The sequence below is a fragment of the Phragmites australis genome, chromosome 4 (assembly GCF_958298935.1).
Source record: "Phragmites australis chromosome 4, lpPhrAust1.1, whole genome shotgun sequence".
In the NCBI taxonomy this organism is placed as follows: Eukaryota; Viridiplantae; Streptophyta; class Magnoliopsida; order Poales; family Poaceae; genus Phragmites; species Phragmites australis.
Genome location: NC_084924.1, coordinates 6473337 through 6613418, shown reverse-complemented (window position 1 = coordinate 6613418; position 140082 = coordinate 6473337). Strand labels below are relative to the sequence as shown.

Genomic DNA, 140082 nt, shown 5'->3' with positions numbered 1-140082 from the left:
GTTCTCCAAAAATTCGGGCAAATAATAGAACTCAGGAATCAGTTCTTTCACATCTGATGTGTTGCTCTTGCCAGCAGCACTCACCCATGTATCTCTCACACTGTTGAATAATCGGTCTGCATGGTCAAATTGCCCACCCTGCAATTTCTGATTTTCCGTGCTAAAAGGGGGCAACCTTAAAAGATAGAAAAGTACAATCCCAGCACTTGAATAATGAGAACCATAATGGAACTTTGGTACATCAGGGTCATCCCAGCTATCGTATCTGAAAGGAACGAAATGAAGTATTTCAATTGATAGTTAGATGAACAGACCTCCTAGTCTCTTACATTTAGCAAAGTTAAAGATGTTAGTTTTTTAATTGAAAAAGAAACAAAAGAAGATACGGATTGATGTTAGATGAACAAACCTCTTACAGAATTCCTCTTCTCCTTCCTCTGTTTGACATCCCATAGGTTTATCAAGCTTACGAAATGTCTGTGGGTTCCTCAGATCTAAAGTATCGCTATCATAATCTGCAAGAACCCATGGAAATACTGGGTATTGTGTGAGATCACTATACCCTCGACCGGCAAGTGTATTTAGATGCATGAGATATTGGAAGTTGGTAATTTCTCCACTTTGCCATCTTTTAGAGAACGATTTTGCCATGACTTTGAAAAGACGGCTCCCCTCACCGCTGTCCTGTTTTGAAGAAGCTGATATTGTTGTGTCCAACCTGTGGAAAGGCATGTTTCCTTGAATTATCAGCAAAGTTCCCATGCTCAAGAAATCTAATGACAAGGCAATAAAATGATGAGTCTTACAACTTCAGATAGTTCACAGAACGCAAAGATAAAAGAAAACTCTAGACCAATTAACTACATGAGACCATGCAGGAGGAAGAGATAGCAACGACGAAACTCCAGTGTATAACTGAAAAGGAGCTTATCATGGTGTTATTCTAAAAAGAACAATATTTTACTGTGCTAGCAGCATAATCGATATCCTAGTTTTTGGTGAAAATAGGCAGCCAGTTTCCAGCAAAATCAAGTTTTGACAATTATAATAAGAAACCTATCGGGCTAGGGGGGAAACACACACACACACACACACACAAAACACAAAAACTGCTGGTGTGAATCAACTCTGGGAAGTGGGAATCTATTTCTAAGATGGTTTCGAAACTACAGCTCCTAAATACCAGAACTTACAGACAATAATAAATTTGACAGTCGCATGTTTAACAACAAAGCAAGCTGCTGACAAAAAGTAAATTCCCTCACATTGAAATATGAATGTTAATTCCTTTGGCGGATGATGTCATGAATTGATACCTATTACATTTCATGCCATAATAGCTCTATAAATTGCCAATTAATCATTTTGAAATAATTCAATTTTAGCAGGAAGTGGTATCAAATCTTAATGCTAAGCAAATGCACACAGTAACTACTGAGTATATGTAACTGCGAAGGATTAAGACTACAAACATGCTATTCCGTGGGAGATTCATGGCGATCAGATTTTTGAAAACTTCCTCCCTCTCTTTTTTGTGGAAAACTAGAAGCTCATTGCAACCATCCATGCTGAAAATCTCAATTGCAACTGGGCGGAGCTGATAATCACGTTTTAGTAGCTCATGAACACTATCAAGCTTCCACATATGCCATGGATGAGGCAGGTTGCTGCTACTGCAAAGCTTCTCCTTACCCCAAGCACCTCCATTGTATGCCCATGCCCTGCCACCAAGCAAAAACTTTGCTGTTGCACCCAACATGGAAGGAGATTTCTGCTGAGATTCACTGCTTCCCATTATATCCTTGTTCACACCTAAAGCTTGATCAATGACAGAGAGTTCATCTTCACTGCCCTTTTCACAAATGCAGTTGGAATCGTCAATGTAGAAATTCTCAATAATGTATAAGCAAAGTTCTCCAATTAGAAATATTCCATCGTGCTTATCAAGACCAGCAACCCGTTCACAGTTGTACTTATGCCTTATTTTTTCAGAGGGTTCCAAATAAGGTCTGATAAGATATTCACCATTGTCAAGCAACTCCTTTTCTGACTTATCTTCCGAGGTTCTTGCATCAGTACCTTTAATTGAAGGTGCCCTTCTTGGTGAACTAAGTTCAGATTTACCCTGGTGACTCTCTGTCATGTGATAAGAAAGGGAACTTGATTTTGCTCCAAATTCCGTTGCAGAGTGAAGACTTTGTTCATTAATGCTGCTTTTGTCATCAGTCCAGCCTATGGGAGCTGACATTGTACTTCCACCTTTGAATATGTCATCCTCATCTTTGAATGATGCAAAATCAGCAGCATCAAGTTCCTTCTCCTCAGTGTCATAGGTCAAAAGATTCAAGCCTGACATTGTATCTGACCCAGATGTCATCAACATGTCTCCATCCTCTTTATTGGTCATCTTAGCATCATAGAGCCCAAAGTTGCTGGTTAGAACACTCTGAATAGTATCTATCTTAAATTTGTTGTGCTCAAGTTTCTTCCGCATTCTATATGGTCCTTCAACAGCACATAACTGCCATGCAGGTTCTATGGATAGTTGTCGCATGGGAAAAATACCTCTTTCATGTACAAGTTGTTGGAGCTGGCTTTGCCACTCACTTTCTCCATGCAATATCCATCCATATTTGTCTTGACGAATTGCTCTTAGCTCTGTGGACATCACATCACGAACCAAATCTAGATTATACCTCCGCTCATTTATCTGCTCCCAGTGCCTGGCATCAAGTTTTGCAGATTCACGTGATTTTCGTCCCATCTCTTTTTTGCGCCTGACTTCCATTCCTTTTATTCTCACGCCAGGAAATTTTGCTGAGCCGGTAATATATTGAACCCACATTATTAGAGCACACTGGTCCAATACTTTGCTTATTGTTTGCTGAGAAATCTGGAGCCATTCAAAAAACATTGAGGTACTTCCAGTGAGCAATTTATCAAGTCCACCATGCAGGATGTCCATTTGTTGCCCTTGGTTAGGCTTGCAAACTAGCAGGTCCTCAAGAGATTGGCGACGATGCACTACCAAGTATTTAAGTAAATCAACCGCCAAGTTTTGAGCAGTTAACCTCTTGTCACGGAGAAGTGCCATTAGATTTATGCAGAAACAGCACATTAGATCAGTATCAACATTGCTTGGGCAGAGCACCAGTCTCTTATTGGCAATTAGAAGTTGAAGAACTGTACAAATATCAACAGAAAAATCCTCCTGGTAAGGTTTAGAAGCTAAACTCCTCCCAGTTTCTGTTAGGAATGCAAGATTTGCAAGCAGGTCATCTTCCCCCATATTTTTAAGGAAAGTTGGGAGGAAACAGTACATTATCATCCGGTTTGTGTTCTTCAATATGGCATGGATGTAAGGATCAAGCTGCCTACTTCCTCGAGCAATGGATAAAATACCTTTACCTGGAGGCACTGCGTTTTCGATACGGCCATCATTATTAGCAAGCTGCAGCATGGACATTAAGAATTCTAGTGTCCGTAGTACCCCAAGTGGCGTTGGAAAGCAGCCCATGTACACACGATCAACTATCATCCAGCAAAGCGGGTCCAAATTGACAGACCAGCGGCTCTTATCAAGTTTCTTCCTATCTTCTTCATCATCAAGCAAGAGCTTTCTTTCAAGGAAGTTCATCAATCTGCTTAGGCACAATCCTTGAAAAATCAGAGCAGAATCAATATCAACAAACAAAGGCACGGACTCCAAAATGCTCTCAATAAAAAGTGCTGCTTTAAGCTGTTCTGAGATAATGTCAGCGAGGATTTGAGCAACCAAATCAAGAACAGCAGTAGCTCCTGCAGAGCATGGGCCACCCCCATAACCTAAGTCATCTATGTCAAGCAAAAGCTTGGAATTGATTGGGAAAAGTGTATTCACTGCAGGTGATCCCTGCATATTTGTCTTCAGATCAGGGGACGAATCCAGGTCTATCCCAGATAAAGATGAAGCCATGGATGGAGAGGCTGTCAGGTGTCTGCCATCACTATATGATCCTGCACTACCAGGCCAAGATGTGAATGGGGCCATGGGAGATGCGGTAGGGGTACTAGCTGCTCTGTGGGTTGATCTCTCAGATAAAACAGGAGATCCAACATTATTCATGGAAACTGAGTTGGGTGAATCAGCTTGTCGGTAGGACTCCGCAATGCCATTTGAACTGGGAGCTGAGATCCTTCCTTGATCATGAGCATTCTGAAACATTTGGTTTGCTTCTCCATTTAAAAACTTAGTGCTAAGCTCCTGATTGGAAGAATCATCTGCTTTTACTTCAGCAGTTTCAAAAGAGTTTTGCATGCCAGTACTTTCTGAGCTGGAACTTTTCTGCTCCTGAGGAAAACTTGCAACACTCAATCTTTTGGTTGATTGTTCCTGATCCTGTGGTAAACTTGAAAAGGTGTCCTTTGAACTTTCATTATCATCATGGATATTCTTCTCATCTGTTGCGGCAGTTGTTAGATCTTTTGCCATCCTCAGGGCACAATCAGACCTGCATAACAAAAAAAATGGCTTAATATAAACATCTAGAGCACCTAGTAACTTGATATATGCACATCGTACAAACCTTACACAAGAGAAATATAGATCAACACAGCTCTCAAGGAAATCATGTCGCCTGCAGACAGCAGAGAATGGTGGGCACATCTTTGCCAAGTCAACCATGAGCCTCAATATTGAAGTAGCAACGGCAGGTGCTGCTGCTTCACCACCCATTAACCTTGCTGCATATGTCTTATGCATCAGAGCTTCTCCTTGAAGATCACCTCCCATGTCCAATGTCGCCTCAACAAGATCCGCAACCAAGGTGCCATTAAGATGTGAAAGATTGTTATTCTGATGCGCAAGCATAGATTTCGTAATCAAGGAATCAAATGTAGCTTTTGCCATTGCAATTATAGTATCCAATAAATCAGCAAATTTCAACTCTCCATAGTTTTCATCACTAGGCATGAGAGCATGGAAATCAAGCATGCGGACCTCCGGTACTCGAGGATAAACAGGCTTCTCAAACACCAAACAAAACAATATATAGTATATTTCTGGAGAATCATGAAAGCTTGGAAGCACATGATTCAACCCTTGAAAACCTCCACTTGTACGGAACTTCAGAGCAAATGTAGTAGATGATGTAAGGCAAACTCCTAAAAGAGTTGTGATCCATCTCATACTAGTTGGATGCACAGCTTCATCAAGGAAATATGTGATCAATCTGGATGAAACAACTTTATGCCATTGCTCCAGCAATTCTTCAGCACTTATGGTTACTTGTAGATCAATAAGCATTTCCAATAACATGTTCCTCACAATGACATGCTTTCCCATAGCCTCCCGCACAATCTGACGGTTTGGTGTAAGCTCTGGAGGATCAAATGTCATTATTATGAATCTTACAACAAGTTCCAGCTCGGAAGCTAGAAAACCATCCTCCAGGATGACACCTAGTAGCACAACTAGCTTCTCCAGCACAGGAATTTCAACATCACCACGTTGTAAAGTAACAAGAAGATGTTGGACAAGATTAATTCGACGCAATATTGTGAGGTTGTGATTTCTGAACCAATGCATTGATACCATCCTCTCGAGAAACCCGAGAAGAGTTATTTGTACTGATATAGGAGCAGTAACCCATATAGTCCAGTCCAAGAGAACATGTTCAACCATATCAGCATTTGACAAGACTATGAATTCAGAAGTCTCTCCAGCTAAGTCAGCATTCTCCAGCTCAGACAAGTGGCTAAATGAATCCTTTTGAGCTGAAAAGTCATCTAGATCCTCATGTGATCCACCAGAAGACACATCATCGCCGAACTTGGGTAAGGTAAGATCATCAAGACTGGCCTCCGGGGACATTCCAGACGCATAACTTGCTGTTCGATTTATATTTGATTTCTGTGGCTCGGGAAAGGAAGCCTCACAGGCAGCGATACGGAAGAAGATATCAAGAGATTGCATATCAAACAGTGACATTCTCCTATGCAGAAAAAGTGCAAGAAGATGATACCCCCTCAAGGCCTGCATGTTCTTCACATTTTGATGACTCTGCTGAAGAGATAATGCAAGCAATTCCAGTGCCATATGCAGCATATCCCTAGTTTCAGCAGCTTCAACAAGAGCAAGAACAACAGGCATCCCACCGACTGTTTGAACAGTGTCACCAATTGTGCACTGGTTACAAATGTAAACATCACCACTTAGACGTCCATATCGTGGTATACCTGTCAATATGAACAACTAATTGAATCTTGGCATATTCCAATTGAGAAACAAAAAATGTAGATTAAATAGATAGACGACGATCACGCACCTCCTATTGGGGATGCAGCAGCAGAAGTTGGATCAACAAGGTTCAGCAACGAAAGAGTCCCAGATGCTCGAAAAGCATCTGATGATGTTCCATCAAACGCAAATATTAGCTTCCTCCCGGACAATTGTAAGGAGAGATTTCTTAACCGTTCCATGTCCCAAACAATTCCGTTGCTCTCAACTCTAAAGCTTCCTTGTTTCATTGAACTATCAATGCGCTGGCTGCTTGAAGGTGCAGATACTTCCACTTCTAATGAATCCATGATTGCCATTACCTCCCCACCGCAGGCCCGGTTTGGGACAAATCTCAGAAGATCAGTGTCTTGGAACAACCCCCGGTATCCTTGTCCAAGAATGTACATGAAACAAATGCTCCCAGGTGTCAAGACCTCCTCAAAAAGATAACAACAGCGGAGCCGCCATGATAGGTCAGAAACTTTCCCACGGATAGTAGGTGTACCAAGTGTTACTTGCAAAGATTTACCAAACAGGGATGGCGAATATCCAAGCTTGCCAGTGTGCCTCAGCTTTCCATCAAGATACAGGCTAGCCACACTTGCTTGAAAAAGGCCAGCTAGTGCATTTGGCTTGCTATGAACAACAGCAAGATGATGCCATTTTCCTTCTTCCATTTCAATGCCAGGAAATGGCAATGAACTTGAATTGCCCGTAGATATAGTAAAAACACCATTATCATGGAGATAAAGTTCAGTATACAAAGTGTTGGCATCATCCACTGCACCCACAGAAAATATGCGCAAAATTTGCCCACTCCTTTTACCACAGGTCCCTTTTGATGTTTTTTCTGCTTCCTTAGACTGACTTTTAAAGAAGTTCTGAAATTGGAACCAGCAAACAAAAGAGTACCCAGAAACAGGCGGCCATGTCCTTTCTCCTAATGAAACTTGAATAGATGCATGACCAGCTTTGCTCATGTCCATTTCAATGAAAGGAGCTAGAGAAACATTTCCTTGTCTGACATCTTGCATTTGAATTAACTTGTCCATCATATTAACAAAAAGATGACCTGAACGCTTCACTTTCAGCTGAAGAATATATCTCACAAGAAGTCTTAGTTCGGATGAAGACAACCTGAACAAAAAAGAGCAATCATGTACCACAAAACAAGACGAGAACTGTTGCAATGAGAATGCAATGGAAATTCATGAGATATAACTGACCTGTAAGCACCTAGCAGTTCAACAATTCTCAAAGCGTGATTAAGAATAGGAGAGGAACCCTCCAAAAATGGGCTGATTGTCTCAAGTAGAAGGCCAACACATCCTACATAATGAAAGAGTAACAAAAACATAAGGTGCTCTTGTCAAAAGGAGTCAAAAGAAAAAGGGTAACAGGAAAATCTTTTGCCCATACCAACAGAAGTTAAATTCTCCTGGTTGAAGGGACCAGCATTTGCTAGCTTCTCAATGAATCTCAGCAAGTTGAGTTGAACTTTAGGTGTAAATATCAGCAAGGAACGGATCAGAACAACAACTGCACTAGCATTGTGCACCCGCTCCTTGTCAAGCCTTGAAAGTCCAAACGAGATTGCAGACAAGAAGCCTGATTCATCCTCTGAGGTTTCAGATGAAATGATCTCTACCTGCAGGTTACTGGTGGGAGGAAGAACAATCTCAAGTGCAAGCTCAAGCAAAAGCAAAATAACTTGTTTTTCGCAATCCACACAAAGCAACCCAGATTCAGAGAGGAGATCATAGAAAGTGTTCGACGACAGGATTGTATGCAGCCGTATCCTATTGACAGAATTGTTGCATACTGCAGCTGTCATAGCTCGCAATAGAAAACCAAAGATCTTCATGTGAGTATGTAAAGATGATTCGGTCTCCTCAACTTCGTTGTCATTCTGGAAACTATGTAGCGTTGTTAGTAGCAGGGAAAATCCAGTGGCTTCTCCAAAAATTCGTTGTGCTGAACTGTTTGCCCCAAGAATGCGCCACAAAGCACCAAATGTATCACACTTTGCATCATTATCAAGCTTCAATTGAGAACCTGATGAGGTTGATACCATCCCACTCTTCAAGATTTCAATCAGTGACCCTATTTCTTCTGGATGAGCCTGAAAACAGAGGTTTTCATATGTAAAATTAGTCAAGTTCACATGGCAAGCAGCTAATGTTTCCAAAAGAAAAAATGGCAAGCTGCTAATGTTAAAAAAATGGTAAGCTGCTAAAAAATCACTCAGCATGATTTGGAATATACAGCAAGCATTGGAAAAAGGTCCTAAAATTTGCACAAGTGCTCCACTGAGACCCATAAACTTGAGAATTCAACATTTAGGCCCCTAAACTAAAACTATTTCAGAAGAAAAAAAATGTTGTTGTCATAGGGGAGTCAGCAACAAACACAAACCTGAAGAGCATCTTCAATTATCAGGCACGAAAGTAGTCGTAGTACACCAGATCTGTGGCTTTCAGATACCAAGAAAGGAAGAATGATATTGACACCATTGGACAATCGGAATGATTGCTGGTTAGGCTCAGCTCTCTTCAGCAGATAAAAAAGACAATCCCAAGCAACAGTAATTGTTCCTTCATCTTCAAACATGGGAAATTTTGAGGAACTAGAAGCCATTAACTTCGGTGAAAGAATTGCATCTTTGTTGTCTACAGTCTTTTGAAAATTAATTGCATTGGACATCCTCTCTGTAGAGTCAAAGGCCTTATTTTGCCGCTCATCTCCAAAGAAAAGCTTGTTTTGCTTCAAGTCATCTAACAATACCCCCAAGACACCCACTTCTCTGAGAACTTTCTTGTACTGCTGATCAAAGGAGAGGAGCTTTACGAAGAACGAAAGCACTGTATGCTTAAGATTGGTAGAAATTGGTTGCTGCAATAAGCAACAGAGTGACAACAACTCCTGCTCTGGAATACAGTTTACAACAGTGACAGCATACTCCAAAATTTTTAAGATGACCTCTTGCAGTGCTGCAGGGAAACTGCCCATGTTTAGGATAAAAAGAGGAACAGTTCGCAGTTGTTGGCATAGCTTGTAATTTTCAAGATGGCTTGAGAAAATCTTGAACATTCTATTGAGAACTTCAGCTTGCACTTCCAAGTTGTCTGCCTTCAGAAAAATATCCTGTAGCATCTGAATGGCGTCAAGATCTTTTACCTTGGGGCTACTAATTTCCATCACGTCATCGAATTTGTCAGCAGATGGAGTTCGGCTTCTGTTGTGGCCCATTCCTTTCGCATGAGAAGATTTTAAACTTTTACCACCGCCATTTTCAGAAGGTCCAATTTGTGATAAATTTACAAGAACATCAAGCAACCTAGACAACTGAGGTGAAAGGTCACATGAGAATATATCTTGTTCTAATCTGTGAGAATGATCGAAGCCATCCTCTTCGGGTACTAACTTGGGTGAGGATTGGAGAGTCTGGTTTTTGTGTAAGCTACAAAGCGTAAGAGCAAATTGAACAAGGAACTGGTAACCATGAGCATTGTGTATGTCTTCCCTGAGCCTTATGGACCCAGACTCTGCAAGGTAGACCATATATCAAAATATTAGTGCAGGAGACCATTTAATTTGTACAACAAAGCCTTTAGTCCCAAGAAAGCTGGGGTGGGCTAGAGATGGAAACCCAACAAAGGCCACACGACCCCAAAAAAAAATCATTTAATTTGTAAACATTGAAAATATTGAATCTAATCATCACTACTTGGAAGAAATGCATCTGAGTGGCAAAAGTCTGTCAATATTTACCAGGCCTGTAAGACAACTCAACACATTCCAGTAACAAATCAACAATGCCCATGGTGTAAGCAGCATCGCCACTCTGAGGATTGAAATCTTTCACGGCCGTAAGGAGTACTTTAATCTAAAAGACATGATTGATAAAGGGTTAATAAGACTAATCAGAAATGTATGCAAAAGAATAGATGTTCCAGCAAATAATAAAAGGAAAACTGCCATAAGATGCCAATTGCAACACCCCAATGGGAAGGGGACGAATCCTAGACTGGCGCCTGGTGCCTGGCGCTATTCTGAGAGAGAGAGAGAGAGAGAGAGAGAGAGAGAGAGAGAGAGAGAGAGAGAGAACGTTGGTAGACTGGTTACACTGGTTTAGTTGGGGGTCCAAAAAGATCAGCCTATCAGAAAGAATGCCTAAATGAAATACTACAGATGCTTCAACAACAACAACAGCCTTTGTCCTAAGCAAGCTGGGGTAGGCTAGAGATGAAACCCACAAGATCCAACTAAAAAAATGATGAGAAAACAATAATGGTAATAAAGGTACTAGTAATAGTAAAAAAATAAAAGTAATAACGGTACAAGAAGATTGATGCATAAGTTATGATTCTGGCACGTGGATTGCTAACTTCCACGCGCTTTTATCCGTGGATAGTTCTTTGGGGATATTCCATTCCTTCAAATCTCTCTTTACAGACTCCTCTTATATCCGTAGATACTACAGATGCTTCAATGAAGTTTTCTCTGCTCATCAAGAGTTCTATGTTCTATGTTAGCCAAGAGATAACAGCTAGACATATTTAGTTCTGCGTGAAGAACTAATAACTAAGGAGACGTTGTTACATGCTGTTTAGTGTCAAGAAGTCCAACTTCTAAAATAAAAGAAACCCGAGAACAGAACAACATTTCATCCACAATGAAGAAGATATAGATAATGTACCAAATGGTGCTTCCTGATGTACTTTGCAGAAGTTCCATTGTCGTTTGCAAGAAGAAGACCAAGAACCTGTTCGGTTATGAAGTTAATATCTTTAGCAACTATTGATGCGGCAGAAACATGATCCTCCAAAAAATAATGTTACATCATTTCAAGCTACCTGCATTGCATGGCGATGAAGCTGAATTGTGTGAAGGGGAACAAGACCCTCCCTGAACTGCGAAAAGACGGTGAGTGAACCATTTGCAACCATGTTGAAAAGAACTTGCAGAGCATCATCCTCAATTAAACTTGGTGCAGCAGATGGATGGCTCGCCAGTGCCTTCATTATATGTACTACGCTCCCCTCAATCTCCATAGAACAAAAACAAGAAAAGAAGTCAAAACCCATATTGACCATGAAAAAGGATTGCAAGAAATACAGTCACCATATGACATATTTGAACATAAAGCAAAAGACTTGTCATAATATAGATGGATGCTACAAAATGGTGATATCCAAAGCTCAGCCAATGAAATTTTAAACAATTTATGATGCCTCTAGGGAATACAAGTTGCTATTCCTAACATGGTATCAGATCAATATATATATATATATATATATATATATATATATATATATATATATATGTATATATATATATATGTATATATATATATATGTATATATATATATATGTATATATATATATATGTATATATATATATATGTATATATATATATGTATATATGTATATATGTATGTATATATATGTATATATGTATATATATGTATATATATATATATGTATATATATGTATGTATAATATATACATATATGTATATGTATATATATGTATGTATATATATGTATATATATGTATGTATGTATATGTGTATATATATATATATATATCTAACAATTTTGTGCATATGTCAACAGCTGTGAAATCTTGCAAAGGAAGTCCGGTTTCTATATGAACCAGAAGATTAGCGCTACCTCAAGCCGTCGTGATTGCGTAGGATCCCGATCTTTGCTCTTCTCACTTTTTGTCCCTTCTCGGCCAACAGGAGAAGGATTTGGCGTGTACTCATCGAGACTCAATAGGGAATTGAGGATATATATAAGGCAGCACAAAATACCAGAGTCCAACAGAGGTTGCTTATCATTTGTCTATAACCAAGAAACAAGAGATGTGTGTTAGTTTGAACATTTAGCAAATTGTGTTTCATCTTGGATATGAAATACCAGTCATCAGTTGAGCAAGTTCATATTGTAGCTAAGTACATTTTTATCTGTGAGCCACCCGGCAACCACCCATTTTGAAAATAATACACTTGGATACTAATTGCATCAGAAAGCAGATGACTCTTGCTTCTTTGTACTATACATTGCATGATTTAGTTTTCACAGCACTACAGTCCTTGCAATGAAAGCACAGAGAACTGTGGTTGTTGAATATTCCTTCAATCCACTAATGCCTTGAAATATCATTATAAGACCAAACATTAAGCAGCATTTCAATTTCCATTATTTAGCTACAAGCTGCTCTTTAAACATCAATCTCAAAACATTTTAAAATATATAAATGGCAAACATAGAAGCGATGTTTTACAATAAACAAGAGACAGCATTGTTTCTACAAAGTTTGTAATAAAAATACTGTGCATTAAATTTAGAGTTTAGAATCCTTCTCGTCCTCCAAATGGCTCAGACTGTGTCACAGGCAGAGCGGCCAAAGTGATACCCAATAGCATTACAAAGGGAATAAACACTTTATTTGGCAACTGAATAACAGCATTACAAACGTAAAGAAATATGAAACGACACATGTAGACCTTTTTGTACAGCCTATAGCTTTGTTGCAATGAACTTTTTAACACCATGCATGAACTATTAAAAGCTTAAGATAAACTGCAGTATCAGTTAACTATCATGTTGCTTTTATATTGGTGCATGTTCTCAACACCAGATAACAAGAAAATATAATATAATATAATATAAATGAAAAAATAGAATGCATTTTGATCAAGTTAACATGAGCAATTTCACTAACCTCTGTCACGAGAACTTCGACTGCGTATAACAAGTTTGAACCTGGACATATGCCAAGCTGGATCATGGAGAAAGAGTTATCAGAAAGTGTATGGCCACCTGGAATCCAAAATTCCACTACATAGACCATATAAGGACAAACCTCTGTGATATCCGAAAAGAAGCCAATAACATCAGAAACCTGCAGTGATCTTCCTTTGCTGTGAATTCTTAGTTTCTCCACATCAGTAACAAAAGCTCTTCCAATAACAAAAGAAAAAACATGTGCTTCTACTAACCTGCAGCAATTACGAAAAAAAATAGAAAACCTGTATTCAGTTTTCTTACATAGACAACAGATATGAACTCACTAAAATAAGTGCAATGTAATAATTGAAATTATACAAGTAGTGTGTGCAAGTGTAAAGAGTCATACTTTGTAACTAATTGAGCTACACTAGAATGCTGCTTCACTAGCCTACAGAAGACATCTACTGCCAAATTTAAGGCCCTTTCTTTCTCCTGCATAGAGAAAACAAAACACAATGTTAAGGTAAGAACTAGCTCACAAGGTGTTATTATTGATTTATGGTCACAAAATGAAACAAGTGTCAGGGTACCTTTTCAGAGCTGGAAGAGCGGAATTCTTCCCAGAACCTCCTGATGTCCAACTCCAATTCATTTTTTCCCCTGAGTACAGGAGAAAGAATGTTAAGATGAAGATCATGGAGATTTTTGCAGAAGCAATGAAGCATATAATCATTTATTTGGAACAGCAGTACCAAATTCATAACCAAAATTTGAAATGAAGGATGCAAATTCTTGCTTTGATTGTTATAAGCTAGAAGACAAGCAGTCAAGCACTAAAACCATACAGTGCATATATTACCATGTGAGAATGCATAAATCCATACACATGCATGAATTACCTTGCAGAGATTGGAGGCAAAACTAACAAGTAAAAGGGAAACCAGTCATATCAAAGGTACAAATTTCAGGTAATCAGGTCCTAATATTATCCCCTTTCCAAAAAACGTAGCTTACAACACACTTAACTAGCACGTATGACTAGAGTATTTGTCCCTTTGCCAACCGATTATTTAGTTAGTTCAGGCAAAGGATAGTGTAGCGGCGAGTGAATCAGTGCGTAAGTCATGGTTCTATCTTGGTGGTGTAACGGTATTTAACAAACACTGCAGCAATGGCAAAAAAGAAAAATGAACAATCAGGAATCTGAATTGCCAGACCAAAAGATCAAGCTTATTGGCCACCATTCTCCAGTAAACTAGATAATTGCTTCTACACATATGATGTCTACGAAATGGGTCCAAAGCAGATCAATCATGTAACTACACAATGATAACAAAGCAACTCTCATCAACCCCAGCCACTACAAGTGACTGCAGTAGGAGTCACGGAGAACATTAAGTTTCATCTTCGTGTATCAATATGATATTAACAACGACCATAACCCAAGCAGGACATTCAATATGAGTATGTAACACAGGAAATCTAACAAAAACTCAATGAAGGCATGAGCATATCCCTAGCAGGGCATTCAAATGTAACAGACAACTCAGAGAAACAATCTAACACTGCCAATCAAACATAATAGCACCTTAGTATGATACGTCCCATAATAATCCTACGGCATCCCCACTTCAAACATCAATCAACAAACCAAACCATCCAAACTTATCAAGTTGACCTCAATCGAGATAGCTACAGAGAAATGTGAAAAAACGCAGCTCCGCTGTTCTACAAAGGTCAAAAGAACGAGGGCCATAGCCTTCAAACACGTTCAAATCAACGAATTGACCACGCAGCTAACAACTCACCCAACCACCGTCCTAGTCCGGCATTATTTGTCCCCAAGGCACCGTCCTAGTCTAGTATCATTTCTCCCAAGGCACACGAGTAAAACCAGAAATTTTGCAGCTCTATCATCAAGTTTGAGCTAAAAAACCATTCAGCTGTATCAATCCGACAGGTGAAAACGTTAATATAACGCCTAATCCTGCATCTACCAACCAAATCACCAAACAGGGAACCAAAATCGCGAAGAGGAAAGGGCAAAACAAGTATCTGCGATCAAACGCTCCCCGAATCCAAATCCGATCGCCATTGATATACCCGGAAAGCGCGAGCAACGGGATCGCATCGGAGCTGGCTATGCGTCACCGGATTCGATTCAGGCAACGCGAGACCGTAAAGGAGCGTTTGACTCCGCTAGGGGGGGGGGGCACCTGGCAGGGGATGCGGCGGCGGAGGGCGAGCTCCCGGCCGCCGCGTAGCCGCCCTCGTCCCCGCCGGTGGAGGCGGAGCTGAGCCGCGGAGTGGCGAGGCCCGGGTCCTCCTGGTGGTGGAGCGGAGACTCCGGCGGCGGCGGTGCCGGCTGCTGCTCCTGCTGCTGCTGGCCGGCGGCGAAGACGACCCTACTGAGCAATGTGGACCATTTCATGGTGCCGACCCCTCATCCGGCGCGCAGATCCCGGCCGGATCCTGCCGATTCGCCGGAATCCCGACGCGATTCCCCTCCTCTCCTGCTCCCCTTATTCCTGCGAATAAAATTCTATTCACGTTGTTGCTCGCCTCCCGCTCGTCGCCTCCTATTTTTGCCGTCGTCTGTTGCTTGTGTTCTCTCTGCCTCGCTCGTTTCCCTTTTTTTGTTTCCTCTTCTCCCACCCCCCCTCCACTCTCTCTCCTCTCTCCTCCCCGTCTATTTGGTGGAGCAGTAGTTGCCTCGTTGCTTGCTATGCTTCCCTAGGATTTCTAATTTTTCTCTATCTTTTTTTTCATTTTGTTACTTGTAGGCAACATCGTAACAACAATACTATGACCTTGTCTGGGTACGACTTTTGTGTGTGCGTGATCGGTTTCATCTTTACGACTTTGCCAGAGGAGAGCTATTGGTACCTTGGCTCCAACGCGTGCCAGTATTTTCCCATTGGTGAGGGTGCCATGTTTGGTGTTTCATGTAGGTAGAAATAGTACCTCATTAGTAAACAAGAAGGGGAAATTTTCAACGGACATGATAGTTCCTTTTCTTTTTTGCTATTCTAGATATTACTTCCGTTTATCATTTTCATAGAGGATTTTGAGTTATATATATATGGGGTACCAACACAATGTTTATGGAACGAAATAGGTTTGTAAAACGATACTTTATCAAGTAAAACGATCATACCATTTTTATTGGAGGTATCGAGGATTTAGCCATCTGATGGTGGCAGCAGCAAGGTCCATGAAGCACATAAGCCCTTGAAGCGTTCACCATCGTCTTCAACTTTAGATCTAGGAAGGAGAGTTACCAACCATGAAGATGGGAGGGAAGCAGTAAGTTTGGTGATACCCCTACCTTAGATCTGGATTCTTCGTTGAAGCTCTCCAACCTTAGATCTGGATTGGTCGCATGCTACAACCTTAGATCTGGACCCTTGAATGACGATTGAGTAGCAGTGGCACCATCGGTCATAGGAGGAAGAAGATTGTTCGACCATGATCTAGAAAAGGGGAATCTGGTGGAGGATGGTTGCGAAGCGATGAAGCGGCCTTGAAGCGGTCAGACCACCATCTGATCATCGGCAAAGAAACGCATAGAAGAATGTAGCGAGGAGGGGTATTAGGCGACATCAAACCCTAGCAAGGGTGTTAGAAAATAGGCGTGGTTTAGGAGTTATAAGGGGAAAGGATGACGTGATGGATATATATTGAGGTTGAGGAGACGTGAGATGGCGGCGCAGCTAAATTGATTTATAGGATTGAGAATCGGTAACGTCTTTTAGGACAAACATTAAAAAGAGTGAAAAATGAGTTTTTCCTCCTTAAATTACCTAAGAAGAAATGCTACATGCCTAGAAAATAAAATTCCTTTTAAAATTGTGATATAAAAAATAGGACACGAGCATCCATAACTGTACCAGCATTTTGCAAATTCAACAAAGAAATGTTTGAAATTTCCCCAATTACAAGAATTCCAAATAGAGAAGAGCATCTATTTCTCATATTGATTGTGTGTCAAACTAGAAGAATCCACTAGCTACCACTGGCGTCTGTGCATAAGAATATATAGTTATATATACCGTGACATGGCGTTGGAGATATATGATTTCCAGCTAAACATTTTGAAGCCTACATTTCACAAAGTCTATCATAAAGATTTACTAACTCTAGTACTCGTACTACATTTCTATAATCTCGTCTCAGCCTTCTAGTGATATCCTAAATTATCAAATAACTTTGGTGCTTCCAAGAACCAATGAGCAATTTGATTTTCTTGCAAGAAAAAAAAATGGCCGTCCCGGCCGCTTACCACGTCGGACCGTTGGCCTCTCCACGTGGCGACGCGGCGTCAGACGTGCGGGCCTCTTCCTTGCACACCGCCAAGCGGGCCCCACCGACCACCCGCTCCTCGGCCCCCACCACCACCGCCTCGGGCCCTCCTCGCCTCGGGCCCCAGCCGAATCTCATCCACCGCGATGCCCCGCTCGCGAATCTCAAAGCACGGGTTGGGGGCGCTCTCCGTGGCTGGCCGCGTGCGGCGACGCTGTTCTGCCACGGCGCAGGGGATGATTGGCGTCCCGTGACGTAGCAGCAGCGTAGCAGGCGTGGAGACGGAGGCTCGCGGTGGGTCCATGTCGTCAGTGTCATGTGGAGGGGCTAGGTGTGGTTTTGAATTGAGTTTGGATTAAATTAATCCGAGCAGACCGGCTGATTAGCCGGCTGATTACTCGCAGCCGGTGGTCGTCTTCGGGCGACTCCGGCAAACATGGACGGAGATGTCTCGTGACATGTATGTATCCCCACCTCCATGCTGCTTCGAGTCATGTTCATCGCTCATCGTGTTTATATTTTTTTAAAAAATCAAATTATATATATTTTAATTAGTATTTAATTAAATTGTAAGAATGTATAAAAATTATACAACTAGATTCATAATTCAAAATAATTTCATACTACATAGATTTTATAGCTATAAATGATATATTTGTGAGAAAATTTTAGTTAAAATCTAACTTCAAAGACCGAATTCAAAAAAAAAAATCTACTATTTCAAAATGGATGTAGTAGTATTATTATTTATGCATTTGTGGTTTGAGATCCTTCACAGTTAACCTAAGCAAAGAACATTGTAAGGGCATCTCTAATGATATGATTAACTTCTATCTATAAAAATTATCCATATCATCTATAAATAATACACTGAATAACTTTTACAAGAGACTAATTATAGTATACTTTCTAAATTTAATATAAGTCCATATATAATAAAGTATTAAAAATCTACAAGTCTTGAAGTACACTAGCTAGTTTCTCTCTCTCATCACGTTAACTCCCCTCCACGCAGACAAAAATATGATGGGTATGTTATTACGGGGTTGTTTGATTCTTGACTTAAGAAACCAAATTAAAATTTAGCCAAGCTTAGTAAATTTAGCTCCCGTTTGGATCAATGTCAAAATTTGGCCGCACCTTAAATAGCAAAGCTATGCAAGATTTTGACATCTAAAATGGTCACTTGATTTTTGATTGGCCAAACTTTTAGCTTAGCCTTAAACCAAACACTATTCTATTTACCCTGATTTTGGCCTGATCAAATTTTGGTTTGGCTTCTGGGAGTTGAGAACAAAATAGATCCTATAGCTAGCTGATGTGTATTGTTGAAGACTTTCTAGGGTGTGTTTGGTTACTCGGACGAAGTTTTGTAGAGTTTTATCATATAAGCAGGCTAAGGTGAAGCAAGTTGAGTAGAGTCATATTTGTTAAAAAGAATAGTGTTTGATTGGTTGTATCTGTTTGTACAAGCTGAGCTGAGTTTCTATTTAGTTGATTGAATCTGAGACCGCATAAACGGATGCAGCAGTTAAGATTGTAATTGATTATTTGCATGAAAATAATTTTATGATACTCATAAGTGGGTCTACCTATATGAGTGGATGTAGAGCCTACATCCGCTAGATCAGGCTACGGAGTGAAGCACACGATGAGATTCTATATTTACCTCCGCGGAGCCAGGCTAGAACAGTATATTATAGCAAACAAACACGCTTCTTTCTTGTATCATATATGCATCCACTAGTCAGGCTGGAGAAGATACAGACAAACTAAGCACATCCATAACCTCATTCGCGTATATTCCAATATTCAAGCACGACTCTCAAAATTTTAGACCTTATTATGATCGAAACACACGGATATCTTGCCAGCTTAATTCGCACCAACATTGAATTACTTAACGGGAAATCTTGTGTTCAAACTACGTACTATTTGTACTAGATCAACGCAGTTTCGCATATCTTCTTGGAATGCATACGTGTATTATTTTCCAGTTCCTGTGTTTAGTAGTAGTATATTTTTTCACCACCGTCATGCATGACTAATGCGCGTGCACAGGTGAATGAGTGCATAAGCAAAGCCACCCTGCACTGCACTGGCTGGCGAGGAATGTTACCGCCGTGTGCCGGCGCGCGCGCACATGGCGGCAATAATTTTGCAGTGACGGCGAAGCGAGTACACGATCTCGGAAAGGCCCGCTTGTCTGGCCATAAACTAGTAGAGCTACTAAGCTAGCAACGACCAACATGGTTTGCGACCTGTTCCGAGGTGCACATGGGCGACGACGACGCAGATTGGTTGGTGATGGGTACTCCTCCGGTCATAAATACATATCTTTTGAATAAAGATGTAGTCTCAAACAAATAATTTTGATCATTATTTTTTTATTAAATTTATGATATTATGAAATATTTTTTAAGACAAATATATATGTATGATGTTAAAATTCTCAAACTAAATTTCGAAAGTTATTATTAATCAAAGTTTTAAAAGTTTGATTTAAGATTTTCTAAAATGATGTGTATTTATAACTGGAGAAAATATTATGTTGAGTGTTGGCACCGTGACACACGACCGCGACAGCATCTTATTTCTGGAGCAGCTAATGAAGCTGATCGAGTAGGCATGGCCGACGTGCATGCATCTGATCCAGTGCAGTGCCTTGTCGTCTTTGAGTTTTGACCCGGTCGATCGGTCCATGGATCAAGTCCTGATCGACACATGAGCAAAAACGTTAATTTGCGCTCAAGTCCTGATCGACACACGAGCAAAAACGTTAATTTGTTAATAACTATAGTATAATATACATGACGTCAATCGTTTGAATAGATCCGATCGATCGTATGAGACTGGACATGAACATTATCAAATCTGATTGGTTCATAATTAATTAACATAGAAAAGAAGAAGAAGAGAGGAATCTTAGTCGCAAGGATCTGTGGCAGGACGGGGACGGCCGGAGTGGATGGATATGATATAGGTCGCTCCAAACTCCGACGATATCGGTCACTCGCCACCATTCGAAAAATATTTCTGCCTCTTTTCCCAAGAACTTGTCAAAAAGATGAGAGTGCAAAATTGGGTGAAGGATACATCTGCTTAATTTCGACCGATTCCTCTTTGACTCGTCAGGAGATCTCAACTCAAAAGTTTAACTTTGTTTGAGACAAGGGTGAACCGTAACCACATTTGCTTTGTTTCTTCGAATGGTTAAGGCCGTGTGCGCTAGCTACCGGCAATCGCGAGAACCTGATATAGTTTGTAAAACAATAAAAGGTAGTTGCTATATTATTCTCATCGACCGGTAGTATTAGCAAAGTATGGCTCTGATATGTGATACGTGGCCGATTTCATCTTTTTTTCCGTAAACGTGCAATCACGTATTTATTATGAATATATTCTTAATTAGAGTTCATACAAACATTACACGACCCAATGCTCAGCTAACCGCTAGAAGGCACGAAGTACATTCTGGAACATATTAAAAAAAACTGTGTTCGATCGACAACAAGAGGATACTATTCATCGTTAAAACAGTTACTGATCCGTTCCTGGAAACATCGACCGCATCCCAGACATGCAACACCAAATCGGTTGTTGCTTTGCTTCATTCCTAAAGACTGGCATTCCGTTCATTTCAAATGCGCCAGGATCACCAAGGAGTCGAACATCTTTCCAAGTGCCCTATGTTGCTTTGTTGCCGATTTCGCCTATGTATAGTGCTCCTGTATTTTTATCTCTGTTTTCAGTTAGACAGGTTAAATGTCGTTTGAGTCCATCACCATTTGTGCTTCTAGGGTCCCACAACGCAAGTAGAGTGTCATCTTTTTTTTATTCAGCATGAAAGAGGGTCAGGTTCCGAAGAAAATGAGTGAACTGTATAAAACTATAATTATTATATCATTTGTAACATAAAATTACAAGTATTATGTTTAGTAACACAAAACTATATTGTGTACCAATTTCACGCAAAATCTGATTTTAATTGAATTCATTTAAAAAATTATCTTATGTTTCTTCAGAAATTCTAAAACTTTTTGTACGTGTTTCAAAATCCATGTGCAGCCTATTTCAATTGGATTCACCCAAAAAAAAATGTGTAGAATTTAAACTAAAATTCTCCAAAAATGCTACTTTTGTAACTCCTAACAAATGTTAAGGGCTCAAATAAAATCCCAAAAATCTAAAAAAAATCACTAATATTATTATTATATGATGGACTAATTTCTCAAATTATTTTCAGTCATAGGTTATATGGTAAAAAAGTAAGTTACTTTGTAAGTATATAAATGGAGCATTACAAAGGAAATCACTCTTTCACCATATAACATAGGGATGAAAATAATTTGAGACATTAGTACATCATATAAGAAGAATATTAGTAAAAATTTTCATATTTTTTTAGTTTTTATTTGAGGGCCTAACAATTATTATGAGTTATAAAAGTAGACTTTTTAGAGAATTTTAGTTTAAATTCTACACATGCTTTTTAGGTGAATTCAATTAAAATAGACTGTACATGGATTATGAAATACGTACAAAAAATTCTAGAATTTTTGGATAAATATAAGACCACCTTTTAGATGAATCTAATTAAAATTGAATTTTGTGTGAAATTGATGCATAATACTTATACTTTATGTTACTAAATCATAAGACTTATATTTTTATGTTATAAATAACATAATACTTATAGTTTTGTACAGCTCACTCAAAAAAATTCTATGCATCCCGACCACAACCACAACCATTTGAGGCCCTACTTTAGATTTTGCCACAAGTCATATAACACCAATTCAAAGCCAATAATACTGACTGTCTCCTCGCTGGCTCGCTCCCAAGCCTTCCATGAGCCGCGCATGACCGCCCACGAGGAGGCCGTCTCTCCGACATGGTCCACGTTGCCGGAGCCCCGCCCTGCCGAATCTCGGCGATTGCTCTCTCGGCCGATTTCTTTATCCTGCAGGCCACCGTTTCTAGTTCCTTTTGTTCTAGGTGTTGCTTGCACTCTGGAGATGTTGGGGGATAACAAAAGAAATCCATGCTTCGTGGAGGACTACGGGTGGCCGTGACGGAGCTCGAGCTCGACGTCGATTACGGCCGCGCCGGCGTGGAGCGGGCGGGGTGCGGCTGTGAGCCTTCGAGCTATGCCCCGGCGGCCAGCGAAGGTCTGCCTCTCCACCGAACTCGACCAGAACATGGTCTTGCAGTCTGATGAGCACCCAGCCAGCCATGCTGCTGCTACATGGAACCTTTTCCGTTTGTGAGTTCTGGTTCTTTCTGGGACCTAAAATTGTCTTAAAAGAGTGCCTATGTTTAATATAGTACTCCTTTCGATCATAAATACAAGTCGATTTTAAAAATATTTAGTTAAATTTTTAAAACTTTAACTAACAATATATTTCAAAATAATTAATTTTAAAATTTTAAAATCATATATGTAGATTTATCTTGAAAAATATTTTCATAATATCATAAATTTAATATATTTTATAAATATATTCTAAAATAAAAATAGTGATCAAAATTATACATTAGAGATCATGTGTTATCCAAAACGATATGTATTTACGATTGGAGGAAGTAACTTATTGAGATGCAGCATGGCTTACAATTCATTGGGAGGCCATCATGTTTTTTTAGATAAAGAAAAATTTATTTCATCAAGCAAATGAAAATGTCCTAACCTCTACACAATTACATGTATTCGACCAATTATTACAACCAAACCGATCATGATGTAGACTCTGTCTACCATATGATCCATCAATCCAAATAAAAGGAGGGAAGTTTAATAAAAAGCACATATTCATTTTAAACACTTAATCTATAGATAAATCTCTAGCCAAATTTTGCGAAGATGTCCATCGTTGTAGTCTCCAATTGATGACATCCCGATTGCATTGTGGTACGGTTCTCCTCCTTCTGAATCAATGACAAAAACCCGATCCAATATGTGCTCTGTAAATAAACTACATAGAAGAGTATATATTTGTCTTGTCAAAAACCACATCATTCTGGCTAAGCCACAGCGCCCAACAAATAGCAACGACTGCAACAAAAATTTGTTCCTTAAGCCTCTTCCTTATCCCGTTTAGCTAAGATCCAAACATATTGGATACACTACTAGGGGGATGAAGGCCAAAAGTAACCTGAACTGTTCTCCAAATGAACTTAGCAAAAGTACAATCGAAGAAAAGATATTGAATTGTCTCATAACAGTTACAAAAACAACATTTTTTATTCCCTTGTCAATTTCTTTTCACTAAGTTATCTTTAGTTAAAATGACTCCTTTAATTAAGAACCATAAGAAAATCTTGATCTTTAAAGGAAGCTTTAGTTTCTATAAGGAACGATTATTAGCTATGATGTTGCCATTGAGTAATACCCTGTACATAGTGTTTACTGAGAACTGACTACTTGGAGATAAGAGCCATATAAAACCATCAGATTCATGATTTAACTCGTGCCACCAGGTCATGCCAAGCCACAAGCTTATCTCACACTAATACTCTACGGAAAGCAATATTTGGTGGATCATAACTAAGGCATCAGCTATAGTCACATGCTTCCTATATGCGATGTTATATAATATTGGGTGTTGCTCGCTTAAAGTGGTTGTTCCTAACCATTTGTCTTACCAAAATCTTCTTTGAATACCACTTTGTAATCTAAATTCCTCAAAACATAGGAACTGATCCTTGATACTCATTAATCCTAATCAGAACTGATAATATGTAGGTCTCATTTTCACTTGAGCTATTGTTTTACTACCCAAATATTTTTTCCTAATTAATTGTTATCATGTTCTATCCTCATTGATTAGTTTGAATAGCCATTTACCAGAAGCAACACATCGTTCATAGCTTCAAAGTTAACTTTACCAGAGTGAGCCATTATCTGTGTCAAAGCTTAAATGAAAGAGCTACAAGGCACTGACTGGTGTTGCTCCCTTTTTTGCAAGACCTTCCATTTGACGAATTTGATCACCGTTTGTTATTCTCTAAAGTACTTTGTTGTATGTAGCATCGTTTTCATGTCAATGCTTAGTCAGACGATGACTTCCGCTCATCACATAACATAGCGTTCGATTTATTCAAGCAGTATAAGAATGCCGTTGGCCGAGGAGGCGGAGATAACCTTAAAGTATTGATTCTTGTTGAAAATCTTCACCATGCTTCTTGACATGAGTGGTCTTGAGATTGGAAGCCTAGGATCCTATGGAGGAGGAACCAGCTTGAAGTTCAAAGTCCATTCCTTTGAGGTCAGCACACTCCAATATATGAATTGTGTCGCTTCTATTATTGTTTTCTATCTTCGGCTAGAACATTCAAACTGCACTCTTTATAGTCAAGCCAGACAGTTTTGCTTTGATCTATTCCATCACCATGTCTTTTGTCGAATATCCAAATATACGGTATATATACATAAGGAGTTTACTATATGCAGACAGGGTACAATGTACACATGTTTGATAACTCTGGATATTGCTGACCCGAATCTGCGAGACCTGGTATATTTGGAGATTTCAAAAACATATATTAGGAAGGTTTCGATCGGGTTAACCGACTCGAGTATGACTAATATCTAGGTATGATTCGTTTGCCTTACCTTGGCCGACAAGAGAAAAGACTCTATCGACTACGGCTGGATCTAGGGCAGCATCAAAACCCCTATATAGGGGGGGGGGGGACCAGACCCCCAGGAGAGAGGACCAACGCATATGCAACTCGACGCAAGCAGCACTAAAACCATAGCTTTTTGAGATACTCGGCGACTTCAAAACTAGATTAGTTTAGATCCAATATGTCCTATTGTAATAGGTCTGGCCATATTGCTTGTACTCGAGATAGCCATATATGCAGCATCATCCACACAGAACATAGGGTATTACTCTGCACCTGGGCTCCGAACTGTCTACATCGTGTATCTTATTTCTTGCTCGATCCTTGATCTTAGAGGTACCCTTGTTCAATTACGGATATATTATTGGGAACTAATCTTCGATACTTGGAGCGTTAGGTAGGGGCCTTCATCTATTTTTCAGGATCGATCATGTCTCGAGTGAGCGTCCGCATCGGATTCTCCGACACTGGCTTCTATGACCACTTCGAGTCAGCGGTAGTCATCTTCGCATCGCCTCCTGTTGTCTGAGATCACATTCGAAACAATGGCATACCATTGGGACGATTAGGGTGGACTGATCCACACCAGTATCATCGAGTCCAGCCCATTGGACACATACTGTGAGGTGGGACACCTCGACTAAGATCCTAAGGAGCCTAACATTCTTCAGTTTATGGATACCGACAACGACGGTGAAAGTCATGAGAGTGACAATGACGATTCCATCGACGGGCAGAGCAGCCAAACAGATCGATTTGTATTCATATATGGAGCCGACGATACACCCATTTAGTAGAGCATGGAAGATCCAAACGCTGTGATAAACAATGGTGTAGGAATCTCTTAGGATCTAGTAGCGGCAACCGCTGCCCAAGGTACCGGTGCCACTGGAAGGTTATTGCTAGGGACGGCCACAGCGGGAGCCATGTTTATCCCTGATACTGCCCATCATCGACGGATGGCAGAGAATCAGGTGAACCCTGATATCCAACGTTGACTTGTCATGGGAACGCATATTGGTTAGGTGATTCCTACCAGCAATGGTTTCAAGATCGAGGAATGAACTCCCTTAAAGTAGGGATCATAGAGCAACATCGGCTCGACCGTAGTAGTGTTTTCAATACTCCAGAAGCCAATGTCCAGGGTGCTCATCTGATTCTAAGATCCTTTCTTGAATTGGATCCGACGAATCCCTTAACATCGATGGTCAACTAGCTTAAGACTCTGCTCAATGCAACTCAGATCTAGGCTACTTGAGTAAATAACCCTAGCGACTCTAGGCACCCCAGCGGCTAAGTACCAACAAGTGTTGTATAGATATCACAGCCAGAAAATTCAGCCCAAGAAACTCACTTTTGGGGACTTTGTTCTAGGAAAGGTGCAGAAACAGGCTAGGCGCTACATGTTATCACTTAAGTGGGAAGTACCCTACATAGTAGTCGAAGTCACTCGACTTGGATCAGTACAATTATCTACTCCAAATGGTGAAGTACTCAAAAACTCGTGGAATATCGATCAACTCTAACAGTTTCATTCATAAGATAAGGTAACTTGAAAGTAAGTAGATTACATTCAGTCATATTACTAATCTATTACATACTTTTTCTGCTCCTTCCGACCTATGTAGCTAGTGCAAAGTTGACAGAAAGGACTCACCTAGCTCTTGCAAATAGTGAAGGTCCTACTTGCCCTCGAATGAGTAGAGGAACCTCTTCTGCTCCTCCTTGGAGCAGCAACTGATTGCCCCAGGGACTTGCCGCCGACCAGCGTAAGGGCCAGGGAGAGTGGCCGAGGCGAAGACCCTGCCCACGCTGGAGCTGTTAACCGGCATCGACGATGTCGAAGGACCCTTCACGGAATACGGAGATGATCTGGCGGTTATCGACAGAGATGATAATCATGCTTTCTTCACCACCGAAGGCTCAAAGGCTCCATTGCAGAAGACCTCATCGGCGACCTGGTCGATGATCTCATCGAGACCACCATCTTCATCTCCCTCCCGCGCAACTCGCGTCACCGACTCCCGCAACGCTCGCTCCACGGCATCAGCGTCGAGAAAGCACCGGAGGTGCCGGGTTAAGGGCCGATGTCCTCTGACGGACATTCTATTCCATTTTATCTTATGTCTCTCACTCGATTCCACCTCATCATCAGAAGAAACGATGATGACTCTCGGTGGAACCATGGCGAGAGGCTTTGGGGCGAGAGATCATAGTTCTTCGATTTCTGGACATTGCTCGGGAGATGATGATGGAGTGGAGACCATGGTTTCAAGCTCTACGAATACTACAAAGCAATGCGAAAGGAAGAACGGAAGGAGATTGGGGTGAAAACGAACGGCTTCAGGTCCCCTTATTTATAGTTGCGGGAATAGGTCAAACGGAAAGTTCACGATCATCAAGATTTGATAAACAACAGTTGAAATTCTGAGGTCGCCTTAGGTGCTGCATTCGCAGGCTGACGCGTCGGGCAGAAGCCGAGATGTCACCAAGGCATTATGGCGCGTCCAATGTCCATGAAGAGGGATGTTGCGTCATTATGGCACGTCAAATCAAAGGTTGCGGTGAAAACGAGCACGAACGGGAGTAAGTTTTTAATGTTTACCTACCTGACTGTTTGAATTCGTTCGATGAACATTACATAATCACAGTCATATGCTCGTGGTCAAGAATAATGAGTCGATGTTTACGCTCTACTCTCCGCTCGATGCAGTCATTAAGTAGAGAGTCGGGGGCTACATCATATATTTTTGATGCTTATGCTTCACTCCTTGTTTTAATTATCATGTTAACCAGAGAGCTAGGAGTTATATTATTTAATGTCAGCGCTTATGCGCTACTTTCTACTCGATCCATTCATTGAGCGAAGAGTCAGGGGCTACATCAGGTATCTTTTGATACTATAGCTCTACTCTCAGTCTTGATTATAACATCAAACAGAGAGTCATCGAGTATTTTCGATGCTGCGACTTTACTCTCCACTCAATGTAGTCATCGAGCAGAGAGTCGGGGGCTGCATAGTAATACCACATTTCATAAATACATATTTTTTGCAAAAGTTTATCTAGCTTCTCGTCAACTATAGTGGATAGAACCAACGGAGGCATGTGTTGGGTCGATGACGAACAACTACACCTCATAAGGCATAACAGCATTAGAGATTGTCAGACATCTCACGCCTAACAACCCACAAGGTTCCGAAGTTCTAGTCAGTCCTATGTGTGTTCTCTACTGAGTTCATGTTCACGTGCTGGTTAAATACGCAAGTTGGTGAAAGTTTGCAAAAAATCATCATGTTATTTCTTTTTCTAGTTTTGTACTAGTCTTTTCTTTATTCTTGTGGTTACCTCGAGTGATTACTCAAGGATCAATGCATTTAACAATATGTCTAGTTGAGTTTTCAGGTATCAACGGATATACAGTCAGCTAGTTTCGAGGATAGCCATAGCATGCACTAATCAATTTTGCATCTACTTATGCTAACTCTATTCATCAACAAGGGAATAATGACAAAAGCATACTAGACAAGCAAAATAACAGTAATGTTTACAGACGTCCCTAAACCACGGATCAAGTTTCAAATGTTTCGAGTTGAAAAATGCAGGAAATTAGGTAGAAGGTCTGCCCTCGTTTTCGTCGTCAGGTAGTCTAAGTGCTAGAGACTCGATGAAGGTGGGGATCAGAGGTCCAATGCTGCGAATAATCTTTGCTGCCTCCTCTACTGAACACTCGGACCCCTCCGTCACTACTGACGTGTCGAGGTTGGGGTTGTAGCTCTTGAGGAAACCGAGCATCATCTCGGCACTTATGGGGGCTGATTGGTTCATGCGGTCGAGGGTCTGATCCCTTAGCTTTTGAAGCGCTTTAACCGTAGTGTCCCGACTGGCAGCCATGGACCATGGCATCTCGATCGGCTTTCACTTTCTTCAAAGCACTTCTGAGGTCTTCCAGATATTTATCCTTCTTTGTGATAACTTTCATTGCTTCATCAAGAATAGTGTCATTGTTCTTTAAGTAGGATTCGAGAGCTGAGAAAGTAAGCAAAAACAATAATCATCAGTTGTCCGATGTTCGAATCACATACTAGTGATCTATAGATAGACTAATAGTCAATTCTTTCTTGGCTAGCGACAAGCAACGCATCCTTTTCCTTCTGGTAGCTGGTGTGGTCGATCTTCGAATATCGAGCTTTGGCAACTGCTACCTGAGCACTTGTAGCCTTAATGAGAGCCTCCATCACCACCCAAGGATCGTTAGTTGGGGTCGATGCTAGTGTCTCAGCTTTGTTGGGCTGCATGCTTGTTTCAGGTGCTTCTATGGGAGGATTTTCCACTCGAGGAAGCGGAGGTGACATAACAGGAGAGGTTGGAACCACCTGACTAGCTGATCCGCTTGTAGACTGTTCCTTCAACGTCTCTGAGTGTGGCACTCTGCAATGAACAGGATGAGGAAGGGAAATGATGGTCACAAGTCAAGACAAATATTCAAGTCAAACCTTTTGGCGATCGGGATTATTATTTTTTGCTTCATCATACCAACAGGTGGGACTAGTTGTGTCGAAGGGATGACCTGGGAGTCAGATGAAGCTAAGGAAGTCATTGCCTACAAGTAACCCACCCACAATGACTCATCATCATTATGGAGTTATTGAGTGAATCCTCAGAAGAATGACCAACGTAAGGGGGACAACTTGATACGAGTTACCTCTCCTACGAGTCATCAGACGTGACGGTCACTCGAGGAGGCGATCGAGGGGGAGCTCCAATTGTTCCCTATAGGAAGGGCACCCATACAAACCAGGTGTCAGTTGATATATGCTCAATAATCAAAATAGCAGCTAGACAAATGATCATTTAAGGACTCGATTTCAGTACCAGTTTACTTTTTTCCCGCGTGCGCTTGAGGGGCGGTGGGTCGGATGGCGAGGACGATCTCTTGGATTGAGGAGAACCTTCAGCCTCTTGATCGGTCGGCGTTTTCCCCTTGTCGCTGGTGCCAAAGGAGGAGGTATCCTAAAAATAAGAACCCTAACCGTGGGGATGTTGTCCTCTTGGTGGAAGGCTGGAACCTAGAATAAAAAAGACAAATCAAGTCCAACAAGTAATAATCAGTACTACTTTCTTAATCCAAGCAAATTCTTACCGGTGGTCGAGGATTCATGAGGGAGTAGGTCTGAACAGAGCATGATTGCGCCTCTTCAGCAAACAATTTGCTCAATCGAGCAGTAGTGTCCTGCATGGACAGGGATAAAGAAAGAAGGAGTCACTCGAAAGAGTTCAACTGCAGGTACAGAAGCAGTAAAATGCTAACTAAATCTTACATCCGGCCGCGTCCTGGGAGCTATCATCGTCTCCAGCATAGTCCCAGGCAAAGCAATCCCGCCCTTTCAAGGGGCTCGGTCTTAGACTAATGAAGTCTTTGGTCACATGCCACCTGGTTAAACCACTCTGCCTAAGTTTGCAATTTTCTTGACGTAGTGTGCAATGTGGTTGGACTCGCGGTGCTTCTTTGACCAGGATGGATTTGGGCGGGGATGAATGCCTTTATAAACTAAGGGGGAGTTGACTGGGTCGGGGTTGGAAACACAAAACAAATTTTTCTTCCAATCTTTTTTCTAGGAGGAGGTTAGCGCAACTGGGATATATGAATTCTTCATTCCATTCCGCAGTTGAAAACCACAGCCTCCGACACATTTATGTTCAGTATTCCTTTTCAGATGATAGAAATACTGGAACAAATTTAAGCTCAACGCAATATCAAGGAAGGCTTCACAAAGATGCACAAACACGCTAAACATGGTGATCGAGTTCGGGTTCAGATGGTGAAGCTCGATTTGGTAGCAGTTAAGTATGGTGAGAAGAAACTTGGAAGGGGGAACACTAAAACCACAGTGAAAAAATGACTCAAATATCACAATGTCATTATCAAATTGGCAGGATGAAAATTCCTCACCCGACGCCGGCCTCCAGTTGGCCAGCTCATGAGGAGGAACGGTTCATTTGCCTTCAAGTTCTTGGAGCTTCAACTCTTGCATCGTCGAGATCGCGCAGACATAGGTTAGGAGCTTCATCTCATCCAGTTGCTTGGGAGAAGTGTCGATAGCCTTCAAATTGGATTCCTTCTTAGGCAAGGAAGGAGAGGCAGTGTTCCAAGAAGAGCTGGAGGCCATGGAGCAAGATTTTTGCGTGGCGACACGCGCTTGGGCGAAGAAAGGTGAAGGCTTGTGCGAGAAGATTGACGGTAAAAGGATGAAAAATGGCTACAGTCCAGGTTTGTATGGATAAATAGTTAGAATTTAACGTCTATTTGATAATCACTCCTGTTACTATGGCACCTCGTTTAGCACAAAAGGCGCGGTGATGGCGTCATACAAATATTTGCATACCTAGCCGAGTGCATTAAATGCGCCTATACCCAACGGTTCAAATTTTAGAGATTTCTTTTTAACTCTACTCAGAGTCGGATGTCGATAAGTTGAGTTTCATGCCTCTTTTTTGAGTTTCGAGTGCGTACAACGGCAGAGCGCTCGACCCAATGGCATTTCCACTCGATACTTAGAATATGATTATTAATGATCGATTCTTTCGACCATAAGCTTGATGTACCTTACTTGATCAAGCTTAGACTTGGCGATATTTGAATGGGCTCTTGTGGAAATCCTCCTTGCTAAGCACAGTTACGGGGCTATTGTCGAATATCTAACTATAGGACATATACGCATAAGGAGTTTACCATATGCAAATAGGATACAATGTATACACATTTCATAATTCTGGATATTACGGACCCGAATATGTGGGACCTGGTATACTTGATCATTTCAAAAACATATACCAGTAAGGTTTCGATCGGGTTAACCGACTCGAGTACGACTGGTATCCAGGTAGGATTCGTTTGTCTTGCCTTGGCCGACAAGATAAAGAACTTCCTATCGACTACGGTTAGATGCCGGGCAGCGCCAAGACTCCTATATAAGGTGGGGACCAGACCCCCAGTAGAGAGGACCAATGCATACACAACTCGACGCAAGCAGCACCAAAATCATAGTCATTGGAGATACTCGGTGACTTCAACCCTAGATTAGTTTAGATCCAATCCACTCTATTGTAATAGGTCTAGCTACATTGCTTGTACTCGAGATAGCCATATATGCAGCATCATCTACACATGATGTAGGGTATTACTCCACACTGGGAGTCTGAACCTGTCTACATCGTGCGTCTTGTTTCTTACTCGATCACTGATCTCGAAAGTATACTTGTTCAATTGCGGATATATTGTCGGGAACTAATCTTCGACATCTTTATTATTCTTTATTTCTCAAGTCGATAGATGAAGTCTACTAATTCTCATTGGCAAGATATGAAACTTGATATAAAGTATCATGTAGTCTACTAGAGAGCATGTTTATCTTGTAAACGTCCTACATAAGTTCTTCTGTAATTTTATTCGTCTCAATGATGATCACTTTCTGTAGGTTCGCAAGTGCATTCTGTGACTCAGTATAGTGTTCATCACAATTCTTTGCACACCACAACCAACAATTATCAGGTGGTCTCCTACCCCACCAGTGGAAAGGATTTTTGTGCTCTAATCGCAAACGCTTACGATATTAAAGGAATGGCACGGTAAGAGTTACTTTCTGCCAGCGCTATTATTCTTTCTTTGTCTCGGAATCTCATTCATGTTGGTAAAACTGACGTTGCAGGTTACTGGTGAAAACCTTGCAGCTGGAACAAATGTCTGTTGCAGGACATTCAGAGGAACCATCAGTCGTTGCTAGTCGGATGCAATTAGTTTTCAGCACATTAGAGGTTTGTAGCAGCATTGTCAATATGTAAGTAAAAGATGAAATCCTCATTGTTGCTGATTTGTCGATTCACCGTGCAGGTAGTTAGCCCACAGTGGCCAAGAGTGTGATCAAGTGAAAGCAATACGATCAAACAAAGATCTGCAGTTTTATTCGGACCAAACGAATGTCGAACCGAGTTCAAACGTCTGTCATGGTGTAATGAATGCTGCTTTTCTTCCATTTGAACTCAAATGTCGAAACACACAGATGTACACCAAAGAAAAATGTTCATGTACTTGATTGTAAAGTATTCGTTAATACATGTACAATAACTTCTATCTGCATCTACACGTTCAGTTAATCTCCCCTGCTGCTGTAGTAGAGTGAACATTGGACATGCTGTGTCTGTGTTGTGTGACTTGCTACAGCTGCAAGTGTTGTTTGACTTGCAGCAGCGCTACACCTGACCACATTATTGTTCACTTCGGATTGGATTTGCGTGGATTCTCCAGAAATGTAGCCGCAATCAATTTTGCAGCAAATTTTGTCCAATTGAAATGTGCATAGTTTGAGTTGACAACCACCTCTCCAATTTGTTTATGGGAAAACTAATCCCTCCTATACCAGATGCCAAATACTTCATCAAAGATTTAGCAGTAGAATTTTTGTCTTCAAAATAACGTGCTACGTTCATGAGTATTTCCGATCTTGATGTTGTGAAATAGTATAGGTGAGCTATACTTAAACATTGCCGCATATCTGCTGCAGTCAATGACACTGTTCTGCTTCTATACCGTTGTATATTAAGCAAATGCATAGAGTTCCATTCTTAAGTTACCACATAATTACGAAGAATAAAAAATTGTACCAGGACAACAATCCTAATAGAGAATCAACAATATTCTTGCTTTTGCGATAATCCTCTGAAGATTAATTATGGATCTATGTTCAGCAACAAATGCACTTCACATCTCACAAGAGTTGCTAAAAGTACATGACGATAAATTAAAAAGTGTTGCTTATAGACTAAAAAAAGAGGATGCAGAGCTACAATTTGTCAAATTGGCAGAAAACATTTCCCATTCCGACCATGTGCCGCTTCCACCCACGCCTTGGAGTTGAGTACCCTACACTCTGTTGTATGCTACGTTTTTGCTGAATAGGCGGCGGATGTAGACAACTTGCAATGCGCTAGCAGCCATGAAAGCTAGGTACTCCGCCATTGTGTACAACATGACTCGCCTCCGGGTGCTCTCATTTGCTGGATTCAGTCAAGTCATGAAATTAGCTCTCCATTATCATAAAACGGTAGCAATAAACCAAGTGAAAACACCAACGAAAGAAAATACTTGTTCATAGTGTCCTGTCCTCTGCTGAGTAAATCAGCGGTTCATTACACATATTTTCTCAAGATCTTAGCAGAAGGCATGTATTTGCCTTGAAGAACAAATTGATTTGCTGACTACACTGTGATAAAACTAGATACTAACTCGTAACAGTGAAGCATGGATGGAGGAAACTGAGCTCAACATTTTATCACAGACATTAGTCCTGCTCTAACTCTATTCAGAAATGTTGACCCGGACGAGTTCTAACTGCCCTAGGGCCCTTCTTTCTGTTACCACTGATGTTCTTTTTTAATTAAAAAAAAACCGTAGAATAAATGTTGTAATGCACTAAACATTCCATAGTTGTTATGAACAAAAGCTCATAGCCTACTAAGCCTAGCACTGAATAAGGGAACACGGATTAAGCCAGTCATGGGGGTTGAGCGTTAACACACAGGAGACTGCTAAATTATCTGGTAGTGACTTGCAAAAGGAAATCCATTGAGCTTACTGTGTCGGTGACGAGCATCACGTGCTTTTAGGTACTTCTGCTCGGCAGTGACAGATTCTAATGCTTCCTTCAGCTCCGCGATTTTCACATTGATAGGGTCCAAGTGCTCTGCAGCAGAAATGAAACATAGCTGATATGTGGCGGTGCTAAAGTGTTAAACTGAAACTGAATGAATGACATAAATATCTCTGAACAATAATCCTAAGATCGCAATACCAATCAAATTGATAGTTGTTCAATAATTGTAAACTGGTTAAGTTTCACAGAATAAGCAGGCATTGAGAAGCTTAAGATACAAAGGCAGTACACTAACCATCTTTTGCCAGATTATGCTCATTGGGTATGTGCCCAACATGAATGTAGAAAGAAACAGTTTCAGGTGCTCCATATGGATTATGGAAGCAGAACTTGTACATTCCACCCCTTGGAGCTTTAAACTCAAATTTGTCACCAGATTTCCCCTTCAATGTATGTACAGTGTTACCACCGGGTGAAGTTACCTGCATTCGTAGAACCAAAAAAAAAACAGTATAGAACATCAGAAAAGGTGGTCAATGATCAACGGTGTAACACAAATAAATACTTCAGTACTAACCACACATTACAGTGCACTAAAGCACACATGAACATTTTATGTGCAGGCAATGCCATATTAATATTACTAGTACGAATAATATTAATAAACTGAATAAAGGCACAGACACAACAAAATAACCAATTATAAGTGATTGAGTAGGATCAAGTCAGGCATTTCCAAGTAACAAACAGTATTTGTTGCCTTGTTTGGAATAAGGGGCAGCCTGTGGTTGATTATAGACAGCACAGGGCCACGACCTTCATGTGGGTGACAGAGAGGCCATAGGAGCACTCCAAGATGTAGACCAGGGCAACCAATGCACAGACTGGTCGTAAAACAAGTAAAACACATTCTTTTCCCAGCTGCGTGAGGTAAATCATTCAATGGAATTGCTAGAGTCAACTGAGACATCAAATTATAACTTTACCTCAAAGCAATTTGTTTTCATCTGTGAAACTAACATTGAGATTAAACAACAGAGGCTTGGTATTTAATTTACCTCGTATAAATCACCTAAATGAATGAATACTTTAGTTAGCTACAGTGCCACACCAATACACTTAGCTTTTGTCCTGCATCAAGTCATTTTATCGAATAGTGGGGATCTTCACGGAAACAATATACTGGTTTTCGAAGTTAAAAAATTGAAGAGATTAATGGCATCTTCTTCTACTCAAAACATTGTTAGAATTCTTCACTCCTAAGTACATGACAGCACTGCACAGAGGGATTCATACCTTGTAGATCTTGAAAATCTAGAATAATATGACCCATCTAAAACTTCAACAAAAAAGGTCCAAACGGCCAAATCTGGATAAATGAATAGGGGCAACAGAAAACCCCCAAAATCATGTTCAACAGAGAAGAGAATATAGTGTTCTTTCCTCTACCCAAAACCTTTTTGGAATTCTACACTGCTAACTAAATGACAGCATTACACAAAAGGACTTAACACGAGCAGATTTTGAACATCTAGAATAATATGACAATCTAAAACTTGAGCAGAAAAAGGCCCAAATGGCCAAATCTGGAAAAATGTAATGGAAAGGGATAAGACAAAACATCTAATAGCATGGATTGCAGCACACCACTATCAAGAGGCAGAACCTGCAGTGCCAATGACACACTTCAACTAATAATGAAACCGTGGATGGACCTTTGCTTGAAGTTTTCAATTGGAAGAAGTGAAATCGGCATCAGATTCCACCAAAAGCTCCTTCCTTCCCCCAAAACCAACTATTCAAACAATAAAAGGAGCAAGTTTTGATTGAAAACAGCAGCAAAGCACCCCATAATGGTCCAATCGAAGCTGAATGACCATAGTCTGCACTTTGCACTCGCAAAACACGCATACCAGGCAACATATACAAACACAACGATGATCCACTGAAATTTCATCAAAAGGTCCGAACTTTGCACCAAACCACCGCGGAATCGACTCCCAAAACAGTGAACAATCCTAATTTATCAAGCTAAACTAAATAGGAACCTTAGGTAACCATCGAAATTACTGTAGATCACCAAACCGTCAAACAAACTACAGATCGCGTAAGGGGATCACGACTCACGAGCCCACCCGATCCCCAATTCAACCCCCCAGATCGCTACCAAAACAACCCGTAAATCCATCCGAATCAGGATCCTACCGTCCAAATTAACCTCGCAGAAGAAGAGTGCGAGACGGGCGGAGGGGATCGGGTGGGTACCGTGAGGTCGATGCCGGGGTGGTCGGAGCTCCAGAAGATGTCGTGGTCGACGACGACGAAGTTCCCGGACACGGTGTCTCCCTCGTAGGGCACGAACTCGTGGACGCACTCGGTATCGGTCACCGTCACCGACAGCGCCTCCGCCCGCCACGCGGCCGCCAGAACCGCCGCCAGCGCTACTGCCAGCAGCGCCGCCGTCCGCCACCTCGCCATGCCTGCCCCGGTATTGAAACCACTGCTCCCCGCGTGGGGCTAGGGTTCTAGCTCTGATGCGGAGGCGGTGAGCTTTGCTCGTGCGCGGCGGGTCCGGGTGGGGAGGTGAGGCGAGAGGAGGAAGCCGAGACGAGACGGGGTCGGGGTCACGGGGGCAAGATGGCAATGGAGGTGATGCGTGTTTTTTTGCAATAAAGGACGCTGCGAATCGCGGAATCGCATGATGCGAAACGTGCTTGGCTTTGCGTGGCCTGTGCGTTCGATTGGCTGCCGCATCTTGACGTGGCGGGGGGTGCGGGGTCGTCTGGTGGAGCTGGAGTTAAAGAGTGGCAATGTCGGGTCGGGTTAGGGCGGTAGAGCGAAAACATACTCAATTTGAAATTCGAGATATCGAAGCAGATTTGACTCTGAAATTCTTACGGATGCAAAATCATCGGCTCTAACCGTAATGGGAATCTGAAATCCGATGGTACGGACCATCAGCTGTAAACGATAGACGAGCCAGAGAGGTGGAGGCGTCCCACATGAGCTGCAAAAGGGGAGGGGAGGAGTGGGTGCTTTGGATCCAATCCGAATCAAGGCCTGTTGGGCACCCATGAATGCAAATTAAGATCTAGTTTTGGATCAAATTTAAATTTGGAGGTCTGATTTGATAATCTCACGGACAATTTCTACATCTGAATTCATCATCACTAAGTCTGAAACTCATGAGGCTTGATCCGATGCGACCCACTGTCATCCTTAGCTGAAGTGCTGGATGATCAGATCTCAGAATGTGTTTCTTTTTTTAGATGGTACATACATGACGCACACCACATACGTACACCACACTCAAACTACACACGTACACATATGTGTGCGTCTATACACACGCTAGAAAGAGATTGAGTAGCTTAAGATCTTTAGTGCGACAGAAACACATAGTACCATTGAACTCACACGTATATATATACTAGGGTAATCCGAACACAACCGTGCTACAGGAAAACCCCTCACCTGAGGCACCTGAGTCGATGGATCTAGCTCGGGCGGGCTCCCCGAACTCGGAAGGCGTTTCCTAGTTTACGTGAACATGCGTTGGAGAAGTAATATAGACCATGGGATGTGAGAATGAAAATGAAGTCCAGAATTTGACAGCGTCACGCTGCCCAGACCCTTTTCACGCTCGACCAAGTTGGGCCTAATTCTGCGTTCTGTCGAATTGGGCTCAATCGAAGTTGGTTGTTCCCCGTTTGGACGCGACGAATACTTGTGCAGTTCAAATCATAGACAAGACTTTTCAAGCCTTCTCCTTTTGCGTGTGCCTCAAGACCATGGTCCATCAAACATCATCGTGTCAGCTGTATTCGCGCGGCTTCATATCTCACGGATCCCTTGGTGGATGCTGGTGTGTCTCTCCCATGGCGCCCCCATTGCACAACGATGTAAGTCCTATCTCTTGCTGGTGACTCGCGAGTTGGCTTGCAATTTCTTGGAGCTCCCTGGGTTTGCAAGAATTTTTAAAAAGAAAATTGCTATTTATCTGTTGAGAGATTTCTTACTGTAAAATTTGTTTAATTTGTGACTTTTTATCTATTTTGAATGGTATCCTGAGTCTGATTAACCTCTCTAGGTGTTATCTAGGTCCAACTCCGTATCCGCAACCCGTGGATGAGTTGGATGCCAATTATTTTTTGTGCTCCCCTCTCCTCTCTCTCTTACCACCAGCTCATCCCTCTCTTCCTCTCCTAAACAGCTCATATTCTCTATACCCTTCCCTGCGTCGTGCTCTGTTCCCCTTCTGATCTCTAGCCTTCTTCAGTGACTAAAGGTTCATTTGAGTCAATTCGCATGGTATTTTACCATTACATGCAGGTGTCTAGTGCTAAATGCATGTTGACTCATAAATCTGTTAATCTGATCCACTATTTTCAGTGAGTGCTCACCTGCTCTTCCATGTTTGTTAGTTCTTGGTGAACCCGTTTGTCGATGAGTTTTTTATGATTTGTTATTTCCAAACTTGGTCAGTGCTTGCATGGTCTCTGTTGCGTTGATTCCTCTGATTCGTGTTTAGGTGCCATTATCTAGGTATATATGTTGGCATAACATTGCTCTGAAAATTTCATATGGACATGTATGCGTTCATGTATGTATATTGTGCTCTAAAAGTTCATAGGTTAACTTACATTTAAGTGTATGTATGGTTATTGTTCTAATTTGCTCTAAGTTAATTCTAAACATAGTTAGATTTGTTTAGATTTTTTTTCAATTCTTGATGATTTTGAATTCCATTTGACATGTATGTGCTTCTATATGCTTTTTGTGCTCTGATTTGTTTGCAGTAAAGGACATTCTTGTTGTTTATATTGTAGGAGCGAGAATGGTGACTAGAGGGGGTGAATAGACGCCTTAACAAATTTCTTTTGAAATAGATTATCTTTTCCTATTTTGTCACACAACGCACCTCACGAATAAAGCGCAATATAAAACACAGAAACACAGAGCTCAACTCAGAAGATCTGGCTAGAACATAACATAAATTCAAAGAATTCAAAAACAAAACTTGAAGATCCAATTAAAGGTGGGTTTTATGGTTGAAATTGAACACTAGGTTCCACAGCAAACCAATCCATAACTCATCCGCACACAAATTTTGAAACTTGAGAAGAAAGATTCACAAAAACAAAGATAAGGTCATCGGTTGAAGAAATTCTCCAAGTTGATAATCTAGAGGCAAGGGAGTTCAAGACCTATAAGTATACACTCGTATGTGATTTTTATGTCCCTTTCAACAAGAAGAATGATTTCTCAAGGTACTGAAAATTCAGTCGAAAAACCAAAACGAAAGATCACAACGAAATATCAAAAACTTACAAACTTGCAAGGGAATCAATAGAGGGAAACTAGAAGGAGGAAAATTCAAGCATATGCAAAAACATAAACTTCATTATCTAAATAGGTCGACCCTATTTTAGGTGGATTACAAAGATTTTTCACTCAAAACTCTTACCTAATATATAGGCTAAACACTCATCCTTCTTCTCCTCTAAAACTTTAGCACTAGGCTCTCAAATAAGTGGCACAGTAGGGTCAAGTGACTGGTTCATCCTCTCTCTCATAGCCCTACCTCTATATTTATAGGCCTAAGAAATTTAATCCATAAGTTTTCTAGTTTTTCCCAAAATATCTCTTTATTGTATTATACTTCTATCAACCACCGAGAACATTTTAGTTTATTTTCTTTTTCATTCATCGGACGGTCGTGGTGCCTTTATGACTTAATTTTGCCTCGATACAAACTTCACGATGGTTCCACGTACTCCTTCGGTCCTCCCACGGTTTTGAGACTAAATTGCGAAACCCTAGCACGCTTCTCAAAGCGTGACTAGACGCCACTTGCTTCCACCTGAAGCAAGTACTCCAATGATGATGCGTATCCTCCGTCTTGTGATCTTGACCGTCAACAAGTCTCTCCCTCTCCCAATCCCTCAAGCCACCTTGTCACTTGCACTGACATCCCCTTTGCTTGATTTTGTCAACATGTCATTGTCGGTGGATGAACACCGCAAGCGGGGATCCTGAGGAACCCCTTTGAGATTCGGCCGGAGAGCTGATTCTGGATCTACCTCGTACGTGGATTTAATGCAAATATATGAGATCTAGGCGGGACGGATGATCGTCGGCTAGTAAGAGTAAATGCACAAGGGATTTTAGACATGTTAAGACTGCACGGAGCGTAATACCCTACTCCTATGTATCTGATGTGCTATTAATGCTCTTGGAATGCCTTTCTCTGGATCTCTGTGTTACAAGGTTTTTTTTGTCTAAGTCTTGAGCTTCGGTCTTGCTTCTTGCTTCGAGTTCGCTCTAACTTAGCCCGTCAAAAGCTTCTTCCAGCCCTCTTTCTACGAAGTGCTCCCCCCCCCATTTTATCCTACCGTGGGGAGGCTCGGTGTACCTAGAACGGGGGCACGAGTTTCCGTAAGCTATAAATGAAAAATAACCATTATGGGTCTACAGTTTGATGTTACAAGGGTTGAAAATGCGCCCTTCGACCGGTCCCGTCGCTCATTACACCCCAACTTTAGCAGTGCAGCGGGGCCCACCGGGCAGCCACTGAATATCCCCGCATGCCCGTCCAGTCAGAGCAGACCTGATACGGTCTGACGCGGCAGGGTGACAGGCGACGCCTCGAGCCCAACGACGATATCTTCAAGCTGTTTCCTTTATGGGCCCCGCAGGGTGACATGCGATGGGACCCATCGTGTTAAATGTCCTATGCCTTCCTGCCAGGCAGTGGCAGGGACTGACGTACTCAGTACGACAGGTGTGGGGGGAGTGGTTGGATGTGACAGGGCACGCTCCCTCTTAAACGCAGCATCGGACCTCCCACAAATTGACACCTCACCTGAAGCCCTTGTGGGGTCCACTAGCAAGGGGCTTCTCAGGTCCTCGGGGAACTCTGGGTACTCGGGGACCAAATGTTCATGGCCCCGAGCACCCCTCTCGGAACTGGCTCTTCTCAGGTCCTCGGGGTACCCCGGGTACTCGGGGGCCAACTGTTCATGGCCCTGAGCACCCCTCCCGGATTTGTCTTTTCTCGAATCCTCGATGAACTCCGGGTACTCGGGGGCTAACTGTTCATGGCCCCGAGCACTCCTCCCAGAACTGGCTCTTCTCGAGTCATCGGGGAACTCCGGGCGCTCGGGGGCCAACTATTCATTACTCCGAGCACCCCTCCCGGAACTAGCTTTTCTCGGGCCTTGGGGAAATGATCCCCGAGGGATGGCGCTACGTGGTATTGTGCTGTCCTAGCCTCAGGACTCGGGGACCCCTGGTTTCCAGATCACTAACAGTCATCTTTATCCCCTATTTCATGCTTTGCTTGACCTTCATATGTATAATTAGGATTATCCTTGACTCCGCCCAACCCTCCTTGGTCGTCTGCCACCAAGCACCCGCTTAGCCCTGAACACTTGCCATCGATCACCAAGTTGCATCTGTCACATGCACACCTTGAAACAAGCAAACCCATTTCTCCACACTCCAAAACATCTCAAGGTTAGAACAAAATCAAAAACTTCAACTCAGAGCACATCCTGCAGAAAACGTGAATACCGGACATTCTAGTGTGTTCTGCTCCTGAATACCAGACTATCCGATGAGTGTAACACTATCTGTTTCAGGAAAAATTTGCTCTCTGCAAGAAAAGGTCTGATGAAAGCTTCCGGTAATCTTATGTCCATCACCAGATAATCCGGTGTGTGCCAATTCATCGAACTACCCTTCTGCAACTTCTCTACAACAAAAGATATAGTGCATGCTCCGATGTTCATAGTCTCAACACCAGACTATCCAGCGTATATAATCAAACTTGCCGCCAAAAATCTCCTCTCTACAGAAATACTTCAGCGCTCTCAAAATCTATCACCGGACCATTAGGTGTTTGCTTTCATTTCTGCTTCAGCACTGAAAATACTCCGGTGCTCACTTCACCGTAACATCGGACTATCCGGTGTGGTAAAAAACCATACACCGAATGTTCTGGTGAGGCATAATTTCATGAACTTTGAAACAGTCTGCTCCAATTCAAACTTTGGTTAGCCATAAATAAGATCTCACATACACAAACTCATACCAATCAAAATTATTTTCAAATCCAACGTTATCAATAACTCATCATATGTAAAACAAGATATATTTTAATTTGGTTTCTCAGATATCATATTATATTTGAAATGTAAGTGACTTATAGTTAATTTTAAAGCATGTTGTATATATTGTCATTTGTTTAGAGGAACTAAAACTAAACTAATGTAGAGTGGAATTGCCTAAATTCAGTCATGCGTCTTTTGTTTCATCTTCTTGCTGTGTGGTCTCAACTCTAGGATAGGGTTCCTCGGTGTGTGGTCTCAACTTAGGACATGGTTCATGTCTGATATGTGTTAAAGTTTTAAAAATTACTATTTATCTGCTGACAGATTTCTTGCTTTTAAAAGACCGTCCTAATATACCAGAAGATTACTGATTTTCACCAACTGTTTTGCTGATTGTTCTTGTGCTGCATGTCTTTGTATTGCTAGCAGCAAAGGGAAGAGGAAGACAGGCTCATCGCGCTCCCTGACCATCTCTCCTCGAAATCCAACGTCGCCTTCTCCACGAGATGGAGGCGCCTCCCGTATCTCCTCACTCATCTGTTCATCCCTGCCAGGGATTTAGACCACGAACCGGGACCTTGATCAGGAGCCAACTCGGCAAGCTGATGGACGTCTACACCGACCGAAACAACAGAGAGGCTCCGACTGAGGGAACGCACCATCAGGGTCCTGAGCCTCACCTTCTACCTCACGAACCCCCATCGGCGCCGCGGTCACCGGCGTCGTCCTCCAACGCGGGAACACCAGGTACCTCGAGCTCATCGTATTCACGAAGCTACATGACGTGCACTGTCCGGACAGCGATTCACGAGCTTATTCGGCTCCTATCCCTATGCCTACGCATTCAAGTGGCTCAGCACCATCCATGAGGTTCGACGAGCCGGACGTGCCGAACCTGCTGAAACGTGCGAGTAGCCTAATTCGTTGGGATGGGTGCTTGTGCACACAGCAAAATCGCCTAGTGTGATTTTCTTTTGATTTGCTCTGTCCTATTTTCAACAATCTGATGTATTTATATCTTTACAACATCTTTGCTCAATGCGAGCTCAAGTGGGCTCTCTATCTCCTTGAAGCCGCACCTTCTATGAAGAATTTCTTCCTCATGGTAACCCAACGTTTTCTTGTTTCCTTTTTGGCAGCAATACATAGCATGCCTCTGACATGGATATCCTCAGGTTATAAAGATTGAGATCAACAATATACAAGATAGAAACATATGCAACAAGATAGGTTCTACCTAATTTCCGACATCAACTAGCTAAACATGTATATATGACACATAGCAATATCTAATAAATTGACCAATAATTCACCAAAATATAAGAGAAATATGCATCGATGCTTGCCTTAGTGATCAACTTCACAAACAAGATCAATCACAAAAATCTTCTCAAGAAAAACCGTCACTCTCTGATTCGTCGATCACTAAAAGAGAGAAAATGCATCACAATAAGCATGATGAAATGCTATAAAGTATGCTTTATGATGCATGAGATCTAGTGGAGATGAAGTGCATCTTGTCAAAGTTACAATGCAGCAAGAATAAATCACTTTGGGTCTTTATAAAATCCTAATGGAATTAACTAAGTTATTTGAGCTCAAGCAATTATAGCAAGAAAGACATGCTAAATAGGTTGTACATGTAAGAAAACATTTTTCCTAGAGCACATATCATAAGAAAACTAGCAAAATTGGTTTCACCAATTTTGGACTTGTAATGAATTAATGGAAAATTAATGAAGCTTTAAAATAATTAATACATCCCAGAAACTTAATTAATTATTTCATGACTTAAGATATTTTTAATAGGTAGAGAACATTATTTAGAAATCAACAAAATTAGTTTCATAATTTTTGGATCTATAAAGAATTTATTATGAGTTTACAGGTTTCAGTAAAATAGTAAACTGCACTAAAATGGGTACGTCTAAGTTGACCACGATCAAACCACTGTGAGTGGCAGTCGGACCATGGAGAAGAGCGGTCAGATTCCTAGGAAGTGCATCAGTTTAATACCCGGTGGTCAAACTGGACCGAGGGGTGGTCCAACTCTTATAACGACGGTCAGACCATTATGAGACGTGGTCAGACTGCTATGCTCGGTCGGTGACACTTGGCGAGCTCGCGGGTGATGATTCCAGTGATACCTTTGGCCAAGGCTGGCATTTAAACGCTCTATGTAACTAGGGGGATCATTTTAGATGGTTTGAGCGACATGCATAGGGCCAAAAGCTTGGGCCCCATGGATTGACGTCCATGGCTAGGTGGAGTTCAATCCTATGGCTATAGGGAGTGAGGGAACTCGATAGAAAAGAGGGAAAAGGAGTTGGGGAGCTTTACCTTGGTGTGAAGAAGCTTTCTAGAGGGTTGGTCGACTCCAAGTAAGTTTCGATGTGGAGATCAATTTTGGGGTGGTCCAACCAGTCTAGATGTGGAAGAAAGGCTTAGGGCTTGCTTCGACGAGTGGATGCTTAGGGATGAGCTTGGGGATGATGTGGGGAACTCATGGGTGACCTCCTCCTTCAATATCCGGCCTCCGTTGAGCTTGAAATAGAGGAATGGTGAGGGAGCTCTCCTTGCTCTCTCTCTCTCTCTCTCTCTCTCTCTCTCTCTCTCTCTCTCTCTCTCTCTCTCTCTCTCTCTCGGGTGGGGAAGAAAATGAACAAGTGAGGGAGCGAGAGGCGATCGATGGGTCTTAAGTGGCCGCTCTAAGCCCTGACGGTCAGACCGCGAGGAGCGTCGGTCAGATCGTGGGCTGGACCCACGTGCAAAAAGTTCTCTTGCTTTTTCACGTTTCATCCAATTCCTTTCTCATTCTTTTCTAAATGGTCTTGGGATATCTGAACTATTTCAAAACGATTCCCACTCATAAGTAGATGGTGGGAACTCGCGTTGATTAACGATGTAAAATTTCCAAAATGTTTTTGAACACTTAACATGAAAACATAAGCATAAAACATGATGTCATGATGCTGACCCTTGCCAAGTGGGTCTGCCAACTCCAAGCGTCCGGGCTAATGGGATGAGACATCGTTCATGACTTTGTCAAGCGCCGATTGTGCCCCTTGTGGATGCGAGCACACTTGATGTTCTAGTACTCCGGGTCGGACGATGCCACCTGGGAGATCTCCATAGGTAACACCGCTGTCGTTTCCTTGCTACTGCTTCTTTTATTAGGTGTGTGACTTCTCACATCACTAAGTGATCCATATCTTAATGATGATGCCGTCGACTCGCGCGTCCGAAGCCTGATGTTGGCCGCCCTGAGGAAAGACGATCCTCCGGCCGACGCACTTTTGCTGTGCGATCTCACCCCACCGGACAGAGCATGAATCAAGAGGGTAAGTTTGGTACTTCCAAAGTTCTCACACCGAGCCTTTTCATGAGTTAGGGTTTCATGGTTGGCACCACAGTAGGGCCTCCTTGAGGTCGACGTCCTGTGCCCGATCATCGATGAGGTTATGGATATCTCCGAGTAGGTCCCCTTAGGGAGGGAGGTGCGCTGGGATCTCCGTCCTGGTGCCCAACCGAACACGGCAATGCCTAGCCCTAACTTGTCTGGTGGTGCCACCGACCCACCAAGTCGTGGTAACGGCCCGACTGCTCGGGGTTGACCATCGACCACGGGAAGAGGTCTTACGAGTGGCATTGGTCAGCAGAGGAGCAACAAACCTCACCCTAAACCAGCCAGGGGTGACCAGACTGCTCATGGTCGACCATCAACCATGTGAGGAGGTCCTGTGAGCGACGCAAGCTAGCAGGGGAATGACCAGGCTCACCCTGAACCGGCCGGTGGCAACCAGACTGCTCGTGGTTGACTATCGATCATGGACGGAGGTCCTATGAGCGGGACATGCCAGTAGGGGAGTGACTAGACTCGCCCTGAACCAGCTGGGGGTTACCTGGCTTCCGCAAAAGCGTCTAAGTGCACCCATGGGACACCGACTAGCGGCAGCTTGATGACCGCTACAACCTCCTCCTCGCCCATACCCAGTGGTTTCGCGAGGGCAAGAGTTGTGCTTACCACTCTGACCACATCGTAAGTACTCCGGTTAGGCGCTGATACTTTGAGTTCTTTTTTGACTCCGCAATTTGTTATCGCTGCAGGTCCTCAACCCCGCCAATGACCCCGCTGTAATTGAAAGTGCATCTAGACCCTCTATGTGAGTTTTGATGATTGACGACAAGCGATTAAGTGACTAATATGTTCAATAAGTATTTGAATAGGTAAAAGTCCCAATGATGAAAGCTAAACGATGTCGGCGATCCCCAAAATGAAGAAAGAAGACAACAGTTGAATATTCCTAGGGTTATAGCATTTTATTTTAATTGAGTATAGGAATGTCGTTCTATTAAAAGGGATGCAACGTTAAAAACTTTGCCATAAAATTAGTGATCAAAGTTTATCTTAAGAATGAGAGACACAATTCACAACACGAACACATGGGTTGAAAATGTTCTGAGTTGATCGGAAGTTCCGGTCAATTTAATTGGAAATTCTGATACCAGTCGGAATGTCCGGTGTGTTAGATTTTTTTTAGGCTCTCGGGTTTCTAGTTTCTATTTAATCGGATGTTCTAATTTTTTGGATCGAAATGTCTGGAGTTCCTCAAATCCTAGGGTCTTGGGTTGGTTTTTATTTTGCTAATTGGAAGTTCTGATGTCAGTTGGACAATCCAATATATACTCAAATTTTTGGGCTCTCTATTTGGCTCAAGTTGTTAATCGGAAGTTCTGATATGTTAGGTCAGAAGTTCCGATATGTGTTTTATTCTAGTTTTGGTTTGGGTGAAGTAGATTGTGGCTATTACTTTGCACTGATCGAAAGTTCCGATATGAATATCGAAAGTTCTGATGTGGGCTGAAAAAATGCATAACTGCTAGTCTTTGGAGGGTATCCTATAAATACCCCTCCCCTCACCCTCTCTGGGCTGCTGCTTGCTTGAATAAGAAAAACCTCTCTATAGCCCCAAAGAGCACCTCTCCTCTCTCTTCTTTGTGTTTCATATTGAGAAAAGGGATTTGAGTGAAAGATCTAGTGAAAGTGAATTTGAGTTCATCTTTGAGCACTAGGATTCATCTCCAAGCATTCTTCGTGTGCATTTATTACTCTTGGAGATTGAGACCTCCTAGACGGCTAGGAGTCACTCACGAGCCCCAATCGATTGTGATGTGCCGTGAGGAATTTGTGAAGGCCGGATTCCGCCTCTGAAGGGGAAGGAATACCAAGTAGAGCCGATGAGTGCTTTGTGCAACCTCGTGAGGAAAATGGTTGAAAGAGACCTGGCTCAAGTGTGACCAAGCCCCTCAATGGAGACATAGGATCCCCTCAAGGATCCAAACTCGGGAACAAATCTATTGAGTCTCCACTCCTTGGTTATTTCTCTCCTCTTATGTGTTTTCGAGCAATTCAGGTATTATCTTGAGTTAAACTTTGTGCTTGCTAGTTCTACTTCAATTTGAATAGCATCATATCCTGCTGCATCTTGCATTTTGTAGTTTAACTCATTCTTACTCGGAGATCTAGCTAGATTCAAATATCAGGCGAATCGAAAGTTCTGGTTGTCAACATCGGAACTTCCGGTGTAAGTCGGAACATCCGATTTGTTTCCGCTGTGCTATTTTAATATTTTGTAAAAGCATCTATTTACCCCCCTCCCCTCTAGGCCGCTATCTCGATCCTTCAATTGGTATCAAAGCCTAATCTCCTAATTAGGCTTAACCGCTTGGAGAATTCAAGATGGCGGAGAAAGGTGATGGATCTAAAGTGATAGAAAAGGGGGATTGAGCTAGAATTCCATATGAGTATCTAAATACATCTTCATACTTTGATGGTACACGTTATGCCGCATGGAAGCATAAGATGAAAATGTATTTGAAATATATTAATCCTTCTATTTGGCGTATAGTGGAAAATGGCTATACTGTGCATGATCCAAGCAAGCCAACCCCCGAAGATGATATCAATGAACAACGCTTAAGCCGCAAATGCAATCTTTTGCGCGTTGAGTGGAGATGAGTTTAATAGGTGGAAGGTCTTGAAAGTGCTAAGGAGATATGGGACACACTCCGTGATACCCATGAGGGCACTTCAAGCATTCGAGAGTCGAAGATCCCTACCTAAGCCAATACTGAATTTGCTGAATAAAATCTGGAAAGGCAGGTTCTTGCAGCCAAGAGTCAAAACTTTTTCGTGGAGATTACTGAGGAAGCCATAGCCATAGGAGAAAGAGCAGGAAGATACTCCTCTCATATAGATGAAAAATGAAAAATGTGTGGCATTAGAGAAAATGAACATCACTTGTTTTTCACATGTATTTTTGCCAGGGTTGTTTGGTTCACAGCTGACCTTCCTTTAAAATCTGATGTTTTACCAGAAGATGACACTGGGATTTAATCTCCAATTATTATTTTTGTTTCAAACAGGTTCTCATAATATTTGGATCCACAAAATTTTTATAACTCTTTGGTTTATTTGGAAAGCTAGAAATGATCATAGGTTTAATTCGAAAGATTGGACTGTTCAGCAGGTTCACCATTTAACCAATGCCACCGTCTAAGTTTCAAATCCTTTTGCAGGTACACAGCAAAATAAACAGCACATACAGGAGCAAGAGAAGAGAACTGAACTCACCATGCACTCTCAGAATGTACATGAGAAGCTAGGAGGACCAGCCTAAGCACAACAGGACATCACCATTTCGGTGCAACGCATCCAGAAGGGGGAATAGGGTCAACCGTAACTTCAAAGGCAACAAAATATTTCAAGTATGCAGAATAATTTGAAGACTTTACTCCCAGATCAAGGTGCTACACTGATGCTGCCATCCTCCCTAACACACAAATAACTGAACATTGAAAAACAAAATTGGGAATCTTCATTCGCAACATAGCAGCGAATACACATTTTACAGGTGTATCCATCACGTCACAGGTCTTATGAAGTTCAAGGACCTTTGATGGCGGAAGCACAAGCTGTCAGACTTGCAGCAAAAGTGATGAAGACTCCAGGACTCAAACATTCATTTCAGATAATTAAACTTTGGTGATAGCTCTTCACAAATATGATATCATTAATGCACCGGGTCATTGGAATTTGAGACCCATTCTTGCTGAGATCATAAACAACAATAGAGAAATACAATTTAAAGCTAGAAATATTCGAAGAAAAGTAAACAAGATAGCACACAGCCAACCAGAAAAGCTTGGAATCAATCTGAGAGACCAGCTACTTCTTTTACATATTTCCTTCATGATCAACAATGCTCAATAGTTGAGGCATTACAATCTTCTTTCTAGGTGACTTCCACCTTTGTAGAATTACTTATGTTTAAATGAAACTCGCTTTTTATAAAAAAAAAGTTGGCACAGAACAATAACTAACCCCTTCTTACAATGCTACTGGGTGGAGTCTAGAATGTTCTGGAACTTTCACTTGGGACTTGGACTGCTCGGGTTCGGGTTGAGGTCGTAGATGCTCTGCACCAGAACGTCCACGTCGTCGTCCACGTCAGCGCTGCTCCCCTCCTCCTCGCCGCCGCCGCCCTCACGGCGCTTCTCCTCGAGGCCGAGGCTCAGCAGCTCCACCCAGAAGTTCTCCGTGTCCTCGCCTCCGCCGGCGCCGCTCTCCTCGCGTAGGCTCTCGTCGTCGGTCACCTCCGACACGCCGTCCACGCCGATCGGAATGCCGGGAACATAGTGGCCCGACGCCGCCGACCCCACGGAGCTGCTGCTGCTCTCGCCGTGGCGTGGGAGGTACTCGATGGGGCGGCGGCGCTTCTTCGAGAGTGCGTCCTCGAGCTCCCTCCAGCAGCCGCCCAGGCCCTGCCGGTCAACGAGCATCCGGAGGAAGCCCGGGTTTTTCATGGCGTGCGCCAGGAACACCGTCATCTGCTGCTGCTTCTGCTCTGCCACCGTGATGCGCTCCTTCATCGCCTGCATCTGTGCGCGCGTTGCCTGCTGCTCCTGCCGCAGCTTCACCACCTCCATGAGCAGGATCCCCTTGTCGCGCTGCAGCCGGTGCACCTCGCCCTCGCGCCCGAACTGGCCCACCTCCAGGCACGCCGCCTGCCCCTGCGCCTGCTGCACCGACGAGCTCGAAGGCGGCCGCCGGCGCTTGATCGTCTTGAGGAGCTCCCTCTGGCCCCGAAGGAACCCCTCGTTCGCGAACTCCCACCTGTCCGGATCAACCTTCCTGAACCCCTGCAATGCAAAAACCCACCAATTCAGCGTTACACGCCACCGATCGACCGTCATTGATGGCGCAAGAAAGAAAGCCAAGGACAGTATGCTTACGTAGGTGTTGAGCTGCCGGACGAAACTGGAGAAGTTGCTGTGCTTGAAGCAGCGCGGGAGGATCACTGTGGCGAAGGCGTTGGCGTCCCAGACGACGAAGCTCTTTCCGGCGAATCCCCAGGAGATGACCGTGTCTGTGCTGGAGTCGTCCACGATGTCGTACGTCTTGGTCAGGAACGGCGGTGGACCGGCCTCGCGGAGGCCCTCCATCGGCCGGGGCAGCTCCGGCGCGCCGGCGGCCCACGGCGACGACGGCGCGCCCTCCGCCGACGCGCCGGCGATGTCGAAGTCGAAGTCGAACTCCTCTGCTTTCACAATGCCGTGGAACGAATCCATGACCAAAAGCATCCAACCAGCAAATGTGATCGAAAACCAGAACAGAGCTCACTTAACGGAGCACATGAATGAAATCCAACGCAGTCAAGAACAGGTCAAAAAGAGGTGATCTTTGTTTGAAAAATCGCATCAATCGAACTAGTTCAATCTGAAAATGGCTTTCCTGAATGTCAAAGAGTAGAAGAATTCAAACCACTAAAGATTGGTTCCTGCATGTCAAAGAGTAGAAGAATTCAAGGACTTCCAAAGATTGGTTGAAACGAAGAAAATTGCCAGTCGACAGCAAAATGTTCGCAAAAACTTATCCTATCGACGTTAGCTTCCCGAATTAGAGGATCTCAATTGACAGGGGGAGAAGCCGCCTTTACAATAAAACAGGGTAAATGGCAATCGCAGCTGCAAGACGCGGAACTTCGGCGAGAAGAAGAAATTAGTGAGATACCAACACGACATGAAGAGAGAACGAAGGACAGAGAACGAAATTACAGTCCCCTTTTGAGCTGAGTCCGGGTTGAGTAGCTTCCCCTTTGTACCTGAGGGGTTGTCGAGATCGCGTGAGCTCGTCGGGACCAGCCAAGCACGCCACGGCCACGCCAACTTATACACCCCGGCGCGAGGCCTCCAAGTAACCCGCCCCCGGCCGCGAAGATTCCAGACGTTTCTAGAAGGATTGGCTGCGAGTCTTCCTGATGGCATAGTTTAATCGGCGCGAGAGCGGTGACGTGGCGGCGCCGGCGAACGTTCGCGAAGGCGCCGGGGAGAGTTCTGGAAGCTGTCCGCCCATTACGTGCATGTCCCGCGCGCGCGTCTTTTTGCGTTTTCCTGTTGCAGGGGCTCTCGCTTATCGCCAACCGGTGGGAGGGGCGGGACCAGCTAGCTTAGCTAGGCGAGGCGGCCCCGTGCGCGGACGGTGGCAGATGCCTTCCCGGGGATGGCAGCCCGCGGGTTGCTGGGGAGTGGAGACGCTGACGCTGGCTGGCTAGCTGCGCCGTCGCGCGACTCGCGAGTGCGCGCGCATGGCGGATGCTGGTGCTGCTGTGGACCTGCGGTGCGGACTGTACGAGAGAATCATGTGACGTCGCAGGGGATGCTTCAGCGGCTGAATCTCATTGCTGTACGCCTGTACTGTACGATCCAGCCCGTCTGGCCAGATTCTAAAAGAAACGTGTGCGTACAGGGTGCACGAAAGAGTTCCAGACCGTCCTAGGGTGCACTAAAATCTAGAAGCTCGCGAGCTGGACTCGGTTCATTGTATTTTATAATGAGTTAGGATAACATTTTACTGCCTCTATTTCTGTTACTCTATTTCTGTTTACTTGTCACTGTTTTATACCTGGAGCCCACATCTGAGTCCGAGCCGTCCAAACCCTATCGCGTCGTCGCTCGAGCCACCATCCGCCGCCGCCTCAATCGTTTGCGTCACATTAGCCCGAGCCGCCGCCGTTCGCTGTCGCCGTCGAGCCTCCGCTGGTCTCCGTCGTTCCGCCGTCCTACCACCGCACTGCGTCGCGTCGACCGGCCAGCCGCACCGCAGGCCGTCGCCCCGCGTCGTGGCTGCGTACCGCTACTGCCTGGCCTGTGCCGCCCGCTGCTAGTGCCGCTGGCCGCTGGTTTTCGTTGCTAGCTTCTCGGTACCAAGTCAGAAGGGTGAGCTCTCATCTGATTTGAAGGTTTTCCCCAAAAATTTCATAATCCTTGCGTCAGGAGATAGCCAAAATAATACTATGTCTTCTTTCTTGATTGATGATCAGAACAATTTCTAGCCATTGTGTAGCATGGGTTCAAAATTGCAGGTTAGCCTGCCGAGTTTATACATAGCTAGAGGATGATCTCTACAACCTTTGAATTTTTGGCTGATCTAATTCCAACTCGGTAATTATTATCTATGAGAACTAGTACTAGCACACATTGCCATAACAGGTTAGCACATACATAACAGGATAGTCTGACATGGTTAGGAGTAACATCATTGGTTAGCATGTGGAGTAATAGTACAATATGGTCTATCAGTGCAGTTAGAAAGGGGTCACAAGTGGAGTGACTTGCAATTGCATGGCCGTGGGTTAGTAGAACTAGTTCAGAGCGCTAGAGCAGCAGGTCGGTTTGATGTGCATTGGTGACCTGCAAGTCTTCTTATTTCAATATATGGAGCATTTTTCTTTCTAGTGCTACTCTACAAATTGTTACGATCAGAATATTGAGTGACTGGGTATTAATCCACAGGTTTAGAAAATTCCGGTATAGAGGGTGTGACACTAGTTGCTCGTCACAGTTAAGGCAAGTGCATGACGAACTTGTATGTCATGATATGGTTTGCTTGTTTGTTTTTTCGACATGTCGATTATGATTTCAATATTCATATCTTCATGAGTTGGTTTGATTCAAGTTTCCTGGTACGGTTCCTTTCAAAGATGATTCAAGTTTCAAGTTTTTCCTTTTGTATAATTCATGTTCTGGGGTTTTTTCGAAAACACCGGATGTACAGTTTGGTTCCTGTGAGTAAGTGCTGACCATACTTACTCGGCTTTACTGGTAAACGCTAATGATGTATTCGGGTGTTATCCGTTTCAGACGGAAGCTACTACTTCGTGGCATTTTCAAAAGACAAGACATAATTCATTCGATTCTAATTTTCTATTGGATCCTGACTCGTTGTTTGTTCCTTCAGTTGTATATTGTACTTGCTGAGTATTTTACTCACACTTATGTTTTATTTGGCTTTTAGATACTAAATGATTGTGGCATGCATGGGATGGGAGTAGCATCACGATGGAGCTTACACACATTTACAATTAGTTTATTCTTAAAGTATTGAAGCAATAATTTCTAGTTAGTTGGTTAAATGGTTAATTGGACAAGTTGGTCATGTGTAACGGGTCTTAGAGTAGTATCGAGTCCTCGGGTTGTGTCGGGGTCTAGAATTGCAATGTGATGTTTATCTTCTGCTCATAAATTTAATGCCTACTAACTGTGTGGAATTCTTGTGGTCTGGAAGGCGACAAATGAAAGGGGAACTCTGCCAAACTTTCTAATAATTTTCAGACTTAGTGTAAATTATGATGAGAGGTGGTAGCCTCCGAATTTGTAGATACTTAAAAATATACAATACTAGTAAAGTTTGTTTCATGATAAATCTAATAATATAAAAGTTTTAAGTATTTATAAATCCTTTCTAGGAAAACGTACGATCAAATTTGCTACAGTAAAAAACAATAACAAGTAAATGGAAACGGAAGAAGTAGCTCGTTTTTTTAATGAGCTAGCTCGTGAGCCAGGCAAGCTAGGCCCAACTTAGCCGGTCCACGGTGACCCAAGGCCTAAGGGCAACTCCAACAGACTCTTAAAAAATCACTCCCAAAAACCTACTATAGTGAACCTTCCTAAAAAGATTCTTTCCCAATATCACTACACTCTCCAACAGACTCCCAATATCTAACTCTCTATATCCCAACGGCTATATTTTTAAACGGATACAATTCAAACCGTGATATTTTCAACAAATATTTTTAAACATATAAATTATGAACGGTTATTTTTAAATGGAAATTTTTCGAACGAATGTTCCCAACGGCTATATTTGGAACGGTCGTGTTCCAACGGCTATGTTTCCAACTATCATATATCCAACGGCTATATTTCTCTGAGCCTATATATGTACTCTCCCTGGTGGTTCTTCTATTGCACACCACTGCCCCCTTCAGCCTCCCACATCATAATGAGTCGTCGTAGCCTTCTCATGAAACAGGTCATGGATTCGTCGTCGTCCGATGACGATGGTGAATTCATTGTTGCTGCAGCCAACCTAGCACGCAAGCAATATCAAGTTGTCAATGCGCCACGGCCTGGTGGTTCGGTCCCTGGTCATCAAATCATCAATCGCGACAGACAAGAAGGGCATTGGAGGCTATTCCGAGACTATTTCTCGGACGATTCTACCTACGGCCCGACGTTCTTTAGGCGCAGGTTTGTAAATGAAGCAATATCTTTAGAGTTTTCTGTTGATGTTGATCGTACCTACGGCTTATTCTTCATCTCCAAACAGGTTTAGAATGAGGCGATCTCTCTTTTTGCGCATAATGCATGCTGTAGAGCATCATGATGACTATTTTGTCCAAAGGAGAAATGCAGCTGGACAACTTGGGTTAAGTGCTTTACAGAAGATTGCTGCAGCATTCATAATGCTATCTTATGGAGTTCCGGCGGATGCTATTGATGCCCAGGTTCGTATTGCAGAAAGTACCATTATAGAGAGTCTGAGAAGGTTTGTCAAAGCTGTTATTGATGTATTTGGGGATGAGTATTTGAGAGCACCAAATGAGAATGATACTGCTAGACTACTTGCAATAGGGGAGGAAAGAGGTTTTCCGGGTATGCTAGGGTGCATAGATTGCATGCATTGGAAGTGGAAGAATTGCCCCACGGCATGGCAAGGTATGTATACCGGTCATGTGCGTGAGCCCACAATCATTCTAGAAGCCGTTGCTTCAAAAGATCTATGGATTTGGCATGCTTTTTTTGGTTTACCTGGATCTCACAATGATATCAATGTGCTTCAACGTTCCCCACTCTTTGCGAAGTTAGCAGAAGGGCAAGCTCCAAAGGTGAACTACACCATTAATGGTCACAATTATACAATGGGATATTATCTTGCTGACGGTATCTATCCTCCATGGGCCACCTTTGTGAAGACCATTCAGAAGCCACAACGCAATAAGAGAAAATATTTTGCCAAAGCACAAGAAGCAGTTAGGAAGGATGTGGAAAGAGCTTTTGGAGTTCTGCAATCTCGTTTCGCCATTGTACGTGGTCCTGCTCGTTTTTGGGACCAGGATATACTTGGCCAAATAATGACCGCTTGTGTTATCATGCACAACATGATCATTGAAGATGAGCGAGGTGAAACACAAGACTTACAATTTGATGGCTTAGGAGAAACTGTGACACCATCCCATAAACGCACACCAGAACTACATGAGTTCATTCAAACTTATCATGACATCACAGACAAGGAAACTCACTCTCAGCTTCAAGCAGATCTAATCGAGCACCTCTGGCAACGTCATGGAGATCAGTACTAATAATGTTTGAGTCCTAGTCTTCGTTATGTATACATGTACTCTTGTATTCGGTTTGCATGTAGTCTTGTGTTCGGTATGCATGTAGTCTTGTGTTCGGTATGCATGTAATCTTGTATTCGGTGTGCAACTATGATTTCAAACATCACAATGTTTCTAAACTTCCCATTGGTTCAAAGTTCCCAACATAGGTTCACACACAACATAGTAGTTCAAACATCCCAAATATTACACACGACGAAATGGTTGAACCAACAGGAACATAAAACACAACATAGGGGTCCATACAATATCAACCTGAGCCATTGCATCGGCGAGTCATGATCTCATTCTGCAAACTCCTGTAGTACCGTTGTTGTGTCTCGGACATACCAGTAATGTCAATAGACATAATTCTCTCTTCTTCTACCATCCTCTTCAATTCTACCTCTTGCTTCTTTACCTCAAGTTGTTCTTTCTCGGTTGCAACCCTCACTTGCTCTAGTGCTAATCTCTCTTGTTCAAGTGCAAATGCTTGTTTGTATCTCTCCTCTTTCTTAAGCTCTTTCTCCTCATCCATCTCTTTCTTCTTTGCCCACAGATTATCCATTGCATCCATGAACACAGCATCTCCACCTCGGCGTAATTTTTCTTTCTCTTTTTTCCTCCCCAATGGTCGTGTTGACACCTCATATTCTGGAGTTGTCGCTCCACTATCATCTGGGGTACTTGGACTAGATGTACCCGGACTTGAATTGAGGGTGGTCTTCTGTTTCTTTTGAGAAGATTTCTGAGATGAGACTTGAGCCGACCTAGCAACCCACTTTGGTTGGGTTCTTAGGAGGTTCCAGCAATGCATGTACATGAATGACTTATTGTTCTTATCTTCGGACTTGAAGAGAGTACATGCTTGCAAAATCTGTCCAAGAAAACATATCACATTAAACTAACATAAAGTAATTGAGGCATGTATCAAATTAAGGACATTTATTCTAACCTTATCTTCAATTGTAACCCCGCTTTGCCTTCGCCCCTCAATCCGGGAAAGACAGCCAACAAACTTGTTTACATTTTCTTGAATATGAGACCAACGATGCATTAGGGAACTTTGAGTGCGATCCGAATTGAAGTCTTTGTTGGAGTGGAAGTAGTCATGAATTCGCTTCCAATATGTAGACCGTGATTGGTCGTTGCCTTGAACAGCATCCATACTAATATTCAGCCATGCCGACACCAATAATTCATCTTCCTTTTCGCTAAAATTCTTCGACCTTTTCTGGTTTGGTCTCACAGTGGGAGTCAATTCTTCAACTGCTGGTAGCTGCTCCTCGGGGGGGCTAACCAATTCATTGTCTTCATCCCAATCTAGTGAATGGTTGTCACTAGACAACAAATTAACATAGAACCCATCCATATTAGAGGCCACCACACCCTGGCTGCTGCACCATAGAAAAGTAGTTGGCTGAGAATGTTTTTCATGACAATAGAAGTATATTAAAAACTGTAGGGTAATATGTGCTGTAACTAAAGTGCATACACCCCCTAGAAAAAACTTAATGCATACATCATGCAATGCTCTATAATTAGCCATGCAATTAGTTAGCGGCGAACAAATATACATGGCGGACAGCACAACTAGCTGCCTTGTGCGACTTCTAAGTCAAAAGTTTCAGCATGTATATTAGCATGGTTCGGTTCAAATAAAAGGGAGAGTTTAAAAGATCTTTTCAGACAATTCTTGGGCTTGCTGCCTTGTGCATTGAATGGTATCATCAGTATGATCATCACTTGCATATGCAGTCCTAGTCAGGCTATCCAAAGCCTTCAATATAAGGTTGACAACCTTTGGAGCATCGGGGTGGTCCAGGTCAATCACTTTCAGTAAACCAGAAAGAGATTGCACTATTCTGCCATCTATCATAGGTTTGGCAATATCAGGTGAGCAACCAAGAACAAGCAAGTTGCTCTGACTATTTCTAGACAATATTGAATTTACCAGCTCAGAGAAAGCTAAAACTTTTTTATCAGGTATCAATGATTCTTTGGAGGTACTGCTTGCTGAATCAATGAAATAGCAAAAATGCCTTTACAATTTCAGAAATAACCCTTCTACGACCTTCAACAGATTTGCAACATCGCTACCAAGAACCAAGAGGCTCTCTCAGATAACTTCCCCAACCAATCATCTGATCTATCGGCAGTTTTGCTAGAAGGAATGGATGCTAAAATGTTCAAAACAATAACTGTCTAAAAATTACCTGACTGTGAAATCACATGAATCCTTCAACTTCAAGAGGCCACAAATTCACCTGCAAGCGGAGATAAATGCGTTGAAATCATACGAGAACTCAAAAGCAACTAAATGATATTTCTTTATTCTTTATTGCAGAATCACCTGGCGTCGTTGTGCATTGGAGAGCTCCGTTTCTTGGCCTGCTACGTCCGCTCGCCGAGGTACGCTGGCCGGAACGGAAAAATGCTCAGCTCTGCACCCTGCCGCCGGATTTGCCGCGCCCTGCAGCCGGATTTGCCGCGTCCTGCTGCCGGATTTGCCGCGCCCCCACGGCCTGGCCGCTAGCCGAAGCTGCCGCCCCACCGGCGAGCGCGCGAAGGAGGCGCGCACACCGCTGCCGAGCGCGGGATTGACGATTTCGTCGATTGGGAGTGCGATTGGGGATAGCTACAACTTGCGAGCCGGCCGGTGTTTTTTGGGCTTTGCTAATTTTTGGGAAGCAGTTTGGGTGTCTGTTGGAGCCGTATTTTAGAGGATGTTCCCAACGTATAGCTATTGGGATCGTTTTTGGGCACCCGTTGGAGTTGCTCTAAGGGACCACCCGAGGCCTGAGGCTGGCCTACTCCATATGACCACACGTCCACTTTGCATTGGGAGGCTATTTCCCCTAGCCGTCATCGTCTCCGAGCTCCAACCCTCTGCGCCGCGCCATCGGAACTCTCTTCTCTTACAATTTGTAGCCATCTAATCAAACAATTCCGATGTTCCAATCCATTCACCATGTTTATTTTGCATTAGAACCTGATAAGATTCACTATGACTCCCGTAGAAATACAGGATGTACATGTGCATCATTGGATGGCAGCGACCGGCATGTGACGAGCTTGTTGTTTGGCTGGCGAGCCTAACGTGCTGACTCGCGAGCTAGACCGAGCCAAGCTGAGCCTGTCTTTTAGCTCAGTTTCAAAACAATCCGAGCCGAGCCAGCTCGTTAGCATAACAAGCTGGACCGAGCCGAGCCGAGCTGGCTCGATATCAAGTCCTAGGTGTGTGGACGATCTCAGGAACTAGATTTTTTCCTAAATATATTTATTTTATTAATGTTACAAAATTAGGTGCCCTTTTTCAAAACTTACAAAATTAAACCTATGTTGCCCAACCAACAGGTGACAATGCCTAATTGTCCGAGCATTGTGTGAGTTTTGTAAAAATCCCTATTTGTTGGGTGACATAAAAAAATTGTAAATAATACATTCGTTTGCTCTCAACTTTTAAAACACTGTAAAATAGTAACGAAAATTTATGAAAGAAAAATTGTGGTGAAGATGATGGTAGCTTCTAGTGCTGATAAAATTTCGGCCCAAATAATAGCTTGTACAACGATAAGAAAAAAAAAGACAAGATTTGTGTTTCCTTTAAATTTGTCTTTTTATTTCTCACTGTACAAAGTCATTGTTCGGCCGAAAATGTGTGGACAACTTGAAGATACAATACCCTATATTGCCAAATGTCTTTGAAATTTGTTGTGGAGTTTTGAAGGTCGAGAGCAAAGGAAGGCAATATTTATTTGATTTTTTTTGGCAAAAATCACCCAGTGGTGCGCCGATTAGCCCTTGTCACCCATTTGTTGCGCGACAGGAGTCTATTTCATGTAAAATATACAAACAGAGGCATACTTTTGTAATGTTGATAAATATTAATAATTTAAAAAAGATCTCAGGAAGTATCCTCAGTCCTCACCTTTCTGGGGCAGGGCAGCCTCTTCCGTCCGTTATGGCGCGGCGCGAGTGGACAAGCCAGCCCGATCCCCGATCGGATGCCACTGAGAGAATCCAGCACGAGAGCCTGTGCGCCGGCCACGGTGCGCGCTGGCCGGGCAGCCTAGCGGGCCTGGTTTTTCCGCGCAATGCTGCGCTTGCGCGGATGCGCGCCCTGACCTCTATTCTCGCCGTCTCCGGTCCATTCCTCCGCCTTGGCACGCGCGAGCGCTGGTGGTTCCGTCAATCCGTGCAGATCGAGCAGTGCAGGGCGAGCGGCTGCGTTAGGGATGGCAACATGTCAGTGTCGGTTCGGACGGAGCTAAATCACGACTGACCCGTAACCCACTAGTATTAGAGATTTTTTTATTTTAAACCTTTCTAAACTAATATTTTAAAAACAGCATGTGGGAGACGCGGGCGCCGACGTCCCGTTCCGGTGCCATGCCACATTGACTTTTTTGTTAGACCAAAGTACATGACGTGACACATACCTTGGTCACGTCGTAACAAAGTTATGAGTCACATCATGCACTTTAGCGTGACAAAATTACTTGTTCCTGAAATTTTGGTCTCACATGTGCTATTTTTAAATTTTAAAAAGGCTAAAATAAAAAATTCCCCACTATCAACCCGACCCGAGCCTGAAATGATGTACGGGTGAAAACTAGCACTTGAACCCTCACCCGATGGGTGCCTGTCGGGTGTCGGGTGCCCGTTGGGTTTCGATCGACCGGCACAGCACAGGGGCGTGGGTGCGTGGCAACCGTGAGGCGATGGGGGTGTGGGTGCCTGATGGCCAGAAGCGAGGTGATGACAGCCGCGAGGCGAGGCGAGGCGACAAAGGTGTGGGCGCCTAGCGGTCGCGAGGCGAGGTGACGACAGATGACGGTGTGGGCGTGTGGTTGCGGCGACGGTAGCGCAAGGTGTGCGGCAGCGGCGGTGGGGGCACTTGGCAGCGACGGTGACACCTGGTGGTAGCAACGAGAATCGCGAGGCGACGGGTGGCATGAGCACCTAGCGGCGGCTGACAGGCTGAGGAGGTGGGAGGCAGATGACGAATTAATGTTTGGATTACTGTGTTAGACTGGGCTGTCTGTGACCTACGTGCTACTTGTTGCCTGGTCCGACTAGGCCAACAGGCCACTGGGCTACAACTAGGGGATGATTGGTTGTCCGTATGAATGGATTCTGACTCAGCGGATGCGTATAATCTCATAGAGAAGCTTGTTTGATTGCCGCATGCACTATTCTTCATGGTCTAACATATGCAAATGTACGTCTGCAGCCTTACCTTACGGATGCGGGCTGTTGCATCCGCTAATGCAAATAGATTCACTTGTCAATATCACAAAATCACCTTCATATGAGCAACCAATCAGAATCTCAACTCTTGCATCCGCTCATACGACCTCAGATTCAGTCAATCAAACAGAAACTCAACTCAGCCTGTTCAGACAAATACAACTAACTAAACACTATTCTTTTTAACAAATATGACTCTGCTCAGCCTGCTTCCCTTCAGCTTGTGTATATGGTCCATACGGGCAACAACACATGCGAGCAACAAATCACACCCCTAGGGGTGATTTGGTTGCCCGCGTGAACGGATCCCGGCTCCACATATGCGTATAATCTCGGAGAAAAATATATTTTGTTGCCCGCATATAAATGTTCTAGCTCGGAAGCTTCCCTCCGCATTCTTGCCCAGCGGATACAGATTGTTGCATCCGCTTATGCAGACGGACTCACTTATCAGTGTAGCAAAATTACCTTTATACGAGCAACCAATCAGAATTTCAGTTTTTGCATCCGCTCATACGACCTCATATTCAGTTAACCAAACAGAAACTCAAATCAGTCTATCCAGATAAATATAACCAACCAAATATTCATCTTTTCAACAAATATGACTCCGTTCAGTCTGCTTCTCCTCAGCCTGTGTATATAATCTATACGGGCAACAGAACGTGCGGTCAACCAATCATACCCCTAGTATTTCGGTGACCCGATAGGCACCAGCGGATAAAAATTAAAGCCTGAACTCGACTTGATCCAGTTCAGATACCTAATCCGATAGACTCGTAGATAAAAAAATGAAACCTGAACTAGGACTCATCGGGCGCAAAACGCATGAGTACTAAACCCACGGGTCCAATTGAGATCGTAGTTGCGCCTTCAGAAGTGCGCCGCGTGACGCTCAGCCGCTCTGCCGCTACGTGTAGTGCAGGCTGTGCAACTGACTGGAAAAGATGTAAAAAAAAATTGGCAGGTAGCAAAGATGTATAATCTCCTTACAAATTTTGGACGCTTTATGCATGAAACTACTCTTATTTTCTAGCCTAAGAGAAAAGATGTAATAAGTTCGAAAGAGAAGGACTCCGTCGGACGTTCGCGACGGCTGCAACCATGCATTGAATCGATCGTGCAGCTACTTTTTTTGGTGTTGGCTAGCGTTTTTTTTTTCTGTTTTGGGTGCTGGCTGGTGTTTTCAGGAGCCATAGCAAAGACAGAAAGCCTTCCGGAGCTAAACGTTAACGGGGTTCCCTTGTGGCGTCTCTGGCCCTGAGGCCCTTGCCTGCACGAGATCATCGACCAGACGGTGGATGTCACGCCACGACGAGCCGTTCTCGTTGACCGCCGCGCACGCCCGCTCTGCCAGCTCCCTTGCCCTGGCCGCCGTCTTCTCCCACTGCCCTCCGGCCTCCATGAACCCGGCCACCGCCCGCGCGATCGCTTCCGCCGGCACGGTCTCGGCCTCCCCATCCCTCTCGCTGCGCTTGCCACCGTCCCACACGCGCGCGCCGAACGCCGCCACCTCGGTGACCAGCCGCTCGTTGATGAACTGCTCGAACACTAGTGGCCACGTTAGGACCGGGACGCCGGCGGACGCGGCTTCGAGGATCGAGTTCCAACCGCAGTGTGTCACGAACGCACCCACCGACTGGTGGGCCAGCACCGCCAGCTGTGGGGCCCACCCGCGGACGACCATGCCGCGGCCGGCGACGCGTTGCTCCCACCCCGCCGGTGCCCACAGGCTGTTGGAGTCGTCCGAGCGGATCACCCACAGGAATGGCTGGTTCGACGCCTCCAGACCCAGGGCCAGCTCCTTGATCTGGGTCACTGAGAAGTGGGCCCAGCTCCCAAAGCAGACGTAGACTACCGACCGGCTCGGTTTTGTGGACAGCCATCTCAGGCAGTCTGCGTTGCCGTCACCACCGCGGTGCACGGCGGAGCGCGACGGTTGGGCCACAGGCCCGACGAAGTAGGATCGGCGCGCGTCGACGCGGCTGAACTCGTCGCAGTAGGGCTGCTCTAGGTCGATGAAGGTGTTCACGATGACACCGAAGCAGGCGAGCTGGGACGCCTTCATCCGGTCCCATGACATGGAGAGGTGGTCGTCCTGGACCAAGAAGGTCGGGAGCTCGGACACCGGGATCGTGATCTCCTTCCCGGGAAAGCCCGGCACGGACACCGGCCTGGAGGCGGATCCTCCCCGGACGATGTCGGGGCGTATGGTGAAAAGGTTGTTCATGGCGAGCTGCGGGAAGACGCCGACGGGGTGGAACGTGAAGCGCGGCACCCCGAGCTCGGCGGCGATCTCGGTTGTCCACCAGAACGGCACGTCGGAGACGATGGCGTCAGGGCGGTGGTGCCGGAGTAGCGGCTCATGGATCGTCTGCGACTGCTCCACGGCGCGGTACACCCGCCACGCGTCATGCGCGGCGGCGTCGCCGAGGCACTCGATCCCCTCCTCCAGGCCGACGTCCGGGAAGGGGTAGCAAAGCACGTGCACGGCGTGCCCGGCGGCCGCGGTTCGCGTCACCGTGGGCGCGATGCGCGCCGCGTTGGCCGGCGTCACGACCACGGTGGCCTCCACCTCCGCGGGCCTCGCCGCGGCCATGCGGCAGGCGAGGTCGGCCATCGGGATGAGGTGCCCCAGCGCGAAGGAGGGCAGGAAGAACACCCTCAGCCTCTTTCCCGAGTCCACCACGGCGGCGGCCATGGAGACTCAGGGCACTCGGCGCAGCGGGTGGTTGGCTACGACAATCGGTAGGGTGCATGCGCATGTAACTAACTATTAATGCATGCACCACCCCTCACAATCCTATTCATGCTCCTGTTTGCTCGTTGCGATCCGCATTGTGCTCGTTTCATACAGCTCATTTTGATTGTTTGGCACAACGTAAAAAACTCGCGGCGACTGAGAAGCTGGGGGCCAAGCGATTGTGCCGCGGCCGCCGCAGGCCCCTGGTGCGAGCGCTAGAATGGCTGGCTGCGCGGAGGCATTGCCGATCTGCGCGCACGACGGAGCAAAGAGACTTTCGCATGGAAGTGAAACTAATTTTAGTACTGCTCGAGTTCTTTGCGGGAAGGATTCGGCGAGGGGCTTTATGGCGGGAAGGTGGGCGGGGTTTAGCTGCCGGTAGCTGAGCGCATTAACTAACTTTTGAATTCAGTTCGTGTATGGATGGAGTAATAAAGCGTCACGATAGTTGGTGGGTGGTAGAGCCGTGCAACATTTAGATCTCTATCACGAAGTTCACATTACTATAGAATCAGTGAAAGTAGACAGAATATTATAATTAATTTTTTAAATCTATCACTGACAAAATACTTTCAAATGGTTGCTAAGACATATGTATCTGTAACAAGATCGTCTAGATATGAATAAACTTACAGACGGTTTTTATAAATCTGTTTATTTATATCATACAGACACAGACGGTATTTAGAAAAACCCGTATGTGTTATTACCACAGACGGTTTCTTGTAAGATCTATTTGTGTATGTACGATAGACACAGACGGATTTTATGAAAACTGTTTATATTTAAAAACCTGTGAACTATTTCAAATTTGATTTGTTTCCTCTGTCTCTTTTGGTTTCACACACATAACCCCGCTCGTCTCTCATAGGTCTTTGTCTTCCGACACATATAATCCGCTTGTCTCCTCTCAGAATAAAGTGACGAGAAGTGTTCATCTTCCTCACTCGTCATCCAAGTATTCATATCTTCCACACACACAGTTACTACGTATTTTTTTTCGCGCCGGAGAAGTGAGATCTAGAGCCTGAATACCTTTCACTGCACTATGGTGAGTATCATATGATTCCTATCGTGGTTTAGTTAGGATTTATTAGGTTTTGCTTTGATCTATGTAACTTAGGGTAATGCCTTATTTCCATCGTAGATCTGCAATGGCTCAGTTCATGCCAATCAGGCAGTGGCAGGAAGGGGTTGTCCCTATGGCTTCTTCCACAGTGCGGATGCTTGGCGTCAACTTTGTCTGGGTGGACTTCGTGTTCTTCGCTGTTATGAAGGCCCCCTCCGTGGACTCTATGTTTACTGTGAATCGCATTCTCCATTCTGTTCTTCTAGATGAAAATTTCTTAATTGCTATTCGTCACAATAGAGACATTTTCGTCAACTACAAAACATGTTTGAACACACATTTCTTGCTTAACCATAGTTGATGGTTTGACAGCAACACAGTCTAGTTCTGGCTAGTCAAGATGGAGCCTGATCCGGATGACTGCGAGCTGCACATTGAAGATGATACTTGGGTTGGTGTTGTGCTGAAATGCAAGAGGTTGAGATGATGTCAATCATTTTGTATTTTTGGAAGACAACATCGATCGGCCAATGATGTCGATCACATTTCGTTCTTTTGGAAGACGGCGTCGCCATGATGTCTATCATCTCGTTCTTTTGGAAGACATCGTCCTAAATGATGTATAGCTAGGGATTGTGTTTAGCTAGCTAGGTTTATGTATTTTGAACAATATGTGATGTGCATATGTGTGATGTTTCTAACCCTTGTGATATGTAAATGCCTATATTTTGTGTTCTGAATAATGTGTGATGGATGTTATGAATAATATATGATCGATGTTCTGAATAGTGTGTCAAAGTGCTGTTTAATTTGTGAATCATGAAGTGTGTATGTCATATCATGAGGACAATCAGTAAGAAAAATTGTTTATAGGGAGAAATGGTCACACAAACAGGTTTTTTTAAAAAAAACTCCATTTGTAATAATTAACACAGACATGTTTCAACAAAACCCGTCAATGATCCTTATTACGCACAGACAGTTTTCTAGAAAATCCGTCTGTGTGTAACTCTACTATAGACGGAGCTAAAACCGTCTCGATATCATAGACACTTTTATAGAGATGGAACCTATAAATATCTGTAATATGATTTAAAATTTATATGTAATAACCCATTATGAGATAGTGTCAGTTTAAGAGAATTTCGTTCAGAGTAGTTTAAGATCCGTTTGTAACGTAAAGCTAACTACTCACACCGTTTAAAGGGCGAAAATCCTGATATGAGTGCGTGCACGACTTGGGAAGTTGCGGCGCGCTCGTTCGTGTTTGAGTCGGTCGCGGACGACAGTCGGCGAGGGAGATCCGGGTTAGGGTTAGGGTTTGAGGTTCGCGAGTGGAGTGCCCGACAGGCCTAAAGGGAGGTCCGAGGGCGGCAGCCGGCGAGGCGGAGGTGGCGGGCGGGGGGGGGGGGAGAGGGCTAAGGCCGAGTGGCGAGGGTGCCGCCGGTCGGGCGGTGGAGGGCCGCTGGTGGGCAGCGTCGACGGCGGGGGTGAGGATGGGGCCGGGTTAGCGGAGGGCGGCACGGCGGCGGCGGGAGACCGGGGGCACGGTGAGGCGGTGGGGCACCGCCGGCCGTGGGTGGTGGGAGGCGGAGGCGGGGGAGATGGCGGAGGGGCTTATCGTTTTGCTGTCTGAAATCGCTCGCGCGTTGGGAAGTCACGTGCGCGGGGATTAGCGCTGTCCATTTAAAGGGTTAGTTGTATACGTCTAAAGGGCTAGTTGTATATGTAATGCATGGTAGCAAATTAACTGACTTGGTTTAAACTTACAAGTCGAAGGACAAATTCCATTTGCTTTATATCCAAATAATAAGATGTTACTTGCTCAGGCAATGTGCAAACAGAAATCTCAGCTCCCATTGTGCCAATTACCTCAGATGCATCTTTTCTTTTGCTTCTGCGTCAACATATGGAAGAGAGAAACATACAGCTAAATGGAAGCGTCAGAATCTGTAGGATTCAACATCCCTTGCCCAATAGATCCAGCATGGCCATTTCCACCACCTATCAAGTATGAACAAATAAAAAATATGCGTAATCACGAGAACAAACATAACGAATCTTCCCTACAACATCGGTTAAATTGAGCAAGTGCAAATAAGATCCGGTTAATTCTAGTCAAACCAAGCAAGATCCTACCACGTCTGTCAAACAGAGCAATTCCATTGCACGTAGGTAGGATTCGTACTGCCTCAATTCTGACCGCCGTGCATCACGCGATCGCAAGCAGCTTTTCCTCCCTTTCCTTTCCACGTTGCCGCATGGCCATCTGATCCGCAGCTCTGCAAACGTGCGTCCCCGGCCGGGCTTGCAAAATGTTTTTTTTTTTAATGCAACCGGCAGGAGAGCTGCCAGATTTGTATTAATAAGATAGAAATGCCCGATGGGCAGGAGGGCTTGCAAAATGTAGGGTGATGCGATAGACGTGGTCTGTTCGAGCCAAGAGGATGTCGTGTGCCGTCGGCCAGCGGCTGCTGGCAGTCGTCCGAGCCCAGTATCAGGTTCAGATCATCGATCCGTAAGGAAAAGTTCAGACTCCCTTCTGGCAATTGCCAGCTTCGCTTCGTTACGAAACGCACTTCAGGCATGGGAGATGATCAGACACAGCATACTGCATGTTAACGCATACAAGTTCTTAACGGAATGACGAATTTACGAAGTGCATTACTAACTCGGTTAACCATCTTCAGGGTTCAAAGATCTGAAAAACAAATGCGCGTGAATTCAAGTGGCTCTCAAGTAAAATCTCCTCTGGAACGTACCCAGGCTGCAGCATTACTAGAGTACGCGTACATCCTAAGCTGTGGAAGAGGAAAAAGAAAACCAGCACTGTAGCAAACTTGCAAATCCCAGGAGCTTTCTTCTCTTGCAAATCTTCCCTGATCTCATCGCCCATCAGGGCCTGCTCTTCCCTGATTGACCCCCCTCATCTTCCACTACGGTGTCCAGGGGGGCGTTGTCGTCGCCGTCGTCCTCGTTGTCGGACTCGGTCAGGACATGAAGCCCTCCGGCGTGCTTGAGCTGAACCAGTATGGCGGTCGCGTTGTCAGTCGATGGCAGGCCACGATGAACAAGTCTCTCACAGATGGCCCGAAGATCAGCCACCCCCTGCGTTGATCACAGAAACCATATGTTGAAGACAATGCGGGAAAACAGATTCTGGAAGCGTGTTACCTCATGAATACAAATAACAACAAATGAATAGAAGAGAAAACAGCTCAAACATGCTATGCTCTCAAATGTAAACCTGCGATGTTAATCTGTCAGGTAGCCATCCTACTACTAGGGCCAAAGAGATCCCTCGGAGCTGATGTATATTCAGTAGTAAATGTTACTATATTTAGGAGGAGATGTTCTGTATGCACCCAATAAAAAAATCTTCATCCGGTAGGAGATATCCTTTTAATGTAACACTGTCGTGACAATACAGATAAGATCAGGGGGGAGAAAACTCACGGATATTAATTGGCGGCGTACAAAATTAACCACACGCTGACTTGCCATACAATCCCTGCCGAAAGAAAAACAAGAGGCACACAATTTTAGCATAGGAAACGATATTACAAAAGCAACACATGCGGAGAAATCAAATATGCCAATGGGTTCTGCTGCCTGGGTATTCATGGGCTATATAGCAGATTGTGGTAAAGCTGACTTTGACCTTTTATCATTATAATTTCCCATTTAAACAGAAAAATATAGAGCAAGTCTCTACAACTTAGCACAATTTCTATCGGTGTGCCCAGAATGCTGGGATTCAGGTCTCTTGAATCAAGCTCTTACAGAATAAAATCAAACATACTTGACCTGTCCTCCTCAACTAGCTAAGCCAAGCACATAAGAATTCATGAAGTAAATGATATAAGAAGCACTAGCTAACACAGAGATTGACAGGCAGGCATTACTCTTTGTGGTAACTTCGACATCTCTAGGACCATTACATGTAACCAAGTTAAATCATCCTAAACGAGAAATCATACAAAACTGAACTACAAATGGTGTTGGAAGTAGCTTATCCTCAGAGGCAGCCAGTGTCCAAGCTGCCCACAGTATAGCTGAAGGAAAATGTACAGACCCCTCTGGATAAATAGTACTGTCTTAGAAGAAATAAGCATGCAAGCTACTAACTTTCATGTGGAGTTGATATATTCTGCATTAGTTTTTGGACCTAGAAGCAAAAATAATAAGTAACCACTCCAGTTATTTTCGCTGAGGACTTACCAGATACCGTCACTTCGTATGACAATAAGCTCAATATCATTGGTTATCTCCATCTAACAAAGAAAAAGATCATTTTCCATCAGCCCAAACACAGCAGAACAAACTTATACGAGTAGTCCACAAAACAACTTAGTCACACTTACAATGCGAATTTCTGGATCACATGTCACCATTTGTTCTGCAGGAGGCAAATCCTAGTTCTTCTTGAATGCAAAATCGCCTGAAAAGTAGGAAAAAATTATACTGCAATTGATTGTATACAATTACCTACTGGTTCCCTTAAAATAATAGATTATATAGAACTGAGCAAAAAGAAAAAATCACTACTATACCAATCACTCTGGAGACGGATAAGATTCCATTAATCCGGTGGATGCCCAACCATTGCCATCTGATTCGTCCGTCTGCTACTACAAGAACCTTATCCCTCGTTAATCGTCCTCCTGCTCTCTGATTTCTCTGTCTTTCATCTTGCCGATTTGGTTTGTGATCAGTGGACAATTCAATTGCCTTTTCATACAATCGAAACAAGCATAATTTTGAGGCACCACTTGAAAAACATTTGTTACAAAAAAAGAGCACGCCAACTAGGTTCAGGCAGAATTTTACAAGAAAGTAAACACACACCTGACCATTCCTTGAGAGTACGCAACGAGAATCACCAACATTTCCAACAATGATCTGGTTGCCTCTAATGGCAGCTATACATGCTGTGCTTCCTGTTGGTGTTGGAGCTATGTGAGGCGTTGCCTGGGAAAAAGATAAATCCAAACTGATGTATATGACAGACAATACTTAAATCTTATGAAATAAATGGATGGCAAGAAATAGGTCCAGAACAGCACCATTTTCCGATGTGCCCTCTGATAAATAAGCAAACGATATGAAAAAGCGGTAAATTCCAAACCAAAAAAGTGATACTTCAGGTAATACCTTAATTTGGGCAGTTGGATTACAACCAAGGTGCAAAGAGAACCTAGCAAATATATGGCCTCCAACTCAGTAAAACTGGCTCTCAAATCTGGACATGGCATCTTACTGAAGCTAGGTGTTAAATATGTCGCTTCCAACACCGAATCACATCTCGAGAAAGAACAATATATCCTCCATATCATACCCATGCCTTCCAGATCCTTTTTACAGATAATAATATGCACAATATCCAAGAGATAAGTTTTGATGAACTTCTTCGACAGCTGTATGCTTAAAGAACAAATATTCAAGTGTGGACATTTTACCTGTGTGCAGGGCCAACTGTTAGCACAAACACCAGTCCTGAGAAACTGTGTCCAATCGCTACTACCACGGGTATTAACCAATTCCCTCCATTCATCTGATTGTTGCAACAGCTCATCCATTCTGCAACAAGTAAGCAGGAACAACAGTCACATATGACGTATTTGCACATGCAGCAAATGCAACTATGAGCAAGATGGAGATAATATTGGCCATTTCAAGTTTTCAACTTCCAGTATAGAAAATGGAAAAACTAATGAAACCAAAGAGTTGGGTCACAGGATTAATTGTCAACAGAATAACCTGAAAAACAGATTCCGCATTGCATTAGTCAGGTCGTTTTCATAATCTTCCTGGTCCAGAAGCTCAGTATGAAATTGTCTCGCACAATACGCTGATACTTCACATCCTCAAAAGGAAAATAAACAACTCAGTATGGCCATCTTATCTAACTACTGTGGTAAATGCTACCTATTGAAAAACAGAGGGACCAATAGTACTACTGTGCCCAGGAGCTTATATGTCAAAGAAGACCAGTTAAGTTGATGCTTCATGTTCAATTGTAGCATCAATACATAATTATGCGTCATGATTACCAGAAATATTGGCAGCTGAAATGAAAATTACAACACCCAAAGCATGCCTGCAGACAATATAATTTAACAAACACATGCAAACAATGTACAGTTCTCTGGAAGATTATGGATTCTGTGAGATATCAATGCTTGAAATGACCCGTTATGTTAATAGGTGATGTGTTTGAATTTTTTTTTACAAGAATATGATGAGATCAAACCTCCATGGCCATCATAAACACCAAAGAAAGATGTGGCGTCATCTAGGTCTGGGACCGTTGCACGCTACAGAATAAGAAGGGTAAAAATTAGTGTTAGTATTTCACCCCAATTACTAGCAAGTCAATCATATATATATTTGTAGAGCTATACTCCCAATAATCCGAACAAGGATCTCTAGAATTACTCACAGCATCTTCCATTTTCCCGTGCCATCCTTGCATAGATGATGCTGCAAACTTAATTCTGGCATTTTCTCCAACATCAGTAAACTTTGATGTTACAGGAACACGAGTGTCAGATCTCAGATGCACTCATGTCAGCGTTTGCTATTCTGAAAAATTATATGTTGAAACTACATATAAGTTCGCACAAATACTAAGCAAAAACTGCACACATTAGCGCTCAACGAACAGTTACATATCTCAACCAACCTGAGAACGTATCCAGCCTCATCATCGTGATCCTCGTCACCATCTCCCCCTCCCCCTCCCTCTCCCTCTCCACCGCCATCTCCGCCATCCCCACCTCCGCCACCATCCCCTCCCCTTCCTCCTTCAAACGGCGAAAGAATCCCCCATTTTATCAGAGTTCCAAACATCACAACTGCGCAAACACATCCCACCACAACAACCACTTTATCCCTATCGGTGTCACCAACAAACTGATCAAAAATTCTAGATGCTATATCTTGTCCTGCCTCACACAACGCCCGCGCGGGGACGCTCCCTCCCTTCGACGGGTCGGGAAGGAGAGGGGGGTGCGCACGCGTCAACTCTCCAGCGGCGGCCATCTCCTTACGAGAGAAATGGAGAGAGGGGTGTTGAGCAAGGGGAGGAGGAAGAATTTGTGATAGAAAGAGAGAGGAAACCTACCTCCGCGAGCGGCGGACTCCGAGCTGCGCGAGAGAACACGGAGCAAGTTGGTTTGCTTGTGGAACTGGGGTGCGCTGCCGCTAGTGGAGGAGAAGGGGGCTTTTATACGGTTGCTGGTTTGCGGCAGCCAGCCCGATGTCTCCGTGGCTTCAAAACTGAAATCGAACCTGGGCTAAACGGGCGAGAGTTGGGCAGCCCGTTTGCTCTCTAAATGAAACTTGCGGCACAAGATACCGAAACACCGAAACTATCCCAGGCTTTTACTTCATGTATATGTTACGAAGCACTTGATTATTCTATTGAAGTGCCTCATCTATTTTTGCATCTCGCATGTTTTGTAAGAGCATCTCCAGTGGTCGAGTCGAAACATGTAACACGTAGGCCAGGATTCAGCTGCGCCCATCTCTTTCCTTCTCCTCGGCCCGCCAACCTCCTCCCTCATTCCTTGGGCCGAAGCCCAGCACTCCCCCGATCTGTCTTCTCCCTGCCTGGGCCGATCTCAGCCCAACTCCCAGTGCGCCACCCTTCCCTCTGTGCTGGGCTGGACATCAGACATTCAGACCGCAGCCCACCAGCTCCAGAAGCCCCACTTCCTTCCCTGTCAAGTCTCTGCCGCACGGGGCCCGCACCCAAGGAGCTCCTACAACCTCGCGCCGCCGGGAAACCCTGGTTGGCCTATAAATAGTGACACCCGAGACTCTAGGAGCATCCCACGTCCATCGCAAGATCGCCCCCGCGCTATCGCTGCGAAAACAGAAGCCCAAGTGTCCCGCGCCAAGCTTCCGCCACCGCCGGAGTTGCACGCCGCGCCCTATCTTCGCCGCCGAAGCCGATCCGACGCCTACAAGGGGCTCTACTGCGACACAAGTTCGCGAGGAAGCTCCCCGTAGCGATATCGTTGACCATAGACCACCGGAGCACCGCCGCCGACGCACACGGATCCTCTTCGCCGCCTCTCGCCGTCGCCCGCACAGTACAGAGGCTCGCGACGCCCAATTCCGCGTCAAACGGGCTCGCCTAAACCTCCCGATCGCTCTCCTCTGCTCTCTGACGAGTTTCCAACGCTGCATCGCGATTCCGACGAAGTCCGGCAGTAGTGTTGCCGCGGAGCAAGTCGCCACCGCGGTACAGCACACCGGGGAAGAAGCAGGTAAAGCTCGAACCGTCCGATCTACCTTTTGCGGTTGAGATTAGATCACAAAATACCCCTTCCACTTCCATGCTTTTAATATAAGCTGTCCGATCTTAAACCGACACATCAGATTTAATGTACTTAATGCCCAGGGAGCCCCGACACATCGCCTACCCAGATTGATATTTTCTTGCTCGTAATCTTTTCCACCGTGCATCTTTCACTTTTTTTGCAAAGTATTTGGACTTGTGTTTTCAAACGTTCATCAGTTGGCATGATCATTGCAATAATCCTGCTGTCTAGAGATTGAACTTGATGTCAATTTACTTCATGTGTTTCATATGGCATCTTGTCATCTTGTTAACCACAAGAATCTTGCAATGCAGGTGCTCGAGTAACTAACCTCAATAGTTAGGATGCCTCGAGCTGGCGGTCGATGGGCATATTGGCTACCTAGGGTCATTGCCGAACTGGGGTACCTCTCTTGCAGCATCGTGGCGTGCTACGTGGAAAGAGAGTACATCAAAGGACGAGAAGTCATTGATTTTCCTGAGTTGATCGTTCCTGAGTTGATAGTTCGTGGACTGATCGTATTAGGAATGTCTACTTTGCCAGATAACATATTTTTCTTAATCCTTGACAAAATTGATGTGCATGATGCACGGGAGGACCGGAGGATCCATAGGCGCTTTTTCTTGAATGATGTGGACCGTAGAAACCGAAATAGATGAGCATATCCTGATGAGGAAGTCAACAAAATATATGTTCGGAAAAATTATAGTGAATGCTCTATGAACTGTTTATGTTTATTATATTGTCTTAAAACACCCAGTGTCCGTGTGTTACTTGGTTGTTTTGTCACTCTATATGGCCCTTCAACTGCACCAACATATCTGCAAGACCAATTGCATCTTCAAACAGATTACAACATAATTTTACTGCATAAAATTGATTACATGTTTGATGATAAAACTCTATGGAGAATAAAACAGAGCAGTTATCGCGGCCCTTTTTTGTTTTGACACAGTGCGTACAATAAAATTTTTGAAAAGATTTTTGATTTTTTTTTTAAAAAAATAACATGCCTTCCGTTAGAAGGGCAATAGGTTTATTTTTTCAAACCTATCACCCGTTGGATAGACAAGATTGTTTATAATTTTTCGAACGAACACCTACTTTTATAATTTTTTGATTTTTGAAATATAAAAAATTAAAAAGATCTAGGAAAGCAGCCTACCACCCTTTGGTTCCCGTTGGGCTACTATAAAGAATTTGCAAAAAGAAAAATTACACCCATTTAAAAAATTGTAGATTATACTCCTGTCATTGATTGTATGTTTAACTGGCAACAAGTGTAAGCGATACGTCAGTGACAACCCATTCAATCGGTGGTAGATACTAGCCCTGTCCATGCTAACCTATCATATGAACATATCACCCCTTTTAACGGATGACATATTCTTCTCTCCCGTTCAACGTGCGACAAGAGTATAGATCTATGAATTTTTAAAGTCATCACACGTTTTTTTGCAAATTCCACAAAAATATATAAAAATAAAAAATCCTCACTCTCTAGGCATTCCTAAAAAAAAGAAAGTCTCACTCTAGTGAGCTCTAGCCTCTCAAAGAATCCAAGTGAAGCATCTTTATTATAAACCCATTTTAATCTTTTAATTATTAGATTATATAATCCAAATATAAGCGAACCCTCACGGAAAATTAAAATTATATAAGTGACGTCAGCACACCAGTACATTCTCTCTCTCTTTTTCCTGCGAGGAAGTACATTCGGCTCTTGCATCTACCGAATGGTGATCATGCTTTGCTTCGACCAGAGAAATCCCGATGCATTAGACTCGACACGCACGGAAAAAGAGCGAGCAGGCGTGCGCCCGAAGAAAACCATTAGGCATGTTCAACTATTTTCCATTTTTTGTTTTTTTATTATCTTTCTGATTCTTATTCTCTTAATTTTTTTATCTTTAATATTTTTTATAAAAAAATTTATAAAAAAAATCTAAGATAAAGAAAATAGTCTTAAGAATCCTTCTTAAAAGAATCATAAAAACCCATTAAAACACTTAAAAGAATAAAAATCCATTTAAAAAACACGACTCGCAAAAAACCGTTAAAAATAGTCTTACGATTCCAATAAGCAACATATTTCCCCTCCCCCTCGATGCGTTTGCACGCGCGGATGCAGCGACAGAACTAGCCCAGGCAACCAAACACGCACTGAGCACAAGCTGATGCACGCGCTGATGCAAGCACGCGGGGGAGCCGACCATCCGCCCTACCAGACCGGACTGAGACGTGACCAGAAGGCGGCTCGCACACCTTGGGCCCACGCGTCAGGCTCCGGGTCCCGCAACGTCGGAACCCACCCGCCCCGCCTCGCGAAAACGGAATCCTCCCGAACCTTCACCTCCTCTCTCGCGCCGTCCTCTCACCCTCGCCATTGGCTCATTCCCCCCCTCCTTAAGACCCCGCGCCCGCGAGCTCTCGCCGCAGCCTGACCACCGCACAAGACACCGACCAAGAAGCACTCACTCCGAGCCCGCTGTGAGAGAGAGAGAGAGAGAGAGGATGTACTTCCGGCCGCCGCCCAAGGAGCCCGAGTGGTACGCGGGGGATGCGGAGGCGGGGCAGGCGGCGTGGCCGCTGTACCCGATGATGCTGGAGGACCCGCGGCTGCGATGGGCCTTCATCCGGAAGGTGTACAGCATCCTCTCCATCCAGATGCTGCTCACCGTCGCCGTAGCAGCCGTCGTCGTCTACGTGCGCCCCATCGCGCTCTTCTTCGTCTCCACGCCCGGGGGGTTGGGCCTCTACATCTTCCTCATCGTCCTCCCATTCATCGGTGCGCGCGCTGCTCCATTTTGGTTTCTTGGATGGCATACGACACGAGCAGTTCGATTGATCGGTTTTGTTTGCTCTCATCTTTGCAGTGCTGTGTCCTCTGTACTACTACTACCAGCACCACCCGGTGAACCTGCTGCTCCTCGGCCTCTTCACCGTCGCCATCAGCTTCGCCGTCGGCCTCACCTGCGCCTTCACCAAAGGTACAGTTAAAAGATGGCAGTTTGCTCTGCTCTGAAGATTGCGTCACCGCAGCTGAACCATGCTCACCATGTAACGATGCTGCTGCTGCTGCTGCAGGGGTGGTGATTCTGGAATCGGCCATCCTGACGTCGGTGGTGGTGCTGAGCCTGACGGCGTACACGTTCTGGGCGGCGAAGCGCGGGCACGACTTCAGCTTCCTGGGCCCGTTCCTCTTCGCGGCCGTCATGATCCTCGTGGTGTTCGCGCTCATCCAGCTCTTCTTCCCGCTGGGCCGCATCTCGCTGATGATCTACGGCGGGCTGGCGGCGCTGATCTTCTGCGGGTACATCATCTACGACACGGACAACCTCATAAAGCGCTACTCGTACGACGAGTACGTCTGGGCCGCCGTCGCGCTCTACCTCGACGTCGTCAACCTCTTCCTCTCCCTCCTCACGCTCTTCCGCGCCGCCGATTCCTGAGCTGAGACAGCTGACACTGCCAGTGATAGAATATTGGAATGTGCTTTGCCTTGGCATGCGTCTGATTTCTGCTTGAATTCGTCTGTAGAGTAAAATAATTGTTTTGTTTACGTGCTTTGCTCGCTTGTCAAGATTGTTCCCGTATCACTTATTCCTCTAATTTCCTCTCATATAATTAATATTATCCACATTTATTCTTCAGCCTCACCGACTTATTAATAAAAATAAATGAAAAAAATAAAAGAAAAATTAGTGGATAATCTTTTTTAATCTTATTCGAAATCAAACTAAACATTGTTTTTTTTTTCATGACACGTTCGCATGCTTTATTACCTAGGAGTTCTAATTGGTCTCTTTTTTTCCTTTCATCGTATCTGACATGGAGTGCAGTGCCGAATTTGATTGTACGTACAAAGCAAACCATGAGGAATCACATAATCGACGATGGGTCGTATGGAAATACCTGCGTGTGTTCTGGAGCGAGTGGTAAACCAACTCTCCCATTTGACACGTTCGTCACCCCATCCAACCCTTTTCCCATCTCACGGGCATGCGAGCTCTTGGATAGGTGACTTGTGAACGGGAGCGGCGGCGGCGGTTGGCTGGCTGATCTGCCGCGCAGGCCGGCCGCCGGCGTAGCCATGTTGCCGGCGTTCTTAGACCAGCACATACGGCGTCTGACCGCCGCGGGTCCTGGTCGAGCGATTTGCTGAATGATGACTGGTCGTTGAACGCTAACACCGTACAAACTGGAGTCAGTTTTTTCCAGAACTCTCTGCTTGTAACTGTATTAGGAAACTGCGTGTCATTGTAGTATTAGGGAATCGCTTAATTTTACCATAGCGTGTTTAAAATTTGGTGCCTTAAATTTGTATCAAGATTTATGCTTTACCGTTAAATTACACACGAGTTACAGTTGTTTTTTGGTGTAATTTTTCAGTAACGACAGTGTAATAAAAAAAACAGGTGTTAGATCCCTCAGTAACAACTGATTTTTTTGGTTAGTACAAAGTTAGGTCTAATATGAGTCACATATCTCAAAATTAGATGGCTGAAAAATCAGGTATTGAGAGCTCCTAAAACACTAAGGTGATATGCGTTTTAGACTCTCTCTAGTATTAAGAGATTAAAAAAACAATTCTAGTACAACACACACCCAACAAACGTCAAACAAAAAAGGAAAAAGCCCGCCTTTGAAAGGTTTGATCGACCAGCTAACTATCAACCTCAGGGCCAGTCGGCCAGAGGGCTCTAAGCCCCTTGGGACCCGCCATGCACCCGAGCCGCGCCCGTGCGTCGTGGTCAACATCTTGTATGACCGCATCGACCCTAACAATGAATTTGAGCCATCTAATTAAAATTCAACGGCCCACATTCTTTCTTCTACCTCCCGTATCCAACGCATTGTTCTTCTTCTTGCTTTGCCCCAGCCCCTCCGCCCCCTTGCCGCCTACCTCGTCCCGTCTCCGGTGGCGTCCCCGTCGCCAGATCCGCTCTCATCGCCCGTCGCCACGCTAATCAATCTATTTTTAAGCTCCCCCGCCACCAATCTCGCCCACCATCCACCTGCCACCCACAGTGCCACCACGTCGCAGCCCATCACCGGTCCGGCTGCCACCCCAACCTCCCTCCAACCCCTTTGTTACCGGTGAATCCTGAACCCTAACCCCTCCTCGAAACTCGCTGACGTTCACACGGGCGTCTGAAGATTAGGAAGCGTGTATAATTAAATCTTTCAAGAAACAAATACTAGAGTAAATGATTTCCTTAGAAGAAGAAATATCCTACCAGCCGTTTCCGTTTGTTTACCAGCGAGGACAGGAACGAGTCTCCCTCCCCTCGCCAACAACCTCGCTCCTGTTTTCCTCCCCCTCTCGCCGCTCGCTATCATCCATCCAATCTGCGCCCTCTCTCAGGTCCCCCAAATTCCAGGACATTTAGATCTCAGGCGCACTCTTCTAAAAAAAAAAGATCGATTCCGTAGAAGCTCGTCGGTTTTAGCGTAGCTTTTGATCGATCAAGAAGATGGCTAATCCCACTAGCCTTCTCCTTGGTTTGTTTCTAGTTTAGGGCAGTTCTTGATTATTTTTCTTATCGATTTCCTTTTGTTTATCCTTTTTCTTTATGCACTCGTGTGGTTGATTTGTTTTTCTTCTATTTTTATGGTGCTCGTTTGTTCGTTTGCATTTTTTTTTGCATCTGATTTGCGTAAAATCTACGCATTGCAATTGCGATAGCTGAGTGATACGCGCTATAATTTCCTCACGCTGATCCATTCGGTGTGACATGGATGATAAATTGCGTGTATCCTCTCTCAAGATTTGGTGCTGCTGAATGCATCGCATCCGTTTTCGTCCAAGAGTTGGCCCCCATTAAAACAAGACGCAGCCACAGATTTGTCTCCATGCGTCTTCAATTCAACAAAAGGGAAGAAGCTGATTGAGGCGTGCTAGAAGAGGGCTCACAGCAACGGAAAGAGAACACAGCACAGCAGCTTCATTCCAGTCCGCTCTGAGAACGAAATGGACTCCATCACGGCCACCGGCGGCGCTGGCCGCAGCCGCAGCTTCGGCGGCGGCAGCAGTACAAGGACCGGGGCCGGCGATGCTGATGTGTTCGTGAGGGCGGGGGTGGACAACGAGGTGTACGTGCGGGCGGACAAGATCGACCTGAAGAACCTGGACGTGCAGCTGGAGAAGACGCGGTCCAAGGTGTGGCTGGAGCACCAGCGGTCCGCGCCGCCGCGGCCGCAGCCGCTGCTCGAGTGGGAGATCGACCTCGCCAAGCTCGACATCCAGAACCAGATCGCGCACGGCACGTTCGGCGTCGTCTACCGCGGCACCTACGACGGCCACGACGTCGCAGGTACGTTCATACTCGCGCATGCATGCGCGCGCGCGCGGTTTTTGTTAGATGCGAAGACGTCGCGGCATGGACGCATCCGCATGCAGCGGCATGCTTCTCTGTGTGTTGCCATGGCGCCATGAGGCAGGCCATCCAACTGCCGTTTGTCATCCATACAAACAACTGTCTCTTGCCTAAGAGAACTGGCCAGATCCTCACCGGCGGCTCTGGCAATAAGGCGCTGCTCCGGCGAGGTTCCGCTGCTTAATCTTTTTGGGTTCATCAAGCATCGCCAACCATATTGATTGTTGGTAAAATTTGGCAAAATGTCTATAATTTGACTGATTATAGCATAACTGTAGTAAAGAAAATGTGATTCGTGTAATTTTTTACATACGGAACTATTTTAATTGTGATTATTCTACGTAGTATCTCTATGTGATTAATTTAAATGTACACACGTTATTCAAAACGATACTGATGGAACATTTTTTTGGTGCATTTCACACAAAGCCTCAAAAAATTATAAATGGATTGCCGGGACATGTGAACTTCTAATGTTTAACTTACCCCTTGGAAATGGGATACATGTAAATATGGTCATTTGTGCGCTGTAAAAAAATATGCATATATCATAATTTTTTTTGAAAACGTGCATATAGCATATTGCTGCACAACCTTTGCAAACGCTCATAATCCAGAATGTTCCATGTGGTTCTTTTTCTGAGCTTTTATAAAAGTGCCTATGTGATAATTTTTTCCATGAAAGAAAGAAAGCAAAACCGGGTGCAAATGCAACAAGGAGCATATTGATTTCCCCCAACTCTGTCACTACTCACTAGCTAATACTCCACATTGCGTTTGGATGCAGTGAAGGTGCTGGACTGGGGGCAGGAGGGGCAGGACACGGCGGCGAAGCACCGCGAGGCCTTCGAGAAGGAGGTCGTCGTCTGGCAGAAGCTTGACCACCCCAACGTCACCAAGGTACCTAAGCACGTGTGATTCCTATGCACGGTGGTGAAATCTAAACCAGTGTGGCTGCAGTTTGTGGGTGCATCGACGGGGACGTCCCAGCTGAAGATCCCCAAGAAGGGCTCCTCCGCCGGCGCCGGCGGCCGCGCCGTGCCTAGCGAGTGCTGCGTGGTCGTCGTGGAGTTCCAGCACGGCGGCACGCTGAAGACGCTGCTGTACAACCACCGCGACAAGAAGCTGCCGTACAAGAAGGTCGTCCAGCTCGCGCTCGACCTCGCCAGAGGGTGAGTACCAAGCTAGCTGCCGAGTGGTGTGGCGCCATGCAGACTGGCACGCACGTCGCGCGCTAATGGAGCGGTGATCGGTGGGTGTGTGCAGGCTGAGCTACCTGCACTCGAAGAAGATCGTGCACCGGGACGTGAAGGCGGAGAACATGCTGCTGGACCGGAAGCGGACGCTGAAGATCGCCGACTTCGGGGTGGCGCGCGTGGAGGCGGGGAGCGAGATGACGGGGCAGACGGGCACGCTGGGCTACATGGCGCCGGAGGTGCTGCAGGGGCAGTCGTACGACCACAAGTGCGACGTGTACAGCTTCGGCATCCTGCTGTGGGAAACCTACTGCTGCGCCATGGCCTACCCCAACTACAGCCTCGCCGACATCTCTTACCACGTCGTCAAGCTGGTGCGTGCCGCGCGTCTCTTTTTTTTTTTTTTTTTTTTGCTCGGTCGGCGCTGTCGTCGTCGTCACTTGTGATCGATGGGCGGCGATACGCGTCGCGTGCAGGGGATCCGGCCGGACATCCCGCGGTGCTGCCCTCGAGCGCTGGCGGACATCATGGCGCGGTGCTGGGACGGGAACCCGGACAACCGGCCGGAGATGTCGGAGGTGGTGGCGCAGCTGGAGAGGATCGGCACCGCCAGCGGCAAGGGCATGACGCCCGTCGACGACGTCGCGCAGGGGTGCTCCTGCTTCGGCTTCCCCCGCAGCGCCTAGCGAGTCAAGCTAGTAGTAATAAGCAACAGCTCTCTGAACTTGTGTGTGGTCTGAAATCCATGATCGCTCAAGACTTCGTTATCTGCAGGGGCAGCCTTGGCATGCATCTCCGTTTTGGCGTTTTCTGTTTCTTATCAGCTCTCAGCAAAAGCATGCTACCTGCAACAAAATTTGTTAATGTCGATTAGGTTTGGAAATTGCTTGGTTAGGCGCTAAAATTTTAGTAAAACACAAAAGCATTTCCAATTCATTTTTGGAGCCAAACTTGACCGACACTTGAACAAGAGATTCACCCACAGTGATTTGGAGGTGCTCCACTATTTAGGATGTGATTGGTTGTTTGTATAAGAGTAATCTGGTTTGACAAATATGTATAATCTTAGGAATAAATATGTTTGGTTGTTTGTATGTATTGTTCAGTCTGATCCAACAGATACAAATATGTGTTCGCAGTCTAGTTCGACGAATGCAGCTTCTACATTGGCTCATACAGGTGGACCCACTTGCCAGTGTTACATAATCATTTCATTAGAGCAACTAATTATAATCTCAACTCCTGCATCCGCATGCGGCCTCAAATTCGGTTAACCAAGCAGATACTTAGCTCAACCTGTCCAGACAGATACAACCAATCAAACACTCTTTTTCTCAACAAATATGACTCTGTTTAGCCTGCATCTAATCAGCTTGTATATACGATCCATACAGACAAAACCCATACAAATGACCAATCACACCCATATAATCTGGTTCATCTTTTCAGTGCTTCACAAAACAAGACAGCCCTGGGCCTCCTAATGACCACATTCATCAGTAAATTAAATGCTGCCAAGCCTTAACTTGTTGGTTTGTGAAGATGGTTGAACCCGCTACCCACTAAGGATCAAATTCTAGATTTACTTATCGTGTGTCTCATAGAGATGAAATTTTCTTTCATTAGTAGATGATGTATCTGTCAACAGCGAGACACATGTTGTGATTTCGTGAATATCCAAACTTCGTATATATAGTTTTCAGTAGATATTGTATGAGTGTGTGCATACGTCTACATGTTATACTGGGCTTTAAAAAAATTAAATGCCAACTTGGTTTTTAGGGGAAAATGCCAACTTAATTAGGCAGCATTTGTTCATGGGCCGTATTCTGTTTCAGGATCTTGATTGGGCCCGTCCACCGTCCAGCTCGATCAATGTGTGCACGTCGCGCCCAGCCCTGCGCGTCGGTCCTTCCTGCTCTCCAACTCTTCTCTTGCTGTTGCCTCCCAGACTTCCCGCTCCCTGCACGCGCCGCCGCCGTCGTGCGAGCAGGGTCGTTGCTGTAACCTGCGGGTCGTCGTCACCCGGCAGCTCTTGTGAGCTTTTAACCATTTGGGATCTCCCTGTGCCCCGAGCGAGGCGTGTTCCGTTCGCGCACGCCACGTGCTCGACGATTTGCCTCCCCGGCTCCCGAGCTGAAGCATGCACCGGTGTTTGCGGGTTCTAGTGGCGCCACCGCGGGGGGTCGCGCTGCAGACCGGAATGCGCGTGGCGTCGCGCTTCTCTACCGCGGGGTTCGATCTGCCAGACTGGTTCAAGAGCCCAAAGGACCGTGGTCCCTGCGCCAGCTTGGACGGCGACGAAGACGACGAGTTTGTGCTTCCTGCCAAATCAGACTTCTTGGAAGAACGAAGCGGCGCCGCTGCCGGCGGAGGATCCAAACCGCTGTCGATCCGCGCCGGCTGCACTGCACCTGCATCGCACGAGGACGCCGAGTTCGAGGCCGACGTCGACGAGGTCAGCCGGATCCTGAGCTCCCGGTTCGCGTCTCCTGAGGCCATCGTGGTAGCCATGGACTGCTGCTCCGTCAAGGTGTCAGCGCGCCTTGTTGACAAGATCCTGCGCAGGTTCAGAAATGACTGGGTGGCCGCATTCGGGTTCTTCATGTGGGCCTGCGACCAGGAAGGTTACTGCCATTGTGCCGATTCATATGACATGATGGTCGACATATTGGGCAAGTTCAAGCAGTTCGATTTGATGTGCGGTTTGATCAGCCAGATGCACGAGGTCGGGGGCTTGGTGTCACTAGCGACCATGACCAAGGTGATGAGGAGGCTCTGTGGGGCCAGCAGATGGAGCGACGCCATCGACATGTTCTACAAAATGGACCGGTTTGGTGTGGCAAAGGACACAAAGGCCATGAATGTGCTCTTGGACACATTGTGCAAGGAGAGGAGCGTGAAGCGCGCGAGGGGTGCCTTCCAAGCGTTGATGGGGACGATACCTCCCGATGAGAGTAGCTTCAACACATTGGTCCATGGCTGGTGCAAGGCGAGGATGCTGAAGGAGGCTCGTGAGACGATGAAGGAGATGGAAGAACATGGTTTCAGTCCTTCAGTGATAACTTACACCAGCCTGATTGAAGCATACTGCATGGAGAAAGATTTTCAGACAGTTTACGGTGTCTTGGACGAGATGCGCACCAAACGATGCCCTCCAAATATTATCACATATACAATTGTGATGCATGCGCTAGGGAAGGCCGGGAGAACGCAAGAAGCTTTGGACACTTTTGGCAAGGTGAAGCAGGAAGGCTGTGCCCCAGATGCTTCCTTCTACAATTCTCTGATATATATACTTGGAAGAGCTGGGAGGTTGCAAGATGCAAATTTTGTGGTCGAAGAAATGCGCAGAACCGGGATATCCCCCAACTTGACTACCTTCAACACCCTGATTTCTGCTGCTTGTGATCACTCTCAGGCAGAGAATGCGTTGAAGCTGCTGGTTAAGATGGAGGAGCAGTTATGCAAGCCGGACATAAAGACTTACACCCCCTTGCTGAAGCTGTGCTGCAGAAGGCAGTGGGTGAAGACACTTCTGTTCCTGATATGCCATATGTTCAGGAAAGACATTACCCCTGATTTCAGCACTTATACGTTGCTGGCGACCTGGCTATGCCGAAACGGGAGGCTTGCTCAGTCGTGCTTGTTCTTGGAGGAGATGGTGTTGAAGGGTTTTGCTCCAAAGCAGGAGACATTTGATCTTGTGCTGGGCAAGCTTGAGAAGAGGAACATGCATTCAGCAAAGAGAAAAGTTCAGCTTCTCAGGATGCAGGTATCAGCTAGCAGGAGCACTGCTCCCTCTTATTTGAGAGAGGATCGTGATGTTAGACAAAATTGTGCTGTATTGTCAAACACTTCTGAAGCTGAATCTTGGAATAGGTGAAAAAAAAACCAGTACCGTGCATTGCTTGTTCAATTTGATTCATACAAAAACAACTATGATTATCCTGCTGTTGATTAGTCACAAACTCCAGAGTTCCACTGCATGAAATTTTTCATATAGCGGTGAGACCCTTGATCAAGTACACTTAAAATGCCTCAATAGCAGTAAAAAAGTTAAAAATCTGTAAAATAGGTTCATCACCGAGCGTCGCTTATTGAACATGTAAAATATCCCTATGACTCTGTGAGCCCTTGTAAAGTATCAAGAGATAAATAAATAAATACAGAATGATTCACAAGAGAGCAGCCCAGGCACAAAAGAAATGATGCACAGCTGCCAACGACAGCATTGAGATTTTGCGCTTGTGAAGCAGCAACATTTTTCCTTTCTCTTTACAAACAGGGTTACAACCGCCATTACAGCTACTCTAAGAACTCAGACTAGAATGTACAAGATGATGCCATTCTGCATGTCTGCAATCCCAGTGTCTCACAACTGGCTTCTGCATGCCTCTGTTTTTATTATAACTTAACAAACTAGCACACATTCTACTGGTGCTGTATAGTTCCGCTTGCATTATGTACAAAAAGTGCTACTGACTGAAAAAAATGGTGGATGGATAATTCGTGCTGCCAAATTGACTGCTTAGTCAACCTAAATGGTTATGGTGAAAGTATCTCTTCCGTCATCCAAAGCGTTGTTTCGCTTCTCGCCAATGATCTGATAACAAATCAGAAAAGGCATGCTCAAATCTGGACTGAATGTGGTGATACCCCTTTTCTTGTACAGGCCTTCTATTTTGATCTTGCATCAAATTCTTGAAAATACTTGTTCCTGTTCATTAACCTCAAGGTGGTTAAGTCAAGGAAGAACTGTTCTTAAAACCAGAGAGGGAGCAATGATTATAAATGGATGTAGGCACATTCGAGGAAAAAAAAATGGAAAATTTGGCAGACAAATATATGATGAGGTCGAGGTGCACTGGAGACAGATTACAACATAGAACAGTAATGGTGAATATGATGCAGCATAGCACTACAGCCTACGATGTGTAAGAGCCTCTAGGGAATCTAGTACTGTTCTGCAAGATTGAAGATTGTGATGCATCCCTCCCATAAAACATTAAAAAACATGAGACTGGAGTGGATTGGAGGAAAGATGAGAAACTTTGTTTTGGCTGAAATGTTTCTAGCATAGTCATCCCAAATATTATTGAAAACAATACCAGAAATTTCTGGAGATTAAAGATAACATACAATTGAGACACATCATATTCTCGGAGCAGCTTTTGTGGAGTACTCAAAAACTTTCTTCGTCCTCGTGGCTGCCATCCTGACCTCTCCAAATATTCTTCAATCAACCTAAAATTACTAGCGATTAGACCTCCGATGAATTGCTCAACAGAATGGCCAAGAAAAGAGCTCTAGATGGAACCAAAGTACTCACATGCTGCAGATTGACTTTTGGGAAGCGGCCGTTTCACGGTCTGGAAAGGAATCCTCCAATCTGAAGCTTAACCACACATACAACTCTAGGACCTGAAGTGATCACCATATGAAATTGTGATTAATCTCATTGTTAAAATTGTATGGAGAGAGTAGTCTGCTGAAATAAACAGCTAGTGTGATTAATCTTATTGTACAAATTATTTGGAAATAGCGCAAACCATAACGGAAAGCTGTGGGTACAACCCACAACCTTTTTGCCAAAATATTTCTCTTATACGAATTTGTAGAAGAGTCCAGTTGAGAGGCCACCCACCTGGGCTCGAACCCGGGTGCTCGCAGGTTGTGTGAGTACCCTCCTTAAAAGGTTCGGTACTCCCCTCTCTTAAGACAAAACCAAGGGGATGTCTTCTCCCCGTGGTTGAGTTATTTTTTTAGTAGTAAAGAAAAAGGATAAACAGTACTAAATTACGTACCGCAAAAGAAATTATGGATCCACCACTGTTTCAGAACTTCCAGTCAGTATTAGGTGACCCTAAGACAGTTTGTACTAGCCACTATATGCATCAATAACAACTGATAGTTTGTACTTATCATATATTCATGCTCAGATTGCTAGTGAGGTTTAACTGAAGTATTTATTGTTATTTTGGATACAGTTAATAATAAAGGCATAAGAAAAGCCCAAGAAAAAAAGACCTCTAGAGGCCAGTATATATACGATACCATGTTCGCAGAGGGGGATTTGCAAAGAGGCGATTCTAGGGTAAACTAATGGTGATTAAATCACACAAACCACATCGCTTTGGGCATCAAATCAACACGGAAAATAACTTTCGAGGTTTAGACTATAGATTGTTGGATCATACTTAAATTTCTAGTTCAAATTCAAACTGTGTCTGGATAAACAAAATAGAGACTTATCTTTGTGGATAACTTGGCTTATCAGGGTTTTATTTCTTTCTTTCATCCTCCTAACATAGATTGAACTTGGAGAACTTTAAATTTTGTATGAATATAAATAGATTGAGGATTGTATTAGGAAAGAATAGATAATGTTCATACCCATATTAACTGCATTTGCAGAATCTAAACTTGAACAAAGGAATTGTATTCAAAAGAATATTGACAAGTTATGAAGTAGAGTTGACTATGTACGGACAAGTCACTAACAGTATCTAACAGGAATTTATATTGGAGAAAACAAGGTGCAATAACCTTGTGAACTGATTCAAGCTCCTTGAGTTGATTGTGTGTTTTCGGAACCTGCAATGTTCCAGGTGTGAATATCTCTTTAAGTCGAACAATGCCTTTCTTTGCATAATTTTCTGCAAACTGCATCTTGAAGAAATTAGAGACATTGTGTCTTAATTCCACAAAATATAGAAAGGAAGAATAGTAGGATAGAAATGCTCGCCTGAATTAATCCTTGGACAGATATATCATCACGCATGTCCACTGGACTGCAATATAAAGAGTCGGAACATAATTAGACAACAGTAATTGACAAGCAAGACAATCCAAAGTATAACATATCCAAGAGGATAAATTGGGCAGTGCAGATCACCTGAGACAGAAGAGGTATTTATCATACAACCCAAGAGGTAAATCATCAACAATAGCAGCAACCTTCTGTTAACAATGAAAGGAAGAAATGTTACTTCACAAAATATCATACCTGCAACTCAACAGATAACATAATCTACCTGACAAAGCATTTTATGAAATTCAAGTCTTGGTTTCCACAAATGTGTTTGCAGTTGTTATAAATTTAAAGAATGCAACTCTGTAGTTTTTAAACAGGAAATCAATGTGTTTCTACCCAGATGATCTTATTTTAATTTTCTATAATGTTCCTTGTAGAGGATTTGACCTATTAAAAAGGTGCTTATGGAATGAAAATTTACCAGCATATCTTCACAATCAGCAATAAAATAGTCCGGAGATAGTTTAGCCCTGTCCAAGAAGCGTTCCTGCAGCGAAAAGAAATGTAACATGCATTTCCTGAGCAGAAGAAATAGCTGTAAATAGACAGAAAGCACTCGTATACATTTAATGGGAGAGAATTAATAGGATAACAAACTATTCAACAATATATAGATAGACAAAAGATAAATTATACTTTAATTATTGTGAACAAGCAAACTCAAGCTGAACTGCAGAAGTGTAAACAAATACAACAGATACCTCAAAATATAATTAAATTATTGCAAAGGCAATTTAATTCACGCCAATGCAGAAGTTATGAGGACATAATTGATTCAACCAACCACCTGCAGAATTATGATGCGGCTATAGTGCTAGAAACTTCTGACGGCTAATGAAAAATAACAGAGCAACTTACAGTGCCCCAGCCAAAAGGTTATCACGGTCACCACTAAATTGTTTATCTAGTATAACATTTAACTTTGCCATTGACAATCATAGTTTATAAAAATCTGAAGTGGATATGTGTTTGTAATGAGGCATTTTACCATATAAAATACCAAGAAAGATTAGGTTTTTTAGCTTACCAGTATAGGGTGAAAAAAGTCATTTCCATGCAATCGTGAATACAAAGACAATAAATCGAATGTGGGGAAAAGTCCAGCACGCTGCAGAGAATCAATGTCAGCATTTGTGGTTACTTGTACTAATTATGAATTATACAAAGTTTCTTGCTGCTTTCATAGTGCTGGAAATCAATACATTGCGCAATAATTAGTGAGCACCTCTATAATGGGGGAAGGTGAATCCAGAGATGAGTGAAGTAATGGGAGATCTTCAGCATCTAGACAGGTCACTTCACCAACTGGGAACTTAGACCCATATCTCCCAGCCCTGCCTATAAAAGAGAAGCAAGGCTTAAACCATGCATTTTGTGCAAAATGTGCCCAACCTGCTACTCAAAGGGACAGTGCAACAAGCGGAAACCAAAAGGAGGGAAGAAAACTGCCGGAGGTAAAACCAATAAGAAGCAAATGTAATACCAGCAATCTGTTTTATCTCAGCCACAGTCAGTTCCCTGTTGCTGAAGCCATCAAACTTCATCATTGTAGAGAAAATAATTCTATAAATGTTCAGATTAAGACCCATTCCAATAGCATCACTAGCCACTAGCACATTAAGGTCACTGCTGTCATCATTGAACATTGTCGCCTGCAAGATTAGGGAACAGGTTAATTCATTTATTGTCTCACCGTAACTATCATGGTATCATCAAGAATAAAGCATGACCAACTAAAAAAGGGATTTATAGTTTTTTACAGCCAACAAGACTACAACCATAACTAGCAATATCTTGAATCCTGGCCAAAATTGTGTACTTTTGGAATTAATTATACAAATCAAGAAAAAGGTGGTTGGCTGTGTTCCTTAAGTTCAGTATCAATAACTAGTATCAATCAACAAATTTGTTAACTGGAGGTTCATAATCCCGAACATAGAACAATATGCTCTATTCAACAGCATATATAAAGCAGCGTTAACATTACAGACTTTGTCGTTATTAAAAATATTTCATTATTCAGATGGTTGTGCGACTTGGATATAACAGAACATGAAATTTGTCAATCAAAATTCACCTGGGTACATTGAGTATTATGCAAGTAACATCTTACATATGCTGATTTCCCGATATGCATCTCAATTTATAAATGGGAGTTGTGGCATTTGTATTTCAGTTTACTAGTAACTAGATAAGGACCTAGAGACACATGACAACGAGGTAAAAGCTACAATAGTATGATAGAAAATACCCTGTTGTCAAGAAAGTACCTGTTTCGTTCGAGTTTCCGGTGGCAATGAGCCATAGACCACAGAACAAAGATGCTTTCCCTCCATTTCAATTCTTTTCTGAATGCATGAAAATAAGTAACATAAGAAAGGTAGCTGAATCTTCATATTTCAATTCATATCTGCTAGAAAAATATTTTTTAGTGATCATAAATGTAATCTGTAGTCTGTAGTCTGTACATCAATCAGGATTTTAAGGTGCAGACATAGGAAAAGAAGTTATTGGGGTCACACCATTGATATAAACTAATAATGATAAGAAGTAAGGTCACTATGACGGCCAACTTGTTCTTGGATTTGGCCAGAGGCATTGCTGTGGTCACTGGTGCCTGAGCCTTGTACATTGGATTTGCCCCTGGCAAGGAAAAGAAACATACTTCGATGGTTGCCAAATAAAATAACAAGTTTCCTCAGATCAGATTTTACCGCTTTTTTTCTAGTTTTTTCTGTTTTTTTTCTTTTTCTCTCTCTCTTTTTACTCTCTTAAATATGCGGAGCACATCAAACACTATTTATGATATCTGAAGCAATGCTGCAATGGTCATTTGAACAATACCAACCTTGAAATTATAAATCCCACGTCTTGAGAATGTTACTAAACAATCTCCTGCCCTGATGTTAGAGAAAGACCCAAGTGGAGACTTCAGAGGAACCAAAGGAGATAGTCTCTCATAATATTGAACCTGTTCAGCAACATCGAACCTGTAAATTAGGATATTTGCTATATGACATCATGCTGTGTAGATGTTTGCATAGTACTTCGGCATTATTAGCACCAAAAACAAATACTATGCAGTGGGCATTCAATTGGGGAGAGCAAAGCCTCTAAAGTTCAATTACAATATTCTCTGCAAATACAAAACAACAGCATATCACCAACAAAAGCTGCATAAGACCGCACATAATCTTCTCATGAGGAGGTCCAAAGGTAGTTTTACTCCATCTAGTAAAAGATAAGTGATGTTTTAGAACAGTCAACAATTTAGTGTTATCTGTCAATATATTTATGAATATTTAGATCGGACATATGAAAGAGTTATGTTTCAAAAAACTTTCTTACAAGGTTTTAAACATATGTTAAAAATGTGTGTTTAGGAGATTGTGGCAATGTCCAAAATGTCGCTTCTGCGACTGGAGGTACTAGACAAGATGGTTACAACTTACAACCTAAATTAGGGCAAGGGCCCAAAATTGGCATGTGGCAAAACATTAACTAAGTAGCATGGCAGATGGTGTTATCCATGAAACATGATATTTATCATCTAAAAATGTGTATGAAACCCATATATGATAATTCCATAAAATTATTACATATCTTAAGTTAAAGTGGAGTGAATTTTTCCTAGCAAAAAAAAAAGGTGGAGAGAATTTGAAAGCTTAAGCTAACGCTTGCAAGAACATGGGATAGTGATATTTACTAATGTTTAATCTCATACTAGGTAATTATATTATCTCTTCTCTTGTACAAGAAAATTGTCTGTCCATGTCAACAAATCTAACTTCATAACTACAATATTATACTGGCAGAGCAATATGATTGGCAACCTTAATACACTTCAATTTCACAAGTACCATATGTGGACAAGAAATTATATCATATCAGTTTGCAGTACAAATTAGGTTAGTTCATTAAAATTACCGTAACTACATCACCAGTAGCTTCAAGAATTCGCTGAATAAGAGGAACAACAGCTGGGTCACCACAAACATGAAGTTCATCTGAACATAGCCCCAGAAGTGCACGTGTGAACGAAAAACCCCTTGATCTACAGCCAACCATCTATTCCATGGAAGAACACAAGATGAGAATGATGATGAATATTCAAAAGAATGCTTCATAGACAATGGGAAATACACTTGATTGTATGATTTATTCAAAAAATCAACTTCATGATACTCTAGCTTCCTATTTGTAGTATGAATGTACATCTCCCTAACCTAGAAGGTATACCTAGAAGGTATACAAAATGCCTGTTACTTTAAATACCTGAATTTCATCAATAACAGTGCACTGATACTCGGTTGTCACATCAGCCATCTCAACTGTCAAGGAGCTATGCTTTGCACCGTCAATTTCATTCCTTTCTTGTCCAGTAATCAAGTTACAAGGGACACCGACTTTGTTTAATCTTTGTGCTACTTCCCGTGCTAACAATCTCAGAGGTCCACAGTACACACCTACAGCATTTGATGAGCATTCAGAGCAATCATTGTAACTGTATGTCATTTTGATATCACCGAGAAAATCAAAATAGTACCTGAAGAACTTGCTTCTAATCTCTTGAGAGCATTATGTGTTTTCCCACTGTTTGTGGGACCAACATGTAAAAATACATTGCGCTTCTTTTCTCGGGCCTTTGGGTACCACATATGAGGATGTCTATTATCCAAGATAGCACATAACTTAGTTGAAGTCATAGGGTAATAAACGAAAACATGCAACATTTTCCAGTACATGTAAGCATGCAAATAAACTTAAAGTTTCACAGTTTCACATTACACTTCAGTATGGCCATTGCTCCATTTCCACACAAAAAAAGTACCAGGATTGCCAGGGCAAATTTAACGGAAGTACAATATATGTGCATCCCTGTTGTTTCAACAGTTCTCATATTTCAAGCCACCATAGTATGTTACTTTCTTTTGGACTTCACCATTTTTATGATGAATAATGTCGGATTGCCAGGTACCAGCATCCCACACTGGAACTTTATTTTAAGAAGTCGAGAAATGTATTCCCTTGAAGATATGTTACAAAATGCATGACACATATGCAGTCAGACAACAATATATAGAAATATTTGGATATTGCATAAATTAAGGGGATTCGAATTGATTCTTACGTCATATCAGTCAAGTCAAACTTCCCAGAGTTGTGGTAGTCCCTCCAAAATCTCAAAGTAGTGGAATTTACCATGGAATGTAGATCAGAATTGGAGAGAAGGCAGCGAACATAAACAGCTGTTCAGAGTACTGAGTTTGTTAGAAAAATGTCCTTAGCAAATCTCATTATGTAACAATAGTACAATGGACAAGTTCACTAGAGTTTTTTACACTGAAACAATGCGAGGTACCAAAGCAATTACAAAAGCATATGACGGACTATAAAATAATCACACAAATAGGATAAGGTAACTATACATTACCATATATGCCACGTTCATTCCCAAATAAAATTCTTCTCCAAAGCTATGCTCTGTTTATCAGAACAACCACCAATCACAACCAACAGGAAAAAATATCTCCTTTTAATTCCTTTCCCTCAAAGAACTCCAATCAACCAATAACCAATTTACTGTTTGCTCAATTCTCCAATCAGACATGCAAAATTAAGGTACTAAATGACCTCCAAATAGATATTATCACTAATACAACTATAGCCATGATCAGGAATGGCCGCACAGCGCGCGCCTGGTTCTGACATTCCACCGAACAAGTAGAGCGCGCGCCCCCAACCACGAGATCAAACTACCGACCAGCCATCACACGCAACGGCCAAGAATTCACCGCCCAGCAAAGAACGTAGCACGATTGCACGAACCAGGCAAGCACGAGGAGGCCGCAGGGGACGACGAGAGCGCCCTCCGGCGCAGGAGAGCGGCGACCGCCATTGCACCGTATCCTCTCTCCTCGCTTCCCTCCGATCGACACGGCTCAGAGCGAGGCAACGGCGAGGCACCAGTACCGGCTCGGCAGCGCAGGGAGACGAGAAAACCAAAACACCAACGCGCTCGCGGGGTGGGGGTGGAGGAAGCGGCGGCGGCCGAGGCTTTCGCCGAAAAGCGAGGCGGTGGAGGAAGCGGAGACGATCGGTAACGAAAGCCTCCCGTGGCCACCAAGCCCGGAATTCACTCCTCGGCTCAGTTTATTTCTGGGTCTTGGGCCTTTGGCCCATATGAGTTATTTAAGGAGCCTCTGAACTTTGAGTTAGTTAATTAAAACGTATTTAATTGTCCATATTCACTATTTTAATTTGATCATGTAAGTATAAATATATATCTTATTCTGGTTCAGAAGGAAATTCACTCCGTAGTCTGATTTTACCGATACAGATCTATTTTTATTTATAAAAAACTCATCTATTAGTATTATAAAATTATTTTTATAAAAATAAATAATCATATTCTCAACCTAATTATACGATATAAATTCGAAGAACCAAAAACACCCGATCGTTGCGTCCAAGCCCAACCCGTTTCGGGCTGAGTCCACCCATCCAGAACAAGTCCGAGTCCAACTCGCAGCCCGAAAGCCGAGCCGCCCTTGCCAAGAACCGAAGCCACCGAACGCGCGGCCTCCTCCTCCGCCGCCGCCGGGATCGACGCGAGAATGTGAGCAATCCTTCTACTCAGCAGCTAGCTAGCCCAACGTCTCTTCTTCTGTTTGCTTCACAACGGGGGGACAGTTTGCTGTTGTTGCCGTGCAGGACGATGGCGGAGGCCGACGCCGGCAGAGCGGCGATCCGGCGCGCCCTGAGAGCGCTGCGGCGGAGGCACCTCGTCGAGGAGGGGGCGCACAGCCCGGCCATCGAGGCGCTCACCCGGCCCTTCGCCGCCCACGTAAGAACAATTTCGCCTTCCCCCCTTTTCCAATCTCGCAGTTTGCATCTTGCTTGCTTGATCGAACTTTGAAGGTTGCACTCGAATGTGTTATACTGATGATACCACTCGAGCCTTCTGAAATCGACTGTCCTATCTCGCCGAAAATCCAAGCTTCTTTTCAAGAACTTGGATGTTTCGTGATGTCTTTGGTATTTAGTGAACGAGGGATTTTTTTGTGGATTCCTTGTAGGCTTTGGAATGGAAGGAGAAGGCTGAGAAGCATGAGTTGGAGCTGCAGCAGTGTTACAAGGCGCAATCACGTCTGTCTGACCAGCTTGTTACCGAGATAGAAGAGGGGAAAGCATCAAAAGCACTGCTCAAGGAGAAGGAAGCATTTATTACAACTTTGCAGAACGAACTCAAGCAAACTAGGTATTGAATGTGATTCATAGTTTGCTAAGTGTGTGATTGATTATACTGCTTGGTCATGGTTGTGGAGAACATGGCCACTCAACGCTTGTGTAAAACTTTTGCAGCGAAGAGAATGTGCAGCTAAAGCAGTCACTTGAGGAAAAAACAAAATCTTTAGATCTTCTCATTCAAGAGCACCAGGCAGCTAAAGCCGAACTTGAACAGGCATTAGCGAAACTAAAAGTTGCTGAGGATGAAAACAAAAAACTTATTGATCGATGGATGCTAGAGAAGATGAAGGATGCAGAGAGGCTCAATGAGGTACTTTATTGTCTCTTTGTTGCTCTAAGTGCACGTTTCCCATGTGTGATTTCTGAAATAGGGGACTGTTCAAGCATTATGCTTGAGGCTTGCTTGCGGAGCAACTGGCGCCAATATGATCAAGAAAAACTTTTTACCAGTTACCAACATATATTCCCTTACCATAGTTGCAATGGTCCTGTACTAATCAATGGAGATACTTCAAATGCAAGCATGCATACCATAGCATAACACAGCAAGCATAGTACATTATTACTTTTGGTAGAATATTTTAGTTCTGTAATTTTGCATGACTGCTGAAGTGTCATCCTTGTAAATGACCTTTTATTACAGCAGTCTTGAAATATCTTCCCCTTAATTGTATAAAACTGAACATATTGTCCACAACAGTTCAATCCTTTCTCAATCATACATGGCATTCTAACTCTTTTGCTTCCGTAACAAGAGTGGACACAGAAGTGACTAAATATGTTGTTTTAATAGACAGGACTAATTTATTTTGCTGTATGTTTGACATAGCCAACTGTACCCATAGCACTAGCATGTATCAATAAATTAATGCTTTAACCTGTGAGAAAAAAAATTGTTTAGGCCAATGCGATGTATGAAGAGATGGTCCTTAAGCTAAAGACAGCTGGGGTTGGTGGTATACAACACAATGCTCAACAAGAAGCTGATGGCATCATACGTCGATATGAAGCTGGCTACGTGGAAACACCAATCCCATCTACATGCACAATCACCATTCGTGCTCATGATGGTGGGTGTGGATCTTTAGTGTTCCAGCATAATTCAGACAAGCTAATTAGTGGCGGTCAGGATCAAACTGTTAAGATATGGGGTGCATATACCGGTGCCTTGATCTCTACTCTGCATGGTTGTTTGGGGTCTGTCAACGATCTTGCTGTGACCAATGATAACAAGTTTGTGATTGCTGCCTGTAGCTCCAACAAGCTGTTTGTGTGGGAAGCCAATGGGGCACGTCCTCGTCACACTCTGACTGGTCACACAAAAAATGTTTCTGCCGTCGATGCAAGCTGGGTGAACAGCTTTGTTGTTGCTAGTTCATCTCATGATCGTACTATCAAGATTTGGGATCTCCAGACAGGTTTCTGCAAAAGCACCATAATGTCAGCAAGTAACCCCAACTCACTAGCTTTCATTGATGGCCATATCATTTGTTCGGGTCATAGGGATGGAAACCTTCGGTTCTGGGACATCCGTAGTGGGAAATGCACTACACAAATAGCTGCTCATATTGATGTCACGTCGGTCTGTGTGTCACGGAGCAAAAATTTTGTTCTTACAAGTGGGAGGGATAATGTGCACAACCTTTTTGATGTCAGAACTTTGGAGGTTTGTGGAACATTCAGGGCCACGGGTAACAGAGTGGTGGGCAGCTGGGGCAAACCATGTATAAGCCCTGATGAAAATTGCATTGCTGTTGGTTCTTCTGATGGGTCTGTTTACATATGGTCAAGACTGAAGAATGAGATGCCGACCATCCTAGAGGGTCATTCTTCACCAGTTCTCACAAGTGCATGGTGTGGGCTAGGACCCCTTGCGACCTCGGACAAGAATCATATTTATATCTGGACTTGAGATCGATAATTCATTAACTCATCCAATCCAAGATCTGGAGAGTTTTGCTCCAATACGTTAATATCTGTTCTCATCCTTCTTGAGAACACTAGTTTTCACGTGAATGGTTTAGTTAGTTTCTGAACATTGTAAATATTTAGAATTGACAATGGCTACTTCACTTCGCCATCTGTTGCATGTTTACATGATTTACAAGGTTTTGAAGGCAGAAATTTGCTGCTATTGCTGAATCATTTTGGTGTTATTTTAAGGATAAATCTGTGAATCACCAGTCAGCTCGGCAAGCGTTTCCGACATTAAGGAAAATGGCATTGAATTGATGTAGGAATGCTTTCTCCTAATCACTTTTAAATTGTGCACTGATACTATTGTTGCTTCAGTTAACTTAGTAAATACTCCATGAACCTTCCTTGTGTTCAGTTAAGTTGAGATGTTCTGGACTTGGGTTTTTTTTTCTCTCTGATCAGGTGTATATAAGGTTTTAGTTGTGGTTTTGTTCAAAGAAGTTAAGTCTTGAGTCTTGCACCTGCATTTGATGCAGGAGAGATCAATTCGGACACCTGTACTGGTTCCTTTTCAACTGACTTATAGAGGACTATGTTGTGGATACAGGAGGCCATATGTTCCTCCTGAATGTTACCAAGCATCATATGAAGCCATGAAGTCAGACGAAATCTGTATATCATTTGTTGTGTGATTTCATGTACTGGACATTAGTTATCACACCTGATCGTCCCCAGTAAAGGTAAATAATTACAAGAATTCTGCAGCAACAACTGAAGCTAAACTCATCAAGAAATGCCTTGGTGCTCTAACTCATCATGAATACGTTCAGAATCTTCTTTGCCCCCTGCAAGAAAGAGAGAGGTTTCAATACTGCAATGCCCATCACATCAGGTCATCAGCTGACAGCATGATACATAACAATCACTAGAAAATAAAATGGGCGTCAATTCAATTCAGTCAACGTCATGGAAAAGGAAGCTTGACAGAGAAACCGAAACAGTAGAGATCAGGCCAGATGAGATCAAATGGCCACCGCAGTGAAGCAAAGACTGCAGCCTGGCCCCACGGGACAGACACACATCGAGAGGTTGGCTGCAACGGCTTGCAGCTCAACCCGGGCGGGGCCCTGACAGGGACAAGGCACCGTTCAAGTGGGCACACACGCCCCACTGGCCCAGCTGATTGATCGTCTGGTCTGGGCTTTGGATGAGCAGGGCAGGCAGGGCTCGCCACAAGAGACATCAATCGTTGGGTTTTTCCCCTTCGGCTATTGCTGCAAGAAACCATCAATGATTGGGGACTCAGCTCATGGCATACTCTAACTCTAGGTTAGTTGTATATGTTCATGCTGGTTTCATGGAGAAATGGTCTGAAATTCTTGACGGAACTGGAGAGATGTTATGAATTATTGTCAGAGTTTGGAAGTGTTCTGAAGTTCTGTTCGGGATTGAAGAACTGCCTGTGCTGTTTGCAGACAAAAATTCAGTTTTGGGGTCAGGACTGGCTCGAGTTGTTTTGAAACCAAGAACAGCTAGGCTTGTCTTGGAAATCAAATCCATCACATAGTAGTTCAGCATTCAGCAGCTAATTTACAGGTTGAGATTTTGTTACAAGTTTCTCTAGTAAAAAACAACATGTTGAGATTTATATGACAGCTTCGGCTCAACCTGAACAAAATATCTAGTAGATCATCTGATCAAGAAAACAGCTTTGATCATCTGATCAGATGGAACAACCAATACAATACTACAACATTAAGTCTGAATTTAATAGCACTCTGCAAACTCAATTTACGATGCATCGGGCTACGCATGCATCGATCACAAGCTGAAGAAACCCCTATCGCCGCGCCGGCAAATTTATTGGCCGCGGCGGGCTCTCCGCGGCGGCGCCCTCCACGACGCGGTCGCCGAAGATGTGCACCGTCCTCGGGTTCAGCCCGCGGGAGATGACGCACGTGTAGTCCTCCGACGACGGCTCCATCTCACCAGGCTCTGAGGCCGCGGCCGGCGATGCCACCTCGCGTCCGCTGCCGCGCAGGGGCAGCCACGAGCTCTTGTTCTTGACGCCGAACTCGACGCGGCGGTCCAGGGAGCACGACCGGGCCAGAGAAGGCGGCGTCTGCGCGCTGATGGCCCGCGACGTCGCCGCGAGGACGCCCCTTTGCTGCTGGTCGGTGCAGTCCAGCGCGTCGGCGAGGCCGTGCAGGCCGTCGCGCCACGGCCGGCGCTTGCCAACAACGTCCGAGCCGGACGCGAAGGCTGCGGCCGCGTCGATCACGGAGGTCGGGCTCATGGAGAAGGCCGTCTCGGACTCGGCGTCTGGCACTGGGTTCTTGGCGAAGACGCTGCCGGTGGGCAGGGAGGAAGAGTGCAACAGCCTCGGAGAGGCGAACAAGGCACGGGCAGCGGCACCCTTGCTGCCGCCGGCGCCGGCGCTGCTGTCACCATCACATGGAATCGTCGAAGAGCTCGCGAGCTGATCAGAGACGTGGCTCATCGACCTCGACCTCCTCCTCAAGATCATCTCCTGGATCTTTGATCTCAAGAACATGCCAAGAACACTGGAAGAACAGCACAACACAACACTCTGCACGGACAGACGGTGACACAAGAATGTCAATATGCGATGTTCATATCGAGAGCTGATCAGATTGCAGAAAGAAGAAGTGTTTTTTAAAGAATTCACAGCCTGACCTTTGATTCCACCTTCAGTTAGGTGGATAAGTAGCAGCAGCTAGCAAGAACCAGAAAGTCTTGCAGGCTGCAACGCCATGGACGAGGTGGTGAGCTTAAGTACAGAGCTCGAAGCCAATCAAAGCCTCAGAGGTGCACTCAAACGCAACTGCAAGTGTCTTTCAAGAAAACAAACGCAACTGCAAGCTCAGGGGGAGAAGCAAAACAGGCTCATGCACCAGCTTGCTTGTAGTTGTAGTAGTGTGCCTTAACTGCACTTCAAGCAAGAATCGAAGAGCTCAATTGCTAGTTACCTACGACCGAGCCTCGAGTGATAATGCACAGAGAGAGAGAGAGAGAGAGAGAGAGAGAGAGAGAGAGAGAGCAATGAGATGGTTGGGGGAGTGTGGTGATCTTAAAGAAGACTCTCAGGTCTCTCCCTCTCCCTGTGCCTGTGATGTCATAGTTGGTTTGTGTGTGCGCGCTTCCAAAGGGCATGTCCTTATCTTCATCACTGCCCATCGTTTTCTCTGCGCTTGCTAGCTCCTTGTGTCGTGTGTTACCGTTCGTTCCCATTCGAGCTCATTCACACAACGGTAGATTCCAGTTCCATTGGTGCACAGCACCACAGAAGTTGGATTTGCGGTCGACCTGTGAATGCAAGGTGCTGCAAAATCTTGTTGTAGTCCTGCTGATCAGATGATCCAATGATTGGGCCACTTCGTCTTTCTCTTGCGAGAGCAGCATGCAGCACAGAGAAATGCAGAATTGCAGATAGATCATGCACTTGTTAAAAATATCATGATTTTTGCAACTACACGCTGTTGGTATACCTACAGAATGCCTGTTAATGTACCTCCATGGAAGTCGCACTGTCAGTGAAAAAAAAAACGAAATCTCAAACCGCTGCAAAATTGGAGCATATTTGGAAGTTGGAACACATGAATTTCACGTTGTGCACGAGACGGTTCAATTACCTTATAAATTGCGGGTGAAAAAACGAAATCCTACTTCCAAACGGGACCTTACATGGCCACGGATAGTTGTTATTTACTGCTTTCTTTTCTTTCACTTTCCGAAAATCAAACTCAAGAACAACATCGCGATTAGTATTTATTTCTAACTGTTTATTTGGCTCGTTTAAATTGTCCACCACTGAGAAAAATGAGAGGTAGCCTTTGCGTTTGTTTGCTTCTCCTCTCAGCACTGCATTGCACAGCCCCCACACAGTGCGCGCTGCAGCAGGCTTCACCATTGTTCTCCTGCCACGTGTCCCATTACATCGACAGAAATGGCAGCATCATGAGCCCATTTGACCCACCCGATTTGGCGCTGCAAAAAGTGTGGGCCAGAGCAGTGGCAGATCTATAGCTACGAAGATTCTATTTTGTGACAGCATCATCTTATTCTATGCGGATAGCTCTTCTATCTTTGAAGGTCCGATTCAATAATCTGACGGGGCTCCAACTCTAATAACCACACTGCTAAAAACTACACAAAAGGAGAGGCTTGCAGAATGGCCATGGATACCTAGCTGAATTTCTTTAGAAAAATATCGTTATTGTGGCTATGAATTACATTACTTTTTTTCTTCTTCATGGATACACTTTCATGATGTGAAAAACAGGTTTTCCGATCCGGCCCCTTCAGGTTTGTTTATTGATATTTTTTATATATCTATCCCAAAATTTGAATGTTAAAAATATTAAACTTAAAATCCGCATGTCGAACCGTAGAAGAAAAAAAAAACGTTTCCCGGTCCATTCCGGTTTTTGCAAAAACCGTCCTTTGCAGACGCTGCGACGAGTGAACGACGACGCAGCATTGCTGCAAGTGAAATCTGCTCCATCACCATGCCATGCCACTATGATTGTTCCCTGCACGCCGGCGACGCCCATGCCTCTGCCGGCTGCCGCACGGTGGCCGTAGCTTAGCCCAGCCAAATTATTGGAGCTGACACTTGAATCATTCAGGCCGTGATTATCAGTGCATTTTCTGTTGGAGTATATGTTCTGCGTATTGGCAAGTGATCGATGGAACCACTCGAAGCATCAGCTGTGATTGTACTACATTTTCTTGGAGCACTGCAGAAAGGGATTAGCGTGCGATTAGTTTTCTTTCGGGATTCAGGAGTACTACCAGCTGATACTAGCTCGACATTTTTTGTGCATGAACACTCGTTGACAGGCAAATTTTCTAATACATGAGAACTGACTTCTCCCACCGTTACTGCTATACTACATGACTATCGCAGATCCATCAGGAACTAGATGTACAATGCAGCTGTGCGACTATCATATATGCAGGTGACCAACACCATGGCCTATTGGGCGAGAGAGGAGAGAGAGGCTGCTACTGATTTCGAGTACTTGTTTACTGCCCTAGGTCAATGGCACTGAATTTTTCAGACATGCCTTCTCCTGACTGAATTTTCGGCTGAACAGACGCCGGGCGTAATCTTGTGGGCGACAGGCAACGCGACGGCACATTGGAAAGGGGAGAGAATGGCAGGTGTAAAGAACTGCATGCCGTTCCTTCGGTACTTGGTCCAAAGTAACAAACCAACCAACCTCATACCATCATCACACATGAACTTCATTATCATTTTAGAAAAAGTTAAGCATCTCTCTCTCAATTTCTCTCTCTAGGATCTGATGAGAGGGCAATCCAGGTATGTGCCTTTCCTTCCTCTTCCATTGACATTGCTCAAAGGGTGAAAGGGAGGGGTACCTAACCTGCCCTCCTGACTGACGCATTTCTGAGCTGTTTTTTCTCTGAAAATAGTTGCATTTCTGAACTGAGTGATGGAAACTGGAAATGACAGATATTGCATAATGCTTGCTGTTGCACTTGCACATGCACCAACAGTGCAGTGATTGGACAGATCTTTTGCCAGCAAAATGGTAAAGAAAGCAACTAGGCAGCGCCTGATTAACTCCATGCTCTCCCAAAGGCTGCTGCTTTTTACCTTCTGTGAACTCAGCATCATGCAATGGTACTCTGGTAGAAGGTAAATTATGCAGTTGTTGTCTGGGTCGGTGAAATGAATCTACCATGCGTGCTTGTCTCCCTTTCGCCTTCAGTAAAAAGCATCAGCTCAATGAGAAGAAAAGAACAAAAAAGAAGCAGCATCAGGCATCAGCTCAATGCGGAGAAAAGAACAGAAGAAAAAAGAAGCATCAGCTCAATGCAGAGAAAAGAACAAAAGAAAAAAGAAGCATCAGCTCAATGCAGAGAAAAGAACAAAAGAAAAAATAAGCATCAGCTCAATAAGGAGACAACAAGGAGGCTCACCACCGTTGGTTACAGGCAGTGCTTGCTTGGGCCTGCGTCACGGAAGCTTCATGTGGAGTTTCAGGTGAAGAAGCCAGCAAGCGTCTCCCAATCTGGCCGTCTAGCGTTGCTGCTAAAGCAGGGCGTCGTTGGTGTGGCGGCGTTTAATCTCGAGCCGCCGGATTGTCAGAATGATGATGGTGAATCGGTTTTGTCTTTTGCCTTCTCATGGATGGATTATGGATAGCCACTGTTCGTTAGGTATTTCATATTTGTTCTGATCCGATTTGGACTGAACTTCACTTGCCATCCGATTACGGAGGAGTTTCAAATCTTCTTCCTAGTCTCAAGCATTAAATTTTATTTCCCCCGATTAGACGAGAGGTGACAACAGACAACAGTACAAGTTACTCACGCCCAAAAGGTGCAGTTGCATGGTTGGAAAACTAATCTGAAGGCAGGCAGCCAAGGAAAACATGACACGTAGCTTCTCTAATCACCACGGCACTACCGCGATGACTCCATTGGCATCAACTGAATCAAACATGATAGCATTGTTTACGCCATTGAAAATGAGTAATCGAGCAAGTCCCCTGTTTCAGCAGAAGTTGCATATGGAAGAACACAAAGGCAGCCCAGGCAGCCATCATGCTGTTGACCATGGGAATTAGCTTTCTTCTGGAGAACTCTAATCTATTTTACCAACCGTGCTCGCCTTTGCATCTCGGCTCAATGGATAAGGTTTTTAGGTCAGAATAAGTTCCCACACTCCCCTTGTTTAGCCCTTTTCATCCGGGTCAGAATCGATTCCTAAACTCCTTTTCTTCAGCCATGTTTGGTCCATGGACAATACATGCTTCAGTAGGAAAGGGACGCTAACGTCCTATTTGGAACACGGGAATTTCACAGCAAAAATACGGGAACATCCAAAATGCAAGGAATTGCGCTGTTTGATGCAAAATTCCCTAGAAATATATGAAAGATCTCTGCTGATCAAGCGTAGGCGACAAACTCTTCTTGCCACAGCAAGCATTGCACGTGCGGTAGCCGTTCGTTCCAGCTCGGCAGAACCATCGGACACGCCACAGTGCAGCGGTACACGGAAGGTTTCGCAGGAGCGAAAGAAACAGCACCGGCGTCACGTCGGCGACCATGTCGTGCGCCAGGACTCCGGAAAGAGAGAACGGGGCACGATCCGAATCCTCACGCACTTTTCTTTGATCGATCCTTGCGTCCCGGCCATGGCATCGGTCTGAGATCGCGACAACGAGGCAGGTCTGGTCGCAGTTAAATCAGCCGCAAGTTGATGCCTCGCAAAAGCATGTCCTCAGATAACACGATAACACATGCAATTATTGGCTTCGGCAACATACGCTGACAAGCAGTGAAACAGACAGGAAAACTGCACCATTTTTACTTTAGTAACCTGCATGAGTTCCTGTTATGCCAATGGGCCATAGAAAATGATTGATAAATTTGCTCTTACAGCTGCTGATACAATCCCTGTGTTTCAAACTAGTAATGGTACAACACAGCTGCAAAGACCTGTCTGTTCTATTGTTTTGTTGAAACCACAGGTTGCGCTGGTTCTCGATCTTCTTGTCGTTTCTGCCTCTTTTCCTCTGCTCCCTTCTCTCTTCCGAGTAGTGCTTCTTCACCAGCATCTTATGCATTGAAACTCTCAGTGCAGCCAGCACTGAGGCTAACACCTCCTCTTGCTTTGCAATGTCAAGGCTTCCTTGCAGCGCCAAAAGGAGCTTCTCACCGTGTGGTACTTCACTGTCTTCAAGGATTGCAGGACCATTGTCAGAAGAGGATAAGAGATCCTTTTGGAAGCGGGGGGGGGGGGGGGGTGATTCTTAAATGGGTTAATAACTGGGAGGCAGCATGGTTAGGCATGTTTGATGCGCCCATGACAGTCCACAGGAGTTCTGCTGAGAAGCTGGAAGCTAAGCTAGTAGGAATATAGCTCTTTTCCATTGTAATCACCTGCAATTGGATTAGATGCAGCGGCTCATCAATACGATAGAAAATAAGTGGACATTGTCAAACAGCTGAGACACAAAAGACTTCTATCACAATTGAACCCCACAAGATTATTCCAATTTCTATCTGAGCTTGAAATCTTACGATTCATTTCTAGATCCAGTAAGACTGTTCATGATAAATCTCAACTAGCTAGTAGGACTGACATATTCACATACAAGTCTAACAGCAAAGTAGGGTACATGGCAAGCTTCTTGGCCAGTAAACGAAGTACAATAAAACCAGCTAGAAACTAATGGCATTGCTACAAGCCTGGAGCTGGCATGAAAAAAAAATCTGGGATCAAGAGTTAGCAACTGACAAGTAGCGAGCATCAGCACTGATCCATGAAAAAATGTCACCCAGCTACTGACCAGTATCGACAGTGTCCAGTGTCGGTAAATCTTGTTTAGAAACAGGACCTAGGTCATGGTTTTGTTTCCATGTCAGTTATCTTGAAGGCCACGAAAATTGTCTACCAAATAGACGTACCTTTAGAAAAGATAACTTATTTCCTATTAGATCACATGTTAAAAGCATTATGCCATTGAAACTGCAGTATGAAAAAAGAGCACCATGTTTTTTCTCCAATACGTAGGAGAGCTGCGCATCATTGAATTAAGCGACAAATAGACGAAGGTTCGAGCTACACCATGACCGAGTTAGATCGGAAGAAGGAAGAAAGAAAGAAAGAGGGAAGAAAAAGAAGAGAGGAAACAAAAAACAACATAACAACAATTCGCGGCACCCGGAACAAAGGGCGGCAAAGAGGGCTAAATAGCCCAAGCTAGATCACTGAGCCGACTGAGCGCAGGCGGCCGCAGAGGGCAGCCAAGTTCGAAGCTCCGGCCGCGCTCCAAACATCGGCGTCCTCCCGGATTATGGCTGCAAGGGCGTCGGTGGAGGCACGGCGTCCGTTGAAGACGACATCATTACGCGACAGCCAAATGCGCCACGCCGTAAGGAGGATAAGGGAATCAAGACCACTCCGCAGGCTGTTGTCGACGCGAGCACGCAGACCGAGCCACCAATCGAAGAAGACCGACTCGTCAGCCACGGAAGAGGTCCCCAACACCCGCCACCAAAGGTCTCGGGCAAGCACACAATGTAGTAGAAGATGGTCCACTGTCTCGGATCCTTGTGAGCAATGGGAGCAAAGGTCATCCGACTGAAGACCAAAACGCTTCCGGCGAGTGGCTGTCCACAACCGGTCATGCATCCCGAGCCAACCGAAAAACTTCACTTTTGTTGGCGCCCAGATTTTCCAAAGAAGCGAACCGACGGCAAACCGCGTGGATCCAAGGAAGAGGACTTTATACGTTGATTGAGCGGTGTATGTACCAGAAGCGTTCCATTTCCAAATGGCGCAGTCTTCCTCCCCGCAGAGAAGAACCAACTGCAGCCGAGCACTGAGAGCAAAGAATTGTGACAGCGCAGGAAGGGATAATGCGCTCGTGATGTCCTGAATCCACCGCCGATCGGTCATGGCCTCACAGACGATCCTGCGGCGTCTGCAGGCGACGGAGACGTATAGAACGAGGTCCGGGGCGAAGGAATGAATCGAGCGGCCTTCAAGCCAAGCGTCATTCCAGAACAACGTCGAAGCCCTGTTGCCGACAATGAAGGTGACTGACGCGTTGAAGAGGGCTTGGACAGCACGCTCATGGCGCAGAGGCAGGGCGGCCCAGGGTCTAGACCGGTCCCCCCTTTGCCACCAAAGCCAGCAAAGGCGAAGCGCAATGCCGGTCAAGCGGAGGTCCGCAATGCCCAAGCCGCCGTAGCAAGTTGGCCTGCATACCCGCGTCCAAGAAAGGGCACAGCGCCCCCCGACCAGAGCTCGCTCACCGGTCCAAAGGAAAGCCCGGCGGATCTTGTCAACCTCCTTGACAACCCATGAAGGTAAGGCGATGGACATCAGGGTGTGAAGGGGAGAAGCGGATAGGATTGCCCGCACGAGGATGACCCACCCCTGCCTGGAAATTAGCTTGGCCTGCCAAGCCGGAAGCTTTGAAGCGACTTTGTCGATTAGCGGCTGAAGATGACAATGGCACAAACGCCCAGGGGTGAGCGGCACTCCGAGGTAAGATATTGGGAAGGATGCCAAGTCGCAAAGCAAGAGATCCCGGATGTTGCTGATCACGTCATCGGAACAGGAAATCGGCACCGTTGCGCACTTGCTCAGGTTCGTCAGCAAGCTGGAGTACGAACCGAAAAAACGCAGATTGTCCAAGTGGGCGGCGATGTCCCTGGCGGTGGGGGAGAGGAAGATTACGGCGGCGGCGGCGTACAAGGAATACCGGTGCAGGAGAGAACGATGTCCCGTGGGGGCAACCACGCCTGCCTCCCTCGCCTTAGCCAGAATCCAAGCGAGAACATCCATAACCATGACGAAGAGGAACGGGGAGAGGGAGTCTCCCTGTCTCAGCCCCCTGGCGTGGACAATCCTGGGGTCGGGGAAGGAATTCAGCAACACCTGCAACGATGAAGAGCCCAAAATGCCTTCGAGCCAACGGTGGCCGAAGCCCCAAGCGCTGAGGACCTCCAAGAGGAAGGACCAATTCACCGAATCGAAGGCCTTGGAAATGTCCACCTTGAAAAGGATCTTCGGGATCTTTGAACGCTTTAGGAGACGAGCGGCCGAATGGACCATCATGAAGTTATCATGGATCGACCTCCCTGCGATGAAGGCGCTCTGATTGTTAGAAATTAGGTCTTTCAGCTTTGGAGAGAGGCGGATCGCCATTATCTTAGTGACAATCTTGCCGAAGCTGTGAATTAGACTGATGGGCCGGAAATCGGATGGCGAGGCAGCCCTGTCTCGCTTAGGCTGAAGAGTCACGAAGGCGTTGTTTAGCCCCTGGAGGACACGGCGATCGCCTAGACAGAAAGCATCGATGGCAGAGGTGATGTTGCCTTTAATGACCGGCCAAGCCACCTAATGACCGGCCAAGCCACCTGGTAGAATTCCGTCGTGAAGCCGTTGGGCCCATGAGCCTTATTGGGCGGGAGCTGCTGAATGGCCTGGAGGAACTCACAGAACAGACAATCCATGGACTAAAGATCCGAGAGGAAGAGGCCGAGCTCAGTCAGCACCATGGAGTGAGGCCTTGGGGTGGTCTCGCCAAGCACTGAGATGAAGTGCTTGTACAGCAGAGCCTCCATGTCCGCATGCGAGGAGGCAGACCCGGCGGGGGAAGAATGCGAAAGGATAGTATTCTTCCGCAATCTGAAGCTTGCAAAGGAATGGAAAAGTCTCGTATTCACGTCTCCGTCCTTGATCCAGGCCAGCCGGGAGCGGCAACACGCGATGGAACGCTCAAGGGAGGCGAGGCCAAGGGAAATGCGCTTGAGATGCTTGCGGAGGAAGGCTTCTGTGGCAGACAACGCCCTAAGCTCCTGCGCCGAGTCCAACCGGAGGATCACTTCCCTGGCGATGAGCAACTGCTCCCGGATATTACCAATCCTTCTACTACTCCAACTTTGCAAGGTCTTTGCCGTGCGCCGGAGCAAGATCCCGAGGCGTATGAGGGGAGGCAAGTGAAGCTCGGCTGGCCGCAAGGTCCAGCCGTCCCAGACGACCTCCAGGAAGCCCGGCTGCTTGGTCCAGAAGGACTCAAAGTGAAATTCCAGAAGGACTCAAAGAGCACCATGTTACTGAGCGCAATAAATTCCTTCACTTTCTTGGAGAACCACCACATGAATCAAGCTTACCTTTGAATAGCTACAGCAACCAACGAGCCATCATTACTCAAACATATATCTGCAATAGCTAGATTTCTGTCATCAGTTTCGCTTGGCTCTAAGAGTTCACCCACCTGCAAGTAGTTTTAAGAACTGTTATATATAAAAAGTAGCTTGAAAAATGATGAAAACAGAGAATAGACAAATTGAATATTAGTGTTCTTTTCACAAAAGATGCAAAGAGATATCTTCCAGATGCTACCTTGTCTATGAACCTAAACAATGAAACAACATTAGGAGGAGCTTGTTGAGAGAAATATACATGTCAGAAAAAAAAAGCCTATGTACCCACAGTTGAATCACCGCCTCCTGATATAAGAAAGCTCTGACCTTCTGATATGCGTGTGAAGGCGATGCGTGATACAAAGCTGCAAGAAGTGTCACAGCCATTATCAAACACATCAACTAAGATATGTTGCAACTTTTAGCTCTGAAACTTCTATAATTGGAATCATGATCAACTAAATTCAAAGTCCTATAGATACTACAAGAACTTGAAAATATATTAAAACTGTAAAATGAATAACGATGGCATCCTACACCAAACATACTGTGTATGTCCAAGGCAAAAACTCTGTATTTCATGGGCCCCTTTTAGAGGATTCTTCGGGAATAATGTGACCTAGAAAATTAATTGCAACAAAATGAGGGAAATAATCTAGAAATATAGTCCATTTATGCAATCAATGCAAAAAACAGAAGACATACTCGGATTTTAAAGTCCCGATCAGCAGTAGCAAACTAGCAATGAACTGTCCGTCTGGTGAAAACTTCTGCAATCCCAAGCAAATGATATAAGCATGATTAGTTATATGGGACATGAAAGGAGCAACTCACAACAATGAAGGGTGGAACACTTTTTGGATTGTTAACAGGTTTAATCATTTTTTCATAAAATTAATATAGGAGATACAAATATATACCACAAATAATATAGAAAGTAAAGAGTTGTTCATACCATGCTCGTGATAATACTGCAATAGTGACCAAGAATTAACACAGGTTTGTTATCAACTGAAACCTGCTCTCCACCATCATCCCGCACAGTGACTAACCAAACAACACCAAATTTATCTACAGAAGTTACATACTGGTCATCGTTGCTAATAGCAACTGCGCTGACCCTCTTCTCTGAAGTTCTGCAAGTGAAAGTATTGCAACACATTCATATCCACGCAGGAAACATAAAACGAAGTTAATGAAATTTATAACAGAATTAAAAATAACAAGCTGCTGATAGGGCATTTTTCAGTTGAATCATGTCAATTACACAAATATATTTATTGCAACAGAACGAAGTTCATAGACTACGGATACTGCAAACTTAAAGGCCCATTCATTTGGCGTCAATTGTGTTAGTCACATTGAGAACAGAACAACGTGTGGCACTTACATAGTACGGATGCAACGCCAAGAATCAGTCTTTCAAACCTTCACAAGCTTGTCATCACCAGCAGATGCAAACAAAGCACCATTCGCACTAAAGCAGATAGCTCTTATAGCATCCGAATGAGAACGACCGCCACAATTGTCTGACAATGAAACTGCACAACCAGCCCTGGATGCACGAAATAAATATTTATTCGCACATTCCACCAAGTGAAATGCAAAGAGAAATCGCTTGACTTCTCACTGGAACATGCGGATTGCACAGTACAAAACTAAGCATACGAGAGCCAACCAATATCACTAATAACAATTTACACAATCTGCCTCATAAGAACTGCAATTTTACATTTAAAAAGAAGAAAATTCCATTCTTCTACCCATGAAATTAAGTTATACGAGACTACAACTACAAGATAAGCAATTAGGCTCAGCTCAAAAACGCGCCACCACCTAGCCTCCACTAAAATCTACCAATAATGTAATCAAAACAAGAACTCTTTATACACGTGAGATCCGGGGTTAATCAGAAGCCGCGATAGAAGCGAAGAGGGCATTCCTTACTTGAGATCGAACACGCGGAGCTCGGGCCCGACGGCGACGGCGACAGAGTGGCCTTGCGGGTGGGCGGTGACGAGCGCCGGCGCAAACTCCGCTGCGCCGCTCACCTCCGGCTCCCCGACCATCGTGTCCTCCATTGCAGCAGCAGCAAACGAGGGGGCTTGGATTTCGAATCGAGCGCGAGGTGGGGGACCGAGGTGGGGATTGCGATCCTCTACCTTTTCCGAGTAAAGTAACACGCTATAAGTATTCTAAACAGTAAAACGTGAGTGGAGTAACAGTAATGTACAGTGAATCATTGTAGCACAGGTATAGTACACAAATCACTGTAGAAATAAATCTCCATCGTCTGTTCTGATCCAATGGCTCGCGGAATGACTAAAGTCTCAAATATTAATAGCACGGTGACTTTACTCTGTAAAGGTAGAAGATCTCAATTCATGAGGTGGAGGAGAGATTCGGTGATTAGGGTTTATGAGCACCTGGCTCGTGGGGCACAGAGGCCAGTGTCATGAAGGAGTGCTAGGTTGAAGGGTTGTAGCGTGGCTCAGTCTAAATTACGCGGAAATATAAAATCGGATGCCTTTGCACACATAACTTATCTTAGCCGCTTACTCATTTCATGTGATATTCATTTATCATTTGATTTTCTTTACATACTTTATATTTTTTTTATATACCTCTTCAATATAAATCTCAACATAAATAATTAGTCTTAATAAACCATATGTACGCTAGGCTATGTGAAAATTTTCGTTTGTAAGTTGCTTCATCGCAAAGTCCATGGTTTGTTGGTCTTGGCCTCCATAAACACTAGCCCTGTTGGTTCTTACATTTTATTTTCCTTTCCCCTAGAAATAGCCATTGCTATATAGGAGCATAAGTATCCCCTTCAATCCAAAATATAAGTTATTTTATGATCGTATCAGATAAAATTTTATTTACTTTGACGATCACTGTATAAAGAGTTATATAGATTGACAACGTGAGATTGATGTGCAGATTCATCATGAAAAATATTTATATGATATGTAATCCCTTTTCTTTGAAATATTAAATTTTCATATAAATTGGTGGTTAAACTTTTAACTTCAAGACTGTGACAATGTCTTAAAAGACTTATACTTTGGGAGCGCATCCAAATCCCTAGCGGCTATTTGATTTAATGCCCAAGAGTGCCAAAGCTTACCATTCTAGATTTGGCCACCATTTGATTTGATGCCGAAAGGTTGGTAAAACAGCCACTTTATTTGGCCACCTAGTTCACTTTCCACCAAATTGTGGCTTTGGTTTTGGAGTGTCAAAATTTTATCTTAACTTTCATATATTTTATTTGAACAATTAAACACGCCCAAGGGTGGACCCAAGAGAGGCTCAGTGAGGGCATATGTCGGTGATATGGGATCCAAGGGTTCCCGAATTCCGAGGCTAGGACAGCACAGTGTCACATGACGCATTCTCTCGGGGACCATCTCCCCGACGGTCCGAGGAAAGCCAAGTCCGGGAGCGGGTGCTCGGGGCCAAGAACAGTTGGTCCCTGAGTACCCAAAGTTCCCCGAGGGCCCGAGGAAAGCCAAGTCCAGGAGCGAGTGCTCGGGGCCAAGAACAGTTGGTCCTCGAGTACCCAGAGTGCCCCGAGGATCCGAGGGAAGCCAGGTCCGGGAGCGGGCGCTCGGGGCCAGGAATAGTTGGTCCCCGAGTACCCAGAGTGCCCCGAGGACCCGAAGGAAGCAAGGTCCGGGAGTGGACACTCGGGACAAGAACAGTTGGTCCCCGAGCACCCGTCAAGCCCCATGCCAGTGGACCCCGTAGGGACTCCACGATGAGGTGTCGGTCGGTGGGAGGCCCGATGCTGCATTTAATGGGGAGCGTGGACGATCACATGCAGCCACTTTCCCCCCACGCCTGCCATACTGAATACGCCAGTCCCTACCGCCGCCTCGCAGGAAGGCGTGGGCACAGTTAATACGGCGGGTCCCATCGCATGTCCCCTCGCGGGGCCCATGAAGGAAGGCGGCTTGAAGATATCTTTGATGGGCACGAGGCTTATCACCCTGTCGCATCAGACCGCATCAGACATTCTCTGCCCAAATAGGCATGAGAGAGTACTCAGAGGCTGGCCGGTGGGCGCCCTCGCGCCTGCTAAAGCTGGAACGTGAAAACCAATGGAACCGTCCGAGAGATATTTTTTCAAAACTCTGTAACATCAACTGTAGACCAATGATGATCACTTTCCATTTATTGTTCACGGGAACTTGTGCCCTCGTTTTGGGCACTTCCTGAAGGCCTCCCCCCCCCGGTAGATAAAAGGGGGGAGGGAGCACCTTGTAAAAAAAATCGACAGAGCCGATAGAACAGCAGAAGCTAGAGATAGAAAAAAAGGATCCGAAGATCGATAGAGATCCAGAGAAAGGCATTCGAAGAGCATTGATAACATACTAGACACATAAGAGTAGGGTATTACGTTTTCGTGCGGTCTGAACCTGTCTAAACCCTTGGTGCATTTATTTCTACCTGCTGACGACGATCCATCCTACCTAAGTCCTACATGCATTAACCCCACGTACGAGGTAGTTCCAGGCACAGCCCCCCGACTGAATCTCGAAGAGGATCCCTCAGGATCTCTACTCGCGGTGTTCATCTACCGACAGCATATGTCCCCACTCAAAATTTTGTTACGCCCCTGCCCAATTTTTAGAATAAATTCGTCCCTAAACACGCCCCATTACATAAAAATATTGCATATCTAAAATAGGAAGCTAAGCTAAAAAGGAAGAGGGCAACCACTCACAATTTGTAGGTACCCCTCCATTTCTTTTTATACAGCATATTAGATATGAAAAAGTCATCATAGTATCATTTGATCAGTAATTTCTCTTACGATATATCATCAATTGCTATAAAATCAATATCGTAATGAAAGGTAAGTAAAATATGAATCTATTGATGCAACTTTGTACATTGAATATGGACATAATTTGACTATTTATTTGTCAAAACTTGCGAAGCAGTTTGGTTTCTGCAAATTCTAGTATGTGTAAAAAGAGACAGGAGATAATTACTCAACTATCACTCTAAAAAAATAACAATTACTATTGAAGATAACATACAAATCACACTAAATCTATACATATAAAATAAAGTGATAAATAAGATGTCACCCAAAGATCACCGGTGGAAAAAAAAAAGAATGCCCCGCCGGGAGCAGGTCACGAGTTCGATCTCCGGTTGGAGTCGAATTTCTTGGCCTGCTCAGGTTCGTTGGTGGGGCGTCCGTGGCACCGCTCCACCCACCAGCGTTCGAGTTTTAAGCGAGCGCATCAGGGGATTTTTCCCCTGTTGGGTAGCGTAGTGGGTAGTGTTGCGTGTGGTGTATAAAAAAGGTACGAAGTGAAAGAAAGAGACACGAGGGGGCCTCCGGTGAAGGCGTTGTCCACGGCCATGGCAGGTCCCAGGTGCGGTCAGGTGTTTTCTCGACGAGGAACATCTTGTTCGCTGCGTGTTGGCATGTCTCAGTCAGCGCACAGTGCACTGTCGAGCGCTGTCAACTGGTCACACGTATAGGCGCAGTGCGCCGTATTCAGAGCCCATCCTGACAGTCTGACAGAACGTGCGGCGCCGAAGATCATCAACAGCAGATGCATGCATGCTCGCAACCGGTAGTGAGGATCGTCGATCGTCGCGCCGCGCGGCGGCTGCTCACCCAACAAGCATCTGCCACGACTCACCTGGCCTTGTCTTCTCGCACCTGGACTTGGCCGTGTCTTCTCGATCGGCGATGGAACTCGAGCCTGATCGCTTCAAGATGGGCTAAGCACATATGCGCCGCGTCCATGCAGTGCCATGCCAGGATGTAAACGTCTCGTTTCGTATCGGTTATAAGCTGCACGGCAATCGAGTGGAGTGGATAGCTCACTGCACGATCGCGTCGGGTTCGGTACGACGAGTCCATCAACCCTCTCTCTCCTTTCTGTCTCGAGACCAATACAATGAACCAAGCAATACCTACGAAGAGAGACGGCGGAGTTCGTGTCCAACGCCTGCTCGTCAGAAGCGTCATTTCTGAAGCACCAACATCTGCCAAGTGTCATGAGCCCTTCTGTGCTGTCCCTCGGTGCTAGCCAGATGGCAGCATTAGTTAGTCACACTGATAAGTGATAACTCAGTATGCGTGTGACGATATATCTTTGCTATTATAGCAGACTCTGCATGAGAACCGAGGCTTCCTTTACCTAGTTAGTGGAGGTGATTGTATTCTCTATTTTTTTAATTTTATTAAGATGGAATTTTTTTAATGACAGACGACGTATATATGGACAACGAAGCGTCTGGTCTGTGATGATTTTTTTTTTAATTTTCAAGTTTTGTATCTCTGATTTTTAGTAGTCGTTGTAAGAATGTGTACGTGTATATAGTGATATGAGTATGAACACGTGTCTGCAAATTATACTGTTATTTCTTAAAAAACTTTGCACACTCGATTAATTTGGAGGGTATCAACTACCGACCAACTTTTTTGAAAAGTTTATACGATGTTTGATCAGCTAGATTCCACAACACGCATGCCCTTTGACACAATCAAGGGCACGGAAGAATATCGGCAACCTGACGCCTTTCCTGCGAACAAGGGCATAGAGCAAACACTTCCTCACACTTTATTTGACTCAAATATTTCACCAAAAAAAGTCCATGTTGACAACCGAAGTGACTCGAACGCAACCAATGGATCCATCGAGCAGTCATGAATCACTACACGCAGGGGCGGACATACAGGGGACTAGGGGGCTCCAGTCCCCTCTAGCGGTTGAAACTCCTACAAGGTTGAACAGTTCTTGATGTTTCTCTGTTCCCTTCTCGTGGGTAGGACACAAGTCTGTACTGTGCATACTACCAGTCATTTTATTATGAGAATAGTAACGAGAGGAGTAAGTGGCCTAGCAATCTTAGCATGCATCGGATCATCTGATCCATGTGCCGGAAAGGAGGTATTTTCCCGCGAAAACTATGCGATTAATTGTGCCGGTCGTCAGACAGCGAAAGGTGCCATGCAAGCATCATCATCAGGTACTGCTGTAGCAGAGCCCTCCTCTTTCCTTCCCAAAAACCATATAAACACGCCAAGCTAGGCGGCCATGAGAATACAGCGCGAAGCTCCGCTTCACAAGCAAGAACATTAAGCTAGCTGCACCCAAATCTCAAATTAATTAGCATCTTTGATCACACACGTATAGAGTTCTTGCAGCTCAGGAACTGATCAAAAAGCTTCCTTGGTGGTCGGCTGTGTTGCTGCGTGATCAAGAAAGAATTCATCAGTGGAGGGGTGTAGGCATGGAGGTGGAGGCGGTGAGCTGCGAGTGCTGCGGGCTGGAGGAGGAGTGCACCGGCGAGTACATCGGCGGGGTGAGGGCCTGCTTCGGGGGGAGGTGGCTGTGCGGGCTGTGCTCGGAGGACGTCAAGTACGAGGCCGGCAAGTGCGCGGGAGCGGGCGCCGCGCCCGACGTGGAGGAGGCCGTGCGCGCGCACATGGCCATCTGCCGCATGCTGAAGAGCGGCGGCCCCGCCGGCCGCGTCGCCGAGGGCATGCGCCAGATGCTGCGCACCGCGTCCTGGAAGAAGGCCTCCCCCTCCACGTCTTCGACGCCGTCGCCGTCGCCGTCGCCGCGGGAGCACCACCGCGCGTCGCCGGTGTCCATCGGGCTCTGATCGCGAGGGAGGCGTCGTGCTCGGTTCTTGTGAGGTGCACGCTAGCTTCGGCCTCCTCTCGCCTCACTATGCACTGGTATTAGCGTTCTTGATAGATCGCCATGGGTGTCTGCAAATTCTACGTAAGTTTTGATCCCAGTGGAGTTACTTAATTATGGTAAACGAAGTGTACATACATGTAAGGGTTAATCAAGCCTTTGAGATGATGGCTTTGATCAAGAAATCAAATAGCTTATATGCATCAGTTATTTAAAATGAGCTGGTTCTTCTTGGCTTCGATTGTTCGATTAAATTCGAGCACGCATCTCTCTTCTCCGGCGACGAGGCAATCCCCGGCGCCCGGCGCGGCAGCTTCCACTACCGGAAACAAGGCCTACGCCGAGTGCCTACGTGTATACCGAGTGCATTATATCGGGTACTCGGCAAACAGTCACCTACGCCGAGTTCCCAACGAAAACACTCGGCAAACAATTAGGCACTCGGTAAATTCATAAAAAAACACTCAGCAAATAATAGCACTCGACAAAAAAAGAAAAAAATACTCAGCGAATTCGGACACTCGGCAAACAACGCGCCACGTGTCCCTCCGTTCGACGGCTGACGGCGAGTCGCCCCTTTACCGGATGGGAATTCCACCCCATCCGGTGTAGTCATCCGGTGACTTTCTTGGTACGGCGGCGCGCGAGCATTGGACGCCGGCCGCAGCGGAGCCGGTCCGCTCCGGCGTTCTCCGTGGTGGCCACGGCGCGCGAGCACGCCCGTTCTTGGCTCGCTCAGACATTCCTAGAACTGTTCGATCAACCTTCGACGGTCTGGATGGAGAGGGACCATCCTTGCATTTTATAGAAAGTTCCCTTAAAAAATAGTTATTTATATTTACACCGCAGTCGGGTCGCCGCACCAATAATCCACAAGCCGGCACCTGGTTCCCGAATTGAGAGAAAATGAACTATTTGCTGATTGATTCTTCGATTTATTATTGAATAGATCCTGTTTCCTTTCGTACCATCTAATAGTGAGTTTTTAACCTTTTATACTATCGGCTCTGTTTAGGCACACCGTGAACCTCCGCTAGACGTTATAAAAAGGCCATTTTATCTATATTTTAGTATTCAAGTAATTTTTCTTATGACACTGCAAATTTCTGTTGCTAATATACGATAAACAAAAGTTAAAAGAAATGTTTTTTCAACGCACAGTTTAAAGTTGAAAAAAACAAATTGAATATTGAATATATACTGAATGTACAATTTGTTTAAATTTGAAGAAACAAAATGAATATATACTAAATATATTTTGAATAAATTGAATATACTGAATGTACAGTATATATATTCAATTTTAAACTTAGCGTTGATAGACGATTTCTTGTAGATTTTGTTTGCCACATACTAGCAACAAAATTTTGATCGGTAATTCGTAGTGACACAAGAAAACTTACACATATTGAAATAGGAGCAAAATGATCTTTTTACAGCGTCTAATGGAGGTCTACAGCCTGTTTGTAGTGAAAATGGTTCTATTAGATTATGATCGTAATTTTGGTGATTAATAATAGTATAGTTAATGAGACTAATATGTTTGTCAAGTATATACTTTAGTAAATCTTATGGATACAATACATGAAGAAGCCACCGCAGTCAAACTCAAGATTGATTGAATTGGATGAGTTCTGGACGAATTAACTACACTGGATTGGATGAGTTCTGGACGAATTAACTACACTGGATGGTTCGGTGTTCAGAGGTTGAACTCACCGGAGTATTTTGTCCAGAGATAAATTGAAGGCTGATGAATTCACTAGATAGTTCGGTGCTCTGTGTGTTGAACTTATCGGAGTATTTATATAGCAGAGTTATCTTGGGGCAGAAAGATTTGAAGGCACCGGATAGTCTGGTGATGAATGGTATAAAGCACAAAAGCATTTCTTGCAGAGATTATTCTAAGTGCTGAAAAATGAAGATCAACTCACAGGATAGTCCAGTGATCATAGAGATAGTTGCACCAGAGCATTTCTAGGGAAAAAGAAGAAAATGTTTATCTCACCAGATGGTCCGGTGTGAATGTAATGAACACCGCATGAATGCACCGGAGTATTTTACACAGAAAGGCTGCAAAGACTCGGATGGCTCAAGATAACTTACCGGAAGATCCGGTGATGGATTTGAAGGTACACCGAAGTGTCCGATGTTTACAGAGGCTTTGAGTGGAAGTCCAACGGCTAGTTTATGAAGATGTACTCACCGGATGATCTGGTGTTAGTACTTCTGTTCTCATTGGATCATCCAGTGTTAACAGCTTTTTTGAGCCGTTGAATTAATGGCTAGTACGTGAATTTGAGGCTATAAATGCCTCTCCACTCGATCATTTGAGGGTGTGGATGTCCAGAGAAACCCATATACACTTGAGAAGATATACAAGCCACCAAAATACTTAAAGTGATCATCCAAGGCAATTAAGCACAATAATTAGAGAGTGATTAGTGTTTATAGGCCTAGAGAGAGTGTTGCTAGGTGATAGCTTCCTAGAGAGTGGATCAAGGAGTGATCATAACTTGTATCAAGTGGTACATCGACACCTTGGAGTTTTGATGACTCGCCGGCAAGCTTGTTGACCATTCAATTTGATGTGGAGAGGTGGCAAGATACATATACAGGGACGCAGAGACTCTTGCCTTGGTGGCTCAAGCTTCGAAGTGATCACGGTGACAAGGGACCGAAAAAGAGATTTGTGGTGAGGCCTTGCATTGGTGGCTTGGCGGCTTATCCGGGTTGAGATCTTGTCTTTGTGACATGGTAGCTCATTAGCTGTGACCAGAGCATATCTTTGGTAAAGCTGCAACGTGGACTAGAGGTGTCATTCATGCTATCGATACCACAGGAAAAATCCTTGTGCCGAGTTTGCTCTCTCTACCTCATTTACATTTCCGCATTTATTTACTTACAATTTGCCTTCTTAAATAAGTTGTAAACGTTTTGATCGGTAGAGTAGACACACTAGATAAACCTAGAACATATTTAGATAGAAATTGAGATAGATTTATCTTGTGAAGTTTTCGAGCCAAATAGTTTCTAAGTGTCATAATTCATTCCCTCTTATAACGTCACCGTTCTTCACACTGTCTAACAGAGGCGATGACATAAAAGGAAGAAAACTTACTATTCGATAGCATGGAAGAAAACTGAACCTATTCAATAGCGAATCCTATAAAATGTCGCTATTTAGTGGTAAATAGTTTATTTTCACCCGAATTAACCATTGATCACATCCTAGCGGCCCTGATGGACTCTTGGACGGTTGGGTTTCTGCCCTCTGTCACCCTATTGTCGAATGCGATGTGGTTTGTTCATTTGTGGACTTTTTTCATCATATTTTTTGTACTATGCTATTATCTCTGTCGATTTGAGCAGAATCTCTTCCTCGCTCGTCTTTACCTGAGAATCTTTCCTTGAGAGGCATCCTTTTGGTTGTTCTAAAATTCATCATACAAAATGTTTATCCAATTTTTCAAAAAGCACACCTCGCAATCTCTCCTCCAAACTAATAAAAACGCCATTTTCATCGGTTGCTTTCAGTGTTTTCACTCTCAACGCACATGCAGAAAAAGACGATCCCTCGTTCTCGGAGATGTATAGTGACAGAAAAAAAAAAGAGAGGCGATCCAATCATTTCTTCTTAATATTCTTTTCCTAAATATTTTGAGAAAAAAATTGTAAACTCCGTAAGTTTATCCTCAACTCATTTCTCAACCACCATGACACCTCATCTATCTCTATTGTTTTGAAAAATGGAAAAAAATAGCTACACGACATTGCTATGAGTAGCAATTGCTTTCCTACACCTGGCTAGCTATGGGGCAGACACAGAAAGATGGCCAGATTTTCTCAACTAATACTTTTGCTGATGTCCAAGAGAATATCTGTACAGATCAGTTGATGTCTCGATGGAGAACAAGAATTTGGCTTTGTTCTAAAATAGATCTTGCTTTAGGTTTCTCTAGGTGGTGGTTTTATTAAAAAAAAAAGTCCTATTAAAAGCTATTGAAATCGGAGTAGAATTGAATGAGTGTAATGGATTACTAGGCTAAGTGCTATTAATTGTAAATGAGAACAGTCAAGAGAGAGAGGCATGTTAAAGGTGAGAGTATCTATTGCCACCTTTGTGTATATGTTGGAGGCTAAAACGATACCTCTTAAAAAAGAACCGAGATAGTAGATGGAGTATTATGACCAATTGATCGTGACTTTTGTTTAATTTGACTACAGATCACTGACCGCTGTGCTACATGAGTAAACTGAATTCCTGCTGCCGCCCATAAAAATGAGCTACTTCCTGCATTGGTAGAAGCTGCCTCCTTGCACAATGCTATGTATGATCCTTTCTCGCACAGCAAAACATGACGCGAGGGTTTTCAGTAGGGATTTGGGACACAATTTCAGTAAAGTGACTTGATATGAGGATTTCCAAAAGGATAAGCAGATTTGATGGTAATAATAATATGTGTATGCTACAAGTCTATCTGATCCTGAAGACTGAAGGCGTGCTTTTCAGTTTGGCACTTGCTAATTGTCAGCAACCTGGAGAAAGTGCATCCACGCTTTTGATGGTAGTGTTACTGGACACGAATATGGATGTTGAAATTAACATAAACACGGATGTCTAGATAACACTGGCTCTATGTTATGATCATACCTTAGACAAATTATTCATGGTCTAGTACTGCAATTGCAATGTTCTAAAAGAAGCTGGGAGTTGACTCGATAACATAAAAATATCGCTAATTTCATCTTCTGTACTAAGATACATCATGAGACCCGTAATATGATTCTCTATTCGACTATGCTTACAAGAAACAGATTGTCCGAAGAACCAATTTCCTGCTGGGGCAAGCACGCTGAGATGACCGGTCTGCATAAATGAGCATACAGGGTGAGCAAGTCACCATCCTCATGCGCGATGCATCGACTTTTTTAAAGTTGCAAGGTTACCATTCTCAATTCCGAATCACTGCTTCCTTCACAGCGAAGCATCTGCTCATCTAATCCCAGTCAGACTGATGTACAGCAAAAGCAGCACCTTGCCTCACTGATAGAGACAATGACACTCGTTTGAGAAGTGATGTGAGGTTACAGTAAAGGAATACAGACAGTGGCAGATTCAGAATTAAAATAACTAAATGTCCCATACATATGACTATGCATATTTAATCTGTCCAAATATCCTATTTATTCAAATAGTAGGTGTCACATAGACCTGATGTACATAATAAATTAAAAAATGAAAACTACTCGGTGTCGTGTGCACCCCTAACTACATGTGGGTCCGCCCCTGAATTATGCAGAAGCTTCTGAGGTGATCGACCAAATCGACGATCCAAAGATGAAGAAACCTGCTAACACGCTGACACTTGCAGACAACCTACGAGCAGGTGAATTGGATATTATTTCGCCGACATGCGATGGTCGGCGTCACGCTCCCGGAAGCAATACCTTGCTCGGCGTGGAAGATGGTGTGGAGGAGTGCTCCGCTGCGGCGCTGGAGCTGGCCGGTCTCCACTCCACCACACGCTTCGCTCGTGTGTTTGCACGGTTAGAGCGTGCGCGCACGCAGAGAGAGAGAGAGAGAGAGAGGGGCCATCCTTATGGCGTCCCGGCTCCCGCCGAGCGGCTTCACCACCGGAGCCGGCACGCGTGCTTTGTCGCGTACGCGGCCGTCGGAACCCCGTCACCGTCACGTCGTCGTGCACTGTGGAGAAGCGCCCGCGCCCGTCACGGTCGGAGCAGGGGCGCTCCTGAACAACGTGCGAGGAGTGCGTTGCGTTTGTCCGCGCCGGTCACGGTCGCATCGCAGGGGCACCAAAGGTTATTTTTATTTTATATTGTTTAAATCCAAAAATAATAAACATATGTATTTGATTCTAAATTTTGCAAAAAATATACTCATACCGTATATTAGAAGTGTCCTTTTAACAGACAATATATTTACTAAAAAGTTCTGACCTCCCCACATATCACTGTACTCATTTATTGTTTTTCCACGCAAAGAGAGGAGAGGAGAGGAGAGCGGAGGGGAGAGTAGCAAAGTCTTGTCCGAATTCTTCAATATTGGTGGTAAATATTCTAATGTTAATATTTTTTTTACAAACCAGTTATATTAGCCATTGAATCCACATAGGTTAGACATCGAATTTTTAATTTAGTGTTATTAGACCTATATTCTTTTAGATAGTTGTAACAGCTGGACATATGTTTTTTTTATAGATAGTGGTATTGTTTTTAGATATAGATTTTTAAGCATAGAGTAACCGTTCGATCAAAGTTTTTTTTAATAATTGTATTATTGTTAGATCTAGATTTTTAGAGCAACCATTAGAATTAGAGATAGTTGTAACTATTAAACCTAATTTTTAAAGAATAGTTATACTGTTATTAGATATAGGTTTTTATATCAACATAAAATAATTGTTATACCTAGTTTTTTTAGGATGGTTGTACTGTTATTATATCTAAGTTATTAGGGTACTGTAGAGTAACTGTTAGACCTAGAGTAACTGTTATTAGAGCAACGTAGAGTCCCTGCCCTCGAGATACGTGAGGCGTTCCACAGGATCTACAAGAAGGTGCAGAAGATCGCGAAGATGTTCACTTGTAGGTCCACTTCGGACGTTGCTCATCGACCCCCTTGCTTGGCCGGCTCAGACGTCTCTTATTCACCCTCCCCCTGCGACGACGATGACAACCACTGCTCTAAGTCCTCACTCCTCAGCAACATTCATGGCTTGGCCTCACCCACCCCTACGTCTGATGTACGCTGTGCACTTGGCAGCTCCTCCAGACCCTCTTACACTGGTGTCGGTGAGCACTAATGCGATAGCTCTTCAAGGCCGTCTTACACATATGTCGGTGCATCATCATCTCGCACCCCTACCAGAGAGCCAAGTACCTCTGTCAAGAATACATTATGTACTTCATAAATTTCACATTCGCAATTGGTGCTAACATATTTTACTCCGTAAACAACATGCAGAGCTCGATGACTTCGATGACATACAATCGACGATTGAGTACTTGGAGCAGGTCATTCGGGAGGGTACCACGCACTACACGGCTGACTTTGACACATTTCTCGGCTCGGGTCATGTCGGAGGATTAACTCCTGTCACAGGGATCCCGAGAGACCCCTTTTTAGAGATTCGGCCGGGGGATGATCCTGAATAAGTTCGTCGGAGGAATAAATGGGAATGAATGCAACAGCCGGTGGTGGGGGTGTTGATCTAGTGCAAGAAGAAGTAAATGCACCGGAATTTAGACAGGTTCGAGCCGCACGGGGGCGTAATACCCTACTCCTGTATGGATGCTATAACTGTCCTGAGTAAGTCCCTCAAGGATATTACTGGTTACAAGAATATGGGTCTATCTAAGAGCTTGAGGCTCCTTGTTCTTCGGCTGGGACTAAACTCAGCCTTCCTCACAGTGTTCTCTTGCGCTGTGTTCTTCGTGTCTGCTCTTGATCTTTGTTGTGCTATTCTTTGTCTCCTGCTCTCTCTATTTTTCGTCGTCGGTCCGTCGCTTCTGTGCCGCCGGCTGCTTTAAGTACTCGTCGGCCACGACATGCCCCGAACGGAAGGAGGGGGCTCGAGTTTCGAGACGTTATAAATGGAAAGGGCGTCATCATTTCTTCTGGGCGAAGTGATCGGGGGTGAAAAATGCGTCGCACGCCCGGTCACCCGTCACCATAAATGCCCTGGCAACGGGCGCCGTGGAGAGGGCCCATCGGGCAGCCGCAGAGCAACCCGGCGTGCTCTCCCTGTCTTGTTCCCCTGCCACAGCAGCGCGGCAGACGGAACGCCTTGATCCTTACGACGTTATCCCGAGACAAGCCGGATGGCACGGGACGGGACCTGTGCAATTAATAACCCCACGCCTCTCTGCCAAAACGTGGCAGGAACTGACGCTGAGCGCGGCGGGAGCAGTTGGAGGTGTCAGGCCACGCACGCTCATTAAATGCGGCCTCGGACCTCTGACTGGTTGACACCTCATAGGCAGGCCCCTCAGGGGTCTTTCTGGGTCGTCGGGGTACCGAGTGCTCGGGGGTACTGTTCACATCCCCGAGCACTCTCTCCCGAGAATGCCTATCCTTGTCCTCGGAGTGCCGGGTGCTCGGGGGTACTGTTCACCTCCCCGAGCACTTTCTCCCGAACACTCTTGCACGGACCCTCGGGGAACCGAGTGCTCGGGGCTGAGCACTCTTGTACGGATCCTCGGGGAACCGAGTGCTCGGGAGCTGCCGCACGCAGCCCCGAGCACTCTCTCCCGGAACTTAACTCTTCTGATCGTCGGGGGACTAGGGTGCTCGGGGGTGACCGTACACCTCCCCGAGCACTTTATTCCCGGTACTTGGATTCCGTGGATCATCAGGGAACTGGGGTACTCGGAGGGCCACCGACCGTGAGCCCGAGCACCTTCTCCCGGGACTTGACCTTTTCTCATCCTACAGGAGAGACCTCGCCGGATGGCGCCATGTGGCGGATGGCTGGCCTGGCCTCGGGATTCGGGGACCCCTGGTTCCTGATACACCGACAGGTCATATGCAAGATGAGATCGAGGCCTTCCAGTTAGGCGATACACCTCCCATTGGCACACATTAGACCTAGGAGGAGTACGCTAAGCTAACTCCCACCGACTGGCCTTTGCGGACAGTGGTCCCGTCGAGACCTGCTCATGTACTCAGTGGAGCACGGGGCCGCAGGGCACCGAGACCATATGAGCATAGTGCTCGTCTCAAAGCAGGGACACATTTAGGGTTTAAGGAGTATTGTAGTGACTATGTTGCTTCTATCATATATTGTTGACATCTTATTACACTATGTTAGTATCCTACATCCGGTTAATTTTTTTTAGCTTTCATCCTCTGTCAGCATCGGAACTCCAAGCAATCGTTACGTCCCCCGATCCACAGTATAATCCACGTTTACCATTGCGAATCAAATTGTTAGCTTCTACTCTTCTCGTTTGATTAATGCACTTACGTCGTCGGTTGGAAGGGTGACATGTACCTTTCACACGTTCATTGGGTGATAGAAATATATCACTCTTTCAATGGGTGACAGGTAATGAGGTCCAGGCCACGTAGAATTGTCATTCGCTGGAAGAGTGAAATAGTATAAAATTGCAAATTTTCAAAAAACAACGCATATATTTGTAATTTTTAGATTTAAAAATATATTTAAAAATCCAAAGATGTCTAACTGGATTAAGGACTACTTTCTTTCGAGCTGACTAGAGCCCAGCCCAGCCCAGTTGGAAGCCGTGTCATTCACTCGAGCCGGACCCGTGGGTTTCTTGCATTCAATTCAACACGAGTTCAGTCCCGATCCCCAGATCCGCCACGAGAGAATAAAGAGAAGCCGGTCGACCGTTACTCGCGGATGCCGTTGCGCCGGCGCGCCGTTTCAAATTTCGAACCCCTCGCTTCATCATCGTATTAACACCCAACGGCCCAACCAAACCCAAGAAACCAACCTACCCAACGAGTCCATGGACGAGAGGAGGGAGATGGATCTGCCAGCGGCAAGGAGAGCGGCCACCGCCAGCGGCACCCCCACGGCGACGCGCGGCTCCAGCACGGGCTCCTCCTGCTCCTCCAGCTCCAACCCCGCCGCCTCCGCCTCCACGGGGACGCCGCCTCCCACCACCATCGTGCCGTGGGCGGCCCGCGCCGGGGGCGCGGGGGACAGCTGCTACTACCCGGGGTGCCGCAAGGACGCCAACTGCGCCTGCGAGATGTGCCTCGCCAGCATCAACGCCACGCGGGACCTCATCCTCGCGCCCGAGGCGGCCGCCGCGCGCAGGTTCTTCGCCGGCGCCGCCAGGGACCGGAGGCCCGCGCTCTTCTGCCGCGACCGCGACTCGGCGACGGGATCCGACGTGACGGAGCCGTGGACGCCGCTGATGTGGTCCACGGCCAAGTCCAGGCGGCCCGGGCGGGCGGCGGAGGCGGCAGCCGGGGGCCGCGGGAAGAGAGCCGGGTCGCACGACTGGGCGCTCTACGCGGCGACTGTTCTTGGGTTCTTGATTCTTCTGTGGGTGGACACGGGGCTCGTCCCGGAGGCCGCGGCGAGGGGGTTCGGGCCAAAGTTGTCGCCGGAGGCTGTGGCGTGGGTGGGGGCCGAGGCGCGACTCGCGCCTGGAGGCCTGGACAACAAACTGGGTGTCCTGGAGCAGCGGGTCGGGCACCTCGTCGGCGGCGAGAGGGTCGCCAACTGCAGCTCACAAGACTCTGTCTGGCAATTCCACCAGGTTTGACATTCTTGAACCTCATATCCGTTCTTGGTCTTGGTCGTAGAGACGATTGACCGACTAAAAGTTCGTAATTTTCTTGTACAGGATGATCAGCATGTGTTCCACTGGCGCTGCACGGTGTACAAGTCGGCGGCGGAGGAGGTCAGCGTCTGGGGGAGCCCTCTTCGTACCTCCGGCCTCCTCCCGGCCACTCTCTCGCCACGGCACCTCACCCTCCTCGCTGGCAAGATCACAGAGGTAACTAAACCGCCAAGAACCATCCAATTCTCTGCCCAACCTAAGCACCATCATATTGCTGAATTGGACCCCTTGCCACCTTGCGTGGCGTTTGCTTGCAGTGGTCTGACGGGCGGGTGTGGCCGACAGTGAGGGCGAGCAACGGCAGCTCCTGGGGCTACCGGCGTCACAGCGCGGCGGCGGTGCGGCTGGAGCCGGAGACGTGGGTGCTGGAGTACCAGCGGAGCGCGCTGTTCGAGGGCACACGGCTGATACCGGCCGCCGCGGAGCTGCTCTCTTCCAGGTGCTCGACGATGGCGCGACGGGCGCGGCGAAGGCTGGCAAGACGGCGGCTTTCCGGTGGCGCACAGGCGAACCCAACCTGATTTGGGCTGGCCTGAGATCATTTTACTCTTTGGGGGTGCTTTTAGCTAGCTCTAGGTTCATCTCATCTCCTGTGAGGTCAATCTGAATGACTGTTCTTTGGGGTTTTTTTTTTAATGGGTGTTCTTTTGGTTGGTTGCAGTGATGTTGTTGGCAGACAGCCGTATCAGAACGCTGGTAATCTTTTGTCCAAGTAGTATTATTTAGGATCATCAACCATGATTTAGTACATGCTTGTACCTGTCATTTGTGTTGAACCACGAAGTTGAGGCCCAACCGCATTTGGTGTAGGACTTCTCTCAATTCTTGCAGGAATTGAGTAGTTTCCTGTCCAGTTTCTGCAAAGTTGCTACGAAACTTATGAGTTCTGAACAGATACCTGTTCGAAGTTATAAACCCCCCCCTACGGATTGTGATTACATCTTAAAAAGGATCATCCGAATATTTTACCTGCAATTCGATCGGATTACTTCAATAGACTTCTAAAATGGAGGTGCTCGACGCACATTCCACCTCACAAAATTCTTTACAATCACAATTCGAAACCAAGCATCACCAAATCTCACAGCAACACAAGCAACAACTGCCAAAAGGGAAACTGCCACGATTCCGCCCCCTTAGACAAGTTTGCAAATGTACCGCTGAAACATGCTCTGGGGAGCGCAACAGCAGCAACATCTTTTCTCTCAAATTTGCAAATAAAGAGCTCAAACATTTGCTCTGGGGCGCGCAGCGGCAGCATCCTGTTGACATACAGAAGTTGCTCACAAAACACAGGCTAAACGGTACTGACATAATTATCACTTAAAGGTAGCTAAAATGATACGGAAAATACGGGAGCCCAGATTTGGTTCATCAAGAATATTACATTTAACGACTGTTCCCAAAGGCATGTCCATAGATAACCCTATGAGGGCAAACCAGACTGACGGGGTAATCCTAAGAGGGCAACCCCTTGGGAGGATATATTACAACCCATACAACAGTGCAATGGTACAGTTAAGTTAGATTTAATGGTAAACTACCAATATATATGTCTAAGCTAGTCGATATTCGAACTACTTATCAGGAGGTAACCCAAAGAGCTCTTGGGTGATGCTTTTCGGTGTTTTCGCAAATCCACCACCAAGTTTCAGCATGGCCTTCAACTTTTCCTCCTCACGCTTTACTTGATCCACGCAGTTTAGAACATTGGAGAGAATCACACTGTAATTTGAAGTATCAGATAAGGGGCTGGGATCTGCAAGTTCAGCTCTTTCAGATTCAAGATGCCTATACAGGCTGAGGATGTAATCTTTCCTGGAATAAAGCTTCTGCTCTGCCAGCCTATATTCTGCTTCCTGAGATTTCTTTAGTTCTTGAAGGGCAAGATCTATCTCATCCTCAAACTTGGCAGACATCACGTTGTGATCACCAGTAATGTACACTGGAAGATTTTCAACAGCCATTTGAAACTCATTATCAACCAGTGGATGTATTAGATCAGGATGCCCCAGAAGTGTACCCTCCTCGGGAACTTGCTGAGCCCCAAACACAGTCACACCACTGATAGGTGAAGAATTCTCTCCTACATTGCATACAAAGAAAATAACCCAATTATGCACAAGAAATAAATGGAGCAACAATGCCAATAACCTAGATATCCAACAGTTATGTCAGTCCTCCAAGGTTTCATTAAGTGGCATAATTCAAATTGTGCTGGAATGCTGGATCATAAATAACACGAGGATTAGTCATTTTTACATCACCGAGGCAAGCATAGTGTTACATCACTCAAGCTACACTTAGCGTTTTCTAACATAATGCTTGTGCAGGACACATCTCAGATAGATTTGACTAATATGATCCCAAGGTTCATCATAATCTACGGCATTGAGGTTTCTCAGAATTACATAGAACACCAAATGTCCGAGGCATTCAAACTAGCCTGAGATTTTTTCGACTTACATTCAAAGTCCTAGAACAGTATTTGGCCTTAATATTGTTCCATCCTTCCTATGATTAGTTGCAATAAAAAATAATTGCAAAAGATAAGTTTACCAGCACTGAGTGTTGCCCTGCCCTCATCATCTTCCATTTTCCAAACTTCAACAATATCAACACCGCATTTCAGCTGCATTAAGTAATAGATTGTTAATCCATAGAGTCAAATACTCAAATTACTGAAAAGAAGGCCCATAAAGTATGATAAACTAAGACCAAAATGGGTTACCGACAGTGTGTAGCATCACCAGTTCAGCACCAATCACAACTAGGGCACTGTGCTATTAAGAGAGATTCAAATACATCACATTATACCTTCGCCATCGCTGATCCCATATAGTTCTCCAAGCTTTTTGCTCTTGTTTGTCTTGAGCCACGCAAGATGCATAAGCCCATATTCAGGATAGGTTCAATTTCATCCCTCGATTCAAGAGATTTACATGTTTCCATGAGCTTTTCCACATGCATCATCAAGTTGGTTTTGTTATCACAGCGCCTGCAGTAATATTGCACATCCAAGACAATACTTCCGCCAACAGTTCCCGCCATGTAACATCGAAGAGCACAATCAAGGTGTGCAGCATGCCCACAGATGTAGTTCTCTTCCACAACCGCCTCTCATTTTATGTAGCTGTAACCTCCAAAAGAATAGTCAACAGTCCTGCAACAGAGCAGCAGCACTCACGACAGAAACCAGGCTCTGTGCAGCAAATATCACAAGCCTGTGCTGGTGATGATTCAATAAAGCCTTCTCTCTCAAGGCTGCACAAGTTATTCCTAGCCTTGCATGGGCCGGCTGGATCAGCCACCACAGGTCCAGATTCATGGAGCCTCACTTGTTGGGTACCTGGAAATATTTAGATATTAAAGAGCAGCATAAAGCAAGCAATCTAGAAAAAAAAAAAATAGCAGCAAATATACAAAGACAACATGACGCATCTTATAATGCGTTAGCATACAAAAGCCAGAATAATCAGTATCTCAAACGATGAAATATTCCCCCCTTTGGTTTTGTAGTACCAATACATCACTGGATAGAACCCCAAGCAATTTCCAGACTAGATATGAAGAAAAAATAAGGCAGAAAATCAGTTCAGAACCTTCTTTTGAATGAGGCAAGGTGACTGATCTCGTCTATGAACTAGGATTTAGGGAAAATCTCTGAATATAGAAGATATCTGATTGTCACCCAAGTTGGGAGCAAGGGAAGATGGAGTTGGAGACGACGGAGGTGGAGCTGATGATGCTCTGCTGCCGGAGCAGACAGGGATGGAGATAGTGCTGCTTCATTTCACAGCGTCGCGCAAAGGAAAAGGGATTCATCGGCAGCAAGAGTCAGCCGGAAGCAGGTGGAATGGATTGGCGGCTAGGGTTTGTGGATTGGGGGAAGTTAGGGGTGCGCTCTGTAGACCACTATATATAGAGACAAGATATGTAAACAAAATGGAAAATATAGTATGGGCCTAAAACTTATACATGTACAAAAATGAATAGTGTTCAAAACTTGCCAGATATGGAAAGCACAGTATGGGCCTAAAACTTATACATGTACAAAAATTGACAGTGCTCAAACATGCCCGCAGCTAAAACCTATTTAAATATCAAAATACTTCCCATATTAGATGTTAGCAAAAAAAACTTTGTGAATGGACTGAAATCAGAAATGATTTTGCTAAATTACATTGCAAGGACATACATTGGCTTCACAATAGAGGTAAGTATAAAAGGAGATTCAATGCGTGATAACTGCTGATGTGGACTAGTGGGATTGGAAAGTGAGGTCAATATCCTGAGAAGTTATACTACATGTCATGTAGCCTTTTGCTCCTTGACTTTATTATTTACCACCCAATTGCATATGCAACTCGTACTTTCTATCTTATACACTCAAATCCTCACCTTTTCTAAATGGTTCATCTTTCTTAGGAGGAATTGAGTGATAGGGATGAACTAAGTCTGCGACCAACATCCATCATCCAACAAAGTACAAAAAAAAAAGGAAAAAAAAGGAGGGTCTGCTACACCAAGGAATCAAAAAGAACAGGTTGTGTTGTACAGTTAAAAGGATATTTTGAATTGAGAACTGCAGATGCATAGGGTGGAGTTGTGGCAATATATTAGGTGCAACACAGTCGGCAACATTTGCAGGAACAAGGTGAAGTTCGCATACAAAATAAACACATAAAACATAAGGAGATGTTATGTGCGAAAGCCTCTACAGCAATGACAAAGATACGGCAACATGAAACCGAGATGATTACAGAAAAAGTTATCAGTAGGTAGAGCAGTGGTACATATTAACTGCTTCTAAAAAGATCAGATACGAGATCCAACAAAAACATAGCTACACGCCATTTGCTATAGCTGCTATTGTGCAAATGTATAGAGAATATATATGAAATAAATGGCTTCCAAAGGATGGGTAAATTTCTATATGTAGAAGCGCCAATAGGCCACTACATGCTATCCACTATAGCAGTGCTGGCGGTGCTTTATAGGTCTACAGTGAAACTCCTCTGCGCACAAGCACCTGCTACTTACTATAAGAGCTGTTATGGTCCCGCTATAAGCCCTGTAATTGCACATGCTCACCACAACAGCCACTTATAACAGCTTTCACAACCCATAATCTGGCCCAATAGTGTGACATAGTGCCTCAATGAAGTACTATTTAAAACACTGGTTACATGACAACTATAACAACATAAAAATGCAAAAGAAAAGTATTACCTTTTTGTAGCCTATGTCCTTTAGCAGGGATCTTCCAGATAAACATAGAGAAGAATGTGCTAGGATCAACATCTGGGAACTCTCCCCTAATAAATTCTTCAACTCGTAATCTACTTGCAAATGCTGACTTTTTACCAGTAGCATCACGAAAACGTGAGGGCGGCATAAGATACCTGTTCACAGTTGGACCCGTAACAGAAGTCAACAGCCCAGATAAACTTCAGCACTACCACATGTAGAATGAATAATTTAACTGCAGATTTTGGTTGGTCCAAAGCAAAATTAAGGAATTGATACCTGCTATTCATTTTCTTCTCTCTATACAATGCAAAACTACTAAAATTTGGATCCAACCTAATGGGCCTTGATAGGAGCATCACCTGTCAGCCCAGTTGCCCCCTGCATGAGCCCTGTTTCCCACTTTCCAGTACCATTGATCTCCAGGACATGGCCAATTTTCAGGAGCATAGGGCAAACCTTTACCATATGCATTGCATGAACAGGTATGGCAATAATGCCAGCCTCAGTTCTGCACAATTATGATAAATCAAGTTCCCCAGATATATTCTGTTTTGTTACCACCTCATTAGGGACCTGAAAGCGAAGAAGGGTCTCATTAGAGCATAGTTAAAATTGCACTAAATTCAGCAAACACATAGACACGCTTGCCCCCATTGTATATCCCAATTCCCTATAATTCCCATGATAATAGGGAAAGGGAGGAAATACTAGAAATTGAAACAATGGTCTGGAGAAAAGGGAAATTTCTTTCACTCACCAAGTGAACTCTAATTACAATGGTTCCCAATAGCCTTTTCACCATATACAGTTAAATAAAACTATAATCCACTAATAGTAAATCTGATGTTGTCAAGGCCTCAAAGTTATGCTAGCGTATATCCCTGAGGAGCAACGGTGCTATTCTCTGAAAGATGATGAGCAAGGTGAAGTTTAGTTTTCCAGGAACAAAAAGTTATGTACATTTACGCACATTGACATCTGCAATCCAACATTTTAGAAAAGACATGACTAGTAGTCACATCAACAGTTATATACACTGAGACATGATTGAGCAGCACCAAAATCTTCCTTAAAAGAATTATCTTCCTGGTCAACAAACTAATTGCATTAATCTCTCGTTGTTTGGCAAAAGAAACCAAAAGAACAATAACAAAATGGAATATTTCATTGCAAAAGAGTCGAAGAATTAAGACAAACTTTTGCAAGATAATAATGGGTGGAATATAGCTAGAGGTTAAATTAAAGTTATGATTGTTTGAATAGAACTAAATTACCAATTGTGGTCGAGCAATAATTGGGTGGCACATAGCTAGAGGTTAAATAGAAAACTAGATAATTGAATTCATCAAAAGATAGCAAGCATCATAAAAGAGTATCTACATTACCAATTGTGATCGAGCTATTTTTTTGATATAAATGGCACAAGCTATTTACAGTAGGTAGCTCGCGAAAGTGAACCAGACAAGTCAAAAAACTAGATGTACACAATAATTAGCAGACAATCGTGCGCCAGACCATTGCAGGAACATGCAGGTAAAGAGATGGAGACTGAACGAAGTTCAGATACATGATTTATTATGTTTTCAGGTGTTGGTATTTCCATAAGCATTCACTGAACAAAATGTCTTGGATTGGTTCACAGACAACTTTACCACACTCAATGTTAGGCATAGTGTTATTAGCCACCACGACCAAATCGCCCACCACACGATTGTAGCAGAGTTAGTAAAAGTGCTCAGTCCGTGACAGGCGAATCGTGGGGCTAAGGAAACGTGGCAGCCCACAATTCTGATAATGAACCAAACGCTTTCCTAAGAAAGAATGGCACACCTAAAGTTACAGGTGGCAAAGCTCAACACCCGGCGCCAACATTACCAAAGCCATTTCCTTGGTCAACCGGGGCGAACAAGAAATAACATCAACAAAATAAAATTATAATTGCTTAATAATTGTTAAGGTCCAAAGACCAATACCTCACTTTCATTCACAATCTGATTTGAATTTTCGGCAACGTTTAACTCCAAACCGTTTGGTGCAGTACGTTGAAGTCTCTCCTTTGGCGGTTCTTTCCGCGCCTTTTTTTTCGGAGCACTTTTTGAATTCTCGGCAGCCGCACGTTTCTCCCTATCCTTACTAAACAGCTCCATTAACCTATCTTTTTGGCTTCTGGTTTTCTCTACAAGATCAAAGCAAAAGGATTTAAATCAGGTCAGGGATTCTCAACACATTTTTTTCTCAAGCAAGTTTAACCATACAAGAGTTGTCTGTCAGGATCTACTCTTGACTGATTGATAGCACACAGACCTCGACCAACTCTCTCCAAACATGCGGGTCGGCATGGAACCTCTTGCTCTCCGCATTCCGCTTAATCCTACTATCTTCACCCAAGAGGTTCTTGCACTCATGGAAAGATTCCTTGATATACTTGAGGCTGTTCTTTATGTTGTTACGGTCGACCGCCACCCCAAACCTGTCGCCAACCCCGTTGATGATGTTATCGTATGCCACCATGAAGAACTTGCCCTCGCCCCTGTTCCCAATAGCCTGCTGGTGCAGCAGCGAGTCGATGAGGTATTCATTCATCTTCTCGGACCAGAACACCGCATCCCGGGCCGGAGCATGGCCGGGCTTAATGGGGATTAAGCTGAACCCCCAAAAATTCCTGGGAAATGAACTTCACCGGCCTTGCTAAGGTTGATCCTGCGCGCTGGGAAGAATAACCTAATCGAACCACGGACAGATGGATTGATTAGTAGGGCACCATGCAGCACGCAATTCTACGACTAACTGGATGGAAAGATTCGAACAAAAACCAACTCGTCCCCGGAACAATCCGCCCAAGATTACTCACCAGCGAAAGAAGAAATCAATCCAGTGCCGGATGGACCTCCATCCTACTCCATAAGACTGAGGGAGGACCCGCGCTCCGGCGGGGCTGACTGAGGAGCGGCCGGCGGAGGATCAGTCGAGGAGACGGGGAGGGACCGGCGGTGCTCGGCCGAGTTGGGTCGGGGAGTGTTGGCTGTTTGGTTGGGGGCTAGGATGTAAATGGTGGAACGCATTGGAAACGAAGACGGAGGGGGGGGGGAGGGGGTGTTAAACTCAGACCCGACTGGTGAGCCGGGCTTGGACCGATCCGGGCCGGGCTGAGCCGAAACTACTTATGGTTGCCGTTAGGGAGGATTTGGGTAGCCCAAATTCAAACCCAAAATTATCCATGCTCAATGGGTGTGAGTTACCCAACTAGCAGACAAAGTAGCTATAGTTGGGCGATGGCAAGACGACGAGGTCAGCAAGTAGGGCAGTGACGAGATTGTGGTGGCGTTCATTGGCGTGCGGCCACGTGCGCTCCCTAGGTTCATTGGTCTTCTCCCTCATCCCGCCTCCTGGTCAACTTGCTCTCCTTCAGAGCATTTAAGAACGCGTGGTATCCATGATAGGAGTCCTCCTCGGTTTTCCTGGGATATATGCTCCTATCCTTTTCCATTTGCGCAACCCCATAGAGATCAGGCCTCCCTATCACGAGCAGCAGGAACCACCTACAACTCTAACATCGAATTTCTTCAGCGCTCATTAAACGCGGCCAACAAGAGAGAGGGGGATCAATTCGCTCCTAGTTAACTCAATTTGGTGTCGATTGTTGCAATGTTGCATAGGAGAGGGGGATGGAAGGAAGGGGAACAGCAAAAGAAAGAGACAGTGAAGAGATGAGATATCTCAATGAAGGGGAGGATCTTTGATGTTTTATATCATAAGATGGGTATGGGTAAAAATAGGGATACTGTAGTATACCCTATCTATACCCACATTTGAATGGGTAACCCGTACCCTTCCCAAACAATACGGGTATGGTTTTAGGTGTGGGGTATTGAATATCAACAGGTGATCGGGAATGGGAATGACCTAGGGTCACTGTACATAATGCATGCATGAGAAGTGTTAGGACGAGCCCAACACGACGAAATGTACTGAGCCTTGTACAAGCCCGGTTCAAAATATAATTTCATTTATTTTACAACATACAATGATTGTTTAACTGACCCTGCCTAGAAAAAGTCAATAGAACAACAAGCAATATGGGAAGAAGCTTGTGTGCAATTCGACTTGAATGTATTTTCCGAGGAAGACATCAACTAGCCATTGATTTTGTAGCTGCAGCAAAATCCACAAAGGGTGGAGTTCAAAGTACATCTTGGAAGAGAGTAGCAAAGCAACCACATCTTGGATTGAGATGGCAAGAATGGAACAACAAAGAGAGAACCAACCAACTGAATCTCTATTAAATGGAAAACCACCTATCTGGGGTAAACGAGAAACTAGGAGAAATCTTAAAATTGCTAATCTAATTATTCAACACTCATTTAAGGTAAACGAGAAACTATGAGAAGTGCTGTAAAAAAAAGCTGTAACTACTAACCTAGTTATAATGCGGACTAGCCTATGACTCAGTGGCAAATTTCAAGGTGGGAGGGAGCCGGTGGAGGGCTAGAGCTCCCATCCCGCATATTTCCCCTGTAGAAGTTTCTAAAGAGTGCTAGGTATTAGAGGCCCTAATCTAAAATAAATAAATAGAACCTAGTTATAATCATTTGTTGAGCTTGCAGGCATGTACGACCATGATGCTATATTATTATTGGTCATGTCTTCATCATATGCAATTGTTTAGTTGTCTTAGTATTGTGATAATGAAGGTCGACAGATACTAGATAGAGATATAAGTGGGTACCTAATGATTAATTATGAGCCACTTTTTAGTTTATTGTCTTCTTAACTTAGCTAGGTGGGAGTAAATATTTAGTTTTTTTAGTTTGGGTTCATTCTAATGACTTTAAAATACAAAACTTGCATCATTATTGGTAGATTAACTAGCGTCATCTAGGGTTTGAAATAACAATTCGACCTTCACCTTACGATGGACTATATACGATACACTAAATTCGGTTCGGCCATTTCTTCAAACACAATGGACACGTCGTGGCAAGCCACTTAACCAACAATTTTTTTAATAATATTATTTTATTTGAAAATTGCAAAAATAATAGCCAGAAAAACAAAATTGCAAGAATAGTTGCATATCGGCACACGAAATTCATAGAAAAGGTTTGTCGGCATTCGCGTGCCGATAGGCCCCCGAGTAGACACCGATATGACTGTTGGTAATTGGAATACCATGTGCTGACAGGTTACATCTGTATTTTTTAAATAAAAAGTTGGGAAATATTGAGCCACAGTCATAACTCAGTGTACATCCTATAGAAGAAGTCACACTCGTTCGAAAATATTTTACGTCTACACAAAGGCTGAGGCAATGAGGTGCGCGGTTTTGTAATGAGGGTAAGCTAACAACATCTTGAAGTGGTTCGTTTTTTCCTAATTTTGGTTTGATGTGATTTTTTCAACATTTATTCATTTAGTTGATCTAAATTTTTGTGAGTAATTTTTTAGTGAAGTAACGTTGGAAAGATACAGAATCTAATTTTACGAATAATAGTAGTTGTGAATCATAATTATCATAGAACCCGGTATGGAGGTTACATACGTTGATAACCATAAAGAGATGACGATAACAAAAATTGTCATGTACGGTACGCTTAAAGACTAACCTAACAGTGTGCCGCTGCTAATCCTAACATGCCTTAAGAAAATAAAAATATACCAGGTTACAATAGATGCTCTCTACTAAGTGCACCTAGGATATTTGTCCTTTCTCAGGGCATCAGGGCACTGCGCCTTAGCGCGACGGACTCTCTCCCGCTTCCTTTCCCTCTTTGCTTCGCGTGTTTCAGTCGCAGCGCTCTCCTTTGCGGCCATCCTGATGCACTCCTCCTCTTGTCGCTTCATCCATTGTTTCTCCTAATATTGCTCGTACTTACGTCGTTCGTAAGCTTCCCTCCTCCACCGCATCTTCATATCAACCCACTGCTTTTGGTGCTTATTTTGCTCCATAGCCAACCATTCTATAAAGTCACAGATATGTGGAGGAGACTGGACAAATAAAACAAGTGAGCAGAATAGTAAGACAGTGCATGATATCATATGAAAAAGTGTCATATGAGTGATCTATGTCACTGTACCGGTGAGTACTTGTACGACCTATGTCGAGGGGGGTTGTACCGGTAGTTGGCACACATGAAGAAGCGTAGGATATTTGTTGACGCGCGAAGCCTACGAGGATTATCATAGAAGCACATCGACGGTTCGACTCCCTAGGGATGAAAATCCTCCAATATTTATTGGGTGAGCTTGGTGGAGCTGAGGAAGATATTGCAGTTGAGAGAGCTGATGAATGAGTGGTGTATCAATGGATGAGGGTAGGGTTATTTGTAGTGGCTGGGGCTGGTACATGGACTGAGTGCATGGACTTGCATGGGGGCTGGAGCATAGAATTCGCTGTGAAAGCTGAGAAAGTTATGGCATTGATGCTTGATAGAGATTCCATGTGAAAGTTGTTGCTTTGTGTGGTCATTTCATTCTACAAAAGTTCAGCAAGAAGTTATTGTTGCCTCTCCATAGAAAGCAGAGAATCCTATAAAAGCATTGGGCTTAGAAAAATTGTATTGGTACAATGATAAAATTCGGTCATTTCATTGAAGAAAGTAAAGTACATCACAAATAAGGGTCATCGTAAGCATTTATTGTATGTCTGTGGGTATAGTACATAAGGCAATATGCACCGACTCATACACATTCTACGACAAGTTACAATAACATGGAGTACTCCATCACTCAACGAAACATGTCTTATGGAAAGACACATTGCCGGGTGCAAAAAAATATCTATTGTATAGGTGGAAAAGGTGGAAGCTTCTCATCCAGATATTCCCAACGGATCTTTTGGAAGTAACATCCATGGGGTAGGGCTTGCTGCACACGTACCCTTATATCATTCCATGTGCCATAGGCCCCGACATAGTTGGTATGCCGTACACGTATTATGGAGGAACCTGCATGTTACCGCATGTAGTGATGTACTTATCCCACCACTCTTCATTTAGCTCCTGTAGCCTCATCTTCGACCATTCAACATCCGCGCACCTTATTGCCTCAGCCTCATCATAGCCGTAGTTGATGTTCGCATACTCTTCTTCATCCACGTACCATTTGTACTTGCACCTGGACTTATCATACTGTTAGAGGAAAGTAGGTTAATTAGATGAAATCCGTAGCACAGTAAGATATCAAGCACACTTACCATGTAATAGAACCAAGTAATCGTGGCAACCGGGAACAGATTCAGGCTTGCTATTATACCGCAGTCACACCGTGGCATGCGTGCTCATGCTCTTCTATCTCCAACTCCAGCTCCCTCTTCTTCTGCTTTTAGTCTTCATTTCTCCTTCGCTCTTTGTACTTACGCTTGCATCTGTCAAGGATGTTGCGCCATAGATCGTAAGGGCCCATCTTTCCCTTACCCATGTCAGATCCGAAGCTAGACCCGGAAGCCATGGAAGGGATTATGTTGGACTGTGTTAGAGAAGAAGTAGCCATGAATGTGTTACCCTTATATACACAAGGGGGTATACTGCCAGGAACTGAGTGTGTTGGAGGGAGAGTTATTGCGATGCTAGGGTGGGTCTCAGGGATTCCTTTCGCGCGAATGTCGAAAGCGTCCGTCGACAAAGAGAGAAAGATGTGTGGTACTATAGAAGAAGGGATAAGGTCACGAGCGAGTGTTTCCTAATCATTTTACTGCGTGTAGTCAGG

At 44.4% G+C, this 140082-nt stretch overlaps 14 protein-coding genes, 3 long non-coding RNA genes and 3 pseudogenes across 22 annotated transcripts in view; 9 read left to right on the top strand and 11 right to left on the bottom strand.

Annotated features, from left to right (window-relative positions):
- LOC133915469 (protein SPIRRIG-like) overlaps positions 1-15754 on the bottom strand; it is an 18343-nt gene extending 2589 nt beyond the window's left edge. Inside the window, exons 1-17 of one of the 2 annotated variants that reach the window (XM_062358638.1) lie at positions 15218-15754; positions 13592-13661; positions 13408-13493; positions 13135-13270; positions 12994-13050; positions 11937-12110; positions 11116-11307; positions 10959-11024; positions 10031-10145; positions 8675-9804; positions 7679-8381; positions 7486-7588; positions 6306-7396; positions 4566-6216; positions 1473-4490; positions 410-718; positions 1-265 (exon numbers count right to left, since the gene is read on the bottom strand). The exon at positions 1-265 is cut by the window's left edge and continues 42 nt beyond it. In XM_062358638.1, the coding sequence (XP_062214622.1) occupies positions 1-265; positions 410-718; positions 1473-4490; positions 4566-6216; positions 6306-7396; positions 7486-7588; positions 7679-8381; positions 8675-9804; positions 10031-10145; positions 10959-11024; positions 11116-11307; positions 11937-12110; positions 12994-13050; positions 13135-13270; positions 13408-13493; positions 13592-13661; positions 15218-15432 (9381 nt within the window). In that variant the 5' untranslated portion in view covers positions 15433-15754. Of the gene's footprint in view, positions 266-409; positions 719-1472; positions 4491-4565; positions 6217-6305; positions 7397-7485; positions 7589-7678; positions 8382-8674; positions 9805-10030; positions 10146-10958; positions 11025-11115; positions 11308-11936; positions 12111-12993; positions 13051-13134; positions 13271-13407; positions 13494-13591; positions 13662-14589; positions 15114-15217 lie in introns of those variants that run through there. The other variant, XM_062358639.1, reaches the window with a different exon arrangement.
- A 6593-nt stretch (positions 15755-22347) lies between these two features.
- Positions 22348-33090, top strand: LOC133914558 (uncharacterized; annotated as a pseudogene).
- Positions 33091-33606: 516 nt separating this feature from the next.
- On the bottom strand, positions 33607-37239 carry LOC133915468 (transmembrane emp24 domain-containing protein p24beta3-like). Its single transcript, XM_062358637.1, has 4 exons — positions 36847-37239; positions 34877-35063; positions 34564-34671; positions 33607-33985 (listed from the first exon to the last, which is right to left on the bottom strand). Exons 1-4 carry the CDS (start codon positions 37057-37059, stop codon positions 33852-33854), a joined length of 642 nt encoding a protein of 213 aa, XP_062214621.1. The 5' UTR covers positions 37060-37239; the 3' UTR covers positions 33607-33851.
- Positions 37240-49912: 12673 nt separating this feature from the next.
- On the bottom strand, positions 49913-52015 carry LOC133915467 (heat stress transcription factor A-2a-like). The gene is made up of 2 exons (XM_062358636.1): positions 50991-52015; positions 49913-50897 (listed from the first exon to the last, which is right to left on the bottom strand). The coding sequence occupies exons 1-2, from the start codon at positions 51336-51338 to the stop codon at positions 50127-50129; spliced, it is 1119 nt and encodes a 372-aa protein (XP_062214620.1). The 5' UTR covers positions 51339-52015; the 3' UTR covers positions 49913-50126.
- Positions 52016-55036: 3021 nt separating this feature from the next.
- On the top strand, positions 55037-56404 carry LOC133914557 (uncharacterized). The gene is made up of 3 exons (XM_062357645.1): positions 55037-55289; positions 55369-55694; positions 55908-56404. The coding sequence occupies exons 1-3, from the start codon at positions 55042-55044 to the stop codon at positions 56402-56404; spliced, it is 1071 nt and encodes a 356-aa protein (XP_062213629.1). The 5' UTR covers positions 55037-55041.
- A 289-nt stretch (positions 56405-56693) lies between these two features.
- On the bottom strand, positions 56694-59178 carry LOC133914131 (glutathione S-transferase T3-like). The gene is made up of 4 exons (XM_062357277.1): positions 58776-59178; positions 58639-58689; positions 57378-57819; positions 56694-57299 (listed from the first exon to the last, which is right to left on the bottom strand). Exons 3-4 carry the CDS (start codon positions 57792-57794, stop codon positions 56694-56696), a joined length of 1023 nt encoding a protein of 340 aa, XP_062213261.1. The 5' UTR covers positions 57795-57819; positions 58639-58689; positions 58776-59178.
- A 3719-nt stretch (positions 59179-62897) lies between these two features.
- On the bottom strand, positions 62898-64376 carry LOC133914556 (probable UDP-glucosyl transferase 73B6). Its single transcript, XM_062357644.1, has one exon. It carries the CDS (start codon positions 64374-64376, stop codon positions 62898-62900), a length of 1479 nt encoding a protein of 492 aa, XP_062213628.1.
- A 2886-nt stretch (positions 64377-67262) lies between these two features.
- On the bottom strand, positions 67263-68933 carry LOC133914129 (uncharacterized). Its single transcript, XR_009909173.1, has 2 exons — positions 68735-68933; positions 67263-68595 (listed from the first exon to the last, which is right to left on the bottom strand). It is a non-coding gene; the product is annotated as an uncharacterized LOC133914129 (long non-coding RNA).
- Positions 68934-69707: 774 nt separating this feature from the next.
- LOC133914130 (uncharacterized) lies at positions 69708-70451 on the bottom strand. The gene is made up of 4 exons (XR_009909174.1): positions 70336-70451; positions 70041-70218; positions 69852-69928; positions 69708-69761 (listed from the first exon to the last, which is right to left on the bottom strand). It is a non-coding gene; the product is annotated as an uncharacterized LOC133914130 (long non-coding RNA).
- Positions 70452-73303: 2852 nt separating this feature from the next.
- On the top strand, positions 73304-74554 carry LOC133914128 (uncharacterized). The gene is made up of 2 exons (XR_009909172.1): positions 73304-73763; positions 74132-74554. It is a non-coding gene; the product is annotated as an uncharacterized LOC133914128 (long non-coding RNA).
- Positions 74555-76207: 1653 nt separating this feature from the next.
- On the top strand, positions 76208-77383 carry LOC133914127 (protein LIFEGUARD 2-like). Its single transcript, XM_062357276.1, has 3 exons — positions 76208-76605; positions 76694-76807; positions 76905-77383. Exons 1-3 carry the CDS (start codon positions 76332-76334, stop codon positions 77267-77269), a joined length of 753 nt encoding a protein of 250 aa, XP_062213260.1. The 5' UTR covers positions 76208-76331; the 3' UTR covers positions 77270-77383.
- Positions 77384-79551: 2168 nt separating this feature from the next.
- LOC133914126 (serine/threonine-protein kinase STY13-like) lies at positions 79552-82225 on the top strand. The gene is made up of 5 exons (XM_062357275.1): positions 79552-80134; positions 80985-81097; positions 81158-81369; positions 81464-81767; positions 81870-82225. Exons 1-5 carry the CDS (start codon positions 79792-79794, stop codon positions 82077-82079), a joined length of 1182 nt encoding a protein of 393 aa, XP_062213259.1. The 5' UTR covers positions 79552-79791; the 3' UTR covers positions 82080-82225.
- A 1064-nt stretch (positions 82226-83289) lies between these two features.
- Positions 83290-85480, top strand: LOC133915465 (pentatricopeptide repeat-containing protein At3g22670, mitochondrial-like). Its single transcript, XM_062358632.1, has one exon. It carries the CDS (start codon positions 83537-83539, stop codon positions 85277-85279), a length of 1743 nt encoding a protein of 580 aa, XP_062214616.1. The 5' UTR covers positions 83290-83536; the 3' UTR covers positions 85280-85480.
- A 122-nt stretch (positions 85481-85602) lies between these two features.
- LOC133915466 (ATP-dependent RNA helicase SUV3, mitochondrial) lies at positions 85603-94357 on the bottom strand. Of its 4 annotated transcripts, none has more exons than XM_062358633.1 (17): positions 94040-94357; positions 93342-93459; positions 92757-92878; positions 92486-92676; positions 92138-92278; positions 91059-91181; positions 90481-90558; positions 89694-89862; positions 89436-89548; positions 89238-89318; positions 88632-88697; positions 88292-88356; positions 88142-88187; positions 87943-88059; positions 86726-86817; positions 86536-86640; positions 85603-86113 (listed from the first exon to the last, which is right to left on the bottom strand). In XM_062358633.1, exons 1-17 carry the CDS (start codon positions 94107-94109, stop codon positions 86074-86076), a joined length of 1737 nt encoding a protein of 578 aa, XP_062214617.1. In that variant the 5' UTR covers positions 94110-94357; the 3' UTR covers positions 85603-86073. The 4 variants fall into 4 exon arrangements, 3 of the variants coding, with proteins under 3 accessions (XP_062214617.1, XP_062214619.1, XP_062214618.1); XM_062358635.1 differs by lacking the exon at positions 94040-94357 and adding an exon at positions 93645-94008; XM_062358634.1 differs by lacking the exon at positions 89238-89318.
- Positions 94358-94688: 331 nt separating this feature from the next.
- Positions 94689-97644, top strand: LOC133915463 (autophagy-related protein 16-like). Of its 2 annotated transcripts, none has more exons than XM_062358628.1 (5): positions 94689-94829; positions 94925-95057; positions 95290-95471; positions 95576-95771; positions 96363-97644. In XM_062358628.1, coding segments are annotated over exons 1-5 (1524 nt in total). In that variant the 5' UTR covers positions 94689-94827; the 3' UTR covers positions 97374-97644. The 2 variants fall into 2 exon arrangements, with proteins under 2 accessions (XP_062214612.1, XP_062214613.1); XM_062358629.1 differs by having other exon boundaries at positions 94904-95057.
- Positions 97645-98648: 1004 nt separating this feature from the next.
- On the bottom strand, positions 98649-100552 carry LOC133915464 (uncharacterized). The gene is made up of 2 exons (XM_062358630.1): positions 100076-100552; positions 98649-99968 (listed from the first exon to the last, which is right to left on the bottom strand). The coding sequence occupies exon 2, from the start codon at positions 99930-99932 to the stop codon at positions 99219-99221; it is 714 nt and encodes a 237-aa protein (XP_062214614.1). The 5' UTR covers positions 99933-99968; positions 100076-100552; the 3' UTR covers positions 98649-99218.
- A 4627-nt stretch (positions 100553-105179) lies between these two features.
- On the bottom strand, positions 105180-111244 carry LOC133914125 (uncharacterized; annotated as a pseudogene).
- Positions 111245-116129: 4885 nt separating this feature from the next.
- LOC133914124 (uncharacterized) lies at positions 116130-116998 on the top strand. Its single transcript, XM_062357273.1, has one exon. The coding sequence runs from the start codon at positions 116369-116371 to the stop codon at positions 116741-116743; it is 375 nt and encodes a 124-aa protein (XP_062213257.1). The 5' UTR covers positions 116130-116368; the 3' UTR covers positions 116744-116998.
- A 9052-nt stretch (positions 116999-126050) lies between these two features.
- On the top strand, positions 126051-127926 carry LOC133914123 (uncharacterized). Its single transcript, XM_062357272.1, has 3 exons — positions 126051-127041; positions 127129-127281; positions 127383-127926. The coding sequence occupies exons 1-3, from the start codon at positions 126280-126282 to the stop codon at positions 127644-127646; spliced, it is 1179 nt and encodes a 392-aa protein (XP_062213256.1). The 5' UTR covers positions 126051-126279; the 3' UTR covers positions 127647-127926.
- Positions 127927-128490: 564 nt separating this feature from the next.
- On the bottom strand, positions 128491-139648 carry LOC133914555 (uncharacterized; annotated as a pseudogene).
- Positions 139649-140082: the final 434 nt, after the last annotated feature.

Bases quoted from the DNA above. Each gene is read 5' to 3' on its own strand.
- LOC133914124 (XM_062357273.1), top strand. From the start codon at position 116,369: ATGGAGGTGGAGGCGGTGAGCTGCGAGTGCTGCGGGCTGGAGGAGGAG.
- LOC133915467 (XM_062358636.1), bottom strand. From the start codon at position 51,338: ATGCTTTTGGTCATGGATTCGTTCCACGGCATTGTGAAAGCAGAGGAG. The intron at 50,898-50,990 runs GTAAGCATACTG...TTTGCATTGCAG, and splicing joins TCCGGCAGCTCAACACCTAC to GGGTTCAGGAAGGTTGATCC.
- LOC133914127 (XM_062357276.1), top strand. From the start codon at position 76,332: ATGTACTTCCGGCCGCCGCCCAAGGAGCCCGAGTGGTACGCGGGGGAT. The intron at 76,606-76,693 runs GTGCGCGCGCTG...TCATCTTTGCAG, and splicing joins CATCGTCCTCCCATTCATCG to TGCTGTGTCCTCTGTACTAC. The intron at 76,808-76,904 runs GTACAGTTAAAA...CTGCTGCTGCAG, and splicing joins CACCTGCGCCTTCACCAAAG to GGGTGGTGATTCTGGAATCG.
- LOC133914556 (XM_062357644.1), bottom strand. From the start codon at position 64,376: ATGGCCGCCGCCGTGGTGGACTCGGGAAAGAGGCTGAGGGTGTTCTTC.
- LOC133915468 (XM_062358637.1), bottom strand. From the start codon at position 37,059: ATGGCGAGGTGGCGGACGGCGGCGCTGCTGGCAGTAGCGCTGGCGGCG. The intron at 35,064-36,846 runs GTACCCACCCGA...CTACGAATGCAG, and splicing joins ACCCCGGCATCGACCTCACG to GTAACTTCACCCGGTGGTAA. The intron at 33,986-34,563 runs GTAAGCTCAATG...GACTGAATCCAG, and splicing joins TGATGCTCGTCACCGACACA to CAAATGAGAGCACCCGGAGG.
- LOC133915464 (XM_062358630.1), bottom strand. From the start codon at position 99,932: ATGTTCTTGAGATCAAAGATCCAGGAGATGATCTTGAGGAGGAGGTCG.
- LOC133914131 (XM_062357277.1), bottom strand. From the start codon at position 57,794: ATGGATGGGTTCTATGTTAATTTGTTGTCTAGTGACAACCATTCACTA. The intron at 57,300-57,377 runs GTTAGAATAAAT...TTTCTTGGACAG, and splicing joins GGGTTACAATTGAAGATAAG to ATTTTGCAAGCATGTACTCT.
- LOC133914126 (XM_062357275.1), top strand. From the start codon at position 79,792: ATGGACTCCATCACGGCCACCGGCGGCGCTGGCCGCAGCCGCAGCTTC. The intron at 80,135-80,984 runs GTACGTTCATAC...GTTTGGATGCAG, and splicing joins CGACGGCCACGACGTCGCAG to TGAAGGTGCTGGACTGGGGG. The intron at 81,768-81,869 runs GTGCGTGCCGCG...CGTCGCGTGCAG, and splicing joins CTTACCACGTCGTCAAGCTG to GGGATCCGGCCGGACATCCC.
- LOC133914123 (XM_062357272.1), top strand. From the start codon at position 126,280: ATGGACGAGAGGAGGGAGATGGATCTGCCAGCGGCAAGGAGAGCGGCC. The intron at 127,042-127,128 runs GTTTGACATTCT...TTTCTTGTACAG, and splicing joins CTGTCTGGCAATTCCACCAG to GATGATCAGCATGTGTTCCA. The intron at 127,282-127,382 runs GTAACTAAACCG...GTTTGCTTGCAG, and splicing joins TCGCTGGCAAGATCACAGAG to TGGTCTGACGGGCGGGTGTG.
- LOC133914557 (XM_062357645.1), top strand. From the start codon at position 55,042: ATGAGTCGTCGTAGCCTTCTCATGAAACAGGTCATGGATTCGTCGTCG. The intron at 55,290-55,368 runs GTTTGTAAATGA...ATCTCCAAACAG, and splicing joins CCGACGTTCTTTAGGCGCAG to GTTTAGAATGAGGCGATCTC. The intron at 55,695-55,907 runs GTATGCTAGGGT...TTGCGAAGTTAG, and splicing joins GGAGGAAAGAGGTTTTCCGG to CAGAAGGGCAAGCTCCAAAG.
- LOC133915466 (XM_062358633.1), bottom strand. From the start codon at position 94,109: ATGGCGGTCGCCGCTCTCCTGCGCCGGAGGGCGCTCTCGTCGTCCCCT. The intron at 91,182-92,137 runs GTAATTTTAATG...GTTGCTGAACAG, and splicing joins CTACTGGTGATGTAGTTACG to GTTCAATATTATGAGAGACT. The intron at 86,114-86,535 runs GTATGTTATCTT...GTTAATGAACAG, and splicing joins GAATATGATGTGTCTCAATT to GAACAAGTATTTTCAAGAAT.
- LOC133915463 (XM_062358628.1), top strand. The intron at 95,472-95,575 runs GTATTGAATGTG...AAACTTTTGCAG, and splicing joins AACGAACTCAAGCAAACTAG to CGAAGAGAATGTGCAGCTAA. The intron at 95,772-96,362 runs GTACTTTATTGT...AAAATTGTTTAG, and splicing joins ATGCAGAGAGGCTCAATGAG to GCCAATGCGATGTATGAAGA.
- LOC133915465 (XM_062358632.1), top strand. From the start codon at position 83,537: ATGCACCGGTGTTTGCGGGTTCTAGTGGCGCCACCGCGGGGGGTCGCG.